We start from the raw sequence: 138,643 nt of genomic DNA, 5'->3' as shown, positions 1-138,643 counted from the left end.
CCATTGACTTTGCTTGTCAGAAGGACACAACAAGTGGACACATGACCCCGGGACACTGCAACTGTCATAAACTTGAGTCAGTTGCCAAGCACCTGAATTTTAATTGTAATTTTAATTGGGGATGCTGCAACGGTCATAAGTGTGAAAAATGGTCATGTCACTTTTTTCAACGCTGTTGTAACTTCGAAACGGCCATTAATCAAGCTGTTGTAAGTTGAGGACTATCTGTATATGCTAGTGATAGTATAGAATCAACAATGATGCGCTTTTCAAATTTCACCTCAGAAACATAGCAAGAGTCATGTAATCTGCAGACTGCAGAGATCATAGATTTGAAGGGTTAAAGCCAACTGCTGGAATCAGGAAATAAATATTATAAATAGGTGAGTCTTCAGTGGACAAGGAAAGGAAAGAAGCAAAGAATTTACAATGTCACAGCACACAAAGGTTTGAATGACTACTTGTAACGAACAGTGAGAATAACCGTGGGGGACAGGAGAAAGAATCACAGCCTAGAGCCAATGGTTAGACAAAAGACGTCTCAACCTACTGAAGGAATGGAGGTGCGGGAAGCATCTTAGAAGCGACCCTTCCTAGTTTTCTGGAGAGAAAAAGTAAAGGATGGGAGGAGAAATGCTTTCAGGCTTGCAAGAGTCTTTTATTGTACCCTTACAATAAAAGTAATGCTAATATTCATAGGCAAAGGTTCTCCTCGCAAATACGTGCTAGTCGTTCCCGACTCTAGGGGGCGGTGCTTATCTCCGTTTCAAAGCCGAAGAGCCAGCGCTGTCTGAAGACGTCTCCGTGGTCATGTGGCCGGCATGACTCAGTGCCAAAGGCGCACAGAACACCGTTATCTTCCCACCAAAGGTGGTCCCTATTTTTCTACTTGCATTTTTGAACGTGCTTTCAAACTGCTAGGTTGGCAGAAGCTGGGACAAGTAATGGGAGGTCACCCCGTTACACGGCACTAGGCGTTCGAACCGCTGAACTGCTGACCTTTCGATTGACAAGCTCAGCTTCTTACCCACTGAGCCACCGTGCCCCTATAATATTCATAAATAATAAATAAATAAAAGTAATGCTGGTATTCACTGTTTTCATTTCTTACCTAGACTGCCTCAAAGGGCTGACACTACTGTTGTGAAAATACTCCCTTAAAAACAAAAACATGACACTAAAAAACCTAGACAATATTTGATTTTAAGGCTACGCCTGCTGGACAGGGGACATGAGGATACAAAGGAAGGACATGTTCTCCTTTTGCTGGAGATCTGGTAACCCTACCCTCACATGGCCATCAAGGGTGGGTTCTACTTACCTATACTACCGGTTCACAATGGGGCCGTGCGCGCTTCTGCACATGTGCAGAAGCTTCTGTGCATGATGTCCGGGTCAGTGGGTGGAGCCTCCCACCAGTTTTATTACTGGTTCTTACAAACCGGTCCGAATTGGAGCAACCCACCATTGATGGTCACCCAGATTGGTGTCTTTGGGCATTTATTCTGGGGTGTACTCCTTTTTTTATTCCAAAAGGTTGTGTTTTTTTTCTCTCAATCTCTTTGGGATTTTTTTTCTCATGAGATACAACATCAAAAGGAAAAAAAAGCCTTTAATAAAGAGGAAGAAAGACAAGAAGCAAGGAATCTGGCTGATATCACTGCAACGCACTCCTAGTGACAAAGGAAACAAATACCTGTCTGTGGGGAAGGGAATTATGTACCTAAATCAATAACCTTTTTGTTATGTCAGCTGCTCACAGTGCTGCTGAAACCCAATGCCTCTCAGGTGCACTGGGTGCAACTTTCCTCATTCCCAATCAGGTAGGAAGAGAGGGTGATGAAGTTATGTTCCTCATACCAGGTACGTGCATGTACCATCAATCAGATTTGATTGGTAATCAGATGGACAGATTTTAGTAAGGCTTTTAGAAGTGGCTTTCCTTTGCCTGCTTCCTAGGGAAGTGTGTGGGTGAGAGGGGGGAGGGGGAGAGAGAGAAAAAGAGAGAATAGAGGGGGAAGAGAGAAGAGGAGAGGAGAAGGAGAGAAGGGAGGGTGTGAGAGGGAGAGAGAGAGATTAATTGGCCCAAAATCACCCAACTGGCTTTGTGCCTTAAAGTAAGACTAGAACTCACAATTTCTCAATCTCTGGCTCAACATCTTTAACCGCTACACCAAACTGGCACACACCATGCCTCAAGGGTCAAAATAGCTCTCCTCCTGATTTTTAATTTATCAACATTCCGCTCATAAAAGAGGGATTAGCCAGTCTATGTCTTGAGTTCAAGTGAAAGGGGGGAATACTGCAAAAATGAAGGAGGTTTCAAAGGAAGCCCTACTCCTGTGATGGCGAACCTACGGCACGCGGGCCAGAGGTGGCATGCAGAGCCCTCTCTGTGGGCACGCACATCGTTGCCAGCTCCTCTTCTGGTTTTCGGCGTGTACATGCGCATTGGTCAGCTGGTCTTCGGGTTTGGTACTCGGTGCCGAAGATGTTTGCCATCCCTGCCCTACTCTACTGATAGCAAACCTTTGGGGCTCATCGTGTCAAATATTTGGAAAATAGCTAAATTGATTCTGCCTCTCTCTCTCACATACACACACACGCTCACACAAAAACAAAAGAGAAACAATGTTTTACATATACATACATATACATAAAGGGCCGTTTACTACAGGTTCAAGTCCCACCAGGCCCAAGGTTGACTCAGCCTTCCATCCTTTATAAGGTAGGTAAAATGAGGACCCAGATTGTTGGGGGCAATAAGTTGACTTTGTAAATATACAAATAGAATGAGACTATTGCCTTACACACTGTAAGCCGCCCTGAGTTTTCGGAGAAGGGCGGGATATAAATGTAAATTTAAAAAAAAAATTCATTTTTTTTTTTTTTTAAAATACAATCTATTCATGTATATTATCTAGTACAGGGATGACAAACCTTTTTGCCTTTGCGTGCCAAAAGCGGGGGGAGCACGGGAGGGTTGCGCGCATGTGTGTCCACACCCATAATTCCATGCGCCCTGCCACCCGCACATACGCGTGTGATCCCCCCCCACACTTCCTGCTTTTGGCATGCAATGGCACGGTGGGCCTGTTAGGCCCATTTTTCGTCCTCCCCAGGCTCCAGAGGCTTTCTTGGAGCCTGGGGAAGGCAAAAACGACCTCCTCCTCCCCCCCCGCCCCCCCCCCGGAGGTGGAAGCAGCCTGTTTCCCAACTTCCAGTGGACCTGAGAGGCCCGAAAATCAGCTGGCTAGTGCGCACATGCGCGCCGGAGCTGAACTAGGGCAACATTCACGTGCCCACCAATATGGCTCCTCATGCCACCTGTGGCACATGTGCCATAGGTTCACCATCATGGATCTAGTATATAATCTAGTACAGGGGTCTCCAAACTTGGCAACTTTAAACCTGGAGGACTTCAACTCCCAGAATTCCCCAGCCAGCAAAGCTTTGCTGGCTGGGGAATTCTTGGAGTTGAAGACCACCAGGCTTAAAGTTGCCAAGATTGGAGACTCCTGATCTAGTACATTATGATAGCAGTGTTCCAATATCTCAGGGGTTGCCACAAAGAAGAGAGAATCAAACTATTCTCCAAAGCACCTGAGGGTAGAACAAGAAGCAATGGGTGGAAACTAATCAAGGAGAGAAGCAACCTAGAACTAAGGAGAAATTTCCTGACAGTTAGAACAATTAATCAGTGGAACAACTTGCCTGCAGAAGTTGTAAATGCTCCAACACTGGAAATTTTAAAGAAAATGTTGGATAGCCATTTGTCTGAAATGGTGGTAGGGTTTCCTGCCTGGGCAGGGGGTTGGACTAGAAGACCTCCAAGGTCCCTTCCAACTCTGATATTATTATTATTATTATCTAGTACATAAAAAAATGTCCAAACAAAATCGCAAAAATGAAATACAAGTAAAACAAACTCCTTTTCAGAGGTTCTGCAGGCCTCCTGAGATCACAATCCTCTCACACAACTTCAGGAAGGTGCATCTCTGAAAATTGTGGGAGAGTAGGGTGTACTCTTGAGAAGAATTTTTGCCAGGAGTTGGCGTATCACCCAAAACGGTGTGTGTCATTGGTTTGCCATCTCTGCCCTACACTTTACATTGTGGGTTTGGATGGACTCTCTAGCCATAATTCATGGATAAAGCAACTGTCCCACATGAACTGGATCTGATATTCTAATCTCACATTTGCCAGTTAAAAGCAACAAGAGTTTGGAATTGGAGGACCTTCCTTTCATCACTGTTTTCTTCCCATCACAGTAAGGCCATGAGTGGGTTAAAAATGAAATGAGAGAACCAAATATTGCATATTGCACTCTGTGGTTTCCATTTCTCCCGAAGCAGTATTTTAGAAAAGTGACTCTGTTGGGAAAAAATTAAGGCAAGAATTCACAGTGTGGCTATTACAAGCTTTCATGTTTATGTGGACAAAGAAATATGGCGTAGAAAAATTAGAATCCTTTTGCCGGAAAGACCATTTAGCTGAATATTCTTTACTCCATGCACCAGAAATAAACAAGAAGGAAAGAGAAAGGGAGGAGCTTATTATTGAGATCATATGCTAATTACTGAAGCTTTCCTTATTTGCCCAAAGAATTAAACAATCCATTAGATAAAGCACTGATTATTCTTAGCATAAGGACTTCCCAAATTATACTCTCTAAAGGGCTTATCATGGGAAGCCATCGCCTGTATCTATTCTTAGAAAACTGCTTTTTCAGTACAGGATTAGAAAGCAATCCTATGTAATTAAGCACTTAGCTTGGGGTAAGCAAATTGTCTTCCTTCGTTGCTTGTATAGCTCTCCCAACCAGAAAGGTGCACTTAAGATCGCTCTCATCAGCTCGGTTATTTGTCAGTGCTGAAAAACAGGAATACAGCAGGGTTGTTAGCCTCACTTTCTCCAATTAAATGTTAAACACACACTTACAAGGATTCCTAAGAATCTGACCGGTGTGGATTTTCTATTGTACATGTAATCCTCGACTTACAACAACCATTTATTTAGTGACTGAAGTTACAGCAACAAGGGAAAAAGTGAGTCACAGCCAGTTTTCACGCTTACAACTTATTACAACATCTCCATGCTCACTTGATCAAAATTCAGGCACTTGACAACGGGCATGTATCAGTAGTGGGTTTCAAATCCCGTCGCTACCGTTTCGGTCATGGGTGGGTGTGCACAGATGGGCGTGCAAAGCTTCTGCACATGTGCAGAGACATCCGGGTGGGTGGGCGGAGCCTCCTCCCACCGCTGCTACCGGTTCGCCTGATCCGGGCCAACCGGTAGCAACCCACCACTGGCATGTATTTACAACAGCTGCGGTATTCCACTTCCAGTATTGTGTGATCACCATTTGTGACCTTCCTAGCCGGCTTCCAACGATGCAAAGTCAATGGGGGAAGACGGATTCACCTAATGACCTCATAATTCACTTAACAACAGAAGTGAGTTGCTTAGCATCCAGAGCAAAAGGGCTGTAATATCAGGCATGATTTCCTTAATGACTGCCTTGCTTGGCAATGGAAATTCTAGTCCCAAAAGTGGTCAAAAGTCAAGGGCAATCTGCAGTTCCAAACTTCTTCTGAAAACAGGGCAGGAAACATTGAATGATGAAGCCAAGAAGACTGCTCTAAATGACTTGGAAATCAAATCTATTCAGTCCTGCAAATATTTTTTGAAATCTTTCCTAGAAGCAATTGGCACACTGAAATCTTATTACAGGTCAGTCTACTTATTCTGACTTTTCACTGTTATGATGGTGACGAAAAAGTAACTTTTCAAGTCTGTAAAGCAAGTGAAAGGTGAAATAAGATCATAAGCACAATTGTGGTTTCACTGAGTGACCACTTGGCTAAATGACTTAAGTTGCCAGTTCTAGTTGTGGTTGCTAAATGAGAACTATCCATAATCAATTTGGGATCCCCCACCCACCCACCGCCTTGAGCTTTGCCAGTAAAGTCATTCACACAGTTTGTCATTTTTCTAGGAAGTTTCATATATTGGCTCTGACACATTGGGCCCTTGGACAGGCTGCTGTCTTGGCAAAGGATTCACATCCTGCAGAAGAATCTAAATTCATTAGATTGAAAACAGATCTCCTGACTTCAGAGTTAAATAATGTGATTGTTAGGATCCACCAACATGGGAACAAAAGGGGCATGTTTTGAATTCTTCAGAATTTTTCATTAGGCAAGATAAGACCAACCCCAGGGAATATGGAAAAAGCTATAATTTAAAAATTAGATCGGCTGTACAGATAGAAGAGAATATTTGTAGCCCAGGACTGAACTGTGGGTTTTTTTGGTGCTCTCTGAGTTTGGTGGTTTTCTTGCAGACATTTCATTGCCAAACTAGGTAATATCATCAGCATCCTTCTAGCACTGATTATGTTACCTAGTTAGGTAATGAAACATCTACAAGGAAAGAGAGCACCAAGGACCTTATAGGCCAGATGTTTTAACCGTGACATGGCCTGCAGTTCCAAAATTGTTTCTGTAGAGCAGAGGTGAGGGACCATAGCCCAGGGGTGAAATGGAAAATTTGTTACTATCGGTTCTGTGGGCGTGGCTTGGTGTGTGTGTATGGGTAATGTAACTGGGGGGGGGCTTGGCCAACTTTTTTTTTTTTTTTACTTTTAAAAGCATTTTTTCTACAACCTCTTCAGTCGAAGAGGTTGTAGAAAAACTGCTTTTAAAAGGCTCCTCTGGCGATCCCAGCTGAGCCGTGTAATCATCAGAGGCTTTTTTTTTTACTTTTAAAAGCCTTTTTTCAGCTGAAGGAAAAAAAACCCTCTGATGATCATGCAGCTCAGCTGGGCATGAGGGTGGGGCAGGGATTTGTGCCACCGGTTCTCCGAACCACTTGCCGCCATCACTACCGGATCAGGCGATCCGGTCCAAACCGGGAGCATTTCACCCCTGCTATAGCCCCTTTATGACTTGTGGATTTCAACCCCCAGAATTCAGGGTGTTGAAGTCCACAAGTCATAAAAGGGCCATAGTTCCATCCCCCTATTATAGAAGGAAGATGGAATGACCTTTATGAAGAGGAAGATGAGCTGCTACCAAACCATAAGTCACAGAAAACAAGCCATTTCTAGTTCACATCAGGATGAAGTGACAGGAGAAGCACATTTTGTTGCTACAATTGCTGCAAAATGGCACTGATTTCAATCTGGTGTACCTTGTAGGGCTAACACCTGCATGATGGAAAATATAGACTGAATATGTTGTTGTCATTGTTGTTTTTATTTAATTACCTGGGGCCTCCCATCCAACTAATAACTAGGGGTTATTCAAGCAGACCTATCTGTTCCAAATGTCAAAACTTCAAATGATAATTAATGACCAATCAAACCTCTCCACCAATCAGAAGAGGCCAATTCTTACCCAAATGAGCAGCTCTTTCCTCTAATTAGCCCTTACTGTTAAGTATGACCTCTATCATAGCCTATAGTATATTGATTGGAGGGCTGAATACAAGCAATGATTGCCTCATATTTTTATAGTCTTAAGTATCTTTAATAAAATATACTGATTGGTTTTTAATTATAGCCTCCACAACAACCACAATACATTCAGTCCAGAATTTCCCTCACGGAAATTAAGACTTAATAGATGTTTCCTTGTGATTAGCTGTTGCAAAAATAGTGACACTGTGCATATTTTATTTCCAAAGACATCTTGTCTTTCTGAGGAACCTTTTTTGAGGCAGCCATTGGAAAATTAGAGTCATAAGAGATGTTCAAAACTCAGGGGGTTGGACTAGAAGACCTCCAAGGTCCCTTCCAACTCTGTTATTCTGTTTTCTGTTCCCTCTCTCTCTCTCTCCCTCTCTCCCCCCACCATCCCATACCTTTGGTTTAAGGCAGTGGTGGGATTCAGCCAGTTCGCACTACTTCGGGAGAACCGGTTGTTAACTTTCTGAGCAGTTTGGTGAACTGGTTGTTGGAAGAAATCACTAGGGCAGAGAACCGGTTGTTAAATTATTTGAATCCTACCACTGGTTTAAGGTGAATTCTTAACACAAATACTAGGTATAAAAATTAATCATAATGTACCATATGCAACTCTACTTGCTCCTGAAACTAATAAAGAATAGTAATCAAAGGAACAACCAGTGCTGTCAGTATTAGACAAAATTTAACTTAAAAGTGGAAAGAAAAGCTACTTTTTCAGGATTATAGAACCAAGAGCAGCTGTTCTTAGGTTGCTGGTTCAATTGTGGTTAATCACGTTTTGCTTCTTGGAATCCAAATGTGTCTGTGAAAAAGCAGGGAGGAACGATAGAATCACGAAAACAGAGCAACGCAAGCTGTATGCATGAAGTCATTGTTTGTGGCAAGGAGTGCCCTCACAACTTTTACGATTTACTGACCAAAGAGGAGTTATAAACAAGGAAGCAGAATTTCCACTTGAGCTGGGCATGGAGGTATGACATTTGGTGAAGCTGGATATTAAAATCTCTGTAAATAAAAAATAGCATTTAAAAAATTGCATGGATCAAGGTCCAGTTCTCTATTTTTTAGCCTAGAAATTTCACTGGTTTTGCTTTAAGGAAGTAAATAAGGTTTCAGGGAATAGAGAGCCGAGAACATGCAATGAAGGACTGCCTGCAGCTAATTTCAGCCTTAGCCAGGCAACAGGAAGCCCTTTCCAGGTTAAATAGCATGTGTATATGCAACTTATTCACCAGAATAATAGCATTCTGCTACTTAAAGGACATGGTAAACATTCCCTGAATCTCTTTGCACATTTCACCAGTTTTGGCCAATATAGCCTAACTGGAGCAAAGGGAAATTAGAAAGTGATTTGTTCCCTTCCTCAAAGTCCTCTATAGCTTTTGATGAGCTAACCAGGTTTTTTTCTTGATAAAAAAGAAATTATGGATGCTTTTAATCAGTGGGTCATAGGATTTTTTTATTTATTTTATTTTATTTATCAAACTTATATACCGCACCATCTCCCGTAGGACTCAGGGCGGTTCACAGGCATATTAAAACAATATAAAACAATTCTAATAAATAAACATTTAAAACCCAGATTAAAACTAAATATTATCAAAGCCTGATCACTAAAACAGTAAGAACCAATAAAACCCCCATTAAAATTTGGTTAAAACATTGTTCTTAGGCTAGTCCCGCACGCTGAAATAATAGAGTCTTCAGTTCACGTCTGAAGGTCCGGAGGTCAGGGAGTTGTCGTAATCATGGAGGAAGCTCATTCCACAGGGCTGGTGCCGCCACAGAGAAGGCCCTCCCCCTGGGGGTCGCCAACCTACATTGTTTGGTCGACGGCACCCTGAGGAGGGCCACACTGTGGGAGCGCACCGGTCGTTGGGAGGCAATCGGTGGCAGAAGGCGGTCTCGAAGGTATCCCGGTCCTAAGCCATGGAGCGCTTTAAAGATGGTAACCAAAACCTTGAATTGCACCTGGAAGACTACCGGTAGCCAGTGCAGGCCGCGCAGGATAGGTGTTATATGGGAGCAACGCGGTGCTCCCTCTATCACCCGCGCGGCCGCATTCTGGACTAACTGAAGCCTCCGGGTGCTCTTCAAGGGGAGCCCCATGTAGAGAGCATTGCAATAGTCCAGGCAGGAAGTGACGAGGGCGTGAGTGACCGTGCGTAAGGCGTCCCGGTCAAGGAAGGGGCGCAACTGGCGAATCAGGTGGACCTGATAAAAAGCTCCCCTGGCGATGGCTGTCATAACCTCACCCAGTGGCTTCATATAGATGTTGAACAGGAGAGGCAAGAGGACAGACCCCTGAGGCACCCCACAAGTGAGGCGCCTTGGGGTCGACCTCTGCCCCCCTGCCAACACCGTCTGCGAACGGTCAGAGAGATAGGAGGAGAACCACCGATACACGGTGCCTCCCACTCCCAATCCCCCCAACCGTCGCAGCAGGATACCATGGTCGATGGTATCAAAAGCCGCCGAGAGATCTAATAGAACCAGGACAGAGGAACAACCCCTTTCCCGGGCTCTCCAGAGGTCATCCACCAACGCGACCAAAGCCGTCTCGGTGCTGTAACCGGGTCTGAAGCCGGACTGGAACTGGTCCAGATAGACAATTTCCTCCAGGTGTTGAGGAAGCTGATTTGCCACCACACTCTCAACAACCTTCGCTAAAAAGCGAAGGTTGGAGACTGGACGATAGTTCGCTAAAACAGCCGGGTCCAGGGAGGGCTTCTTGAGGAGGGGCCTCACCACCGCCTCTTTCAAAGCAGCGGGGAAGACACCCTCCAACAAAGAAACGTTGCTAACTTCCTGGAGCCAGCCTCGTGTAACCTCCCGGGTGGCCAGCACCATCCAGGAGGGACACGGGTCCAATAAACATGTGGTGGAGTTCAACCTGCCCAACAACCTGTCCATGTCCTCAGGAGTCACAGGATCGAACTCAGCCCAGATAACATTCTCAAGACCTGTCCCCGTCATCCCACCTGAATCTATCCAATCAGTGTCCAAGCCGTCCCGAATCTGAGTGATTTTATCCGACAGATATTGAACAAAATCCTCAGCGCGACCCTGTAAGGGGTCCTCCCAAGCCCCCTGTGTGAGCAGGGAGCAGGTCACCCTAAACAGGGTGGGTGGGCGATTATCTGCCGATGCGATGAGTGCGGAGAAATAGTTATGTTTCGCCACCCTGATCGCCACTAGATAGGTCTGAATATATGACCTTGCTAGTGTTCGGTCAGGTTCGGAGCGGCTGGACCTCCAGTCGCTCTCTAGGCTTCTTTTCCGGCGCTTCATCTCTCTCAGCTCCTTCCCCCCCCCCATTTAGAAAGGTATAGTCCCATGATGGCGAACCAATGGCACGCGTGCCACAGGTGGCACATGTAGCCATATCAGTGGGCACACGAGCTCAGTCCCACCGGAAGTTGGCAAATGGACTGTTCTGGGCCTCCGGAGGGCCTCTGTGGGGGGAGGCCATTTTCGCCCTTCCCAGACTCCTAGAGAGGCTCTGGAGGCCGGGGATAGCAAAAAATGGGCCTTCTGGTCCCATCAGAAGTTGGCAAACGGGCTGTTTCTGGCCTCCGGGGGGTGGGGAAGGCCATTTTTGCCCTCCCCAGACTTGTAGAAAGACTCTGAAGCCAGGTGAGAGAGAAAAACGGGCCTATTGTGTGCCAGGAGGGGGGAAAGTGAGGGGCGCACATGGGGCGCACATAGAATTATGGGTGTGGGCACGTGCACATGACCCACCCACCCCTCCTGGCACACAATGGCAAAAGGGTTAGCCATCACTGGTATAGTCAATGATATAGTATGAAGATGCCACTCCACCCATCCCTAGGAGCTCATTCAAGATTCATATATTATTATTATTATTATTGTTTGCATTTATATCCCGCCCTTCTCCGAAGACTCAGGGCGGCTTACATTGTGTTAAGCAATAGTCTTCATCCATTTGTATATTATATACAAAGTCAACTTATTGCCCCCAGCAATCTGGGTCCTCATTTTACCTACCTTATAAAGGATGGAAGGCTGAGTCAACCTTGGGCCTGGTGGGACTTGAACCTGCAGTAATTGCAAGCAGCTGCTGTTAATAACAGACTGTCTTAGCGGTCTGAGCCACTCAAGGACCCTTTTATAGATCTTGCAAAACTTCAGCAAATCAGATTTCTGATTCTGAAAGGGAAAGCATCTCATTCATCCTCTACTTGGTGCCAGAATCTGCTATGAAACTATCCCCAGTTGATATCCATGGGAGATTCTCAATCATCTAAGTCATGGTTGTCCCAAAGATGCTTTTCAAAAGGCAACTGGACTTTCTTGGGTTTTTTTCCTTGAAAACATTTCTCTTCTCATGCAAGACGCTTCTCGGGAAAACTATCAAGAAAGTCCAGTTGCCTTTTGAAAAGGACTTTTGGGATCCCCAGTTGATGGTCATTCAGTACCTGTCGGATAACCTCCAGTGGGGGAAATCCCCACGTTGTTATATGACAGCTTGTACGTTCAAGAAGTTCTTCCTAATATCCTCCTTATAATTTGGATCTTGCCCCAGAGAGCAATAGAGAATAAGGCCCATTTTCCTCCTTGGGGACAGTTCTTCAAACCACCATTTTTGTTTCCCCTGTTTGAACACCTGTTTGAATTCTTGCAGATTACTGTTTTAAAATAATTGTTAAACCACTATCAAATAACTTCTTATTTTCACACGCTAAATAAGCTCAGATCCTTTCGGTATTCTTCATAGGATTTGTTTTCTGGTAGCTCTCCTCTGACCTGGCTCCATACAGATAGTCCTCAACTTACAACAATAGGGACCAGGATTTCCACTGAGAAGCAAGGTAGTTATTAAGTGAGTCATGCTTCGTTTTATGACCTTTTTGCCATGGCTGCTAAGTGAATCACTGCAATTATTAAATGAATCACAGAATTAGAGAATCATAGAGTTGGATGCATTGGCTCAGGGGCTAGGACGTTGAGCTTGTCGATTGAAAGGTCGGCAGCTCAGCGTTTAAATCCCTAGTGCTGTCGTGTAACAGGGTGAGCTTCCGTTACTTGTCCCAGCTTCTGCCAACCTAGCGGTTCGAAAGCACATAAAAAAAATGCAAGTAGAAAAAATAGGGACCACCTTTGGTGGGAAGGTGACAGCGTTCCATGCACTTTTGGTGTTGAGTCATGCCAGCCACATGACCACGGAGATGTCTTTGGACAGTGCTGGCTCTTTGGCTTTGAAACGAAGATGAGCACCGCCCCCTAGAGTCGGGAACGACTAGCACGTATGTGCGAGGGGAACCTTTACTCTTTTTTTAAGAGTTGGATGGGACTGCAGGTCACATGGTTGTCAACCTTTCGCCGCGAGCTTAAAACTTACCTATTTATTTGCGCTGGCCTGGGTTAGTTTTTTAAATTTATGGGTTTTTAAATGGGTTTTAGTTTTAAATTTTAATTATGGCCAATTTTAATAAGTTTTTTAAGTGTATTTTAAATTGTATTTATATATTGTCTATTTTACTTGGCTGTGAACCGCCCTGAGTCCTTCGGGAGAAGGGCGGTATACAAATTTAATAAATAAAATAATAAATAAATAAACATATCCAGCTTCCCCCATTAACTTTTTTTTGTTGGAAGTAGGCTGGGAAGTCTACGGCAGTCACATGACCCCAGCACACTGCAACCTTCATACATGTATGCCAATTGCCAGGCACCTGAGTTTTGATCACACGACAATGGAGATGCTTCAACAGTCGTAAGTGCAAGGACCGATCATAAGTCACTTTTTCAGTGCCATTGTAACTTCACATGGTTTTTAAATGAATTCTTCTGCCTCCATAAACTGCTTAGAACTCTGGGAATGGAAATGTGGCCTAACCTCAGAATGCAATGATGCAATGTTATAGTTCCTACAGTGGTGAAATCTGAACCAGTTTACTACCGGTTCACTGGCTGTGCGTGCGCACTGCGCACACGCATGCACAATGCGCACCACGCACCAAATGCAAGGTGTGTGCACACATGCAATGCACACCAAAAGGAGGCATGGGGTAAGTAGAACAGGGATGTGTGTGATATCGGCCAAATAGGTTGTATTTGTAAAAAAAATGCTTTTAAAAGTAAAAAAAGGCTCTGACAATCACGCGGCTCAGCTGTGATCGTCAGAGCCCCTTTTTTTACCTTTTAAAAGCATTTTTTAAAAGAAGCGGCAAGCGGAGAAGCAGGCGACCGGGCGATGGGTGGGCATGGCGGGGGGAGGGGAGGGATTTTTGCTGCCGGTTCTCTGAACCACCTGCTGCCATTGCTACCGGATCAGCTGATCCGGTCTGAACTGGGAGCATTTCACCCCTGATTCCTACCAAGATGAAAGTATCCAGAGTAGCAAGTGAAACTGTATATGGAAAGAAAAGGGGGAAAAAATAGAGATATTATGAACAGTGGAAGAAACAGATTTACAGGCTACAAGAAAGCATGAAAAAAATAGGCGTGGAGCAGGGGTGTCAAACTTGATTTCTTTGAAGGCTGCATGAAGATTGTGTTTGATCTCAGGGGACCAGGGTTGGCGTGGCCAGCTCAACGTCACTCGTGTCGGGGGCGCCTGTGGTGGCCCAAGTGATCTGCCAGCAAAAACAGCCTTCCGAGCTCCATTTTTGGCTGCGATGGCCTCCTGCAACCCTCTATCAGCGAAAACGGAGCTCAGGAAGCCTTGGTTTGCTGGCAGAGGCACCATGGGCCGGGCCTTTGCTATTTCCAGGACAGCCCTACGGATCAGATCTAAGCACCTCACTGGCCTGATCCAGGCCCTGGGCCTTGAGTTTGACACCCCTGGTGTAGACTGTCTATTATTTTCCACTTTCAACAGGGAGAATAGGAAAGGCAACATTAGAAATCTAGCTAGGGAATGATGAGCAAAGTCACAAAAATACCTTAGCTTCCCAGGTTTCTTCTCCTCTTTTCCCAATATTATATCCTTGTCCCTAGCTTTGTAATTAACTCCACATTCTCCTTCTTCCTTGTAGCTAGCTTATTCACTATCTTTTCTCCTACCACTGTTTAGCATTTATAATAGCACGTTTCCCTCTGTCTCCATGCTAACATTCTCGTGAACAGTTGCCACAAAACTCCTGTTTGAAAGGCCAAAACTCTGCCCGACTTCCACGTGTGTGTGTGTGTGATGCCACAAGGTGGGTCCTAAAGGGGTGGATATGTCAGTGTGATGCTACTTTTGTCATTTCCATCCTTGATCCATCCCTCTCCTCCCAGACATAGCCGTGCAGGCTATGATTTGATTTTAGCCATAGTACCGAGACGTTTTGCCATTTTTCTACATTTTTCTGCGATATTTTTCTACTTCTAAGTCTAGTTTACAGCTTAGGATCTCCTGTTGGTCTCCCGTCCATTTCCTAATGAGGCCTGAGTGTGCTTAGTTTGCCTCTGAGCCCAGACAAGGCCAGTAGCTGGGTAAATATTATGACTCTCATCCCACAAGTAGATAAGGGATTACCCATATAATAGACTATAAAGTATCAACTATTGCAGTTGTATGTTTTCCATTTAGGTAGCAGGCAGGAACGCTCCTGTGGCAAGGAAAATAAATCCAGAGAGCCAAAGATTGTGCCACGCCTATCACATACTTCTTATTCTCCCCAATCCAAACATAATAATGGCCAGAGTTCTGTGGTGAGGCCCTTGGTAATCTCCTTTTAAATGCAGCCTGAGTTGTGGCTTTTCTAACGACGGAAATGCTGCTCTCCTGTTTCACAGCCGTGGAATGCCATCCCCGCTTGGTTCCCACCCACCACCCATCCAATACCCACCCACCCACTGGCCCAGCCTCATTTGCTAGGCAGGTCAGCGTCATCGCCCCGAGCTATTTTTGGTCCCCACGTGCGGTCAAATAATGGGTCAAATAATAGGCGTTCCTCAGCATGCTCGCTCGGGCATCAGATCCCTGTGCTTGGAGAGAAAGCCGCTCCAAAGGGATCAGCCCAGAATTTTATGCACTGACTCAAGCTGGGAATTGAAGAGGAAGTGGGGCTCAGAGGCCCGCCTTGCCCCGAGGCCTCCAGGATGCCAAAAAGCGTCTTTCATTATAAGAAAAACACAGACTGTCACTGCAGCTTGGAAACAACAATAGGGATGCGCCTGGGTTGCAAAAGAAGAGTCAGATCCTTTCTGACCCAGCCTCTGGGGTGGCTCACGTGAGAGTTTCCCCAAAGTAGTTTTGGAAAGACCGTGGGTGGCATTTTTCTCCTCGTTCTCATGCGTGATCTCTCATCTATCCACCTACCTACCTACCTACCTTACATTTCGACTGGAGTAACTCTAGCCACCTTGCACGCACACACACAAGAGACAAATAAAAACATACAGATAGAGCAAGAAAATAAAAATTCACAGGGCACATTTCCACAGAGGTAACAATAAAGGGTCCCCTTGCACATACGTGCTAGTCGTTCCCGATTCTAGGGGGCGGTACTCATCTCCGTTTCAAAGCTGAGGAGCCAGCGCTGTCCGAAGACATCTCCGTGGTCATGTGGCCGGCATGACTAAACACCAAAGGTGCACCAAACATTGTTACCTTCCCACAAAGATGGTCCCTATTTTTCTACTTGCATTTTTTACATGCTTTCGAACTGCTAGGTTGGCAGAAGCTAGGACAAGTAATGGGAGCTCACCCTGTTAAGCGGCACTAGGGATTCGAACCTAGAAGGGACAAGCCAAATGTAGTTATGGCTGGTAGGCCAAGGTATGCTGACAGGAAATGTGGTTGAAACAAAGTCAAGATGGTGGACACAACAGTGTGATATCATAAAGCTTATAAATAATGTCTATAACAACAGACAGAACCTTGATCATATATACAAGCAGATAACCCCGTAACAGGGAGAAGATTGCCACTCCTAATCCAGGAGTTTCATGGTTTACAACACTGTTTCACAATCTTAGAAACTTTAAAATCTGTGGACTTCAATTCCCTGAATTGCCCAGCTAGTTTGCCCCCCCCCAATTCCTCAGCCAGTTCAATTCCCAGAATTCCTCAGTCAACCACTGTGCATTTCCCCCCTCAAAATTATGGGAATTTCGCGAGCCAGGTGTAATACGGATGGATAGAGATGATCTCTTTTCACACAGTGGTTTGAGGCTGCTATAAAGACAAGGGTTTGGAGACAGACATGCCCCAGGCCAAGATGGCAGCCATGGTCATCCTGATCACACATGTAGAAAGGGAGGGGCTTTGCCAGATCAGGTAAACCAGACAAGGAAATCAATTCCACCTGAGCTCCTTTTATTGCGATTGGTTGTAACTGAATCTTACTAGTCTAATTGTCCTCCTCTTCCTCATTAGGGAGGTGTCTGCCTGAGCCCCTTCCAAATGCTCTCATTGTTCTGGCTTAAAAGTGTTTCAACCTCTTTTACCTATGTAATAGTTCTTGAATATTTTCCCCAAGGTCATCTTCCTGACTCTCTACATGCTTTAACCACATGGCACATCCATGGGGCACATCAAATCATCTTGACTTTCTGGATCCTCGGCTTGAAAGGAAGCAGTAGACAAGAACTTAGATTCCTGGTTGCTGCCACAAATATAGCCAAGTCCTTCTCTTATCAGCCCTATAAGGTAAACCAGACTAAAAAAAACCATAACTGTGATGGCGAACCTATAGCCATATCAGTGGGCAGGTGAGCTCAGCTCTGGCATGCAGGCGTGCGTGCGCTGGCCAGCTAATTTTCGGGCCTTCTGGGCCCACTAGAAGTAGGGAAACGGACTGTTTCCTCCCTCCCTCGGGCCTCGGAGATAGTGGGGAAGGCCCATTTTTTGCTGTCCCCAGCCTCCAGAGCCTTTCTAGGAGTCTAGGGTGGGCGAAAATGGCCTTCTCCACCCCTTGGAGGCCCTCCAGAGGGCCAGGAATGGCCCATTTGCCAACTTCCAGTCGCATAGGATTTTGGGTGTGGGCATGTGTGCACACGACACCCCCCCCGATCCCCCCTCCTGGCACGCAATGGCAAAAAGGTTAGCCATCACTTCCCTATAAGATAGACAGGACTAAGGAACCAATATGATATAGGTCAGGACAGGTGGCTTTTTTTTTTATTGGAGCAGCATTGAATCTTGAAACTCTGAATGTGCTTGGTGAACTGGGGAAGGGGGGAGTATTTGAGATGTTTTCTTAAGTTATTTTTCAGCCAAGGTCAAGCTCCACTTATCTATTGCCTTGGCAGTGGCTCTTCCTCCTGTCTTCAAGGCCATTCCCTCTGTCATCTACAGGTAGCTCTCGACTTACAATCATTTGTTTGATGACGAATAGAAGTTATGATGATGCTGACTGTCCTCAAAGTTACGACCGTTGCACGACCCCTGCGGTCTCATCATCACAATTTGGGCATTTGACAAATGGCTTGCATTTACAACATCGCAGTGTCTTATGGTCACGTGATCGCGATTTGCATCTTTCCCAGCAAGCTTCCAACAAGCAAAGTCAATGGGAGAAGCCAAATTTACATAAATTCATTAATGGTAATTCATTAATCGACCATGATAAAAATGTTCATAAAATCAGGTACAGTCACATGATGTCTTGCTGAATGACTATTCTTAATGTCCAGCCCCAAATGATGTCAGGATCAAGGACCAAGAACGACACGTAGAGTTACTTCTGATTAGTTGCTTTATTATTGTTCGCCTACAAATAGAATTTGCTAGAATAAAACTATCTGCATAACTAAAGATATGCTCTGTGAATTGCTAGGGAGGGAACATCTTTGCCCTCTTCCTGCCTACCAGACACTCTAAGCTTTGCTGCTCTGGAGAAGCAGACAATCCCTCCTGGGACTCCAGGCCACATTTCAGCACAAATGTGTTTGTAAGTCAAGGACTACCTGTATAGGTTTTGCTCATAATCTAGTAAGACCTGCTAAATTGAACTGGTTTCATTCTGTGCAATAATCTTTACACAATAACAGGGTGGTTACATTCACACAACATGCCAGGTTGAACTAGGGTTAGTGTTGTACAAACCCAAACAAGCAGGTTTATTCAGCCAGACCTAAATGAACCAGGAATAACATAACAAATTCCCAAGACTAAATGCAATTTATTTTTACTTCAATTCCAATCATTTCTCTCCCTCCTTTGCATGACTGCTTTACCTTACAAAGACTTCTGCAGAATCAGAGTATGTCAGTTTTGCCTCAGATCTGGCATGGACTTAGCAAAGTTTATCACTGACACTGGAATGTTTATGACAAGGTGGTAGGACTGGAAAAGCTACGTTTCTGGAACGTGGTTACATAATCGTAACACACTGTGAAGCCCAAATCTTGCCTCTCCCATCAGAGCTTGTGATTTCTAATCTGGGGCTGTGGACACGCTGATTATGTAACAGGGCTGATGCTTTGAGAACATTACATCTGAATTGAAGGGGAGCAATTAGCATGTTAATTTATAAAGCTCGTTCCTTGAAGAACTCTCCCAGGTTTGTTGAAGCATATTAGAAAATCGGTTGAGGCTCAGACAAAAACTATGCGCGAAATGAATCAGCCAATGCAGGATGATTGTCTGTCTGTCTGGTGAACTAACCCAGGATTGAAGCTTGGCTCTGGCTTCCGATGGCTCTGTGACCAGGCAGCAGATAATCCAAAAATGGATTATTCCTGCTGTAAATTGCTGTGTATTCAGATTCACCGACAAATATATGTCCGATGAACTTTTTTCTAACTAGTAGCTTCCAATTGCATCATAGTTAAAGGGCAAAGAAGCCACAATTTTCCCTGTTGAAGGTTGCATTCCCTTGGGAATTATTTGAAAACACCCAGGCAGGGAGAGGAGGGCCTCAAGCATAGAATTAGCCTCGAACCCTTGTGCAGCCTCAAGACAGCCAGAACTGAGCCTTATCTATCTGTTCCCAGGCTGCGGCTGACAGTCTGGGGAGATTCCTGTATAATAGGCAGAACACAATAAAGCTGTTAGCTTGAACTATGCATGTGTGGACTAGAAGACCTCCAAGATCCCTTCTAGCCCTATGATTCTATATTCCCCTTCCAATTACTCTACCAGATGATAATGTCAGGCAAGGGGAGATATCCAAATCATCATGACACAAATCACACCACGTCTATATAAGAGCAGCCCCATCCTGATGCTTTCCAGTTATTCTGAATTTGAATTGCTATAAGCCTCTTGCTAGCATGGTCAACAACATCTGAAAGGCAGCAGGTTGGGAAAAACTATGTTAGACATTACATGAAAATGAAACAGATTTCGGGAGCCCTTTTACTCTTTGTCGCATAAATTCTGTTTAAGCAGGATTTCTAGACTTGCTCATTGTTTTCAAGACCATGAAATAGATCTACATAGCTGATTTTCCTCATTCTAAAGGGTCCACAGATTCCGTCCGTCCGTCCGTCCGTCTGTCTTTCTGTCTACCTACCTACTTATCTATCTATCTATCTATCATCTATCTTTCTTCATGTCTTTCTTTCTTTCTTTCTTTCTTTCTTTCTTTCTTTCTTTCTTTCTTTCTTTCTTTCTTTCTTTCTTTCTCTACCATCATTTATCAATTTTTCACATTTCTGAATCACTCATCTCCCCCCAAAAGGGACCATATTCCAACAGGTCTGGATATTTTTCCACATCTTTGACTTTAGCTCGGAAGTTTGTTTACCAAGAACCAAATATGTCTCTTGCCATTTGGACAACAGTCTACGGTAATTTCAAGTATTCCCCCCCACCTCCAACATATTCTTGGAAAATTCTGTAAGATGGGAATGGCAGGTGGATCAGAAGGCCCAGCAAACTGGAAGTGGGAGGGAATAGATTACTTTTAAGAGCTGGAATAGCAGGAGCAAGAAGCAATCGGCACACAAAATGTGTGTACAAAAGCATTCCTGGACACAACTGCCACATGCTACTCAAGCATGAGCTATAAGTCCAAGAAGGCACTCAGATCTGGTACCAACTCTGATGGGCTAAGTGTAACCTCATTTAAAATTAACACGAAAATACTAGATATGAATGGCCCTAAAACCCAGAGTCACTCAATCTTGACAAGGTTGAGTCTACGTTGCTTCCTTCTTATCCAGCCTCTGGCATGGGTAAAGAACTTCAACAGCATCCCTTGGACAGCCTGGGCAGATATCTACAATTACATGTCATCAGCACACTAATGAAACATTACCCTGTGCCAACAGTTAATTTCATGAATAATCTAGGATGCCTGAAGACTGACTATTTGTCATCGTTCTTCCATGTTCTGCCAAAATTCTTCGATTCTGCTCAGCTGCTTACATCAGGTGATGAAAAACATGTGACTTCTCTCATTCTCATCCTTTTGCTCACAAGCAATTTTTTTTAAGAGCTGGGATAATCAGGGGCAAAGAACTGGTTTGATCTAAAAAGGATGAGCACTCCTAAATTTCTAGCGGGAGTCTTGCAGCACAGAGCAAAGGCCCTCATCCATTCCTGTAGGGCAGAGGTACAAAGCACAACAGGAAGGAAAATACATGCCCTCCACCTGCAAACTGCATTCCTTCCATCTTCTGGCAGCGACAATGTTCCATGTACAAAAATTTATTACAGCCACCAACCTCCAATCATACACAAATCTTGTCTGTGCAAGCAGGACCAAGGGGCGTTGTACTACAGTACTGTCAGTTTTGATTTAAATTCTTAGAACTTAGACTAACTTTATTGTCACTTTAAATCAGTGGTGAAATCCAATTTTTTTTACTATCGGTTCGGTGGGCGTGGCTTGGTGGGCGTGGTGTGGCTTGGTGGGCGTGGCTTGGTGGGCATGGCAGGGGAAGGATACTGCAAAATCCCCATTCCCACCCCACTCCTGGGGGAAGGATATTGCAAAATCTCCATTCCCACCCCACTCTGGGGCCTCTGTGGCTCAGGCTGCTAAGACAGTCTGTTATTAACACAGCTGCTTGCAATTACTGCAGGTTCTAGTCCCACCAGGCCCAAGGTTGACTCAGCCTTCCATCCTTTATAAGGTAGGTAAAATGAGGACCCAGCTTGTTGGGGGCAATAAGTTGACTTTGTATATAAATATACAAATAGGATGAAGACTATTGCTAACATAGTGTAAGCCGCCCTGAGTCTTCGGAGAAGGGCGGGATATAAATGCAAATTAAAAAAAAAACTCGGGGGCCAGCCAGAAGTGGTATTTGCTGGTTCTTCGAACTACTCAAAATTTCCGCTACCGGTTCCCCAGAACCTGTCAGAAACTGCTGGATTTCATCCCTGCTTTAAATGTACACTAATCAGCATACATGAAAATGAAATTTTGTTGCATACAGCTCTCAAAGGGTCTCCACCTCCAATATATATATTTATTTATTTATTTAATCACATTTGTATACCGCCCTATCTCCCGAGGGACTCAGGGCGGCTTACAGCCTAATAAAAAGATACATATGAATACAAAATAAAATACCAATTTAAAAAACTTATTAAATAAGGCCGAATATTAAAAATTGCAATAAAAATAATAAAACCCTATTAAAACCAAATTAAAATTTAAAATTCTAGTCCAGTCCTGCGCAAATAAATAGATGTGTCTTAAGCTCGCGGCGAAAGGTTCGAAGGTCGGAAAGTTGACGAAGACCTGGGGGAAGTTCGTTCCAGAGGGTGGGAGCCCCCACAGAAAAGGCTCTCCCTCTGGGTGTCGCCAGTCGGCACTGCCTGGCTGACGCCACCCTAAGGAGTCCCTCCCTGTGAGAGCGCATGGATCGGTGGGAGGCAATCGGTGGCAGCAGACGGTCCCGTAGAAAGCCCGGGCCTATGCCATATACACTACATAAATGTAACAAAATAAATAAATACAAAAATATGCATATTAATATCCTTCTGCAGTGGATATTTGTATTGCAGTACTGCATGCTTGCCTGGCAAGCAGCATTATTGGTTCTCACCTATAAAATATATATTCCTCAACATACAACCACAACTAGGACCAGAATTACCATTGCTAAGCAAGCTGGTTGTTAAATGAATTGTGTTCAATTTTTAAGCGAATCACTGCAGTTAAGTGAATTATGCAGTCATTGAGCGAATTCAGCTTCCCCCATTGACCTTACTTGGGAAGGTCACAAGTGACAATTAGATGACCCTGGGATGCTACGACCTTTATAAATACATGCTGGTTTCCAAGTACTCAAGGTTTTGGTGTTTTTTTTTAAATTTAAAAAGTTTTTTATTAAATATACAGTTAAAAACATTGGACATAGTGTGACTTTTCTGGTTCAAACATTTCCATCCAGTTTTACCTCACAACAAATACAATTCATATTCGATATATAAATGTGTACAGTCTATCAAAATTCAGACACATAAATCTCTTCGTCTGTGAAAATTACTTTCAATACCAGTACAATTCCTGCCTACCACACAATAGTAACATAATAATTTTCCATCTCTCAACTTATCAATATTTCTTTATCCCGACATTCCTCCTCCTCTCCGCTCCAAGTGCTCAAGTTTTGATCAAGTGACCATGGGGGTACTGCACAGGGGTGGGTTCTACTTACCTTTACTACCGGTTCGCATCGTGCCCGCATCATACCCAAAACTTTAACCTTAGATTGTCTACTGCTGACCTCACCACATTCCTAAGAGGTCTGTAAGGGGCGTGCATAAGCGCACCAGCCTGGCTACCCGTCCCTGTCCTAATGTCCCCGTTTATTTATATCCATTTCATGTATTTACAATCATGTTTATACTTATATTTGCTTGATAAATAAACAAACAAATAAATAAATAATAAATACAGATCTCTGCCCGGTTTGTGGTGGGACAGAAGGCAGGATAAGTTCATGAGGTGGTTGGAGGCTCAAGCCCATGAACAAAAGGGAGAAGATTGGACAAGAGAGAAGTTGGGGAGTCTTCCTCTATGGCCTGGAGTTTTAGTCAGTCAACAAGCTGACACATTGGGAGGAAACATTTTCAGAGCAATTACTTAAGATCCCAGAGGGAAAGAATAGTTGGGATAGTTATTATTAATAGCTCTGCTGTAAAAGAACTGAAACACCTGAATAAATAAAGTTCCAAGGTCTGAGGGATTAACTTTATATTTTAAGCTCATGAGCTCCCTTGGAGTAAAAAACATGAGGTAAGATGCTCCTACGTTAAACCACCCCAACCTGAGGCCATCTAGACATGCTGGGACTTCAGTTCCTGGAATTCTTAGCCATGAAATCATTTGCCTTAGAAACTTAGAAACACATTCTTACTTTATTTAATGGCCAAGGAAGGTCAGGTTATTCCTCTTTCTACTGTCCTTCTGTTGACAACCCAAGTAGATGTAGAGGCAGGTTGGCCATGAGCCAGAGAAGACCTGGTGCATTCTGTTCTGCCAGTCATGTATTGTACTGATGCAAGTTATCTTCTCTCCAAATCGATGGCTCAAGCCAAAATATGCATAAACCATCGTAATGTAAATGGTTTGGATTTTCTTCAGACCAGCCAGTTATGGTTTACAATTTAGTTGTATGTAAGAAAGGTCTATGGTTCCCCAGGCTACAGAACGGATTTTAACTTCTGCAAGATTCAACTCATCAAAGGGGAAAAAAGATTAACCATCCCACCCCCCTCTCTCCTCCTTCCCCATACCAAAATACGGCTTACTAGATTGCAAAGTGTGCCAATAATCATGTTTATTCTTTCCACATTTAATTTGATGGTTTGGTTCCACATTCTATGGCCCACCCAGGTTTGTAATTGGTTTATGATAATCCTGCCCTGCAGTGGAAAAAAAACAATTAAGTAAAAGTCATTTGAGCTTCAGGCATGTGTTGATTGAAAGCAGTTCTGCAAAGACAAGGGAACAGAATCCAAACCAAGTGGTTTCCTTCCATTACACCTGGGCCTCCACCAGAGCCAGCACACCCTGGAGCAGGAAGAGCCCATATCCTGTTATTTTGATCCACCCAGCCTCTAATTTGCCCATTTATGCTGTAAAAAGGAGTACGCAGTTGGCATTTCCTGCCACAATCAGAGAGGCTTTTCTACCCTGTACAAATGAGAAATGGGAAGACCAGCATGCCTGCCCCCATTTATGCAAGAGTGAGTTGGGAAGAGGGAATGATAAGTTTTCCAAAGTCCCCTGAAGTCCTGTTGCATTGTGGGAAATGAAAATGACGGCATCCAAGGCTAACCCTTAGCAAAAAAAAAAATACTCAGCCAGGAAGGAATGGAAATATTACTCTCAAAACTAAAGGAGTTTGGGGCATTTGGCAAATCTAGACCGCATACTTAAAAACAGAGACATCACCCTGCGAACAAAAGTGCGTAGAGTCCAGGCTATGGTTTTCCCAGTTGCAATGTATGGTTGTGAAGGTTGGACCATAAGAAAGGCTCAGCACCAAAGAATTGAGGCCTTTGAACTCTGGTGCTGGGTAAAACTCCTGAGAGTCCCTTGGACTGCAAGGCGATCAAACCTGTCAGTCCTAGAGGAGATCAACCCTGACTCTTCTTTAGAAGGCCAGATACTGAAGATGAAACTCAAATACTTTGGCCACCTAATGAGAAGGAAGAACTCACTGGAGAAGAGCCTAATGCTGGGAAAGATTGAGGGCAAAAGAAGAATGGGACGACAGAGAATGAGGTGGCTGGAAGCAGTAGGTGTGAACTTAAATGGACTGCAGGGGATGGTAGAAGACAGGAAGGCCTGGAGGAACATTGTCCATGGGGTTGTGATGGGTCGGACACAATTTTGCAACCAACAACAACAACAAATGTTGTACCACAATAATTATGTTAGGACATGGAATAAAATCAAGGAGGATATGTTAACATGGGAGAAATTACAATTACCATTGTTGGAGATAATTTCTGTGATAAAAATGAATGTTTTGCAAAAATTTATGTTTTTGTTTCAAGCACTAGCTACTTTGACAATTGATGTCCCATTTGAACAGTGGCAGAAGGATGTATCTAAGTTTGTATGGAAATGTAAGAAAGAAAGAAAGAAAATTAAATTTAAAATACTTCACAAGGTAAAGGAACAAGGATTGGGACTGCCTGTTTTGAAATTGTACTTTGCAGCTACTGCTTGGTCTGGATGAAAGAAAAGGTTCTACTGAGAAATAAAAGAATCTTAGAATAAGAAAGGCACCATCTAATAGTCAGATAGCATAGTCTTTTATGGTTTAATAAAGTTAAGGTTAATGTACATTGTAAGAACCATTATATTAGAAGTGCCATGTTGAGAATATGGAACAGATATAAACACAGACTATGCCCAAAAATACCTTTATGAGTCTCAGCGCAAGAAGCATTTTATAGGAAGGAAACAGTAGATAAAGAAAATGATCAATTTATCAAGAGTTGTTAGAATAGGAACATGAAGAATAAAAAATGAAATTGAGAGCAACTGACTGCAGAGGGATTTGGTTTGCAATGGTTTTGTATGCACAGTTAAGAGAAAGATTTACGGTAGATGCTAGGATTCTGGAATTGAGCGGCAGAAAACTAAATCTGAAGCTGAACCAGGGGTGAAATCCAGCAGATTCTAACAGGTTCTGGAGAACCGGTAGCAGAAATTTTGAGTAGTTCGGAGAACCGGCAAATACCACTCTGGCTGGCCCAAAAGTGGGGTGGGAATGGAGATTTTGCAATATCCTTCCCCCAGGAGTGGGGTGGGAATGGGGATTTTGCAGTACCCTTCCCCTGCCACGCCCACCAAGCCACACCATGCCCACCAAGCCATGCCCACAGAACCGGTATTAAAAAAAAAATTGGATTTCACCGCTGAGCTGAACTATGTACAAACAATGAAAAATGTAATTGCTATAAACTTTTATTGAAATTTGAAAGGGGAGAAGAACAAGGGAAAGAGTATACAGTATATAAAACTGGCTAAGAACCTGTTTTATAAGAATATACTGCTGGAACAGAAGGAAAATATGAGGTTAAAAAGACTGAAATGTACACTATGTTATAGATGGCAGATCTGACGGTACCATTGGTATCTGATGGTACCATTGGTATATAACGCCAGAAAAACACCAGACCGAGATTCGATTGGCCTTATGCCTGATCCAAAAGAGCTTTTCTTCCTCCTTACCTCTTCCCCACCCCCTTTTCAAAGAATCATAAAAGTTGAAAGCCCCGTCAACTCTACCCCCTGCTTTCTAAAAACATCAAAACTAAACCTTCCAGCCTCTATTTGCCTACTTATGCTGCCCATCTCACAATTCAAGGTGATTCTTCCCATCTGCCTCTTTGGATAGAACTTTGCTTCCAGTCCTCTGGTCATCCATCTTTGTCCATCTTTGGCTCCATTCCAGCTTGTCCTTAAACAGGTCAAGCCTGAAGGCTGCGTTGTGGTTAATTTTACATTTGGATTGCTTTGTTGTTGTTGTTGTTGCTTGTTGTGTTATGTGTTATGTTTTTGGCTAATGAATGGTTCAGTGTTTTATGCGAAATCAGAAAATAAATTAGTTCCTTTAAACACACACACACACACACATATAGTATAAGCAGCATTAAAATGTAGCACCCAGAACTGTGTAGGAAATTAGCACCCACCCCTCTCCTAGGAAAATGAAATATTCTAGGAAATATTAAAAAGGCAGAATATTATATTTTCCCTAAAGGAGAAGCATATTTCTAAAGACAAACTCAGAGCCTCAGCTCCCTGCCCCCCACCCAACAGAGAGGTTGGTGCCAACTTATCTACAAGACAAAGGCTGGGCCAGCTTATCTACAACACAAAAGACATGGCCTTCAGGACATGATAGGATTAGCCCTCACTCAAGATCCAAACTAGGACAAAGCTATTAAGCCATAATAGGAATTGCCCAAAGCCCCTTCATTACATCATCACCCAGCAAGATTCAACCAGGCCTGGGAGTCTGACAACTAATCAGAGTACATTTCTTACACAGGAACAGGAAGCTCCAAGTCGGGGCCCAAGGGTGGGTATAAATCTCTCTCCCTGTCTCATCCATGTGCTCTTTTTTGCCCAGGACCTCAAACTATGTGGTCCTGACTCCTGCCCACCGTTAAACCATCTCTCCAAGCAGTCTCCATGTTTCCAGCGTCTTTCTTCCCACTTGGAACCGAACCCAGATGGACATTTCTTCCAACAGCTGGATGCAGTATTCAAAGTGGGGTTTGACTATGACTTCCTGTGATTTGGAAAATCCTCTTCTTACTGCTGCAACCTAAAATTGAACCTGCCACATCACAGCTCTAATTCCTAGCTGCTCTATAATTTATTCTTATAATAAATTATAGAGCACGGTTAGGATCATGATTAAAGTTCAGTAATTAGAACACAAAACACCGGAGTTCCCAAATGAACCACCCAGAGGAAGTGCAAAGTCTTCACAGCTTCCTGAAAGGCCAGTAAGGTTGAGGTGTCCATATCTCTGGGGAGAGGATTTTTTAATAGGGTAGATGTTATGGACAGAGAAGATGTGTTTCAAGTATGCACAGGAAGAGCCATGATTATACTTTCATGTTGTCCTTTCTACAAACAATAAACCTATTTAGGGCTCAGAGAAACCCTGGAATGTAAATGGGAATTCAGATTCAGCCTCATTCATTTATTTATTTTTATTTATTTATTTATTTTGTCACAACAGTATATATAAGCATAAGCATGAAAGTAACTATATAATACATAAGCATATATATATAAGCATAAGTATGTAATAACTATATTGATTGGATATAATGAAAGAAAACAATAGGACAGGAACGGTAGGCACATTTGTGCTCTTATGCACGCCCCTTACAGACCTCTTAGGAATGGGGTGAGGTCAATAGTAGACAGTTTTTGGTTAAAGCTTTTGGGATTATGAGCCTCTGTGGCTCAGACTGCTAAGACAGTCTGTTATTAACACAGCTGCTTGCAATTACTGCAGGTTCTAGTCCCACCAGGCCCAAGGTTGACTCAGCCTTCTATCCTTTATAAGGTAGGTAAAATGAGGACCCAGATTGTTGGGGGCAATAAGTTGACTTTGTATATAAATATACAAATAGGATGAAGACTATTGCTAACATAGTGTAAGCCGCCCTGAGTCTTCAGAGAAGGGCGGGATATAAATGCAAATAAAAAAAAAAAGAGAGACTACAGAGTCAGGTAGTGTGTTCCAAGCATTAACAACTCTGTTACAGAAGTCATATTTTCTGCAATCAAGATTGAAGCGGTTAACATTAAGTTTAAATCTATTGTTTGCTATTGTATTGTTGTGATTGAAGCTGAAGTAGTCTTTAACAGGAAAATACAGAAAAAGATTATTTTCCTGTGGACTATTACCGAGCTAGACATTTGCGACTTAGTTTCTCTAAGATGCAAAAGAGAGCCACAAAAAGTGATGAGGTCCTGTCGGAAGTTAGCATCCACCCCTCTCCTAGGAAAATGAGATATTTTAGGAAATATTAAAAGGGCAGAATATTTCCCCTAAAAGGGAGGCAGAAACTCAGTCCCCCCACCACTTTGTCAATGGGCCATTAAGGCCTAGGCCAGTCTATTCTACATAACGAAGATCTACCTCCTTCAAGAAGAGCCATTGTAGGAGCTGTCCAAAGCTCTTTCATTACATCATCACCCAGCAAGATTCAACCAAGCTTGGGACCCAAAAGACAACCTACAAAATTACCCCTCCATGGCCTCATGGGAGTCTGACAACCAATCAGAACACAAGCTCAAACTGAAAGCCCAACAGAGGGCATAAAACCCAGGCACTCTTAGCATCTCTGCTCTTTTTTCGCCCAAGATGTCCAAGGCATGTGATCCTGTTCATCAATAAACCTTCTTTCCAAGCAACTTCCATGAATCCAGTGTCTTTTTCCCCACTTGGAACTGAACCCAGAAGGATATTTCTTCCAACAGTCCCAAAGGTGCCGTTCTTTTTAAGGTAACTGGACTTTTTTGGGTTTTTTTCCTTGGAAAAATTTTGCTTCTCACCCAAGAAATTTCTTCAGTTCTCAGATGTTGTTGTTGCTTGTTGTGTTATGAAAACCCTCTTTTGAGCTAATGAATGGTCCCGTGTTTTATGTGAACCAGAAAATAAATCAGTTCCTTAAACAAACTGAACTGAAGAAGCATAACAACAACAACAACAACAGAGTTGGAAGGGACCTTGGAGGTCTTCTAGTCCAACCCCCTGCCCAGGCAGGAAAACCCTACACCATCTCAGACAGATGGTTATCCAACATTTTCTTAAAAATTTCCAGTGTTGGAGCATTCACAACTTCTGCAGGCAAGTTGTTCCACTTATTGATTGTTCTAACTGTCAGGAAATTTCTCCTTAGTTCTAAGTTGCTTCTCTCCTTGATTAGTTTGCTTCTTGTTTTTGCTTCTTGTTCTGCCCTCAGGTGCTTTGGAGAATAGTTTGACTCTCTCTTCTTCGTTTGACTCCCTCTTCTTTGTGGCAACCCCCGAGATATTGGAACACTGCTATCATGTCTCCCCTAATCCTTCTTTTCATTAAACTAGACATACCCAGTTCCTGCAACTGTTCTTCATATGTTTTAATCTCCAGTCCCCTAATCATTTTTGTTGCTCTTCTCTGCACTCTTTCTAGAGTCTCAACATCTTTTTTTATTTATCAACAGCTTATTTGATGAGAAGCTAAACGTTTGCAAGGAAAAAAACCCAAGAAAGTACAAAGTTGCCTTTTGAAAAGCATATTTGGCACAATCATGATCTGGATGATTGAGAATCTCCATAGATTAAAAAAAACCAAAACAAAAACAAAACAATGATGAGGAGTTTAGAACTTACATTTTATGAATAGCGGATTAACAGAACTAGGGATTAGCCGTAAGAAAAGAAGGCTCAGTAGAGACACAATAGCAGTCTTCCAATAAAGAGCTGTCTTAAGGAAGAGGGTGTGGATTTGTTCTCCGTAGTACCCCAAGGCTAGAGCAAGAACCAGCAGGTGGAAGTTTTCCAGGAAGAGATCCAAACTAGAACTTGGAAGGAATTATCTGGTTGTGAGAGCCCTTAAGCAGCAGAATGGACTGCCCTCTAGAGTTGTGGGTGCTTCATTGCTGCAGATTTTCAAACAAAAGTTTGAAAAGTGCTTGGTCTGAGGGTGTTTGTTTGTTTATTTATTTATTTTAATTTTATTTATTTCGTCAAGCATGTATTTTATGACAGGTACAAGTGTAAACCTAATTACAAACACATGTAAAGGGTATGAATAAAAGAAAACATTAGGACAGGGACGGTAGGCACGCTGGTGCACTTATGCACGCCCCTTAATGTTTTTTAAAAAAATTTCATTTTGTCACAACAGTATACACAAACATCGACATTAAAAAAAAACACATCATAAAAGAAAAAAATATATATATAAGTAAAAGTATGCAACAGCTATGTTAATTTGATATAATGAAGGGAACCATAGGACAGGAACGGTAGGCACTTTTGTGCTCTTATGCACGCCCCTTATAGTCCTTTTAGGAATGGGGTGAGGTCAATAGTAGACAGATTTTGGGATTATGAGTAGAGACTATGGAGTCAGGTAATGAGTTCCAAGCGTTAACAACTCTGTTTCAGAAGTCATATTTTCTGCAATCAAGTTTGAAGCGGTTGACATTAAGTTTGAATCTATTGTTTGCTCTTGTATTATTGCGATTGAAGCTGAAATAGTCTTTTACAGGAAGGATATTGCAATAGATGATTTTGTGTTCTTAAACACGGGTCATGTCGAAGTCGGCGGAGTTCTAAGTTTTCTAATCCCAGGATTTCAAGCCTGGTGGTATAAGGTATTTGGTTGTTTTCGGAGGAGTGAAGAGCTCTTCTAGTAAAATATTTCTGGACGCGTTCGATTGTATTAATGTCAGAGATGTGGTATGGGTTCCAGATGGATGAGCTGTATTCAAGAATAGGTCTGGCAAATGTTTTGTATGCTCTAGTTAGTAGTGTAGAGTTTTTGGAAAAGAAGCTGCGTAAAATTAGGTTTACAACTCTTAGAGCCTTTTAGAGCAAAAAGCTATGTAGTTGCAGTGGGCTTTGGCATTTAGGTCATTTGAAATGAAAACTCCAAGATCTTTGACAGGGTGGGTGTCGTCAGTAAGGTAATCACCATCAAGTTTGTACTTGTTGTTAGGGTTCTTTTTTCCAATATGTAAGACTGAGCATTAGCTGGTTCAGATTTGGAGTTGCCAAGTTTTAGACCAATCGGAAACAATGTCAAGGTAGGAATAAAAGACCTCCAAGGTAGCTTCCAACTTTATGATTCTTAGTCTTGGTGTTTGTCTCTTATTACTTCACAGGAAGCAATAGTCAAACCCCACTTTTCTAATCTGTTAGGATGATTTCAAGGGTTGCTCTTGCCTTCTAAAGCAGGGCTGTCAAACTCCCGGGCCGGATGTGTCACGCGCTGGACACGCCCATGCCCGTTTTAGTGAAGTCCTGATACATCACATGACGCTGTTGTGACGATGTGAGTTTGACACCCCTGTCCTAAAGTATTAAATATCTCACTTGGTTTTGCATCCTTGATAATAGAATAGAATAGAATTCTTTATTGGCCAAGTGTGATTGGACACACAAGGAGTTTGTTTTCAGTGCATATGGTCTCAGTGTACATAAAAAATACATTCATCAAGAATCATAAGATACAACATTTAGTGATAGTCATAGGATACTAAATGAGCAATCAAATCCTACTAGGGAACTAAATAAAACAACATAAATCGCTCTTCATCTGAGTGGGTAGTAAATATGAACAAAGATATATTTTCTTTTATGTATACTGAGAGCATATGCACCAAGACAAATTCCTTGTGTGTCCAATCACACTTGGCCAATAAAAAATTCTATTCTATTCTATTCTATTCTATTCTATTCTATTCTATTCTATTCTATTCTATTCTATTCTATTCTATTACGTGGTGGGATATTGGCTATGGCACCGTATTGACTCATCTCACTGATTAGGAATAGCCAATCAGCATTCTTATATGTGTAAGCCAACTAGTCCTTACCTAACCCACAACCAATGATTTAGCGACTGTTCGAAGTTACAATGGCACAGGAAAAAAAGGGGATTGTGCGACCAGCCTTCACTCATACGAGTGTCACAGCATCCCCGCAGTCAGGTGATCAAAAGACAGGCACTTGGCAACTGAAATGTATTTATAACAGTTGACATGTCCTGGTGTCACATGATCGTCATTCGTGACCTACCAAGCTAGCTTCTGAGAAGTCAAAGTCAATGGGGGAAGCAGGTTTTGCTTTGCAGCTGCATGATTCAGCTAGCAGGTCTCCAGGGCAGATCAGTGGTGGGACTCAAGTTTTTTTACTACCAGTTCTGTGGCCGTGGCTTGGTGGGTGTGGCTTGGTGGGCATGGCGTGGGCATGGGCGTGGTAGGGGAAGGTTACTGTAAAATCTCCATTTCCTCCCTATCAGCTGGGACTTGGGAGGCAGAGAATAAATGTGGGTGGGGCCAGTCAGAGATGGTATTTACCAGTTCGCCAAACTACTCAAAATTTCCGCTACCGGTTCTCCAGAACTGGTCAGAACTTGCTGAATACCACTTCTGGGGCAGATAGTATGATTGATACAAGCCAAGAAATGAATGGTAACTGTGGGAAGCCTTTTAGACAATCTTTCCCATTCATGCAATTGCCAACTTGAGTTACACATGACTTCTTATGGCTTGAGGGAAGGCCAGCCTTCTTGATCTGATTTCCATATTATAGTCTTAGTTCACCCAAGAGTTGGGTGAGTTCTTCAAGCAGATTATGTTATTTAAAACATGTGCCCAGTAGAATACAAATAATAGCATTATTAAGGTTTCGTATATGGCTTGGAGCTCCTTCTCAGCTGGTGCCATGAAGTTACAGAATTGTTACAAAAATAGACCAATAGAGGTTGTCCTTGACTTACAACCATTCACTTAGCGATCATTCAAAGTTACACCGGCACTGAAAAGTGACTTATGACCAGTTTTCACTCTTATGACCATTGCAGCATCCCCGTGGTCATCTGATCAAAATTCGGACGCTTGGTAACTGACATTGTTTAGGACGGTTGAAGTGTCCTAGAGTCATTCGACTGATCACCTTTTATGACTTTCTGACAAGTAGAGTCAATGGGGAACCCATTCACTTAACAACTTGTTTGCGGTGATTCGCTTAACAACGGTGGCAAGAAAGGTCGTAAAATGGGGCAAAATTCACTTAACAACTCTCTTGCTTAGCAACAGAAGTTCTGGACTCAACTGCGGTCATTAAGTCGAGGATTACTTGTACCCTCAAGGCTCTGCGCATGCGTGGGGAATGGAGGCTCGCGGCTGAGTCGGGAGACAGCAAGGGACATTTTACCTGAGAATGGAGGCTTCCTGAGACTCGCCGAGCCGCCTATACCCCCTGACCCGTTGGATTGTCACCCCAGCAGCCGTAGGAGGGGTTTCTGGACCCTCTCGGGTTAGCGGCTGCTGAGAACGGGCAGGGGGGGGGCGCTGGGGCGGGCGGGCCTTCCGTTTGGCGCGCGGCCTGCTGCGAACGGCCTCGTGCAGGCGGTCTGTGGTCGGACGGCTGTTTTTCGGCCTGTTTTTCGGCCCGGGAAAACAGCGGCCCGTGAAAATAGCGGGCGGCTGTCTTCCGGCCTGTGGCCTGCTGGCGACCTGCTGCTTCCTGATTCGGACGTCTTGGACATACTGGCGTCCTTGGCACCGGACGGTTCCATCTTCCCAGCAGCCCGGGAGCATGTTTGGGCTGCTGAGGTTTGTGTCCGCGGAGGTGGTGGACACGAAGACCGGGCCTGTTGGGAGTCTGCAGATGGTGGCGGCCATGGCGCGGGCGGTTGAGGCGGCGGGTGGAAGGACACGGCCCCGCCCGCGTTGTCTATCGGCGCCTGGTCTGCTGAGTTTACATCTCGCCCACCCTCATCGCCGGTGTCGGAAGTTTGGGCGAGACGCGGCATGGACATAAGGCCGCGGGGGGGGGTGAGCTTTGAGAACGGCGCCCCTCTCGATCCCATATACTATGCTCCTTGCTGGGTCATTGTTGCTTCGACGGGTTTTGAACTCCCCCCGCCTTGTCTGAAGAGGTGGGGGAGGGGATTCCACCCGGTTTTGTAAGAGCTGTCGGGGGTTTCCCTTTCCGGGAATTGACAGTGCCAGCGATGGTTGGGGACGATGGCGCCTCTCACCTTCTTGCCATATGGGTGTTGGCCTATTTTTGACTTTGACTTTCCATCGGACAAAGGGGCCTCCCATTGGTTGGACCAGCTATTCTTGCCTTGTCCATTCTGAGGAAATGACTTTCTCTCGCTGTCTCTACTTTTCAACATGCGATACTCCGCACATGAACTCCTCTGCCTGCGAGGTGCCCCCGCCTCGCAGGAATGGCCCTCTGCACTACCAAGGGCCGGCCTCAATGACGGGTTTTGGGACCCACAGAGGTGGCATGCGTCGAGGAAGAGCCTTTGGGGATTTTTAAATAGGGAATTTTTAAAGGGGGGGAGGGCAAGGGCGGGTGATGGGGGAAACCCGTCGGGGAGGGTATGTCCAGTCCTAGCGCGCGCTCACGACATTATTTTAGCTGGTCCGAAGACAGGAGGGGAGGGGTTTGAACAGAGCAGAGAATATCATTCCATCTGTACGGTAAGTGGGAGGGGCAGATATGGCGGAGGCAGGGGGCCGTATCGTTCTTTGGGAGCACGTGGTCGATGTTTAAAGGCGATCACGTGCTCCGGCCCCCCAGTCCCTACTCGTTCCCCGGATGGTCAAGATCCTCAGAGCTCGGGCCTACGGCTGATGCTCTGCAATGCCCGTCCGTGGTTAATAAGGCTCCCCTGATTTGCGATCTGATTCAGGGGGAGTCCGCGGACCTTATGGGCATTACAGAGACCTGGTTGGGCACAGAAGGGGGTGTACCCCTGGTAGAACTGTGCCCGCCGGGTTTCTGTGCATTCCATCAGCCGAGGCCCAGGGTAGGGGTGGCGGGGTGGCGGTTGTGATTAGAGAGTCTGGAGCCAAGGGTCCACTGTTCCTCAGATAGCTGGCTGTGAATCCCTCCTTGTGAAGTGGGGCCATCGTAATCAGATGGGGTTGTTGATCACGTACCTGGCTCCTTGCTGCGTGACTACAGCCCTACCTGAGCTACTGGAGGTGCTTGCTGGCGTGGCGGTTGAGATCCCCAGACTTTTGGTCTTGGGAGATTTCAACTTGCCATCGGCCGGCTTGTCATCAACAGTGGTTCAGGAGTTCCAGGCCTCCATGACGGCCTTGGACCTGATTCAAGTAACTGATGGCCCTACACACATCGGGGGAGGCACGCTAGACTTGATTTTTATCTCTGGTCAGTGGGTTAATGATCTGGAATTAGGAGATATAGTGAAAGAACCATTGTCATGGTCGGATCATTTTCTCCTTCGCCTAGACTTTCGAACCGCTGCTCACCACCGCAGGGAGACGGAGCCGATGCGTTGGTTCCGTCCCAGGCGCCTGATGGACCCGGAGAGGTTTCTGGCGGGGCTGGGGCCGTTTCCTGAGGATCTTACCCACGCACGACTGAAGAACTAGTTGCGGCTTGGGATCGGGCGCGGCTGGGGCTTTGGACCGTGTCGTGCCTTTGCGGCCTCTGACCCGGCGCAGATCTCAATTGGCTCCCTGGTTCTCCGGGAGCTGAGAGAGATGAAGCGCGGAGAAGGCGCCTAGAGAGTGTTTGGAGGTCCAGCAGGTCCGAGGCTGATCGGACACTAGTGAGGTCCTTTACCAGGACTTACCTAGTGGCAATGAGGGAGGAAACGCTCCTACGTTTCCACCCTCATTGCGTCGGCAGATAACCGCCCGGCCGCCCTGTTTCGGGTGACCCGTTCCTCCTTCAACAAGAGGCGGGATGACCCCTGCAGGGTCGAGCCGAGGAGTTTAACGGTTATCTATACGATAAAATCGTTCAACCGTGATGGTTTGGACCATGATTGCGATGATTCAGCTGAGGTGACAGAGACTCGTCTTGTTGAGGTTATTTGGGATGAGTTTGATTCTGTGGCTCCGAGGGCGTGGACAGGTTGCTGGGGAGGTTGCATGCGACCACGTGTTTACTGGACCCGTGTCCTTCCTGGTTAGTACTGGCTGCTCAGGAAGTGACACGAGGCTGGTTCAGGGATTATAAATGCTTCTTTAGCTGAAGGGTTTTCCCGCCGCCTTGAAGGAGGCGGTGGTGAGACCTCTCCTGAAGAAGCCTTCCCTGGACCCAGCTATTTTGGGAAATTATCGTCCAGTCTCCAACCTTCGCTTTTTAGCGAAGGTTGTAGAAAAATGGTTGCATGGCAGCTTCCCGGCACCTGGAGGAAGCTGTCTATCTAGACCCGTTCCAGTCCGGCTTCCGGCCCGGTTATAGCACGGAGGCGGCTTTGGTCGCGTTGGTGGATGACCTCTGGAGGGCCAGGGACAGGGCTGTTCCTCTGCCTTGGTCCTATTAGATCTTTCAGCGGCTTTTGATACCATCGACCATGGTATCCTGCTGCGCCGGTTGGAGGGATTGGGAGTGGGAGGCACCGTTTATCGGTGGTTCTCCTCCTATCTCTGACCGGTCGCAGTCGGTGTTGACAGGGGGCAGAGGTCGTCCTCGAGGGGCCTCACTTGTGGGGTACCCCAGGGTCGATTCTCTCGCCTACCCTGTTCAACATCTACATGAAGCCGCTGGGTGAGGTCATCAGTGGGTTCGGGTGAGTTATCATCTGTACGCTGATGACACTCAGCTGTACTTTTCCACCCGGACCACCCCAACGAAGCGGTCAAGTGCTGTCCCGGTGCCTGGAAGCCGTACGGGTCTGGATGGGGAGAAACAGACTCAAGCTCAATCCCTCCAAGACGGAGTGGCTGTGGATTCCGGCACCCCGGTACAGTCAGCTGCATCCGCAGCTGACTGTTGGGGGCGGGGTAGTGGCCCCAAAGGAGGGGGGTCGCAACTTGGGCGGCCTCCTGGGTGGGCGGCTGTCCTTTGAGGAACATCTGGCAGCCGTCACCAGGAGGGCTTTTTACCAAGTTCGCTTGGTTCGCCAGTTGCGTCCCTTCCTTGACCGGGATGCCTTATGCACGGTCACTCACGCTCTGGTTACGTCTCGGCTGGATTATTGCAATGCTCTCTACATGGGGCTGCCCTTGAGGTGCACCCGGAGGCTGCAGTTAGTCCAGAATGCAGCTGCGCGAGTGGTAATGGGAGCCGCTCGAGGCTCCCACGTAACACCTCTGCTCCGTAGTTTGCACTGGCTTCCTGTGGTCTTTCGGGATCCTGGTTACCACCTTTAAAGCGCTCCATGGCTTAGGACCCGGGTACTTACGAGACCGCCTGCTGTTACCGTATGCCTCCCATCGACCAGACGCTCACAGAGAGGGCCTTCTCAGGGTGCCGTCCGCCAAACAATGTCGGCTGGCGGCTCCCAGGGGTAGGGCCTTCTCTGTGGGAGCACCGACGCTCTGGAACGAACTCCCCCCTGGCTTACGTCAAGTTCCTGATCTTCGGACCTTCCGTCGTGAGCTAAAAACATACTTATTTATTCAAGCAGGACTGGCATAAATAGTGATTTTAAATTGGGGTTTTAGAGATTTTAAACATTTGTAAATTTTTTAAATTTTTAAATTATCGGCCATTTATTAATAGTTTCTTTTAATTTCTTTTAATTGTATATACTCTGTATTTTATTTCGGCTGTACACCGCCCTGAGTCCTTCGGGAGAAGGGCGGTATAAAAATCTAATAAAACTAAAAGTAAACTAAACTAAACTAAAACTAAACCCATTTTTTTCCTACATTTTATAAGCCGGCTTTCCCTAACCTGGCACGCTTGTTGGACCTCACAGCTCATGCTTCTTAGTCATTCCTTGGCCTTGGGCAGAGAATTCTGATCATCGGATTAGGAAAGACTAACACAGACTGCTAACTAAAGATCCTTGCTTAATGAGCACTGATAAAAGTCAGATGATGTACCTAAAATTAGGAATGCAGATCACAAGAAGAGTCAGGCCAGCCATAACCAATTTTGTGGTTTGGAATGGACCCAATCATAGGATAAGGTATATTTATTTAGTAAGTAAAGCTGCCCAACTTTATAGCATACAGTAAAACTCCTGAGTAAAAAATACAAGTAAAAAAAAAACCCCATTGCTTTTTGAATAATCAAAGATACTTTTACGATTGCCATGTCTGGTACCTGCAGTTATAAATATTGGCAAATTTCCCAACAAAATCGTGTTTCAGAAATTCATCCTTCTGTAGACAAGAAAAAGGAAGGATCAGCAGGTGAAGGCAAATCTTCCAGGTGAAAGCAGGTTCCAATTTATTCCTGTGGCACCAATCTACCGTATTTTTCAGAGTATAAGATGCACTGTTTTCCCCCAAAAAAGAGGGTGAAAATCTGGGTGCATCTTATGTTGCCCCGCCCAGCTTCTCAAACTGAGGTTTCAGAGGCTGAAAAAAACATCAGAAATGAAGCTTCAGAAAAGAAGCCCCCAAACAGAGCTTCAGAGGCTTTTTTTCTGAAGCTGTTTTGCAGGCGTTCAGAGGCAGGAAAAAAAGTTTTTTCTGAAACAGAGTTTCAGAAGTTTCAGACACAGAAAAAAAAGCAAAAAAAAAAAAATCAAGGCAAAGAGCTCACAATCAAGGAACCTGTTGCTAAAATTCACCTCTGAAACAGCTGATTGGGGGTATTCCGGGAGGCTGATCCGCCTGCCAATCAGCTTTTTTCTTATTTATTTATTTATTTATTTATTTATTTATTAATCAAATTTCTAGACCGCCCTTCTCCCGAAGGACTCAGGGCGGTGTACAGCCATATTAAAATACATAGATAGACAATGAATTTAAAATAAATTTTAAAATGAAATATTTAGCCGGCCAATTGAACTAAAAATAATAAAACCAATTAAAATCAGTATAAAATTTAAAATTTAAAATTTAAAAGCTAAAAAATCTAATCCAGTCCTGCACCTGAATAAGTGTGTTTTAAGTTCACGGAAGGTTCTAAGGTCCGAGTTGGCGAAGTCCTGGGGAGCTCGTTCCAGAGGCGGGAGCCCCGCAGAGAAGGCCCTTCCTGGGTGTCGCCAGGCGACACTGCCTAGCTGACGGCACCCTGAGAGTCCCTCTCTGTGAGGCGCACGGTCGGTGAGAGGTATTCGGTAGCAGAAGGCGGTCCCGTAAATAGCCCGGCCCTATGCCATGGGCGCTTTAAAGGTGATCACCAACACCTTGAAGCGCACCCGAAGGCCACAGGTAGCCAGTGCAGTCTGCGCAGGATAGGTGTCACCGGGAGCCACGAGGGCTCCTTCTATCACCCGCAGCCGCATTCTGGACTAACTGCAGTCTCGGATGCCCTTCAAGGGAGCCCCATGTAGAGAGCATTGCAGTAATCTAGGCGAGATGTCACGGGCGTGGTGACCGTGCATAGGGCATCCCGGTCTAGAAAGGCGCAACTGGCGCACCAGGCGAACCTGGTAAAAGCTCTCCTGGAGACGGCCGCCAAATGATCTTCAAAGGACAGCCGTTCATCCAGGAGGACGCCAAGTTGCGCACCCTCTCCATTGGGGCCAATGACTCGCCCCAACAGTCAGCCGGCTGCAGCTGACTGTACCGGGATGCCGGCATCCACAGCCACTCTGTCTTGGAGGATTGAGCCTGAGCCTGTTTCTCCCCATCCAGACCCGTCGGCTTCCAGTGTTATTTAAAACATGTGCCCAGTAGAATACAAATAATAGCATTATTAAGGTTTCGTATATGGCTTGGAGCTCCTTCTCAGCTGGTGCCATGAAGTTACAGAATTGTTACAAAAATAGACCAATAGAGGTTGTCCTTGACTTACAACCATTCACTTAGTGATCATTCAAAGTTACACCGGCACTGAAAAGTGACTTATGACCAGTTTTCACTCTTATGACCATTGCAGCATCCCCGTGGTCATCTGATCAAAATTCGGACGCTTGGTAACTGACATGTGTTTAGGACGTTGAAGTGTCCTAGAGTCATTCGACTGATCACCTTTTATGACTTTCTGACAAGTAGAGTCAATGGGGAACCCATTCACTTAACAACTTGTTTGCGGTGATTCGCTTAACAACGGTGGCAAGAAAGATCGTAAAATGGGGCAAAATTCACTTAACAACTCTCTTGCTTAGCAACAGAAATTCTGGACTCAACTGCGGTCGTTAAGTCGAGGATTACTTGTACCCATTTTTTCCCTACATTTTATAAGCCGGCTTTCCCTAACCTGGCACTCTTGTTGGACCTCACAGCTCATGCTTCTTAGTCATTCCTTGGCCTTGGGCAGAGAATTCTGATCATCGGATTAGGAAAAACTAGCACAGACTGCTAACTAAAGATCCTTGCTTAATGAGCACTGATAAAAGTCAGATGATGTACCTAAAATTAGGAATGCAGATCACAAGAAGAGTCAGACCAGCCATAACCAATTTTGTGGTTTGGAATGGACCCAATCATAGGATAAGGTATATTTATTTAGTAAGTAAAGCTGCCCAACTCTATAGCATACAGTAAAACTCCTGAGTAAAAAATACAAGTAAAAAAAAATCCCATTGCTTTTTGAATAATCAAAGATACTTTTACGATTGCCATGTCTGGTACCTGCAGTTACAAATATTGGCAAATTTCCCAACAAAATCGTGTTTCAGAAATTCATCCTTCTGTAGACAAGAAAAAGGAAGGATCAGCAGGTGAAGGCAAATCTTCCAGGTGAAAGCAGGTTCCAATTTATTCCTGTGGCACCAATCTACCGCATTTTTCGGAGTATAAGATGCACTGTTTTCCCCCCAAAAAGAGGGTGAAAATCTGGGTGCTCTTATGTTGCCCCGCCCAGCTTCTCAAACTGAGGTTTCAGAGGCTGAAAAAAGCATCAGAAATGAAGCTTCAGAAAAGAAGCCCCCAAACAGAGCTTCAGAAAAAAAGCCTCCAAACAGAGCTTCAGAGGCTTTTTTTCTGAAGCTGTTTTGCAGGCGTTCAGAGGCAGGAAAAAAAGTTTTTTCTGAAACAGAGTTTCAGAAATTTCAGACACGGAAAAAAAAAAAATCAAGGCAAAGAGCTCACAATCAAGGAACCTGTTGCTAAAATTCACCTCGAAACAGCTGATTGGGGGTATTCCGGGAGGCTGATCCGCCTGCCAATCAGCTTTTTTCTTATTTTCCTCCCCAAAAACTAAGGTGCGTCTTATATTCTGAAAAATACGGTAAGTGCTGCAATCCTCAAGCAAGGAAAAAAAAAGTTCCATAATGCACATCCTCACATGTATGGGTTCAAAGAAAAAAAAAACATTTTCCTCCTCAAAATATTGCAGAAAAACCTTTCAATTTTATCTGGAGGTTTAGAAACAGCGCAGGATTTCACTAAGCCATTTTTAGAAGCTTGCAAGTAAAACCACTTGGTCCCTCAAGCTGGAATTGAACCCGTGACTTAATGATAACTTAAAACATTCTCTGTTCTGCCAGCTGAGCTATCCAAGGAACGTGCCAGTGTTTGCTTTGTTCTTTTTAATCTTTGATGTGGTTCCTTTTAAAACTAGATAACTATGAGCCTATAGGGCACTGAATTGAAATTTCATTTTAAACTATTCTGTCTTCTTGCAGAATTCTTGCCACGTGGATGCCTGCCTTGCATGATAGGATTTGGGTGGCATCAAAATCAAAATGTTAACCGGACAAGCAGCTATAAAACACCCATATATCATAAACTCTTCATACAATGTCATCTTTATCATGCCAATCTGCCTACCGCATTGAACTTACATCACTTGTTGGGAAGGAAAATTAAGTATCCATAACAGATCTGGCCTTTTTATGGCTCCTCGGCCATATGGCTGTCCCTTTGGCTGTCCCTGTCTGGCCCACATAAGTTCAATCAGAAATTAAATGTAAATAAATGTACAGGTAGCACTCGACTTATAACCACAACTGAGCCCAAAATTTCTGTTGTTAAATAAATTGTGCCCAGTTTTACGTCACAGTTGTTAAGTGAATTCTTGCAGCTGATAAGTTAATAACTGGGTTGTTAAGTGAATCTGGCTTCCCCATTGACTTTGCTTGTCGGAAGGTCGCAAATGGTGATCACATGACCTTGGGACACAGCATTGGTCATAAACATGAACCAGCTGCCAAGCATCTGAATTTTGATCACATGATCATGGGGATGCTGCAAAGGCTAAAAAACGGCCACAAGTCACATTTTTAGTGCCATTGAAACTTTGAATGGCCACTAAATGAACTGTTATAAGTTGAGGACTACCTGTACCCCATGTAATGCAACTGCATTGTTTTTATTTTGATGTCAACTGCTATTTTGTTTTTCAATTTACGTATGTGCATGCATGCATACCTAATGTCAACTGTCCAACTAATGAACCCAAAACAAGGAAACACTCTTGGGAGATTTGAATTCCTAAAGTAAAATTTTATTGGATACAACATATTGGTACTGAAGAAACAAAACCAGCTCTGGCTTTCCCATGCAAATGCTTGTCATGTTAAATCATAACTTCCTCTTCTCCCCACCCCTGGGTGATCCCACTGTCCAATTATGTGACGTCCTTTTGTTACGGGAACAGTCCATCTTCTTCTCAAGCACCTGCAGTGGTGACCTTGATGCAGGGGTGAAACGCTCCCGGTTCGGACTGGATCGCATGATCCGGTAGTGATGGGGGCGGATAGTTCAGAGAACCTGTAGCAAAAATCCCTGCCACCCCCCCACCGCCCATGCCTTGCTATTCCTCTTCTCTGTCCCTGAAGCTCTCGGTGTTGATATAGCTGCAAACGGCTTTAAATGACTGCCGTGGCGCTTCAAAGGGCCGCACTACAGCTGATCAGCACTGTAGGCGGCTAGTAGACCAGTGCCTCTATTTTTAATAAGTTAGACCGGTTCCTCCCAAAAAAAGGCAATTGGTAGACCGGTGCCTCTATTTTTAAAGAAGGTAGACCAGTGTGCTCCCAAGTTTTGTATACTTTGTTTATTATTTTTATTATTTATTATTATTGACCATGCCCATTCAGTCACCTGACCACTAAGCCACACCCACCAATTAAGCCACGCCCACAGAACTGGTAGGGAAATTTTTTAGATTTCACCCCTGCCTTGATGGTTTCTATGTTCTCACAATCTCTGCATACATTTTTAGCATTCCATTTCCCCCACCCTTCCCCCCAGTTCATTGGCAAGTTGAAAGCATTAGGGTTTGAAAGAAGCAAAGTTGATTCAATCTTGACCCCTATGCACCTACGTCACAGCTTTATTGGTTCAGCCCCCTATAACAGTCTCAGTTTTTCATGTGGCCCCTTGGGAAAATTAATTGCCCACCCTGAACCATACTATAAAAGCAGTCGTCTTCTTCTCCAAAAGGGAACAGATTGAAACACAACTCTGATTCTAAACCTGACCTGGATATTGAAATTTTACAAGTGTCCAGGTAACAATTTCACACTAAAAAGCTTGGAGAGAGGCGATGAACATCTGCAAGTACACATCTACATCTGGAACAATAAATCACCAATTAGAAATCCAGAACTTCAGCAACTGACACATTTCTGTGTTACTACAGTAATTAGAATGCAGAGCTAAGATGCAACCGCACTTGGTTTTGTGTACAGTACCTGAGTGATTGTGTTTTGATGTAATCTGCCTTACTGGGCTGTTGTATGAATTAAAAAAGTGAATTGGTGGGGGAGAGAGAGAAAACCAGGCACGCTGCCTTGAACATAATGCAGGGTATTAATTAAAAATTAATAATATTAAATAATTAAAACACACACACACAAACATGCAGCCAAATGTTACTGTGAGAACAAACAGGGTTGATATGCTAAGCAGATTTTTTTTACAAAACAATGATGCTGAGTTTTGTCTAGGACAGTGGTGGCAAACATTTTCTGGACTGAGTGCCCAAAGTGCACATGTGTGTGCAAATGTGAGTGCACGTGCCCGAACCCCCAAAATGCAATGTGCATGCGACAGGGGTGAAATGCTCCCGGTTCAGACCAGATCGGCTGATTCGGTAGCAATGGCGGCGAGTGGTTCGGAGAACCGGTAGCAAAAAATCCCTCCCCCCCCGCCCATGCCCAACTGAGCCACACGATCATCAGAGAGTTGTTTTTTTGTTTTTTTTAAGCATTTTTTCTTCAGCCGAAAAAATGCTTCTAAAAAAAAGCCTCTGATGATTGTGTGGCTCAGCTGGGATCGTCAGAACCTTTTAAAAGCATTTTTTCTACAACCTCTTCAGCCAAAGAAGTTATTAAAAAAATGCTTTTAAAAAGTTCTGGCGATCAAGCAACTCAGCTGGGATCATCAGAACCCTTTAAAAGCATTTTTTCTACAATCTCTTCGGCCGAGGAGGTTGTAGAAAAAATGCTTTTAAAAGGCTCCTCTGGCAATCCCAGCTGAGTTGCCTGATCATCAGAGGCTTTTAAAAGCATTTTTTAACAACCTCTTCGGCCGAAGAGGTTGTATAAAAATGCTTTTAAAAATTAAAAAAAAAAGTTGGCCACGCCCACCCAGTCACATTACACCCCCCCTCACCAAGCCACGGCCACAGAACTGGTAGTAACAAATTTTACATTTCATCCCTGGCATGCGGGCCCCGCACATGCGCTTTGCCCCCCCACACATGCATGCACGCCCCCCCATGTGCCCACCCCCACACCTGCGCATGCGCCTCACATGCATGTGTGTCCCCGCGCATGCGCCTTGCCCCGCATGCGCAGCAGAGATCCGATAGCTAGCGGGAGGCGTACATGCATGCGCGGCAGAGTCGAGCTGGGGGTGATGGCTCACGTGCCCACAGAGAGGGCACTGTGTGCCACCTCTGGCACGCATGCCATAGGTTTGCCATCACGGTTCTAGGATAAAACCATAGCTGTGCTACAGCTAACTACTGATATATTAAGGGCTTACCCTTCCATCTTGTGGCTGCCGAGACTTCTTAGGCACTCTGATTACGGAAAAAAGAAGCCAATGCATATAATCCTTACCAAATTACTCTTATCTTTTAAGGAGGTTGTCCTTTATATATGCTAGCCAAGGGATTGGAAAGGCAGGGAAATTTTCAAATGAAAATCCAGCTCGGTAGGTACCACACCCAAAGTGAAAAGCAGCAATAGAGCACCACAGGCTCATCCCTTCGATAGCTCAGCTGGTAGAGCGGAGGACTGTAGAGAGCTACCAAAGTCATCCTTAGGTCGCTGGTTCGATTCCGGCTCGAAGGACAAAGTTTTTTTTGTTTTTCCCCCCCCTTGCATAATACAAAATTAAACAAGAAAAGGATTGTTCGCATCTGATACTGATGCCCACATTAACAGCATTCAAGATTAAAAAGAAATTTTACTAGTCTATTTCACCTTCTGGCACTCAGTATTGAGACACAAGCTCTCTCTAAGATCAGGTCGTTGAAAATTGTAAGGGGCCACAGGAGCAACACAAGGACTTTATAAGAAAGGAAGGTGCAGAATTTTCATTTTTTTGGGGGGGGGATGAGGAATTGTAGTTCACAGGCCTTCTTTAAATAAAACTAGTGTGTTCAACTCCTATCAAGATAAAAAAAACCTCCTATCCTGTTTAAAAAAATGTTGCCAAAAATTGACTGGCGCTGCTAATAATCATTCATGGCCTAGTTACCGGGTGAAATTAGTGCAATATGCTCTACATGGGGCTGCCCTTGAAGAGTATCTGGAAGCTTTCAAAATGCGGCTGGGAAAGTAGTTTTGTGTGCTTTTAAAGTGGGCACGCTCTATAAACAGGGGTGTCAAACTCAAGGCCTGGGGGCCAGATGCGGTCCGTGGGGTGCTTAGATCTGCCTGTGGGGCTGCCCTGAAAACTGCAAAGGACCGGCCCACGGTGCCTCTGCCAACGAAAACGGAGGTCAGGAGGGTCACAGGTAGCCCTCCTGAGCTCTGTTTTTGCTGGCAGAGGATTGCAGGAGGCCATCACAGCTGCAAACGGAGCCTGGAACACCATTTTCGCTGGCTGAGCGCTCGAGCCACCACAGGTGCCCCCAACACGAGTGATGGCCACGCCCATCCTGGCCATGCCCACCCCGGGCCCCCAAGGTCAAACACAACCCTGATGCACCCCTCAATGAAATCGAGTTTGACACCTCTGCTCTAGAACCACACATAACTATTTGCCCAGCCCAATCTCACAACAGTGACAGCTTTTTGTTCGGACTTTTTTGTGAACTAAATTGAAAAATATGGGGAAATCCCATTGATAATAAAATGAAACTAGGGTAAGGGTTAAGGATAGGGTTAGGCTTACATATGTATGGAGTCAGGGCTGAAAACTGATGTCAGGTGTAGATTCTTAAGAGATTCTCTTAAAAAAGCAATGATAACACCTTTTAGTTTGGACTTCTTTGGGGACCACAGTAAAAACCTTGGGAAAATCCCATTGCCAATGAAATTGAAACTACTTGTTAGATCCAATGATGGAAGAGACAGACACAGCTCTTTCAGTAGCAACAACTCTTTATTAGTAGACCAGTACAACCCAACAACCTGCTTGTCTGGCAGTGTCCTCTTTTATAGAGGGCTGTCAGATGGTTTAACCAATGAGCTTTAAGTATTTTCCCGCCATTTTGGAGGACCTGAGTGAAGCCTATAGCTCACTCCTTATATGGTACATAACGCTACTGTTATGGTTAGGGTTAGAGTTAGAGTTAGGTCTCCTTGCAGTCTGGGCCAAAAATTCTACTAATAAAGAGCTGCTGTTACTGAAAGATCTGTGTTGTATAGTTATTTCATGCTTATGCTTATGCTTATATATAATGTTGTGACAAATAAAATAATAATAATGTTATCAAGAAAACTACATCCAAGTAGCCATTAAAAGGCAAGTTTGATGAGGGAATTCACATTTTCTGGATATAATTGCATGGTATTGTAGGAATTTAGCACCCACCCCCCTCCTAGAAGAATGAAATATTTTAGAAAATATTTAAAAGGCAGAATATATTTCCCTGGATGAGAAATGGAGAAACATGTTTTAAAGACAAAGCAGCTTCCTGACTCCCCCCCACCTTTGTTAATGGGCCATTAAAGCCTCAGCTAAGCTCACTCATTTCCTCCCACCTTTGTCAACCATCATCTGCATCATAATAGAACCCATCTAGCAACTGAAACTCACCACATGGCACCTGGGAAGATTACATCAGCCAGCAAGGCTAGCTAAGACCCCCACCCCCTGGGAATCTGACAGCCAATCAGGGTACTCTTCCTGTGCCCCAGAAAGTTCAAAGCTCAGAAAAAGCATAAAACCAGGGAGCACACAGGATCTCAGCCCTTTTCTGTTCAGGATCTCAAGCCATGTGATCCTGGCCACCATTAAACCATCTTTCCAAGCAGCCTCCATGTTTCCAGTGTCTTTGTCCCCACTTGGAACTGAACCCAGATGGATATTTCTTCCAACAATATCCTTGTATGTTTTTATGGTACCTTACCTCAGTGATGGGATTCAAGTAATTTAACAACCGGTTCTCTGCCCTAATAATTTCTTCCAACAATCAGTTTGCCAAACTGCTCAGAAAGTTAACAACCGGTTCTCCCGAACTGGTGCGAACTGGCTGAATCCCACCACTGCCTTACCTTAAGAAATCGTACTTTATAGCAGCTAAGACATTTTAGAAAGAATAAGCATTCAAATGTGTCTATGCATATCAAATGACCCTCAAAAGACTTTCAAATCTGCATGTTAAAAGTAAGCAAGTACTTGCAGTACTCTGTAATACTTTAAAAAATGCTGTTGGAAATTCCATGTCTTGAATTCTGCAAAGCTATTTATTTCTGTTTAAATTAAAGATGCATTTGCTTAATATAATTGTGACTCATAATCAATAAGTAGCAGCTGTGCTTTGGCTAAACTATAAACCAAATTGCTGGACAGGTTCCCAGAATTCCTCATGGTATACCAAGGACTAGATCCTTCATCAGCATCCCAATTATTTTCACTACATCCAGGGAAACTGTGAAACAAAAATGCCATCTCATGGTAGAAGTGCGTGTCTGCAAACACATTCTTCCAAGCTTGACAATTTCATTTGATGGGAGAGGGGATCCCCAGGTGGGTCTAGAAAAACTCACCATGGCCAACACTCTGCAGGACAATTTGCTGTGGGATAAGAATTACACTAATATTGAAGAAATGGGGGAATAGAATCATTAAAGAAAGGGTGTTAAATGTAAATGACAAAAATGAAAATATTTTTTTAATAATTTTAAATTGATTCTGTAGAGATTCTCAGTCATCCAAGTATTATATTCCTTATTGCCAGCTGTCTGCAAGGAATATAAATCCTTCCATTCCCCACTATCCTGTCAAAGCTGAAGAAGCTTCTTGGACGAGAAGCGAAATGTCTTCAAAAGAAAAAACAAGAAAGTCCAGTTACCTCCTGAAAAAGCACCTTTGGGACATTTAAATTGAATTGTTGAATTGTCCAGTGGCGAGTTGGCCATGGTGAATTATCCCAGAGCGAGCTGGCCATAGCGACTTGGTCACAGCAAGTTGCCCACACCGAGTTGTCCCCTTCTGTCCTCAAGCAACATGGAAATTAGAATAGAATAGAATTTTTTATTGGCCAAGTGTGATTGGACACACAAGGAATTTGTCTTGGTGCATATGCTCTCAATGTACATAAAAGAAAAGATACCTTCTTCAAGGTACAACATTTACAACACAAATGATGGTCAATATATCAATATAAATCATAAGGATTGCCAGCAACAAAGTTACAGTCATACAGTCATAAGTGGAAAGAGATTGGTGATGGGAACGATGAGAAGATTAATAGTAGTGCAGATTTACACTACTTTTTGACAGATTTTGACAGTGTTGAGGGAATTAATTGTTTAGCAGAGTGATGGCCTTTGGGAAAAAACTGTTCTTGTGTCTAGTTGTTCTGATGTGCAGTGCTCTATAGCGTCGTTTTGAGGGTAGGAGTTGAAACAGTTTATGTCCAGGATGTGAGGGATCTGTAAATATTTTCACGGCCCTCTTCTTGACTCCTGCAGTATACAGGTCCTCAATGGAAGGCAGGTTGGTAGCAATTATTTTTTCTGCAGTTCTAATTATCCTCTGAAGTCTGTGTCTTAAAATCCCAGATTTTTAAAATCCAAGTATATCTTGGGAAACGAATAAAACAAGATAAAGTAGGGATCTTCCCTTCTCTGCTTATCATTCAATTCACCAACAGTTTTTCTGGAGAAAATTAAAGGGGAGTGAGCTTTCTTCTTTCTTACTTGTGAACATGGGGGTGGGGGAGGGGTTGTTTCCACTATGGCTGGAAAGCATCAAAAGCTTCAGCCTTGTGTCTTAGAATCCTAGGAATTGCATCCCTGCTTATCTGAACAGCATCAGGCTGGAAAAAGTAACTGTAGTACAGAGTTGTAAATAGTCCTTGACTTAACAACCATTTGTTTACCAACTGTTTGAACTTACAGAGGCACTGAAAAAAGCTCGTGACTGGTCGACACACTCATGACAATCACAGTATCTCCATGGTTATTTTATCAAAATTTGGGCACTTGGTAAAAGGCATGTATTTACAATGATAGCAGTGTCCTGATCACCATTTGCAATCTTCCCAGCCAGCTTCTAACAGGCAAAGTCAAGTGGGGGGGGGGGAAGCTGGATTCACTTAATGACCGTGGGATTCACTTAATTGCAGCAATTTCCTTAATAACTGGCAAAAAAGGTCATAAAATTAGGCATGACTCACTAAATCATCTTGTTTAGCAACAGAACAACAACAACAACAACAACAACAAGTTGGAAGGGACCTTGGAGGTCTTCTAGTCCAACCCCCTGCCGTGGCAGGAAACCCTACGCCACTTAGACAAATGGTTATCCAGCATTTTCTTAAAAATTTCCAGTGTTGGTGCATTCACAACTTCTGCAGGCAAGTTGTTCCACTTATTGATTGTTCTAACTGTCAGGAAATTTCTCCTTAGTTCTAAGTTGCTTCTCTCCTTGATTAGTTTCCACCCATTGCTTCTTGTTCTACCCTCAGGTGCTTTGGAGAATAGTTTGACTCCCTCTTCTGGGAGTAATTCTGGGAGCAACTGTGGCTGTAAATTGAGGACGATCTGTGGTGTTATCTGCTGTAGCAAATAGGAAAGTGTATTTACACTGGTTCAGTTGCTGAACCTCATTAATAGGAAACCAGAGACACTCAGGGTCGTGCTGAGGAATTTGGAAGGTATCTGCACGATAAAATCGTTCAGATCCGGGACGGGCTGGATGCTGATTGGATTGATTCAGACAGGACGACGGAGGCAGGTCTTGAGAATATTGTCTGGGCGGAGTTCGACTCTGTGACTCCCGAAGACATGGACAGGATACTGGGAAGGCTGAACGCTACCACATGTTTACTGGACCCGTGTCCTTCCTGGCTGGTGCTGGCCACTCAGGAGGTTACACGAGGCTGGCTCCAGGGAATTATTAGTGCTTCTTTGATGGAGGGAGTCTTCCCAGCTGCCTTGAAAGAGGCGGTGGTGAGGCCCCTCCTTAAGAAGCCTTCCCTGGACCCGGCTATTTTGGCTAACTACCGTCCTGTCTCCAACCTTCGCTTTGTGGCGAAGGTTGTTGAGAGTGTGGTGGCATGGCAGCTTCCCCAGTACCTGGAGGAAACCGTCTATCTAGACCTGTGCCAGTCCGGCTTCAGGTCTGGATATAGCACGGAGACGGCTTTGCTCGCATTGGTTGATGATCTCTGGAGGGCACGGGACAGGGGTTGTTCCTCTGTCCTTGTCCTGTTGGATCTGTCAGCGGCTTTTGATACCATCGACCATGGTATCTTGCTGCGACGGTTGGAGGGTTTGGGAGTGGGGGGCACCATTTTTCGGTGGTTCTCCTCCTACCTCTCCGACCGTTCGCAGACGGTATTGACAGGGGGGCAGAGGTCGACTGCTAGGCAACTCCCTTGTTGGGTTCCGCAGGGGTCAATCCTCTCGCCTCTCCTGTTCAACATCTACATGAAGCCGCTGGGAGAGATCATCCGTGGTTTCGGGGTGAGTTGCCAACTGTACGCTGACGACACTCAGCTGTACATCTCCACCCCGAACCACCCCAACGAAGCCATTGATGTGATGACCCGGTGCCTTGAGGCCGTTCGGGTCTGGATGGGGACGAACAGACTCTGACTCAACCCATCCAAGACGGAGTGGCTGTGGATACTGGCGTCCCAACACAGTCACTTAACTCCATCTCTGACTGTGGGGGGCGAATCATTGGCCCCCAGGAAATCGGTGCGCAATTTAGGCGTTCTCCTGGATGCATGGCTGTCTCTAGAAAACCATCTGACGGCCGTCGCCAGGGGAGCTTTTTATCAGGTTTGCCTGATTCGCCAATTGCGCCCTTTCTTGGATCGGGACTCGTTACTCACAGTCACTCATGCCCTCGTTACTTCCCGTCTGGATTACTGCAATGCTCTCTACATGGGGCTCCCCTTGAAGAGCACCAGGAGGCTCCAACTGGTACAGAATGCGGCCACGCGGGGGATTGAGGGAGCTTCTCCTGCGCAGGCTGCATTGGTTGCCGGTGGTCTTCCGGGTGCGATTCAAGGTCCTGGTTATCACCTTTATAGCGCTCCATGGCATGGGACCGGGATATTTACGGGACCGCCTTCTGCCACCAGAAACCTCCCATCGACCTGTGCGCTCCCACAGAGAGGGCCTCCTCAGGGTGCCATCGGCCAGACAATGTCAGCTGGCGACCCCCAGGGGGAGAGCGTTCTCTGTGGGAGCTCCGGCCCTATGGAATGAACTACCTGTGGGGCTACGCCTTCTCCCTGATCTTCGGACCTTTAAGCGCGAGCTCAAAACCTTCTTTTTTCACCAAGCAGGGCTGGCCTAACGATACAGTCTTTAATTGAGTGTTTTAATGGGGTTTTAAGGGAATTAATTCTATTTTATTAATTTTTACCTAGAAATTTTTAATCCTTCAGCTTATTGAATCAGATTCTTAATTGTTTATTGTATTTTAAATTTTTCGATATTTATGTTTTATTTTTGCTGTACACCGCCCTGAGTCTTTGGAGAAGGGCGGTATAAAAATACAAAAAATAAAAAATAAAAAAATAAAACTGTGGAATGAAGTCAATTTTATTTATTTCCTATATATATAGTGCATCTTAATTGTATATAACTGAAAGCTGTGTACTCTAGCCTTTCTTCCCCATAACGTTGTTGGGTAGGTTGGCCTAAGAGACTGGTCCAAAGTGTCCCAGGCAGCTATTAATCCCCAATTGAGCAATTTCATGGTTTCCCAGTTTCTAAGTCAAAATTACGAAGGACAAAGACAATCAAAGGGAACATTAGGACAGGAACAGTAGGCACGCTGGTGTTCTTATGCACGCCCCTTACAGACCTCTTTTTTTTTTTGTTTTTTGCATTTATATCCCGCCCTTCTCCGAAGACTCAGGGCGGCTTACACTATGTCAAGCAATAGTCTTCATCCGTTTGTATATTATATACAAAGTCAACTTATTGCCCCCAACAATCTGGGTCCTCATTTTACCTAACTTATAAAGGATGGAAGGCTGAGTCAACCTTGGGCCTGGTGGGACTTGAACCTGCAGTAATTGCAAGCAGCTGCTGTTAATAACAGACTGCATTAGTCTGTTGAGCCACCAGCAATTCTGTTACTGAAGTCATATTTTCTACAATCAAGATTGGAGCGGTTCACTTTAAGTTTAAATCTATTGTGTGCTCGTGTATTGTTGCAATTGAAGCTGAAGTAGTCTTCAACTGGAAGGACATTGTAGCAGATGATTTTATGAGTTATACTCAGGTCATGCCGAAGGTGGAAGAGTTCTAAATTTTCTAAACCCAGGATTTCAAGTCTGGTGGCATAAGGTATTTTGTTGTGATCAGAGGAGTGGAGAACTCTTCTTGTAAAATATTTCTGGACATGCTCAATTGTATTAATGTCCGAAATGAGGTGTGGGTTCCAGACAGGCAAGCTGTATTTGAGAATTGGTCTAGCAAATGTTTTGTATGCTCTGCTTAGTAGTGTAATCTTTTTAGAGAAAAAGCTACGCAAAATTAAGTTTACAACCCTTAAAGCCTTTTTGGCAATGTAGTTGCAGTGGGCTTGGGCACTTAGATCGTTTGATATGAAAACTCCAAGGTCTTTGACAGGCTGAGGATCATCTACAAGGTAATGTCCATCAAGCTTGTATTTAGTGTTCTGATTCTTTTTTCCAAAGACCACAGAGTTTCAGAGAGCTGTTAGCAGATATAAGCAGTATGACAACAATATCTGTAAAGACACTGAAGAAACAGACATGGAAAACCAAGGAAAGTTATCCAAACATTCTCTGAACTCCGGGGGTGAGCCACAAATTGGAGTGCTAAAAGATGTTAATGGACAGAGTAACCAATTCAATAGAATAGAATAGAATAGAATAGAATAGAATAGAATAGAATAGAATAGAATAGAATAGAATAGAATAGAATAGAATTTTATTGGCCAAGTATAATTGGACACACAAGGAATTTGTCTTGGTGCATATGCTCTCAGTGTACATAAAAGATACGTTCATCAAGATACAACATTTACAACACAATTGATGGTCAGTATATCAATATAAATCATAAGGATTGCCAGCAACAAGTTACAGTCATACAGTCATAAGTGGAAAGAGATTGGTGAGAAAGGAGATCACACAAAGACGGGAAGGGTACACGACAATACTGTACAGTACAAATGTCACCATCCTTAGAAGGTATTCCTTATATACCCCTCTCTACGATTAATAAAAAATTATGAACTTGAATCCTGCCCAGCTCTCACCATGCATCTTGCAATCTAGCCCTGTGTAAACTGGAGATGCTGAAGATGTGGAAAAATGTGGTTAAAGACTTTACAACTTGGTGTAATTTTACGATGCACACCTAAACCATCAGGATGGTTAATTAATAGGTTAACTTATGCTGCGCTTCAGCTAACCACGATTAAGCTTGACAGCCACAGAGGTTTGCCTTTGCCGTTCAAAACCTGGCCGCCTTTTTGCTGGCAATCTTGGCATAACGAGGGGCCGCACGTACGTCTTTTGCCTTCCTCGCTCCCCCACCTCTGCCCCCGAGAGAACCCCCTTCGCCCGGCCGCGGAAGAGGAGGCTTCGTCTCCGGCAGCCGCCAGAGGGCTCTGGGTGGCGCCGGGGAAAAAGCCTGGCTTTTCGTCTCTCTCGTTCCGCGGCTCGGGGCGTCAACGCGTTGAGCTTCCTGGGTGACTCGGTGGCAGCAGCGGACCGGGCCGGGAGAACCGCCCCGCCGCGGGTTCATCCCGCCAGCCGCCGGGAGACCCTCCTCGCATATCCGGCTTGAGTGACCCGACCCAGGTGGGGACTTGTCGCGGCTCGGTGCAGGCAGCGCCTTCCAGGATGGGAAGGGTTGAATTCCCGCCTGCAGCGCTGCGCTGATCCCCTGTGCCTGGCTTGGAAGGACAGGGACGAAGGGGGGCCGCGCCCGCTATTTAACATCTAAACAGCCCCCTTCCCTCCGCAGCCTCGATCATCCGATCCTTTTTGGAAGCGCACGGGGATCAAAGCTACCCTCCGTTAGCACAAATTAGAGCAGTAGCTTTGTCAGGCTGACAGGAGAGGAGGAGTGCCCTGATGATGTTACCTAGTTTGGTAATGAAATGTCTGCAAGAAAAAACGCCAAACTCGGAGGAGTAAGAGTGTGGAAGCTTTGGAGTCCTTCAGAGCCCTTTAGCTCCCTAGAGCCACTTATTCAGCCCGATGAAGCCTGCAAATTGCTCCTGGTTGTTGAGTTGATCAGTAAGGATACTGTCCATTCATAAGTGTGGATGGATGGATAGATAGATAGATAGATAGATAGATAGATAGATAGATAGATAGATAGATAGATAGATAGATAGATAGATAGATAGATAGATAGATAGATAGATAGATAGATAGATAGATAGATAGATAGATCTACCTACCTACCTACCTACCTACCTATCTCTATATCTCTATATATATATGGCATCAGATATATAGATATAGAGATAGGTAGGTAGGTAGATCTATAATATCTATATAGCTATATCTACATCTCTCTCTCTCTCTCTCTCTCAATCTATATGTATATATGTATATGTATATATATATAGCTATAGCATCAGTTTAAAGGTTTGACCTTTAGCCTTCTTTCTGTTCAGTATTAGTTGAGTAACAGAATTGACTTTCTCTGAGTTTTATTGTGTCTTGGTAAGTGAAAACAGGCTTTAAAATGGTGATTAGGACGCCACAGCAATAAGCTGAATTTAATGCTGTTTAATTAAGAACCAAGTACATTACTATATAGTGAGTACCGTTTCAATAATAGTATACATTTTATTTTGATTTAGATTTAAGGTAGCTAACAAAATAATACTTAGAGATACAATGTATGGAAGGGGGGAGATTTGATGACTACAATTGATTCTAAGCTGAAGCTGAGTCAGTGTTGTGCAGCTTCAAAAAAGGCACATGTAGTTTTAAAGTTCATATGTTTAGATGTCAAATCAAGCCATGGGTTCTTCATCTGACTCTTGTTTTGTTGAACTTCCTGGATTTTGTTTGGTCGGCTACTGCCTGCACTTAAAATGGATATTAAAAAGATTGGAATGGGGTCAGAGGTAGCAGTGACGCTGGGCAGAGACACAGAAAACAAGCCCTACTTTATTATTTATTAACCAATTTATATAAACTGCCCATCAAACAAATTCTGGATGGCGTAGACAGAACTAAAAACATTGGAATGTTGACAGCCTGGAGCAGAAACAGATTAGAGGTCACACGTAATGTTTACTCAGCACATTGAACCAAAAACTATACAACCACGTTTTAAAACTTTGCATGTGCTCTACATTTGGCCCAGTGGATAGTTTAAGAGTTGAGGACAAAAAAAAAGTCTATAAAAATCTAAGATGCCAGAACTGCCATCCTTTGCCTTTTGGGTCTGCGGTGGGATGGTATTGCGCTTATACTTGAAGGTTTGACCTTTTCCTTAAAAACTGGAAAATTCAGATTGTTTTAATTCTGACTTTCAAAAGGGACCTGTGTCTTTTGCAACCTGCAATCTTATCTGGTTGCCGAGCGTTTGATAACCTCACATAGTTGACAAAAGTAGACTTTTCTGCTTTGTTTATTTTCCTGAGGCTCCTCAATTTGCCCACTTTCTGTGTGGTATTAAATTTCAGGTTTTGGAAATACAGGTAGTCCTTGACTTACAACTATTCGTTTAGCGACCATTTGAAATTACAGCAGCATTGAAAAAGTGACTTGCAACCAGTCCTCGTACTTGCGACTATTCCCACAACCGCTTGATCAAAAGTCGGGCACTTGGCAGCTAGCATGCATTTATGACTGTTGCACTGTCTTGTGTGTGTGTGAGAGAGAGAGGTGATCACCACTGCTGGCTTCTGACAATTTAAGTCAGTGGGGGAAGATGAATAACTGCATGATTCACTTAACAACTCAAGTGATTCGCTTAACAACTGTGGCAAAAAAGGTTGCAAGATTGGGCGTGACTCACTTAACAATGGAAGTTTTTTAACTTAGCATTTTGCAATTGTGGTCCCCATTGTGGTCATAAGTCAAGGACTACCTGCAGCCTAAAAAGCTGAATTCTAGAGCGCATTTGATGCATGGAGGGCTGTTGTTCCAGATGCCTGTGGCCTCCAAGGTGGAACGGCCGCCTCATATTGGAGACTTCTTGACCAGAGGGACATGCAAGAGAACTACGAGACTCTGATCTCTCTGGGTAAGGATCAATTTTTCTGGTCAATTTGATTTGTGAAACTAAGGAAGCACTTCTACTGGATCAAACTCAAAATCCAGAGAGCCTGACCTGCTGTCCTCAATGTGGTGGACACAATTGCTTCTGGAACACTCACAAGCAAGAAGTGATGATATTGTTATTTTCCATAGAACAGAACAGAACAGAATAGAATAGAATTTTTTATTGGCCAAGTGTGATGGGACACACAAGGAATTTGTCTTGGTGCATATGCTCTCAGTGTACATAAAAGAAAAGATACCTTTGTCAAGGTACAACACTTACAACACTTAATGATAGTCATAGGGTACAAATTTAACACTTAATAATACAACACTTAATGATAGTCATAGGGTACAAATAAGCAATCGGGAAACAATTATTATCAATATAAATCTTAAGGATACAAGCAACAAAGCTACAGTCATACAGTCATAAGTGGGAAGAGATGGGTGATGGGAACGATGAGAAGATTAATAGTAGTGCAGATTTCGTGAATAGTTTGACAATGTTGAGGGAATTATTTGTTTAGCAGAGTGATGGCATTCGGGAAAAAACTGTTCTTGTGTCTAGTTGTTCTGGTGTGCAGTGCTCTATAGCGTCGTTTTGAGGGTAGGAGTTGAAACAGTTTATGTCCAGGATGTGAGGGGTCTGTAAATATTTTCACGGCCCTCTTCTTGACTCGTGCAGTATACAGGCCCTCAGTGAAAGGCAGTTTGGTAGCCATTATTTTTTCTGCAGTTCTAATTATCCTCTGAAGTCTGTGTCTGTCTTGATGGGTAGCAAAACCGAACCAGACAGTTATAGAGGTGCATATTCTCCATTATTTGAGATTAGTAAGGTGAGTACTTGAATGTGAAGGTTTGATTTAGGTGTCATGGTTTATAAACCTCTCTTCCATGTACTTGTCTCATCTCCACAGAACATTTTGTTCTCTGCATTTGGAGCAAGGCAGACCACCACTGAATCCCAATTATAACGTTACTTAGCCTACACTAATTGAGGTTCTCCCCAGTATGCTGAACACCAACTGGTTCTTATCCAGAGTGGTCACAGCATAACACTGCATCCAGTTTTGGTCACCATACTATAAAAAAGATGTTGAGATTCTAGAAAGAGTGCAGAGAAGAGCAACAAAGATGATTAGGAGACTGGAGGCTAAAACATATGAAGAAAAGTTGCAAGAGCTGGGCATGGCTAGTCTAGTGAAGGACCAGAGGTGACATGATAGCAGTGTTCCAATATTTGAGGGGCTGCCACAGAGAGGAGGGGGGTCAAACTATTTTCCCAAACACCTGAAGGCCAGACAAGGAACAAAGGATGGAAACTGATCAAGAAGAGATTCGACTTAGAAATAAGGAGAAATTTTCTGACCATGAAAACAATCAACTAATGGAAACAATCAACCAGCTTGCCTTCAGAAGTTGTGGGTGCTTCATCACTGGAGGCTTTCAGGAACAGACTGGGCAGCTACTTGTCAGAAATGGTATAGGTGTCAAACTCAAGGCTGGATCTGGCCCACAGGGTGATTAAATATGGCTCACAGGGTCGGCCTGGAAATAGCAAAGTACCGGCCCACGGTGCCTCTGGCAGCCAAAATGGGACACGGCAGGGGCACATGCAGTCCCCACGGGGCCCATTTTCAGTATGGATGGCTTCTTCCATCACTTTGCCTGCTGAAACTGGGCGTGGGGTGTGTGCGCGCACCCCCCCCCCATTCCTCATTTTCTACCAGCAAAGTGTTGCAGGAGGGTGTCCAGGCCAAAAACAGGGCGTGGGGGGGTCTCGCCATAGAGGTTGTAGAAAAAATGCTTTTAAAGGGTTCTGACAATCCCAGCTGAACCGCGTGATCATCAGAGGCTTTTTTTTTTACTTTTAAAAGCATTTTTTTGGCCGAAGAAAAAATACTTTTAAAAGTAAAAAAAACAAAAAAACCCTCTGATGATCGCGTGGCTCAGCTGGAGCGGGGGGTGGGCAGGGATTTTTGTTACCAGTTCTCCGAACCACCCGCCACCATCACTACCGGATCGGGTGATCCCGTCCAAACCAGGAGCATTTCACCCCTGCAACTGTATCAGTGGCCCATTGCATCAACATGGTGCCAACCAATCTTCCCAATATCCTAATGGAGTTTTTCGCACTTTTTCTTGTTAGCAGAAGAGATGGCGATCACCCTGCCCCGAATCACTGCACTAGCTGAGCCCCACCAGAGAGGTTTGGCATCAGGTAAGACATCAGGTTTGCATCAGGATTTTATTCATTCATTCATTCATTTATTAGATTTTTATACCGCCCTTCTCCCGAAGGACTCAGGGCGGTGTACAGGCAAATAAAAACAGACTAGACAATAACCTATAAAATGCAGAATTAAAAAACTTATTATACTTGCCTAAAATTTTAAAATATATAAAAATTAAAACCCCGTTTAAAATTAATAATAAAACTATACAATCCGTAAAATTTAAGCCAGCCTGCACAATAAAAAGATGCGTCTTCAGTTCGCGAAAGGTCCAAGGTCAGGTATTGGGCGAAACCCGGGGGGAAGTTCGTTCCAGAGTGTGGGAGCCCCCACAGAGAAGGACCTTCCCCTGGGGGCCGCCAGCCGACATTGCTTGGCGGACGGCACCCTGAGAAGTCCCTCTCTGTGAGAGCGTACGGGTCGGTGGGAGGCATATGGTAACAGTAGGCGGTCCCGTAAGTACCCAGGCCCTAAGCCATGGAGCGCTTTAAAGGTCATAACCAAAACCTTAAAGTGCACCCGAAAAGCGACAGGTAGCCAGTGCAGTCTGCGCAGGAGGGGTGTTACATGGGAGGTACGAGACCCTCCCTCTATCACCCGCGCAGCTGCATTCTGGACTAGCTGAAGCCTTCGGGCGCACCTTAAGGGGAGCCCCATGTAGAGAGCATTACAATAATCCAAGCGAGAGGTAACGAGTGCATGAGTGACTGTGCACAAGGCATCCCGATCAAGGAAGGGGCGCAACTGCCGAACCAGGCGAACCTGGTGGAAGGCCCCCCTGGAGACGGTCGTCAAATGATCTTCAAACGACAGCCGCTCATCCAGGAGGACACCTAAGTTGCGCACCCTATCCTTTGGGGCCAATAACTCGCCTCCAACAGTCAGCTGCAGCTGCAGCTGACTGAATCGAGATGCCGGCATCCACAGCCACTCCGTCTTGGAGGGATTGAGCTTGAGCCTGTTTCTCCCCATCCAGACCCGTACGGCTTCCAAGCACCGGGACAGCACTTCGACAACTTCATTGGGGTGACCTGGGGTGGAGAAGTACAACTGAGTGTCATCAGCGTACTGATGGTACTTCACCCCAAAGCCACTGATGATCTCACCCAACGGCTTCATGTAGATGTTGAACAGAAGGCGAGAGAATCGACACCTGCGGCACCCCACAAGTGAGGGCCCACGCGGACGACCTCTGCCCCCCTGTCAACACCGTCTGCGACTGGTCGGAGAGATAGGAGGAGAACCACCGATAAACGGTGCCTCCCACTCCCAATCCCCCCAGCCGGCGCAGCAAGATACCATGGTCGATGGTATCAAAAGCCGCTGAGAGATCTAATAGGACCAGGGCAGAGGAATAACCCCTGTCCCTGGCCCTCCAGAGATCATCCACCAATGCGACCAAAGCTGTCTCCGTGCTGTAACCGGGTCGGAAGCCGGACTGGAACGGGTCTAGATAGACGGATTCTTCCAGGTATTGGGGTAGCTGACGCGCCACAGCATTCTCTACAACCTTCGCAACAAAGCGAAGGTTGGAGACTGGCCGATAGTTTCCCAAAATAGCCGGGTCCAAAGAGGGCTTCTTAAGGAGGGTCTCACCACCGCCTCTTTCAAGGCGGCAGGAAAACCCTTCCAACAAAGAAGCATTTATAATCCTCTGAGCCAGCCTCGTGTCACCTCCTGAGTAGCCAGCACCAGCCAGGAAGGACACGGATCCAATAAACATGTAGTGGCGCGGAGCCTCCCAACAACCTGTCCACGCCTCGGAGCCACAGGGTCAAACCCATCCCAAACAGGCTCAACAAGGCGTGCCTCCTCTCCCTCGCTTGATCATCCCAATTTCGGTCCAGACCATCCCGGAGCTGAGCGATTTTGTCGATAGATAACCACTAAACTCCTCGGCACGTCCCTGTAACGGGTCATCCCGCACCTCCTGATGAAGGAGGGAGCGGGTCACCCGAAACAGGGCGGCCGGGCGGTTATCTGCCGACGCAATGAGGGTGGAGGCGTAGGAACGCCGCCTCCCTCATTGCCACTAGGTAGGTCCTGGAATAGGACCTAACTAGTGTCCGGTCAGCTTCGGAACGACTGGACCTCCAAGTGCTCTCTAGGCGTCTTCTCCGGCGTGTCTTCTCTCTCTGCCCCTCGGGGAACCAAGGGGGCGGTCGAGATCTGCGCCGGGTCAGAGGGCGCAAAGGCACGACACGGTCCAAGGCCCCAGCCGCGCCTGTTCCCAGGCCGCAACTAGTTCCTCAGTCGTGCCGTGGGCCAGATCCTCAGGAATGGCCCAAGCTCCGTCAGGAACCTCTCAGGGTCCATCAGGCGCCTGGGACGGAACCAACGAGAGGCCCGCTCCCCGCGATGGTGGGCGGCGGTTCGGAAGTCTAGGCGAAGGAGAAAATGATCAGACCATGACATTGGTTCTGTTACTAAATCGCCTAATATCAGATCATTTAACCACTGACCAGAGATATAAATCAGATCCAGCGTGCCTCCCCATGTGCGTGGGGCCATCATTTACTCGTATCAGGTCCAAGGCCGTCATGGAAGTTTGAACTCCCGAGCTGCAGTCGATGATAAGCCAACTGATGGCAGTTGAAATCCCCATAACTATAAGTTTGGGGTCTCAACTGCCACAGTGGCCAATAACTCCAGCAGCTCGGGCAGGGCTGTGGTCACGCAGCAAGGAGCCAGGTACGCGATCAACAAGCCCAACTGATTCCTATGGCCCCACCTCACATAAAGGGATTCACAGCCGGCAATCTGAGGAACAGTGGCCTCCCTCGGCTCTAGATCTTCCTTAATGACAACCGCCACCCTCCACCCTCCCTGGGCCCTCGGCTGATGGAATGCTCGGAAACCTGGGGGGCATAGTTCAACGAGGGGGACCCCCCCCTCTGGCCCCAACCAGGTCTCCGTAATGCCCATAAGGTCCGCGGCCTCCCCCTGAATAAGATCACAGATCAAGGGGGCTTTATTTACCACGGACCGGGCATTACATAACATCAGCCGAAGATCCAGGCTCTGAGGATCACGGCCGCCCGAGGAACGGGTAGGGACTAAGGGGCCGGAGCACGTGATCGCTTAGACATCGCACACGTGCTCCCCAAACTCGACACGGCCCTCCGCCATATCTGCCTCCCACTTACCGTACAGATTGAACCACCCTCTAATCCTGGAACAAACCCCTCCCCTGCCTTCAGACCAGATGTAGTAATGCCGCGAACTGGCACGGGACTGGATCTCCCGACGGGTTCTCCCCCACCCGCCTTATCCCTCCCCTTTAAAAACCCTTGTTTAAAAATCTATTTAAAAACCCCATACATTCTTCTTAGCAGCATGCCACCTCTCTGGGTCCCAAAACCTTCGTTGAGGTAGGCCTCGATAACTTGGAGGGCTATTCTCATGAGGGGAACCCCGCAGTTGTAATAGGTCGGTGGACTAATATCTCATGAAAATGTCAAGTTCAAGGCAGCAGAAAGTGTACATCCCAAGCCGGCATAGATGTTAAGCAAGTTCTAGGCCCGCAGACTTAGCCACTTCATCCCTATCCTCATCACAGACGGAGAGAGGAGGCTGAAATGCCAAACCCACAATCCGTTGAAACTGGGAACATAACCGCCCAAGTCCAGATGATCCAGGAAACAGCCAAGGGACCAGAGGTCCGCCAAATCCAATGGCCTCCCTCCTAATAGTTGGTACAGTAATATCCTCCTTGGTTGCCGACCGCTAAGATGACATAATGTCCCTCGGAGACCCGGCTCACTCCGTCCTGAGGAAGGGGCTTCTACAGTCCAGTGGTCAAATGGAAACCCCCACGTAATACCTTTCCCGCAAATGTTTTCACTGCCGCCGCCGTTCCTGTGGCCGCCATTATTCACGCTGGATCTATGTTAAGTTCATGATCCAGCCTGCCGCAGATGGAAATCCTGAGCATGCCGCCAGTGATGAAAAGAACCTAGGCCATTAATAGATGTTACGGCTAGGCCTAGCCAGGAGTCAGCTGGGGCGATCTTGAGCCCTCAAGAGCCCAAGCCCGCACGGCCCACCACACTGCCACCGCATTATGCGCGGCCAGGATCAAACCAGGGCCTGTCCGGGCGGCTACCCCACCCGAGATGGCCGCCATCTGCTGACTCACCGGTCGGTGGAAATGCGGCTCAAGGTCTTGCCGCTGCTCGAAACTGCGGCAGGGGCTAAGCATGCCCGAAAGTCAGCTGGGGGGGGGGGAGAAACGGCCGATCTTCGGGCCCTCCAGAGCTCCGGCCCGGACGGCCCACCACACTGCCGCCAGCATTCTGCTCGCGGCCGGGAATCTCCAAGCCAGTCCGGGACGGCCGCCCCACCCCCAAAATGGCCGCCGCCATTATCCGCTGCTTGCCCAAGGACTCCGACCCCGCTCTCGGCAGCCGAGAGACCACCGAGGTCCAAAGACCTCGCTCTCGACTGCCGGTGTGTTGCCCGACCTGGGGCCGAAGTCCATGCAGCCCGGCAAGCGGCACAGCGGCATCACGGCCGGGAGCACCGGCCGCTGCCCTCACGAGCCTCAGAACGCCGCCGCCGCCATTACACGCATGCGCAGAAGATTTTATGCTCCTGTACCCTAAACAAAAAATGATTTTCTGTGCCTCAGATGCAGTTAAGAACAGCTGCTCTGTTCTCCACGTCTGCATTAAGCTTATGTGAATAGACTTTTTTAAAAAAATGTCTCTATATGTGTGAAAGTATGATTAATAACAAGAAACAAGGAAGAAAAATACTGGCCTGCTATTTTTGGTCCAAGATAATCAATGTCTCCAGTCATGCATTCTTTGCTAAGTCCTGGAGGGAGTTCTGGAACGAACTCCCTCCAGGACTTCGTCAACTTCCGGACCTCCGAACCTTTCGTCGCGAGCTTAAAACACACTTATTTATCTGCGCGGGACTGGATTAGATTTTAAAGTTATGGGTTTTAAGGGGTTTTTATTATTTATACTATTTTAAATTTGGGCAATAGAATAAGTTTTTTAATTGTTGTTTTTTAATCTGTATTTATATGTATTTTAACTGCCTGTGAACCGCCCTGAGTCCTTAGGGAGATAGGGCGGTATATAAATTTGAAAAATAAATAAATAAATAAATCTTCAGTCCTATATAAAAATAAATGTATAAAAAATGTACTCGATTAGGCCAAAACGCTCTCTTGCACACTTCCTGTTTCCCAGGATGGCCAAGAAGATAACATTAAGACATGTGATTCTCAAGAATGGACGTTCAGGAATAGAGCACTTCTTCTACTAGCGGTAGCTTTCTAAATTTCCACCTCCGAGTCCTGTTTTCCAGCAACTGCTTTTTAGACGCATCCTACCTTTTTGAATATTTGAGATAATTAATGGCAATGTGGACTTGTAGCCTTGGGCTGAATTAGGCCCCAGAAATCCTCCACTCCCCATTTAGAATATTTTAAGCTGGTTACCATCACTATGGCAGTGGGTGTTGTGGTTTGCCAGCAGCCTGCGGCGCTGGCAAAGGACTCGGACAGCAATGAGGCTGAGGAAGAACATAGGCCGGTCCTGGAGGCTGGGGAAGGCCCAGATGAGGGCTCTGCGTCAAAGGCTGAGGTGGGGCAAGGGCCATCGGGGAGTGAGGTGCGGACTCCAGAGCCTCCAGAGACTGACAGTAGTGAACAGGAGGAACCTGTTCCTAATCCACGCATGAGAAGAGCTGCAAGAAGGCAAGAGCACCTCAAGCAAAGAGGACGACTCGAGAGTAGGGCCAAGAGATGATTGGCCCCTCCCATAAGGCTTAAAAGACCAGCAATGCCATTTGGGCTCTTTGCCGGAAAACAACGTTGATAGCTTTGTCTTCTTGCATTTATTTTATATCGGTGTCTTCTGAACTTGTGCCAAGAAAGGCCTTTGACACTTTGCCTAATTGGACCAAGGTTGGTAATAGGACTGAGAAATTTGTGTTGGGAGGAATTTGCTTTAATTTAATTGAACTATGCTGAGAATGAAGTAATTCTCAGCTGTTCAAATAAAATTTGTTTGTTTTTACACTGACTGAGTTTCCTACTACCTACTGGGGCCTGGGTCATAACAGTAGGTATCATAGTTCAACCATGTCCTTCTCTGAGTCAACAAAGCCAATTTCTGTACATGTGTAGAATGCACACGACTCCAGAATGTATTCTGGAGTCCCAGGAGGGAGGGGCTGCTTTCCAGAGGGCAAAAAGATTTTGGAATGTCTGGTTGGCAAAAAGAGGATGAAGGCAGACCCTCTCTATCAGTTCACCGAATATACCTTTAGTTACGCAGGTAGTTGTTTTCGTCTGACAAGATTCTGCCTGTAGGCGAACAAAAACTGATCAAAGAAAGAAGCAACTTAGAACTAAGGAGAAATTTCCTGACAGTTAGAACAATTAATAAGTGGAACGACTTGCCTGCAGAAGCTGTGAATGCTCCAACACTGGAAATTTTTAAGAAAATGTTGGATAACCATCTGACTGAGATGGTGTAGGGTTTCCTGCCTGGGCAGGGGGTTGGACTAGAAGGCCTCCAAGGTCCCTTCCAACTCTGATGTTATGTTATGTTAAAATCAAGAAACTACTCAGAAGTAACTTCACGTGACACTCTCGGTTTATGGAGCCTGACAATATATTCATATAGCAGTCTTCCCAAACGAGGGAATCTCCATTGGGAATTTATCTCCCTGAATTTCCAGATAGTTCAACTATATTTGCAGGGAGCCCAGCTGAAGAAGTTAGTCAAAGAGTTCTCTAAGGCAGGGGTCTCAAACCCCCAGGCCATGGCCCACTACCAGGTCATGGTCCATTGGGAACCAGGCTGTCCAAGCAGTAGATGCTCATGCGTGGAACTCCATTTGTGCGAGTGGGGAATGGACCACTCCCTCCCTCCCCCCGCCCCGCCAAGCTGGAAAGGTTGGGGACTCCTGCTTTAAGTAAGCCCAGACAGGCTGTCCTTGACTTACAACAGTTTATTTAATGACCATTCGAAGTTAGGGAAAAAAGTGACTTATGACCATTTTTTCAAACTTACAACAGTTGCAGCATCCCCATGGTCACTGTTCAAAATCTGGACGCTTGACAATTGGCGCATATTTATGATGGTTGCTTTGTCCCGGGGATCATGTGATCCCCTTTTGTGACCTTCTGACAAACAAAGTTAATGGGGAAGCCAGATTCAGTTAACAACCATGGCATTAACTCAGAGGTGTCAAACTCAAGGCCTGGGGGCCAGATGTGGCCCGTGGTGTGCTTAGATCTGGCCAAAGGGGCCATCCTGGAAAAAGCAAAGGACTGGCCCCTGATGCAGTGGTGGGTTTCAATTTTTTTTACTACCGGTTCTGTGGGTGTGGCTTGGTGGGCGTGGCGTGGCTTGGTGGGCGTGGCTTGGTGGGCGTGGCAGGGGAAGGGCACTGTTTATTTATTTATTTATTTATTGTTTATATTTATATACCGCCCTATCTCCCAAAGGACTCAGGGCGGTTTACAGGCATTTAAAAGCAAATAAATACAATCTAAAAACAATTAAAAAACTTATTCAAAAGCCTAATAATTAAAAATATAAAAAATAAAACCCAAGTTAAAACTCATACATTAAAATCTAGCTCAGTCCTGCGCAATTAAATAAGTATGTTTTAAGCTCGCGGCGGAAGGTCCGAAGGTCCGGAAGCTGACGAAGTCCTGGGGGCAGTTCATTCCAGAGGGTGGGGGCCCCCACAGAGAACCCTTCCTGGGCGCCGCCAGACGACATTGCCTCGCTGACGGCACCCTGAGGAGTCCCTCTCTATGAGAGCGCACGGGTCGGTGAGAGGTATTCGGTAGCAGTAGGCGGTCCCGTAGATAACCCGGCCCTATGCCATGGAGCGCTTTAAAGGTGGTCACCAAAACCTTGAAGCGCACCCGGAAGGCCACAGGTAGCCAGTGCAGTCTGCGCAGGATGGGTGTTATGCGGGAGCCACGAGAAATCTCCATTCCTTCCACACTCCAGGGGAAGGTTACTGCAAAATCCCCATTTCCTCCTGATCAGCTGGGACTTGGGAGGCAGAGAATAGATGGGGGCGGGGCCAGTCAGAATTTTTACTGCCAGTTCTCCGAACTACTCAAAATTTCCGCTATTGGTTCTCCAGAACTGGTCAGAACCTCCTGAAACCCATCTCTGCCACGGTGCCTCTGTCAGCGAAAACGGAGCTTGGGAGGGGGGTAGTGTGCGGCCCTCCCAAGCTCTGTCTTCGCTGGCAGAGAGTTGCAGGAAGCCGTCACAGCTGAAAAGGAAGCTCGGAAGCCTGTTTTCGCTGGCAGATCACTCAAGCCACCACAGGCACCCCTGACACAAGTGACATTGAGCTGGCCATACACACACACACTGTTGTGTCTTGCCCGCCCTCAGAGCAGCCGGGGCCTTCTTACCTGCTCCCGAACACTGAGGAATGTATGCCTCCCGGCCCAAGTCCTGGCTCCATGCCCACACAAACTGCAGAAGAAGGAGCATCTCCCGGCCCCAGCCCTGACTCCATGCCCAGACAAACGGAGCAGCTAGACCCCTCCCCCTCCTCCACAGCATGTGAGCCTGAGGAGGGTTTATTCCCAACAGCTGATTGGAGTGACCCTCGCATCAGAAGATTGGAGAGGCGGAGGCAACAGAGGAAGGAGGGCAGGCCTTAATGAGTGCTGAGTCATGGAGCCACACCCCATGGCCTATATAAAGGAGCTACTTTCTGGCAGTCTCTGAGTCAGGCAAAAGTCAAACTTATCTTGCTGAAGTCACTTACTGGTCTCCTGCCTGCTCTGAGGACTTTGCTAGGACTTTGGGCAGAGCTGCAGAGGCAAGCCTGATTCGGATTTCCCTGACCCAGCTGTCAGCGGAGGAGTGGGACACGACACACACACACACATACACACACACACTCTGAAGACAAACACAACCCTGATGCGGCCCTCAATGAAATTGACTCTGACACCCCTGCATGACTAACTTAACAACTGCAGTGATTCATTTAACAACTGTAGCAAGAAAGGTCTTAAAGTGGGGCAAAACTCACCATACAAATGTTTCGCTTAGCACCAGAAATGTTGAGCTCAGTTGTGGTCGAGGACTACCTGTACTGAAGTTTTTCCTTGCCAACAGGATTTCCGCTTTCTAAATCTGATCTGCTCTCCTGGATGGATCGAGAAGATTCATGGATTCCAGAACTTCAGGGATGTGAAGAAAGGACAATGCCACCTCAGATAAATCCAGGTGAGGGTTGTGGTTTGCTTATTTTTAAATATACAGGTAAGTCCACAACTTAACGACTGGTTGCTTAGCAACTGTTCAAAGTTATGAACTACCTGAACCAGGAGCCCTTGTGACCTGGATCTTGAGTTCCAATCAATGGTCAGGCCCCTTCTTCTGGTCACATAACTCTACTCTGGCCATTCAATAACATGGCTGCCTTTACGGCTGTTTGGAGTCACATGACCACATTTTACAACCGTTTTGTTGAAAACCAGCACTTACTTCCAGTTTTCAGCAAAACCATAGCAAACAATGGATTCACATTTATAACCACCATGTTCGTTTAATGACCACTGCAAAAAAGTTGCAAAATCATTTATGACTATCATGACACATAACTATAATGGGCAGGCTCCACTACGGTCATATGTTGAGGACTACCTGTATGGGATGGAATTTCACTGTGTAAGAGGAAACTTTTGCTCCTCACCATCCATGATAGATTCTGGCACAGAAGCCCTGAACAGTATGATAGAACAGCTATACATAATTTACATTTATCTTCATGTCCTCTCAGCAGCATTTTAGGAAAAAAACAGCAACCAGAATAAACTATATAAATTGAATGACCTCAACAAGAGAACAAGATTTCATCTACCGCAAGAGTGTCAAACTCGATTTCATTGAGGGACACATCAGGGTTGTGTTTGACCTCGGGGAGGCTGGGGTGAGCGTGGCCAGGGTGGGCTCAACGACACTTCTGTTGGGGTGCCTGTGGTGGCCTGAGTGCTCTGCTTGGGAAAACAGGCTCCCGAGCTCTGTTTTCGGCTGTGACAGCCTCCTGCAACCCTCTGCCAGCAAAAACGGAGCTCAGTAGCCCTCCCGAGTTCCATTTTGGCTCGCAGAAGCACACGAGCCAGTCCTTCGCTATTTCCAGGGCAACCCCGTGGGCCAGATCTAAGCACCCCGTGGGCCGAATCCGGCCCCCCGGGCCTTGAATTTGACACCCCTGATCTACCGCGTTCATTTTCATCGGCTCTTAAAATATCAAAGCTATCCAATTAAACGGTGCATTCCAAAAGAACAATTGAAGGAACAGAATTCATCAAGTTTAATAAAAATGCTTTCAAAGTTATGAGCAAGCTTGTTTTTCAGAGCTTGTTTTTGGATAAGTGAAAGAAGTGCCATAGAAAAATACCAAATTTTCAGTCTCCAAATCTATAACGTGACTCTGTACTGGTCAATTTTAGCAGATTTTGCCAGTATGTCAGAAAGGCAACAACAGGGTGGTTTTATCTCAGGCTTGCTCAGATATAGCAATAGTGATAGCACTTAGACTTATATACCGCTTCACAGTGCTTTTTATATCCCCCTCTAAGCGGTTTACAGAATCAGCCTATTGCCCCAACCATCTGGGTCCTTATTTTACCCACTTCGGCGTGGAAGGCTCAGTGTTCTGTTTCCCTCCCCCCAATACTCCCAGCAAAGAGTCAGTCAGAGGCCTCCTTTTCTAATTTATTTACATAGATAAATGTCCTGGCCACATCTACCCACGGACCTGCCAAGTTTCTGGAGATAACGAGGAAATTATAGATAAGGCCAGAATTACTCACGAATATATTCTTCCCTCCACTGATACAGTTTGCCCGCGCAAATTCATTGCTTTGTCCAAGACAAAAAACCAGGAAGTCCCGCCTCCTATTTATAGTCTCTGCAGATGTCCATCATTCCTTGGCCTTATCCCAATGCTGTTTCTGTTGCGCACACTGGTCACGTCTGCGCAGTCTTGCATCATTCCAAAACTGTTCTTGGGGCGTTGCCAAATCAGAAGAAGGCTCCAGAGAATCAGGCCTTGCCGGCCCCTCCTCCTCCCTTTGAGAGGGTGCCAGGGAGGGAGAGGGCCCAAGAGAAGAAGGGCTTGCCAGGTCTTCTCCCTCACTTTCTGAATCATCCAAGTCCAGGAGTCCAGGTCCAGGAACCTGGGTCACAACACTCAGTATATATACTACCGGAGTTAAAATCTCTAATCAAAGGTGTGTCTTGCAAACCGATATATTACCAGCTCACCATAGGCCAGGTGCTGACACACATAGAATGTAAATATTTAATACAAATACATGTTGAAATAATGTTATAGCAACCTTCCATTTAATGGAATGGATGGTTTAAGTCACATTTGCAATATTTATCTCCTCAGGTGAAGAATTGAGAGGAAGGCATGAACCTGCTCCTCCGGAAATAATTCCTAGCGAAACAAATCTGCAAAAGAGGAATGTCCTAGAGAGGAATCCAGTGGAGGCTGAGAAACAACCATCAGGGACTGGGCCGAGGGGCGCTCTAACCGAAGGAAAGGAGCAGCAAGACAAACCCCTCCCACAGACCATGGTTGCTTCCAATCCCCAAATGTCCCTTAGAAAACCACCAGCGCATAGCAAGAACCACCAATGTGCGGAGTGTGGCAAAAGCTTCAGCCAGAAGTCCAACCTTCTCCGGCACCAAAGGCTGCACCTAGACAAAAGATCCCACAAGTGTGACCAGTGTGATAAAAGCTTCTCTGAGGCCGAGGCCCTGGCCACGCACCAGAAAGGCCACACAAGCGACAAACCGTACAAGTGTGAGGAATGCGGGAAAAGCTTCAGCTGGACCTCGCACTTGGAACGGCACCAGCGGATCCACACCGGAGAGAAACCGTTCCAATGCAAGGAGTGCGGGAAGGCCTTCAGTGTTGGATCACACCTGGAGAGGCATCGGCGTATCCACACCGGGGAGAAGCCTTATCAATGCAAAGAGTGTGGGAAGAGCTTCAGTGTTAGCTCCACCCTGGTCCAGCACCAGAGGACTCATGCCAACAACAAGCCCTACCAGTGTGAGGACTGTGGGAAGGGCTTCACGCTTGGGGCCAACTTGGTGGCTCACCAAAGGAAACATCTGGGCCAGAAGCCCTATGAGTGCCCCGATTGTGGGAAAAGTTTCAGCTTCACCTCTCACCTAGAGAGACACCAGCGGATTCACACGGGGGAGAGGCCCTACCAGTGTCCCGACTGTGGGAAGCGTTTCAGCCGCAGCTCCCACCTTTACAGGCACCAAAGAATCCACACAGGGGAGAAGCCACATCAGTGTACAAATTGTGGCAAAAGCTACTACCTCAGTGCGGCCACCCTCCATCACCTTCAGACATCTCCAACCCAGAGCAGGGACCCCACCAAGTGCACTGAATGTAACCGCAAGCGGGTGGCCCCTCAGCCTCCCCCACCTCCTCCCTCTCCGCCAATGTCTATTGGGAAACCCTTTAAATGCTCCAACTGTGGGAAAGAGTTTGGCCAGAGTTCATCCCTGGTGAAACACCAGCGGATCCACACAGGAGAGAGGCCCTATCAGTGTCCCGAGTGTGGGAAGAACTTCAGCTGGTGCTCGGCCCTGATCAAACACAAGCGGACCCACACAGGGGAGAAACCCTTTCAGTGTGGGGACTGTGGGAAAGCGTTCAGTGTCAGTTCCCATTTGGAAAGGCACCAGCGCGTGCATGCTCCTGACCGGCCCCACAAGTGTGCCGAGTGTGGGAAAACCTACGGGGAACTGGCCTCGCTAGTCAAGCACCAGCAATCCCACGTGCCTGGGAACAAGCGTTATCGGTGCGCTGACTGCGGGAAAAGTTTCAGCTGGAGCTCCCACCTGGAAAGGCACCAGCGGATCCACACGGGGGAGAAACCCTACCAGTGCGGTGACTGTGGGAAGTGCTTCAGTGTCAGTTCCCACCTGGACCGCCACCGGAGAATCCACACGGGAGAGAAACCCTACCACTGCGGTGAATGTGGGAAGAGCTTCAGCGTCAGCTCCACGCTCTTGCAGCACCAACGGACACACTCGAGCGGAAAGCCTCACAAGTGCAAGGAGTGTGGGAAGCGATTCGTGGCCGGGGCACAGCTGCTCACGCACCAGCGGGCCCACCGCGGCGAGAAACCCTATGACTGCACTGTCTGCGGGAAGAGCTTTGGCTTCGTCTCCCACCTGGAGCGGCACCTGAGGGTGCACACAGGTGAGAAGCCCTACCCGTGCGCAGAGTGTGGGAAGTGTTTCAGCCGCAGCTCGCACCGCAACCGCCATCAGCACACTCATGTGGCAGAGGGGCTCCCCAAAGAACAACCTGAAGGCCAGAAGGGCAGCTCTGTTTTGACCGAGACTAAGCTCTCCAAAGAACTGCTTCCTGTTGTTCCTGACCCTCCTCTTTCTCTCATGCCCGCCTGGTGGAGCGAGGGGGAGAGGAACAGCATCCCCCCAGCTGCTTCCACCTGGCCTGAGGCCCCACTGCCTTTCCAGGGCTTCATCCCCAATGCTGTCTCAGCTGGAGGGCTGCGGAGCTGGGGTGGGAAGGGATTCTTACCTTCAGATCCATGGAGGATAGGGGAAAACAGCTGTAGATGGGCATCCCCCTACCTTCAAGAGGGATGGCCACTCCCTCCCCCAACATCCTAGCTGCTCAAAGCAATTTTGTGGGGTGGATGTGTTAAGACGAAACAATGATCTTCTCTCCTGACTCAAGAAATGCGGCAGAGTGCTAATTTTGTCCAACTGGAGCCAAGAAGAGCTGGCTTGCAATGGGGTGGAATGGAATATAGTTGCTGTCCTAAAAGAGAAGGAAGCTACATTTGTGCTTCTGAGGGAGGTTTACACAGGCCTGGAGCTTTTGATATGAGGCATACTCAGGGTTGCAATAATGCCTGCATCTTATGCATTCTGAAGTGGTAGAATACTGTTGTTAAGAGTCCTTGGCAGGGGTAGGTTCTACTTATCTTTACTACCGGTTTGCAGTGGGATCATGCTTGTGCGCGCTTGCTTGTGCACATGCACAGAAACTTCCTGATGACGTTGGGGTCGGTGGGCAGTCTCCCCCCAGTTTTACTACCGGTTCACAAGAACCGGTCCAAACCGGGGGCAACCCACCATTGGTCCTTGGTGATCTCTGAGCTTAGTTCTTGCTTATGGATCTTTCATAACCCAACCAGGTAACATCATCAGTGATAGCTGGATAATGAAAGGTGTTACATATGGATGTATGGAGCACCTATTTGCATTTCCGCTGCTGATTGGCTAATCTAGTGGCGGGGAAAATAAACGGTTGCCAGTGGCTGGCAAGACTCCCAGAGCTCTTTAAAAAGAGAGATCCAGCAGCCTGCTGGCCTCTTGCTCCTGATCACGGATGGAAATAAAGTGCTGAACGGATTACTGCATCCCACCTCTTCTGTTTGCGCCCCCTATCTAACAAAAGGTCTACAAACATCACCTGTGATGTTACCTACTTTTTTTTTTTAACCTAGTTGGGTAATGAAAGATCTATAAGCAAACATCCAAGCTCAGAGAACACGAAGAACTCCTCAGTTCAACCCAGAGCTACAGATATTCTCTTCTTTTTAGAGACTAATACTGGTTTTATTGATGATTTGAACTGGCTTATTACGATAAATTGCAGGGGGTGGAGTTTAAAGTAGCAGCCAGCTGAGCCAAAGCTATACGCTCCTTCTTTACCTAATGATTATGATTTAAGTGGAGGCATAGGATGCTGGTGTATATGAGGATCCATTTATTTATGCGTAGGATGTCCCAGCTACCTTCTTAAGGCATCCCAAATTTACCTGGTGTCGCAATCTGGAGAAGCTGCAGAAAACACACTTGAAGCATTTAGCCTGCCTAAAGTTGGAGAGCCTTGAGAGTCAGTATCCTCTTTCTGGTAGCATTTTACTGCAAGGCAAGGAAGGAAATCTGAAGCCGGATTCCTCTTCTTCATGGCATCATTTGTGCTGCATGTAGATTGTCCCAAAGTTGATCTCTAGGTGGGAAGACACTTCTGCTTCAGATCCCAATGAACCGCTGAGAATCGTCTCAAGCCAGCTATACTGACAAGTCCCTGTCAATCCTGGCTGATGACTAAGCTGGCTGAGACTCATGGAGGTTTGGTGCCAAGCTTGGACAAGATAATTTACTGTAGATTAATAATGGAAGCCCGTAATCCCATAAACTATTGCTATCATCAAGAATGACGGAAAATGGTGCCGTCAGCCTTGCAAAGTAATCCAAGCGGGAAGCATGCCTGAATGAACACCTCCTATTCTATTGTAGAGTTACATTAACGGAATCATACAAGTCTGAAAATATATTTCTCCCCCTCATTTACCTGTCAAGGAATTAGGAAGAGTTCCTTCAGAGATATTTGCCATGCCCACGTTCCTTCTGTAGGCTAAATTATCTGGGGTTGTACTACTCCAGGCAGACCCGGTCTGTAATTTGGAGGTCCTTATGGACTCGAGGCACCTGCTCAAAAAATAAGTCATGGCTAAGAGGGTCATTTCACACTTTCAGATGGTGCACCATTGTGCCCATACCTAGATCAAGAGGCCCTGCTCACAGTAACTCAAATCCTTGTAATTTCTCATTTAGAAATTACTAAACACACTCCACATGGGGCCGCCCCTGAAGATCACTCAAAAACTTCAACTGGGGCAGAATGTGGCTGCATGGCTAGTAAATGGTGCCAGATACATGGCACGCATAATGCCATTTTTGCGTGAGCTGCATTGATTGCCAGTGTTTCTGGGTTCAAGGTGCTAGCAATCAGCTTTAAAGGCCTACATTGCTTGGTACTGCGGGTACCTGAGGTATCACCTTTTTCCAAGAGTCTCTACCCGTTTAGCAGAATGGGCATGCTGCAGATCCTGTCAGCCAAAGAGTTTTGGCTGATGGAGACTAGAAGATGGGCTTTTTCTACGGTGGCCCCTGTCCTATGGAACATCTTCCCTTCAGAGATTAAAATGGCCCCAACCCTGTCAGCCTTTCGTAAGTCCTAAAATCCTGGCAGTGTTCCTGAGCCTGGGGTGCCAAATGTGTTAAGGGCCCCACCTCTTGACTATATTGCTAACTGGCCAAGTATTTCGGCTGCTATATATATTTATGTTGGATGTTTCTCTTCTTTTCTTTTCTTTTGTTTTAAAATGTTTTTAGTATTTTGATTGTAATTTATTTTTTGGATTGTAAACCACCCAGAATCATTGACTGAGATGGGTGGCTATAGAAATGGAATGGATGGATGAATTTTATTGAGAGGAGAGCAGCGGAATAAAACAAAAACTGTTGCTACAAATATCAGTTTATAAATGTTCCTAATTTCCAACACAATAATATTTTAGGGAACTAATAAGTCAATTTAAAAGTAATGAATTTTGCATGGGATTGTAAAGAAATTTCAGCTACAGTCCTATTGATGCTTGTTTGACATTAAAGTCTATGGAGCTCACTTGCATTTATTTCAGAGTAAATATGCTTTGTTTTAAACATAAAGCGCTCATTTGGAGAAAACTGGTAGTACCAGATAAAGTAGAAAGTTGGAATTTATTTTTGCACCCAAGTGATTTAAATTCAAATCCCACTTCAGCAGCAGAATCACTAGATGATTGGTGTTTAGCTGTCTTTTAGCTTTGGTTCCCCATCTGTAAAATGGAAATTAGAGCTTCTTATCCTGAAGACTTAGCATTTTAAAAATATTTTTAAAATTTTTTTTTGCCTAGTTCAAAGTCTGACATTATATTCCCACAATCCTCTTAATCTTTTATTTGAATTAAAACAAAATACAATTGTATTCAAATTAAGGTGGCCTGAAAAACCCTGTCCAGAACAAAAGTACACATAACAGGCCTCAGGCCTCAAGCCTGGGAAAATCTCTGGTCAAACGAACTCCCCCTGCATAAGGAAATGCCTTGTCAGCTATATTAAGGAAACCGCTTTCTCAGCTTGATGTATGACCATAGGAAGGCCAAGCTGCACCCATAAATATGCTGAGCTTAGAGAACCATATCCTTTTGTCAAGCAATAACTGCATCCTGATATCGTTATGAACATGTTGTGTTCCACTGGACAGCAATCCACCATCCCGTTCACCCCTGGACCAGGTCCCACATACCTCCGTACTCACTCTCTCCCCAATGCCAACAGACTCTAGGTCCCCTAGGCCGACAGGGTAAATAACAGGGATTCCCCAACAAATCATATTATAATGGCCTGATATATATCATGCTAAGGCAGGGAGTGGCAACCTCCTGCAACATCTTGCATTATCTATCTAATTCCATTTTAGTCTGGTGTGTTGTGTGAACCCTGCCAATCAATACTTAGTTGGAATATTCTTTGGTTTATCCATCAGTTCCTAATGGTCATCTTATTCCCCACCTTTTAACATAATGCTGAAACAATAATGACAAACATCTGTGAACTGCAGAATTCACTGCAAGAGAATTATTTGACAAATCTGGAACTTCAAAATTCACATCAGATAAAATAGATATACCTATATGCATGCCTGCAGCACAAAAACATCACAAATTTCACCATCTGGCATTCAATTAAAAGACTTGTGTAAAAACAACTTAATTATACTCTAATATTAACTGTTGTTGAAGTCTGAGGACCACAATAAAGAATGAAACCACAATTGGAATTAAAGATATCAGTGGTTTAATTTAGTTGCTTTGGCTTGACTCAGTATTTTTACCTCATGCCTTCCAGAGGCGTTGGATCTCTAATCCCAAAACTGTGAACTTGACTTTGGAATTATGAACATTGACCGACCTCCTTGAGAGTTCCAGGTTGAGAAAAGCTGATGTATCCAAATTTGGCGCTTTTCTATTAATTGTTTTTATCTCCAGAATCGATGAAAGGTTTCACCTGCTGAAAAAGTTAATGGTCAAGGCATCCTTGAACTATTCCTTCACAAAGGGTTTTCAAACTATTGTTGTTGGTGGGGGACTTTTCCTGCCTGAATATACTATAGCCTAAGTATGGAAAGATGGTGGAATGAGAAGATATTGAAATGAAAATAATCGTGCCTACCTTTCCTTCTTCATTTTAAACATGATAGAACAGCCGCGTTAGTACTATAATGAAAAAAAAAGCAAGTTTATGCCTTTTAGTAAAAAGTTGTTAGTCGGAAAGGCAAGTATTCCCGAGGTTTTCCTTCCCCCTCCCAATTCTAGGAAAGCCTAGGCCATAATAAATGCTTTACTTTTTAAAATGCCCCGACATTGTTTCTCTTCCCGACCCTGAGTAAGTCAGTGTATTATTTCCTAACGCTTCACGTTTGTATATATAATCAACTAATAAACGAACAAAGAAAGACAGGGTACTCAGCCTTCAATTGAAACCGAATTTCTCACAAAAGTTGGGTAGGGAAAGGTTGCTGGAAACTGATTGGTTGCAAGTCAATCGGACCTGAGTGAAATCCATAAGTAGCGGTAATAGAATGAATCCATCTGAGTGGTATATAAATGTTCGGGCCGTTAGCGACGCTGATTGCCGGTCGGATCTCTGTTAGCAAGATGGAAGGCCAGCGGGTGGCGTTGCAGCAGCAGGAGGTGGCGCCGAGGCCGGTGGAAAGTGCAATGACTCCGAAAGAAGATTTGCGAGTAGTATTGGGTGAGGGAGATTTCTAAGAGCTGTGGGGTTTTTTTTTAATAGATAAAAGGGAGATCATTATTTGCAGCGAGGAGAATGAAACTATGACACTTAAAGCTTTAACTTCTAGAAAATAGATTTAAAATAGGAGCAGGCGGGGAAGTGTGTTGAGAACTGGGTGTGGTTTATCCGTAGATAGGTAAGGACAATTTGGTGTGGCTTTGTCGTGAGAGAGAGGAACTCTGCACATGAGCAAATGCTCTGAGGGGCAGTTTTATAATTTGGGGGGCAAGAGAGAGAGTAGGGTGTGAAGAGAAATTATTTTGTAAAGGCTGATCCTCAATTTGCCTGTTGAGGTCCTCCTCAACTGGATGCCCTTCTGATTTGTGTTTCTATTCAGTATATTTAGCTTTTAACCCCTGAAATTTTTGCTCGGTATTTTAATTTTATACCTCCAAAAGATAGGATGGGAAAAGAAACACTGGTAGCAAAGTGATTGGGACTGTGTTCACACAACACTTTAAAGCAGAAATTAGCCAATTTCATTTTTGTGTCATGCAAACTCAAGCTGTATGATTAATAACTTCCACTGGTTTCATGAGCCTGGAAAGTTGGGCTAACTGAGTAAACCAGGGTTAAGCATCTCCTGATATTTCCCAGGTGTATACAGTAAAGCTGAATACATTCAGCCTGAGCTTATCCAATACAAAGGTGTATTCCAAGCCCATGGTAAGCTCAGAAACAGTTGCCCTCCGCTGTGATTCAGAAAGGCCACGAATCAAATTGTCCATTACGAAAATCCGCAGTTGAATTTTCAGGTGTCAACTGTGTGCGTGTGGGGGGGTTCATGAAAAAAAGTAATTTGTAATATTATACTAAAACTTGGTAAAGGGAAACTGGTTCCAGTAAAATGAGGACGAATGTCTTGTTAAACTGTGCTTGCTAAAGGCAGTGACAATCAAGAAGCACTGAATGAGATAGCCGAACAAAGCCAACTACACCTGCTGCCTTCCCTCAACTCGAAGGGATCACCAATGAAAGCTACCCCTGATATGCAGCCAAGCAGTTGCCAGTGGTACCCAGAAGCCATACATGGTAAGTGACAAGATTCCACTGAAGAATTAGCTCTTAGTTTGTTGTGTGCCTCTTGACTCTTTCTCAGTCTGTTGTTATCTAGCTTGATATCCTAAACTCACCTGGGATAATGGTAGTCCAATGCATTGGAAGGAAGCATTGGATTAGAGAAGTATGCTTTTCCTAGAAAATAAATCTGTGTAGATTGATTGTACACTCTACACCAGGGGTGTCAAACTGGCGGCCCACAGGCTGAATGTGTCACACGTAGGCCACGCCCACCCCAGCTCTGAATGGGGGAAACATCACATGATAGCAATGTGATGTGACGCGTTTGATACCTCTGCACTATCACTCTACCCAAAGATTGCATCAGCATTTAATCTACACAATATATATAATCAATATATTAATAATTTTAATATGTAATAAGTATACAATTGCAATGGACTCGGTGGCTCAGGGGCTAGGACGTTGAGCTTGTCGATCGAAAGTTCGGCAGCTCGGCGGTTCGAATCCCTATTGCTGCCGTGTAACGGGGTGAGCTCCCGTTACTTGTCCCAGCTTCTGCCAACCTAACAGTTTCGAAAGCACGTAAAAATGCAAGTAGAAAAAATAGGGACCACCTTTGGTGGGAAGGTAACAGCGTTCCGTGTGCCTTTGGCGTTGAGTCATGCCGGCCACATGACCACGGAGACGTCTTCGGACAGCGCTGGCTCTTCGGCTTTGAAACGGAGATGAGCACCGCCCCCTAGAGTCAGCAACGACTAGCACGTATGTGCGAGGGGAACCTCTACCTATAGTGGTGGGTTCTAACCGGTATTACCACCAGTTCGCTTCGTACATGCGCTTTGTGCAAGCACATTGGCTGAACAGCTGAGGCATTGCAATCTGCTCTGCCACATCTTTCAGCTGGGCTAAAAACAGGAATAAAGGTAGGTATAGTGCAGGGGCATGCAGGAGGGCCCAGATGACGGGTCGGAGTGAACCAGTTCGCTGTCACTTCAACATCTCTGCTACCGGCTCACCCAAACCGGGGAGAACCGGTAGCAACCCACCACTGATACCACTTCATAGTGCTTTACAGCCCTCTCTAAGTGGTTTACAACCATGGCAAAAAACAGGTTGTAAAATTGGGTGCAGCACATTTAACAGCTGCCTTGCTTAACAGAAATTCTGGTTCTATTGTGCTTACCTATATTATAATGTTTCATTTGTGCTGTTCTAATATATAATAGATTTGTGTTTTAGGAAAGTTTTTTTATTCATAATGATCTAAGGAAAAATGCTATGCCTCTAAAACTCCAAAAGATAAGTCTAAATGTTTTAATAGCATTATTCATGATTTTTAAATGGGTCCACATTTGCCTTTACTAAAACCAGGGATACACTAGAGGGTTTTTGAAAACCACAGCATCATGGAATTGTATTGCAGGTTTCATTGTGGGTTTTTTGCCTCAAATTCATATTTTTTGTCAGAATAAATTTTTTATCACTTTTCTTGGATTTTTGCCCAATCGTAGACTGGTTTATATATCCTGGCTGAGATGTGGTTTGTGAATCCAGCAATAGTTATGAATTTGGTAAACTATGGCTCACTAGCCAGGATTTATACAGTTGTGTGAACTTGCTAAAAATTCCCCTCAACTGACATGAAATCTACCTTTCCCAAACTGGTACTGTCCATATATGCTGGGGCTACAGCTCCCAAAATTCCATGTCAGATTGCTTTAAAATCTTTGTATAGTATTGGATTAAATTATTTGAGGGTAAAATGGAGCATAGGGAAATAGGAAAAAACTAGGTACAAGTCACTTCTTGGAAGAAGAATGGTCATACTTATGTGTCTCTTGCCTTATGTAGATGCTATTCTGAAGAATCAAGAAGCTCTGCGTATGGTGTTGACCAACCAGGATACGTTAAAGAATCTTGTGGATCAGCTCCAGAACACCATGTTTTCTATTCAGGATCGAGTCCAAGCTATTGAACAAGAAATGGGCGTCTTTGCTCAGTTCAACAAAGAAATTGATCAACTTGGAGATGAAACTGACTTCAATGAGATTGCTTTTTAGCCATAGAGTCCAATTACCATTTCATCACCCTTTCACTGATCTGACTTTTAGCACTTGTGCACTGTGCAGTAGAAACAAATGTGATATTTAGCCTGTTTAGATATAATTGCTGTTGTTCCTAGAACCTGTTTAACAACTGTTTTAGATTGGCTTACAGAGAATTCTTCTCTCCTGAATCAAAATGTGATTTCTCCTAAGATACAATTAGCCTTGGTCTAACCCACTGTTTCAGAATCTCAGCAACTAAGATATGTAGATTTCTACTAGAATTCTCCCAGTGTAAGAGTTGAAATCCATGCATCCTAATGTTTCTGAGGTAAGAAACATTAAGAAGTTACCAGTAAGTAAGAAGAAGCCTCTTGCTGTCAGGACATCTCACCTACATTATATGTAGTTCATAATCCTCAGATTTCTGAATGCTTGTTCTGAGGGAGGCCTAAACTGTTTCCTCTTCTGAGAAATAGCTTTAAAAACGCTACACAAGAGTATTTTCTTTTCCTCTCTTAAGTAGCACATAAACGTTTTAACGATCTGGAAAATTGGTCAGATATGAACCAAATAAGAAATTCAGAACTGCCTTTCATTCTGTCCCCATTTCTGCCTTGCTAGCTCACATACAAGGCACCACTCGTTAATTCTAGTGTTAATTAGGGAGAAAATGCTTCCTTGATCAGATTTCAACTGTGAAACAATATTGATGTTGAATTCTGGTGGTGGGTTTCATGTAATCCTATCCAGAATGGTTATCTAACACAGTCTGTGGTAGTTCTAAAACTCTTTTGCCACACCAGATCCTCAAATTGCTTTACCTGGGATACAGTCTTGTGAAGGGCAGTCTGCTGTAGAAAAATAGGCTCTAAATGAACACTGAATTAAATATATGCTGCCGGAGGTTATGGTTCAAACTTATGGGTAGTTCTGTGAATGTACTTTGATATTAAACGCAATGGAATGACATGGTGTCATATTGTTGCAGTTTTGGAAGTTTTCTTTCAGAGGCATTGATCCAAACTCTTTTAAAAGGCCCCCTTTTCCCAATCTAGATAGGAAAGAAAAAACAACACAACCACATCTATTTCTGTCTATGTTCTATAGGAAGAGTGAGAGCAAACAATATTTCCAAAGATTTAATTCCAAAAGAACTGGCCTAAAAACCATTGTCCATATCCAGTCCCTGTTGATTTAATAAAGCTGCCAGTTCTGGGTTTGAATACTTTGAATATCTGAATATTTTTCCCATGTCAGTCTGGATAATTGGAAAAATCTGCCTAGGTTGGAAATGGGATATTGACAAAAGTTGATGGACTAATGGACATATGGGCTCTCTCAGCTATCCAGGTTTTAGCTCGCAGGGATTATTGTATTTCTCATGATGTCCACCTCCTCCAAACTCAAACTGAACACAGAAAACTGCCTTTCCAGGAGTTACAAAAATTTTCTTCAGAGGTTACACAAAATAGTTGCTTGCTGGAATGACAGCTGTGTTCCCATTGTGGGTTGCAGGAGGATTCTCCATTCTCACCTGCTTCTGCTTGTCCATTCTCTAACATTTAGGGAGCATTCTTAGTTACTGAATGTGCTCAGGTTTTCAGCCACGCTAGCTCACATACATAGCACCGTTTTAATTCTAGTGCTAATTTGGGGGAAATGCTTCCTTGATCAGATTTCAACTCTGAACAATATTAATGTTGAATTCTGGTAAGTGGGCTTGATGTAATCCTAAAGAAGAAGAAGAAAAGCAGACATTGGATATTTGAATGTTGTATGTGGCTTGGAGTACTAGTTGGGAGGCTAATATTGTTTAATATTTCATTTTGATGGATTTTATAACTATTGTAGCATACTGCCACTGAGATTCGCTTGAGGCGGCTTATACATTTAACCAGTGGTGGGATTCAGCCAGTTCGCACCACTTCAGGAGAACCGGTTGTTAACTTTCTGAGCAGTTTGGTGAACTGGTTGTTGGAAGAAATCATTAGGGCAGAGAACCGGTTGTTAAATTATTTTAATCCCACCACTGCGTTTAACCAGTGGTGAAATCCATTTTTTTTTACTATCAGTTCTGTGGGCATGGCTTGGTGGATATAGCAGGGGAAGGATACTGCAAAATCCCCCACTCCTGGGGGAAGGATTGCAAAACCTCCATTCCCACCCCACCCTGGGGCCCGCCAGACATGGTATTTGCCAATTCTCCGAACTACTCAAAATTTCCACTACCCAGAATTTCCACTTTTTTCCACTTCTCCAGAACCCGTCAGAACCTGCTGGATTTCACCCCTGCGTTTAACCAAAGAAAGTTACTGATGATGTTACCTAATTTGGGCAATAAAACATCTGCAAGGAAACAACCAAGCTCGGAGAGCACCAAGTACCTCTCATTTCAACTCTAAGCTACAACTTATTCTCCTTTATTGAAAGAAGCAAGCCCGGGTTTGTTTTTTGGTAAAAGCGGGGAGGGGCGTCACTATAACCCCTTCAGCCTGCGAAGCCGTCTCGCCCTTGCGCAAAGCCGGCCGGGGGGGGGGCGAGGGGGGAAGCTAGGCACCGGACCTGGAAGACGCCTCCGGTCTAATCCGGCTCGTAGCTATTGGCCGCCAGGAGTTCCACGCCCGAAACGTTCTGCTTCGAGTCGGCGTACGTACACTTTCGGAAAGTTCTGTCGAAGAAAGAAGCCGAGATGGGCTCCCCTACTGCGCTTGGGGCGCAGTCTGGTAACTCCTGCTTCGATGGGATGATCAGACTCAAATCTGCTTCTCTTTCTTTCCTTCGCTCCCCCCCCCCGCCCCCCACGCATCTTTCCTCCCTAGCCTGCGCCTTTTGTTAACTTTGGATATGAGCGGTTCTATCAGCCAGAGAAGGGGGAAATCGGCTCTCTTGTCGAAGAAGAGTCGAATAAAGGGGCTGAGCTGAGGGTCATCGTTTCCCTTCCAAAGTTCTTGGAAGCGGCAGAGTTTATACCTCCACCCACCCACCCCATACCCTCATTTGGCTAGAGAGAGGCGTCTTCCTTTCTCCTGGCGAAATCGGTGTTTTAGGATTTGGTTTAGTCGCGCTCCTAATAGGCGTATCGGTTCCTAGTAAAATGGCCCCCATTTTACTAGGAACCGCCCTTGAGCCCCCCCCCAAGCACCCATAGTAATGCACGACCTTTAGAAGACGTTCCCAAATTTCTGAATTTATTAACACGGGATGCGTTTCCTTACGCATTTATTTATTTATTTATTTATTTTGTCATAATATATGTAGGCATCATACAAAAAGATTATATAATATATAAACATATATGAGTAAATATAAGGAGGTATAAGCATATATGTATATAGGAAGAAGAAAAGAAAAAAAAAGAAAATAGGACAGGAACGGTAGGCAGGTTTGTGCACTTATGCACGCCCCTTATGGTCCTCTTAGGAATGGGGTGAGGTCAATAGTAGAGAGTTTTTGGTTAAAGCTTTTAGGATTATGGGAAGAGACCACAGAGTCAGGTAAAGTATTCCAAGCACTGATGATTCTGTTACAGAAGTTATATTTTCTGCAATCTAGATTAAAGCGGTTGACATTAAGTTTAAATCTATTGGTTGCCCTTGTATTATTGCAATTCAAGCTGAAGTAGACTTTAACAGGAAGGACACTACAATAGATGATTCTGTGAATTAAATTTAGGTCTTGTCGAAGACGACAGAGTTTCCAAGTTTTCTAAGCCTAGGATTTCAAGTCTGGTGGGATAAGGTATTTTGTTGTTTTCAGAGGAATGGAGAACTCTTCTTGTAAAATATTTCTGGACACGTTCAATTGTATTGATGTCAGAGATGTGGTGAGGGTTCCAAACAGGCGAGCTGTATTCTAGAATTGGTCTAGCAAATGTTTTATATGCTCTGGTTAGTAGTGTGGTGTTTTGGAAAGAAGCTACATAAATTAGGTTTACAACTCTTAGAGCTTTTTTTGCTATGTAGTTGCAGTGGGCTTTGGCACTTAGATCATTTGACATGAAAACTCCAAGGTCTTTAACGGGATGGGGGTCATCTGTAAGGTAATGTCCATCTAGTATGTACTTAGTGTTTGGGTTCTTTTTTCCTATATGTAAGACTGAGCATTTGCTGGTTGAGATTTGGAGTTGCCAAGTTTTAGACCAAGCGGTTAGATGATCAAGGTCTTTTTGAATGATAGATGTATTGTCTGTGGTGTTAAATAGTTTGACATCGTCAGCAAAGAGAACACAATTACTTGCGATATGGTCACAAAGATCATTAATGTATAGTATGAAGAGTATTGGTCCAAGGACGCTGCCTTGAGGAACGTCACTCTTGACAGGAACAGGATTTGATAGAGCATTGCCAATTTTGACCACTTGTTGTCTGTTAGACAGAAAAGCAGATATCCATTTGTGAAGGGGTCCTGAGATGCCATAGGATGTTAGTTTTAGGAGAAGTTTATCGTGTACTACTGAGTCAAAAGCTTTGCAGAAGTCTATGTAGATTGCATCTATTGTTTTGCCTTGATCAAGATTTGTAGTCCATATGTTTTTACAGTGGAGAAGTTGTAAGTTACATGATAATTTTTTCCTGAAACCAAATTGTTTATTGGAGAGTAGGTTGTTAGTTTCTAAGTGTGAGGTAATGGATTGGTTGATGATTGATTCCATGACTTTGCAGGAGACGCAGCACAAAGAGATCGGGGACCCTCATTGCAGGTTACGGTTGCCAAAGAAACGCAAATAATTTACCGGCTTCCCAAACAACTCGCATTACAGTTCTTTGTAAGAGATTTCGCAAGCAGATTTTCAGCCAATAGGAGGATCTCTCCCCCCCCCCCTTTGCTTAAATCCTTTTAGCTGATAACAAGGGGTGGGGGGGTGTTTGGGAGAGTGGACAAAGTTTCGTTTTCCTTTTCCATTTCCATTTCCATTTCATCATTTCTGGTGAGGTTTGGGAAACGGGCCTGCCTATCAGCTGCCTGAAGAGCTCTCAAAAGGAGGAGAATTATCCTCCTCGATTACGTATCTCTGTGGACCTGTAGTAGTGCATTGTGCAGAGAGCAGAAACCTGAGCGGTTTGCAATTCTGGGGCCTTTTTGCCCTTATCTTGGCCAAGTCATTCAAAGCAGCCAGGGTTGGCCAGGTTAGGGAAGGCTGTTCTGCAACATGGAGGCCAAAGGTGAGTCTTGAGTTTTTATTGGTTCCTTCCCTTTGCTCATCAGAATTGAGAACTACCCTGGTGATTTGCAGATTAATTTACTATTGACAGTCTTGACTCATCATGTATCATGAAGTTATCTGCTCCTAGCAGATGTTTCTCCATGATGATCTGCCCCGCGCTTGTTCTCCCAACTGTACACTCATTGCCACTGTTTTGAGTGTATAGGCCTTGCTGCTAGTCTTCCTCTTGGCTTTCCTTCCACTTTCCCAGCATTAGAAGCTTTTCCGGAGGGTTGAGTCTTCACATCCTGTGTCTGAAAGAGGATAATTTGAGCCTGGTCATTTGTGTCTCAAATGAGAGAACTCTGAGCTGATTTGTTGGTTGATCCATTAGCTGGTTTTCATGGCTATCTAGGGTACTCTCAGGAGTCTTCTCCAACATAAAGTTCAAAGGCATCAATATTCTTCCTATCCTGCTTCTTAGAAGTCCAACTTTTGCTTCTATAGAGTGTCACAGGGAATACCATGGCTTGAACAATTCTGATTAACAGAATTGTTAATTGTTGGAAGGGACCTCTAGCCCAGCCTCTTGCTTAAGCAGGAGATCTAATACCATTTTAGATAAGTTGTTGTCCAATCTCTTAAACACTCCAGTGTTGGAGCATTCACAACTTTTGGAGGCAAGTCGTTCCACTAATTAATTCTTCTAACTGTCATGAAATTTCTTAGTTCTAGGTTGGTTCTTTCCTTGATTAGTTTCCATCCCTTGCTTCTTGTCCTGCCTTCAGGTGCTTTGGGGAATAGGTTGACTCCCTCTTCTTTGTGGGAGATATTGTGGGAGGTATCCTCTGAGATATTGGAACACTGCTATCATGTCTCCCCTAGTCCTTCTTTTCATTAAACTAGACATACCCAATCCCTACAACTGTTCTTCATATGTTTTAGTCTCCAGTCCTCTAATCATCTTTGTAGTTCTTCTCGGCACTCTTTCTAGAATATCAACAGCTTTTTTATATTGTGGCAACAAAGGAAAATCTTAGAAATCTTCTTTAATGGCATTTTACTGGGTTATAAGTGATTCCTAGTAGCATTAGAGCAGTGCCTTCCTCTCCCCACCCCAGGCAGGGCCTACATCTTTCATATTTGGGAAAGAAGTGGGAGAAATTGTTTCATATCCTTGGAAAAAATGCTGTGCCAACTCTCCATTGTCCTCTTTCTTTTCAGCTGATACTGCCTCTCTTTTAACAGCAGTGGCTGCAGATGATGAGCTCTTGTTATGAATGGTAGTTCTGCTCCTGTTGCTGGCATTGTTGTAACGACCTATGACATTTCACAATGATAATTTTTTCACATATAAGGTGGTCCTCACATTTGAACTTGTAACAGCACTGAACAAATGGGACTTATGATGGTCCTCGAACTTGTGACCATTATAGTGTCCCCTGCAGTCATGTGATTGTGCTTTGGGTGTTTGGCAGCAGGCACACAATTACAGCAGCCACAATGATCCATGATCATGTGATTGCCAATTTGCAACTTTTATTTTGGCTACCAACAAGCAGTGTCAATGGGGAAGCCTGCATAATGGCACAAGTCACAGTCCTATGGCTTCCCGTTTAACAACCATGTGTGATTTGTTTAATGACCACAACGGGAACTGATGCTATAAATCGCAGTCACATAATTTTTCGATTTGCAACCAAGTCATTTAGAGATGGAGTTGCTGATCTCAGCTGTGGTCAGTAAATGAGAACTACCCTGCAATAACTTGCATGAGGAGTATATATTGCTGGGACAATGCAAGTATAATAGTACTAAAGGGAATCATTAATTAAATGCTTAATCAGTGCAGGTGAACATGGGAGAATAGCAATAGCACTTAGACATACAGCTTTACAGTGCTTTTAAGCAGTTTACAGAGTCGGCATATTGCCCCCAACAATTTGTGGGGCAAATGGGGGCTGCAGAGGTGGTGATAGGCAGCAGCGCCGATGGGCGGCAGCAATCCCCGCAGCCTGGAACAGCTGATAGGCGGTATACCGGGAGGCAGAACCAACCACCAATCAGCTGCTCGTGCTAAATCAGGCTGTGCTGAAGCTGATTAGGCTGTTTGCTGCAAAGAGGCAAATTGCTGGGAGGCAGAGGCAGATTTTTTTTTCTTGTTTTCCTCCCCATAAGCTAGGTATACTTCGGAGCATCCTAAAGTCTGAAAAATACGGTATATTCTTCTATTTAATTTCCTAGTATGATTTATGTTGATTGCTTATTTTGGAAGCCAAAATAATTAAAAATGTAAATATAAGTTTCTGGGAAATGTATATTACCGTATTTTTCAGGGTATATGACTATATGACACACCTAGATTTTAGAGGAGGAAAACGAGGAAAAAAAATATTCTGAACCAAATGGTGTAGTAATATATTTAATAATATATAGCAGAATGATTTTTACAACTGTGTAAAGTCAACAGCGATATTAAAAACCATCATCACTGCCATTAACAAATGAAAAGAGACTTTAAGGTTCAAACACTCCTCTAATTATCTGGAAACCCCCAAGAACTCATCCTCATTGCTGGTGTCAGAATTTAGAAAGCTCAGTTGCTCACAATCACTGATACCATTTTCTTCACTACCTTCATAAAGAATATCATCTAAGGCATTGCTAATGCCACATTTTTTGAATGACCGTGTAACAATTTTGTCCTTCACTGAGTGCCATGATGTTTTCACCCATTCCCAAACTTGAGTGATAGTGGGCCTCCTCATTCATCCAGTAGGTGTCAGATTTTGATTACCAGCAGCCATCCATTTGTTCCACTCTTCTCGCATGTAGACTTTGAATGGTTTGTTGATGAAAACGTCAAGAGGTTGCAACCAGCTAGTAAAACCCCCAGGAATTACAGCTAGATGAGTCTTCACTTCTTCGAATCTCTTTGTAGTTTCATTAATATGTGCTCTAAATTGGTCGAGCACTAATAAAGCAGGTTTTTTCAGAAGCCCTCCAGGATGTTTGGACCACACTTTTTCAACCCATACTCTCATTCCATTTTTGTCCATCCATCCTTTCTCATGGACATTAACAACAACACCTCTTGGAATCACTTTCTTTTGGGAAGGATTTCCTTTTGAAAATTAACATCGGTGGGCAATTTGGTGCCCTCTGCACAGCAGGACAACACAACCGTGTAATGTGTTTTCTTATGTCCTGAGGCTTTCACGGTTATGCTTGAAGGGAACTTTTCATGCTTTTGGCACCTTTCACATTAACAGTCTTATTAGATGGCACATCAAAGGTTAGTAGGACTTCATCCATATTCCCAATCTGGCCAATTTCAAAATTATTTTTCTTCCTGGAGTCTTATCACAAATGTATGAAAAGACAGAATCTTAGATTCATATTTGACATTTTTTGCGCAATTCTAGTTTTGGTGCACATAGCAAGGCTATATTATAGCCTCATAAATCTGAAGCACCACGATAGTGATCCAATAAAATCCCAAATACCTTTCTGTACAGCAGTGCATTTTGCTTCATATATTACTATTTTTGTGGAAACTGTGAAGCCACTGTTCCTGTGACGTGTGATCCAGTCTTTCATGTCGTCCTCTAACTGTGGCCACTTTGCAGGAAGCCCACAAAAGTTGTGCTTGCTTTTATCCTTTACTGTATCCTCCACTCTCTCATCATTTTTTCAGTTGGAGGTGGTCTAAATTGTTTCTCCACTGTTCTGTTTCCATGTTCCTCAGCATATTTCACAACCTCCAGCTTAAAAGAGATTTTATATGCTTGTCTTTTTTTGCTTTGACATCCTTGTACCGGTATGTAGCATCAGGAGGTACTATTTATTTATTTATTTATTTATTATTTAAATTTGTATACCGCCCTTCTCCCGAAGGACTCAGGGCGGTTCACAGCCAGGTAAAAATACAATACAATAAATACAAATTAAAACACAATTAAAAAACTTATTAAAATTGGCCAGGATTAAAATTTAGAGCTAAAAACCCATTAAAACCCATTAAAACACTAACCCAGTCCAGCGCAGATGAATAAGTAGGTTTTAAGCTCGCGGCGAAAGGTTCGGAGGTCCGGAAGTTGACGAAGTCCTGGGGGGAGTTCGTTCCAGAGGGCGGGAGCCCCCACAGAGAAGGCCCTTCCCCTGGGCGTCGCCAGACGACACTGTCGCGCCGATGGCACCCTGAGGAGCCCCTCTCTGTGAGAGCGCACGGGTCGGTGAGAGGTATTCGGTAGCAGCAGGCGGTCCCGTAAGTATCCCGGCCCTATGCCATGGAGCGCTTTAAAGACATTCACCAACACCTTGAAGCGCACCCGGAAGGCCACAGGTAGCCAGTGCAGCCGGCGCAGGATAGGTGTCACTCGGGAGCCACGAGGGGCTCCCTCAATCACCCGCGCAGCTGCATTCTGGACTAACTGTAGCCTCCGGATGCCCCTCAAGGGGAGCCCCATGTAGAGAGCATTGCAGTAGTCCAGGCGAGACGTCACAAGGGCGTGAGTGACTGTGCACAAGGCATCCCGGTCTAGAAAGGGGCGCAATTGGCGCACCAGGCGGACCTGGTGGAAAGCTCTCCTGGAGATGGCCGTCAAATGGTCTTCAAAAGACAGCCGTTCATCCAGGAGAACGCCCAAATTGCGCACCCTCTCCATCGGGGCCAATGACTCGCTCCCGACAGTCAGCCGCGGACTCAGCTGACTGTACCGGGATGCCGGCATCCACAGCCACTCCGTCTTGGAGGGATTGAGCTTGAGCCTGTTCCTCCCCATCCAGACCCGTACGGCTTCCAGACACCGGGACAGCACTTCGATGGCTTCATTGGGGTGGCCCGGTGTGGAAAAGTACAGCTGGGTGTCATCAGCGTACAGCTGGTACCTCACACCGAAGCCACTGATGATCTCACCCAGCGGCTTCATATAGATGTTGAACAAAAGGGGCGAGAGAATCGACCCCTGCGGCACCCCACAAGTGAGGCGCCGCGGGTGACCTCTGCCCGTCAACACCGTCTGCGACCGGTCGGAGAGATAGGAGGAGAACCACCGATAAGCGGTGCCTCCACTCCCAATCCCCCAACCGGCGCAGCAGGATACCATGGTCGATGGTATCGAAAGCCGCTGAGAGGTCTAATAGGACCAGGGCAGAGGAATAACCCCTATCCTGGCCCTCCAGAGATCATCCACCAACGCGACCAAAGCCGTCTCAGTGCTGTAACCGGGCGGAAGCGGACTGGAGCAGGTCCAGATAGACAGTTTCCTCCAGGTGAAGGGGAAACTGATATGCCACCATACTCTCTACAACCTTCGCGAGCGGGTTGGAGACTGGGCGATAATTACCTAAAACAGCGGGTCAGGAAGGCTTCTTGAGGAGGGCCTCACCACCGCCTCTTTCAAGGCGGCGGAAGACTCCCTCCAACAAAGAAGCACTCGTAATCCCTGGAGCCAGCCTCGTGTCACCTCCTGAGTGGCCAGCACCAGCCAGGAGGGCACGGGTCCAGTAAACATGTGGTGGCATTCAATCTACCCAGCAACCTGTCCATGTCCTCGGAGTCACAGGGTCAAACTCATCCCACACAACATCACCAAGACCGCCCTCAGACGTCCCGTCCGAATCGCTGCAATCTTGGTCCAGACCGTCCTTCAACTGAACGATTTTATCGTATAGATAACCGTTAAACTCCTCAGCACGTCCCTGCAACGGGTCATCCCGCTCCCCCTGGGGGAGGGGGGGGGGGGGCACCCGAAACAGGGCAGCTGGGCGGGTATCTGCCGCCGCAATGAGGAGGCGTAGCAACGCCTCGCTTCCCCCAGTGCCACTAGGTAGGTCCTAGTATAGGATCTAACTAGTGTCCGATCAGCCTCTGAACGGCTGGACCTCCAGGAACTCTCTAGGCGTCTTCTCCGGCGTTTCATCCCCCTCAGCTCCTCGGAGAACCAAGGGCGGTTGGGATCTCGCCGGGTCAGAGGCCGCAAAGGCCTGACACGGTCTAAAGCCCGGCCGCAGCCCGTTCCCAGGCTGCAGCCAGTTCCTCTGCCGTGCCGTGAGCCAGACCCTCAGGAAATGGCCCAAGCTCCGTCCGGAACCTCTCTGGGTCCATCAGGCGCCTGGGGCGGTACCAGCGTAATGGTTCCGTCTCCCTGCGGTGTTGGGTAGCGGTCAGAAAGTCCAGGCGAAGGAGAGTGATCTGACCATGACAAAGGTTCAATGACTATTTCCTTTAAGTACAGATCTCTCAACCACTGACCAGAGACAAAAATCAGGTCCAGTGTGCCACCCCCGATGTGAGTGGGGCCATCCACTACTTGAGTCAGGTCCAAGGCCGTCATGGAAGCCAAGAACTCCCGAGCTACCGTCGATGGCGAGCCGGCAGATGGCCGGTTAAAGTCCCCCATGACTAAAAGTCTGGGGGTCTCCACCGCCACCCCGGCAAGCACCTCTAGCAGCTCGGGCAGGGCAGCTGGCACCCAGCAAGGCGCCAGGTACGCCACCAGCAAGCCCATCTGACATCTATGACCCCACCTCACAAAGAGGGATTCACACCCGGCTATCTGAGGTACAGTGGTCTCCCTCGGCTCTAGACTCTCTTTAATCACAACCGCCACCCCTCCACCCCTACCCTGGGCCCTCGGCTGATGGAATGCACGGAAACCCGGTGGGCACATCTCAACCAGGGGCACACCCCCTTCATTGCCCAACCAGGTCTCCGTAACGCCTATAATATCCGCGGCACCCCCCTGAATTAGATCATGTATTAAGGGGGCCTTGGCCACGGACCGTGCGTTGCATAACATCAGGCGAAGGCCCAGGCTCTGAGTCCTGACCATCCGGGAACGGGTAAAGTTAGGGGATCGGGGCGCGATCGCCTGCATACATCGACGCGTGACCCCTATGTCGATACAATCCCCCTTCCGCCATATCTGCCTCCCACTCCCAATCCCCCAACCGGCGCAGCAGGATACCATGGTCGATGGTATCGAAAGCCGCTGAGAGGTCTAATAGGACCAGGGCAGAGGAATAACCCCTATCCTGGCCCTCCAGAGATCATCCACCAACGCGACCAAAGCCGTCTCAGTGCTGTAACCGGGCGGAAGCCGGACTGGAGCAGGTCCAGATAGACAGTTTCCTCCAGGTGAAGGGGAAACTGATATGCCACCATACTCTCTACAACCTTCGCGCGAGCGGGTTGGAGACTGGGCGATAATTACCTAAAACAGCGGGTCCAGGAAGGCTTCTTGAGGAGGGCCTCACCACCGCCTCTTTCAAGGCGGCCGGAAAGACTCCCTCCAACAAGAAGCACTCGTAATCCCTGGAGCCAGCCTCGTGTCACTTCCTGAGTGGCCAGCACCAGCCAGGAGGGGCACGGGTCCAGTAAACATGTGGTGGCATTCAATCTACCCAGCAACCTGTCCATGTCCTCGGGAGTCACAGGGTCAAACTCATCCCACATAACATCACCAAGACCGCCCTCAGACGTCCCGTCCGAATCGCTGCAATCTTGGTCCAGACCGTCCTTCAGCTGAACGATTTTATCGTATAGATAACCGTTAAACTCCTCAGCACGTCCCTGCAACGGGTCATCCCGCTCCCCTGGTGAAGGAGGAGGCGGGTCACCAAACAGGGCAGCTGGGCGGTTATCTGCCGGCGCAATGAGGGAGGCGTAGCAACGCCTCGCTTCCTCAGTGCCACTAGGTAGGTCCTAGTATAGGATCTAACTAGTGTCCGATCAACCTCTGAGCGGCTGGACCTCCAGGAACTCTCTAGGCGTCTTCTCCGGCGTTTCATCCCCTCAGCTCCTCGGAGAACCAAGGGCGGTTGGGATCTCGCGGGTCAGAGGCCGCAAAGGCCTGACACGGTCTAAAGCCCGGCCGCAGCCCGTTCCCAGGCTGCAGCCAGTTCCTCTGCCGTGCCGTGAGCCAGACCCTCAGGAAATGGCCCAAGCTCCGTCCGGAACCTCTCTGGGTCCATCAGGCGCCTGGGGCGGTACCAACGTAATGGTTCCGTCTCCCTGCGGTGTTGGGTAGCGGTCAGAAAGTCCAGGCGAAGGAGAGAGTGATCTGACCATGACAAAGGTTCAATGACTATTTCCTTTAAGTCCAGATCTCTCAACCACTGACCAGAGACAAAAATCAGGTCCAGTGTGCCACCCCCGATGTGAGTGGGGCCATCCACTACTTGAGTCAGGTCCAAGGCCGTCATGGAAGCCAAGAACTCCCGAGCTACCGTCGATGACGAGCCGGCAGATGGCAGGTTAAAGTCCCCCATGACTAAAAGTCTGGGGGTCTCCACCGCCACCCCGGCAAGCACCTCTAGGAGCTCGGGCAGGGCAGCTGTCACGCAGCAAGGAGCCAGGTACGCGACCAGCAAGCCCATCTGACATCTATGACCCCACCTCACAAAGAGGGATTCACACCCGGCTATCTGAGGTACAGTGGTCTCCCTCGGCTCTAGACTCTCTTTAATCACAACCGCCACCCCTCCACCCCTACCCTGGGCCCTCGGCTGATGGAATGCACGGAAACCCGGTGGGCACATCTCAACCAGGGGCACACCCCCTTCATTGCCCAACCAGGTCTCCGTAACGCCTATAATATCCGCGGCACCCCCCTGAATTAGATCATGTATTAGGGGGGCCTTGGCCACGGACCGTGCGTTGCATAACATCAGGCGAAGGCCCAGGCTGGGGGGGCCGGGACAACCGGGGGAAGGGGTAAAGTTAGGGGGACCGGGGCACGCGATCGCCTGCATACATCGAACGCGTGACCCCCTATGTCGATACGATCCCCCCCTTCCGCCATATCTGCCCCTCCCACTTACCGTGCCAATAGACTCACCCTCACACAAAGGAACACCCTCCCCCCCCATAACCTCCGAACCCATTTGATAATCGCCACGAGCATGCGCTGGAACTGGTTTCCCTCCCGACGGGCTACCCCCATCACCCGCCCTACCCCTCCCACCCCTTAAAAATGCCCTGTCTAAAAACCCCCAAAGGCTCTTTCTTCTCGCATGCCACCTCTGTGGGTCCCAAGACCCGTCATTGAGGCCGGCCCTTGGTAGCGATATGGGCCATTCCTGCGAGGCGGGGGCACCTCGCAGGCGCAAGAGTTCACGTGCAGTGTAGCGCATAGGAAAGTGCGAATCGGCGAGGGATGCTAAGGTGGTAAAATCCCAAAGTAATAGAAATGGTGAGTCTTCCAGCGGGAGTCCAGTTGGTCAAAGGACAAATGGAGCAGGAACCGGATAGCGATGACAAAACAGGAACAGACAGGCCGACAGTCTCCATAGCGTGCCTATGGAAAGCAGTTCTACAATAGATCTTAATCAGGTAGACATGGCTAGCGGTCTGCCCAAGTCCCTAGACCAGTCCAAGCTAGTCCAATCCAGTCCAATCCACTCCATCCGCAGATGGACATGCATGACCGCCCAGTTTAGATGACCCATGGTCCGGGATAGGGGCGGAAATAAAATGGAGCAAGCCAGGCCATAAGGCCACAAAGGAAAATACGATGGAGCAAGCCAGGCCACCAGGGGCCATTCGATGACAAAACAGGCCACAAGAGGACAAACCTCAGCCACGGTTCCGGCCTCCTCTCCCACCGGGGCGTTACCACACCCATCCTCGGTGGGGCTGCCAAATACAGGGCGCCGTTGGACAGGCACCTCGCGGTCCACATAGCCTCGCCGGGCGCAACCAGCGCCGATGGAACTGGCGCCGATGGAACTGGCGCCGAAGGCGCCGGCAAGCCCACCGACAGGCAAAAACGGGCCGGGATTCGCGCCAGCTGAAACCAGGCCGAATCCACACCCCGAAGCCGTCGGAGCCAGGCCGGGATCACCGACGATCTCACGCCGCTGGAATTTGGCCAAGATCGCCGGGGTCGCCGCTGGAAAGGGCTCCGCTAGGCAGGGCTCGCCGCTGGGCCGCTGGGCAGGGCTCCGCTGGGCAGGACTCGCCACTGGGCCGCTGGGCAGGGCTCCGCTGGGCAGGGCTCGCCGCTGGGCCGCTGGGCAGGGCTCCGCTGGGCAGGGCTCGCCGCTGGGCCACTGGGCAGAGCTCCGCTGGGCAGGGCTCGCTGGGCGCTGGGCAGGCTCCGCTGGGCCGCTGGGCAGGCTCCGCTGGGCAGGGCTCGCTGGGCAGGCTCCGCTGGGCTGGGCAGGGCTCCGCTCGGCTGGGCAGGGCTCCGCAAAACGAGGCAGGGCCGCTCCACTCCCCTCCGCTGGGCAAGGCAGGGCCAGAGCCGAGGCCGAAGCCCGCAACGAACAGCAGGCCTCCCTCGCCTCCATCGCGTCTTCGCTTCGCTTCCTCCAAGATGGCCGCCCCCTTCCGGACCGCCACTCCGTCCCTCGGCCCGTTCTCGGCTGTCGCCTAACCGAGAGGCCACAAACCTCTCCAGCGGCAGCCAGACAGATCGAACCACACGCCGAGGGACCGGAGAAGCCTGGTGAGTCAGCCCGAAGCCTCCATTTCAGGGAAAGCCGCCACCGCCGATTCGGGCTCCTCTAAGCCGCTACCATTCTCGCGCATGCGCAGAGCCTTTTAGAAACATTATACTGCAAGAAAAATAATGTGTCCTTTATAACAATACAGAGCACTGTAGCTGAAACCATGTTCATACATTCAGACACAAGATACCGGTATACCATATACCCATGATGGCGAACCTATGGCAGAGCCCTTTCTGTAGGCATGCCAGCCATTGCCCCAGCCCAGCTCCACTGTGCATGCGCACATGCCTCCCACTGGCCAGCTTGTCTTTGGGTCTCTGCCACACATGCACGGTGGGCAAGACGCATGTGCCAGGGACGTTTGCATTGCATTTGGGGAGTTTGCGTGTTCTCTGCATCCCGTTTTGAGCCTGAAAGACCTCCTGCACCAACCTGGAAGCCAAAACAGGGCACGGAGGGATGCGTATGCATCTGCGGGGCATATGTGTGTGGGGGCGCGCACATTTCATTTTGGGGGTTCGGCCACGTGCGAGTTTGGGCACTCGGCACCAAAAAGGTTAACCATCACTGCCATATACAGTACATGCCACACTTGCTCATTACGCCTCCACCCTAAACTAAGAATAGCAAGCTGAGAATTTTAGGACATTGGTGATTCTTTTCCTCCCTAATCCTAACCCTAACCCCTTACAAAGACAAACAGGCACTTAGCCTAAGCCTAACCCTTAACCCTAACCCTTGCCCACCCTCTCCAGAGCTGGAAGCCAAGCCATACCTCTCTGTGTGTCTCTGGCCTCACAGTCCATGCAGTCCAGGAGGTGTGGCAGGCCCAGCGATGCAATGGGGCGGCAGGTCCAGTGGCGAGCAAAGCGGCAGGTGCGGCAGCCTGGCGGTGAGGCGGCAGGTCTGGAGGCGGGGCAGCAGGTCTGGCAGTGAGGCGATGGAATGGCAGTGATGTGATGGGACGGCAGGTCTGGAGGTCCAGCGGCGAGGCGGCAGGTCTAGTGGTGATGCGATGGGGCGGCAGTGATGCAATGGGGTGGTGGCAATGCAATGGGGCGGCAGGTTCAGCGGCAAGTGGGTGGCAGGTCCGGCAGCGAGGCGGCAAGTCTGGCTTCAGGGCAGCAGGTCCAGCGGCGATGAAATGGGGTGGCAGTGATGCGATGGGACGGCAGGTCTGGCAGCGAGTGGGATGGCAGGTCCAGAGGTCCAGCAGTGGCACGTCCAGTGGTGATGCAATGGGGTGGTGGCGATGCGATGGGGCAGCAGGTCCAGCAGCAAGGCAGCAGGTCCAGTGGTGATGCGATGGAGTGGCACGTCCGGTGGCGAGCGGGGCAGCAGGTCCGGAGGTTCGGTGGCGGGGTGGCAGGCCCAGCAGCGGGGCAGCAGGGCATGCTCGGCTAACTTCTCGACTGGTGGAATCAGCCGATTCTCCGCAATTTAACAAATGGTTTTGCCAAACTGTTTGAATCCCACCTCTCCGATTGGGGATTGGAGAATACCGCCAATCAGCTGCCTGCTGCCATTGCCGCCACCGCCCTAACTCCCCCCTCCCCTCAGGTATGCCTGATGTAACATTTGGTGTAGAAGACGCACCCAGATTTTCACCCTCTTTTAAGGGGAGGGGGTGCGTCTTATACTCCAAAAAATACAGTATATATGCAGGTAGTCCTTGACAAGTGACCACTCATTTAACAATCAGTAACTTACGATGTTAACGTGACAACAGGTCCTCACACTTTTGACTTTCACAGTGTCCCCATGGTCAAAATTTCGGGCACTTGGCAACCAGCAAGTATTTATGTCGGTTGTAATGTCTTTAAGTCATATTATTGCCATTTGTGACCTTCTCAGGTGGCAAGCAAACTCAATGGGGAAAGCTGGGTTCACTTAATGACAATGGGGATTTATTTAATGACTGGTGATTCACTTAGTGACCAAAGTGGATCATAGCATTTTTTTTTATTTGCATTTATATTCCGCCCTTCTCCGAAGACTCAGGGCGGCTTACACTATGTTAGCAATAGTCTTCATTCTATTTGTATATTTATATACAAAGTCAACTTATTGCCCCCAACAATTTGGGTCCTCATTTTACTTACCTTATAAAGGATGGAAGGCTGAGTCAACCTTGGGCCTGGTGGGACTTGAACCTGCAGTAATTGCAAGCAGCTGTGTTAATAACAGACTGTCTTAACAGTCTGAGCCACAAGAGGCCCTTGTGGCTCAGCATTGAGCCCACCTTATTTAATGACTGCATTCAGTAGCCATGAAAGTTCTAGTTCCCTTTGTGGTCATAATCAAGGACTACCTATAAAGCATCTGACCAAGCTGTTTTTTTGTTTGTGTTTGGTAATGGGATAAACTAAAGAAGCAGGAGTTAGCTACCTTCTCAGATAAGGGGCAGCTTGACCTTGTGAGGCTGGGCAATCTTAATAAAATCTTCCCCCCTTTAAAAGTTCAAAGAAAACCATTTTAGAGCAGTGGTGAAATATAAAATGTGTTACTACCGGTTCTGTGGGCATGGCTTGGTGAGGGGGGTAATGTGGCTGGATGGGCATGGCCAACTTTTTTTTTTTTTACTTTTAAAAGCATTTTTTCGGTCGAAGAAAAAATACTTTTAAAAGTTAAAAAAAAAACACCTCTGATGATCGTGTGGCTCAGCTGGGCATGGGGAGGGCAGGGATTTTTGCTACCGGGTCTCCGAACCACCCGCCGCCATCACTACGAGATCGGGCGATCCAGTCCAAACCGGGAGCATTTCACCCCTGCATTGAGCGGTTTGCCAGTACTGTGGCAGTTACGGCAATAAGTTGTGTTCCCGTTTTGTGGCTTAGGAGTCCCTAATTCCAAACTCTTTTTTTTTCCTTGACAGCTTTTGCCACTATGAAAGAGGAGAATAATCTCCCTAAACCTTTTCTGATTGATGAAGAAGCTGACGCGTTCAAACTGGTTTGTAGATCTTCCTACCCGAAGAAAATCTGGGGACTCTTCTTACAACAATCCACAATGTTGTGGCACAACATAAGGAGCGGCATCAAAAATACTGTGTCCTGCGTCTTCCACAAGTACCCACTGACCCTGCCTTCCATCAAAGGTCTCACCTTGGTTTTCATCCTGGTTTTTTTGTTTTTATTATTGAAGGTAAATTTTACAAGGCATCCATTTGGGTACAACATAACCCCCATTGTCCCTTTTAAAGAAGCGGCCCCTAAAAATCTCACTGTGACATCCCTGCTAGAAGCCCAGAAATCCGAACCATTTTGTGAGGCCATGAAAAACTGCTTCGACACAGCGATCAAGGAATTCACCTCAGAGCCACAGATAGTAAAGGAGAATGCCAAGATGATCCTTGAGTGTAACGGAACGAGGAAGGAATTTGTGTCAGGGAAAGGAGAAAACTATATCGAGGTGTTTTGGGTGGATCGCCAAACACACTACACGGTCAAAGAAGCCAATTCACAAGTCTATGTAGCAAGGCTGAGGCGCCAACCTTTACCGCTCAACCTTGGCAGCCTCCTGAATGTCTACCAACAGCTGGCCTCCCTTGAAGGATCGGAGGAGCTGCGGCAGTGCCTAAATAAGGCGATAGAGGAATTTCCCAAGGAACCACAAGTTGTACAGGACAATGCTGTGTTGCAGGTCTCGTGCGGAGGGAGTAATGTGACCTTCCGCTCAGAAGCTGGGAAGAATGAAATCAATGTATACAAAGATACGCAGGGGAAGATTGCATTTCGTGTAAAAGGTAGAGAATGGGCTTGGTGGGCCCGATTATTTGTAAGGCACTAAGTTAAGGAATGATATCAAAGAAGACAGTGTGGTGGGAAGCTCCATCAATGCTGTCTTTTCCATATTGTATTCTTCTCTCTTTTTAATGATTGCTTTAAATAAAGTTTTAAATTGTTACTGGGTATCCTGTTCCTTCTATAATATCCTTGGCCTCTAAACACCTTCTTTCTAATTCAACTGTTAGGCTATGTTTTGGATACAGATCCCACAATATTTGTATTGCAAGGAAGATAAAAAGGAGATGATGTTTTTTCCCTGTCTCAGCACTTGCTTTCTCACAGCAAAGGGTTTGGCAGTGATATTTGGTGGTCCAAGGTGTCAGATGGGGGAGCAAAGTCTTATCCAAAGAGTTGTCAGGGTTCCAAGGAACACCCCCAACGAAATAAAACTCTGAGGCTTGAGGTTCCTCAAAGTTCCAATTTATTAGAGATGTCATGTTGGCACAGCTGGGAAAATCCGAAACTGAAAGCTTCCAGGTTTTCTACACCCAGCTGACAGTTCACAGCCCAGTCCCACACCCACAAGTTCATCCCATTGTCCAACTCTTCACACTCAATTGGATACAATCTTCAGCAGTCTCCATCAGACGCAGGATGTCCTTGAATACGGAATGTTTTGTGACTAACTTTCTACTGCTCCAACAACCACCCCCAACTTCAACAGCTAAAATATGGCAGTTAAGAAGCAAAAAAGAAAATTGCCTTCCAAAACTGACAAGAGTTGCTTTGTCTTAGCCAGGAAGTTGTTAATGATGTGAGCCTATGAAGACTTCAAAGAGTATTTTAAACAAAAATCTGATAGAAACAGGTCCAGAGGATTATTAATAGAAAGGTTAAGTGGGAACACTCTATAGGTAACCCTCAAATTACAAACACAATTGAGCCCAAAATTTCTGTTGCTAAGTGAGGCAGTTGTTAAGTGAGTTTTATCCCATTTTATCTGTTTTGCCACCGTTGTTAAGCGAATCACTGCAGTTGTTAAGTTAGTAACACGGTTGTTAAATAAATCTGGCTTCCCCACTGACTTTGTTTGTCAGAAGGTCACGAAAGGGGATCACGTGACCTCCAGATGCTGCATCCGTCATAAATATGAGTCCATTGCCGAGCATATGAAGTTTGATCACATGACCATGGGGATGCTGCAACGGTCATGTGAAAAAGTCTCATGTCTCAAGTCATATGTCTCTTTTCTCAGGGCCATTTGTAACTTTGAACAGTCACTAAATGAACTGTTGTAAGTCAAGGACTACCTGTACTGTAGATAAAAACGGGAGAAGAGGCACTGGGTAGAAATTGGAGCAAGCAAAAAGAAAACTTTCTCAACAGCATCTACCACTTCTACTAAAGCGGGAGAAAATTTATGTTTTTGTACGCTGTAGTTTGATTCAGAAACACCAGAAAGCTAACACTAGAATTGGAGCTTGAATCGACTAAATACTCTACAAAATAATTACCTGAATCATTAGAAGAGTGTAAAAAAGGACACTCCTGAGCTATTGTCTGCAAAAGTGGATCTAAAATGATTGTAAAATAGCAAACAGTTCACGGGATCGTCTGCTGAACAGATTTTCCTGTCAGCTTTGGAAGCCATATTAGGTCCGAAGCTTCCGTGCTGCCACTTTCTCATGTGTGGGAAAGTAGGAGGGGAGATTTGGTAGAAGGGGCCATTAGATATAATAACATTCTTCCTGCTGGTTAAGGTCAGGCCGAGCCTACATCTGGAGAAGGAGTGGCCGGAGTGATGTCTTGAGATGGGATGGTTGGCAGTTGGAGCAAGTGATCGGCAGAGGGGTCAAGGGGGTGGTGGTTTTGGAGTTTGTCTTACTGAGGGAAAACCCGGATCCCCAGATTTGGAGTTTATCCAGTTGTGCCAGTTTACCTATGCTAGTAAAAGAACTTTGAAAGATGTTTGCTTCGGAGTCTTTTCTGCAGGAGGGGGTTTTCTGGAACGCTGACATTTACATTTTGAATGTAGCATTCTTTGAACCTTGGTAACATTCCCACTTAATATTTGAAGACTGTTTCCTATAATTTTTCTTCAGTTTCCAAACTTGAATATAACTGCAACTCCAGATTTAACCAGTGAGAGAAATTTCTACTCGAGATATTTTTTTCCTCTGTTGGAATAAGCAGAACTAATGCTGTTTGAATACCCAAATTATAAATAATGCTTCTGGTCGGTTTGATACAGCTAAATTTCAACTATAGTGCCATAAATATTACTATAAATAATGTCATAGCCTGTTTGAAAAAAGGCCTGGTTTAACGTTTTGAAAAATCGCAGGAGTTACATTAATGGATAAAAGTAATAATATAGCAGTCTGATTGCTTGTAAAATTATTAAAGACCATAGATGCATCTGAACCCAGATCACATCCAAGGTGTTTAGCTTAACAATAAGCTGGAGTCTCTTATCATGAAAAGAGAACAGAGCTTTTTAGCATAACATGATTATTTAACGGGGATATTAAAATCACCCAGCTGAAAATCTGGGTTATTTCAGGTTGATAACCAAGAGATAAATTCTTCAACAAAGTGGTTGATAACCATGATTAAACAACTAATTGGAAATGTCAATTTTGCAAACCAGGAACTCAAATGAATCTAGGATCATTGTTAAAGGAGAGACATTTGCAGATGTTAATTTATAATCAAAATCAAATGTCCACCTTGATATTTTGGTCCAGGACTTGTAACTCCCATTAGCAAAGAATTGCTATGCTTAAACTACCATGCAGACTCAGCCACAAATAAAACAGATTGTTCAGAACTTGGATTGAAACTGCACTGAGAAAAGCCAGCAGTGTGCAGCAGCTGCCAAAAAAGTCAACACAGTTCTGGGCTGCATAAACAAGAGGGATAGAATCAAGATCACGTGAAGAGTTAATACCAGTTTATAATGCTTTGGTAAGGCCACACTTGGAATATTGCATTCAGTTTTGGTCACCACGATGTAAAAAAGATGTTGACACTCTAGAAAGAGTGCAGAGAAGAGTAACAAAGATGATTAGGGGACTGGAGGCTAAAACATATGAAGAATGGTTACAGGAACTGGGTATGTCTAGTTTTATAAAAAGGACTAGGGGTGACATGATAGCAGTGTTCCAATATCTCAGAGGCTGCCACAAAGAAGAGGGAGTCAAGCTATTCTCCAAAGCACCTGAGGGCAGGACAAGAAGCAATGGGTGGAAACTAATCAAGGAGAGAAGCAACTTAGAACTAAGGAGAAATTTCCTGACAGTTAGAACAATTAATAAGTGGAACAACTTGCCTCCAGAAGTTGTGAATGCTCCAACATCGGAAATTTTTAAGAAAATGTTGGATAACTATTTGTCTGAAGTGGTGTAGGGTTTCCTGCCTGGGCAGGGGGTTGGACTAGACGACCTCCAAGGTCCATTCCAACTCTGTTATTAAGTGACCTAGGCCTGGTCCTTGCATGTACGACTGTCACAGCATTCACATGGTCACATGGTCAAAGTTTAGGCACTTGGCAACCAGCAAGTATTTACAGTGGTTGCAGGATCCGAGTCCTGTAAAATTCCCATATGTGGTCTTCCAAGATGGTGTCTGACAAGGCAAGTCAATGGGAAAAGCCAGATTTGCTTTAGAACCAGTGTGCTTCATTTAAACAGCTGCAGTGTTTTCCTTGACAATTGTGGCAAAAAGGTCATAAAATGAGGGGTGATTCACTTAACAACCCCATTGCTTAGCAATGGGCCCAACTGTGGTTATAAGTCGAGGACTACCTGCAGTCTGTGCTTGTCTAATTCTAGAATTTCCAAATGTTGCTTTCCCCATAAGAAAAGCTTGCTTTCTCCCTATCCTAATGGCTTAAGCTTATCTCTGTGGCTGAGCTTAATGTTTGTCCGTGCATTCCTTTCTTATCGGTTACATTGACCCCTTTGCTTCTCTGTAATAATAAAACTCTTTGTCTTTCCTTCTAAAATGGCATTGAGGTTTTTTCCCCCTAAAAGGAGTATTTCACACTAATAGACAAAACATCCCAAGCTTTGTGAAAGTAGCCAATATTTTTTAAACACTATTAAAATTTATACTGCCTTGACACAGGGATGAGGAACAAGAATCTGGTTTCTGATAAGTGAAAGGACAGGGCTGTTCAGCAAGGTAAGATTTCCTGAAAATGAGGATTTCTTTTTTGAATTATGTATCAAATGATCAGAAGAAGAAACAGGGTAGTATTGCTGCAGAATTGGAGAGGGGTAAATACAGATAATCCCCCACTTAAGACCACAATTGAGTCGCAAATTTCCATTGCTAAGCGAGACAGCTGTTCAATGAGTCCCCCCGCCCATTTTATGACCTTTTTTTGCGCAGATGCTAAGTGAATTAACCACAGTTGTTAGTAATGCGGTTGTTAAGTGAATCTGGCTTTCCCCTATTGACTTCGCTTATCAGATGGTCGCAAAAGGTAATCACAGGACCGCAGAACACATCATAAATACATGGCAGTTGCCAAAGCATCTGAATTTTGATCACGTGACCACGAGGATGCGGCAACTGTCGTGTGAAAAACGGTCATCGCTATTTTTTTTTCAGTGCCATTTTAACTTTGAACAGTCACTAAACGAATGGTTATAAGTTGAGGACTTCCTGTGAGAAGGTGTAAACATCATTTACTACTGAAAAAAACTTGGATGTCTCTGAATTTTAGCGTGAAAATTCTTGGAAAGTGCTGCTTGCCTAGTGAATGTTAATTCTTTTTTAACGCATTTAAATATGCTTTTCTTTCCTTGGGAATTTATTCCCTCTTCAACTTCATTGAATGTTGTTCTTCCCATTGCTTTCCTTCCCTTCATTTCCCAGCTAACCCTTCCTTTCATCTCATTCTGGATCAGAGCATGTGTGTATTCTTGTGTCTCTGTGCTTAATAGTTGTTTGTGAGAAAGAACAATAGACGATGTAAGTGAATTGGATCGATTTCTGATGATGATCTTTTGCATTTGTCAATTTTATGGACCAAATCACTCCACCATATCTTCTGATCCTTTACTTCCTTCTTTTGAGTTGTTTTATGCTCTGGCTGGTGCCAGCTTTGATGTTGTCCAGCCATCGTGTGTTCTTTGGCGGCCTGGTTTCCTTTTACGGCTAACTCTTCCTAACACAATTGTTTTCTCCAGTGAATTCCTACGCATGACATGGCCAAAGAGACAACAGTTTTGTGATTTTGCCTTCTAGTGTCATGTCTGGTCTTATGGGCTGCAGTACTTGCTTCTTAGTCACCTTTACTATCCAAGAAAATTAATTTTCTAAAAGGAATGTTACACAAGGGATTTTTATTTAATTATTAATTTAATTAGTATTTATATTTTTATTCCGGTACCGAGATTTTTTTAAAGGAATACAATTATTAGAAAAAATCCTAACATGGCATATCTCAGATCACAGTCAGAATATTTTCAGATGACTTTTCCATATCGTTTCTATAGCAATCCCTTTGGGTTTTTTTTTGTTTGTTTCAAGCTTTAAGTCTGAAATGGTCTGTGTTGAACTTTGTTGATACTTTTGGCTTGTCTCAAATCTTAGTTTTTCCCCCGAAGGCCATCACTCTGCTAAACAAATAATTCCCTCAACACTGTCAAACTATTCACTAAATCTGCACTACTATTAATCGTCTCATCATTCCCATCACCCATTTCCTTCCACTTATGACTGTAACTTTGTTGCTTGTATCCTTACGATTTATACTAATGATTGTTTCTTGATTGCTTATTTGTAGCCTATGACTATCATTAAGTGTTGTAAGTGTTGTACCTTGATGAAGGTATCTTTTCTTTTATGTACACTGAGAGCATGTGCACCAAAGACAAATTCCTTGTGTGTCCAATCATACTTGGCCAATAAAAATTCTATTCTATTCTATTCTATTCTATTCTATTCTATTCTATTCTATTCTATTCTATTCTATTCTAGTTACCCTGATACATTCCTATAATGAGAAATCATGGATAACCCACTGTCAATTAAAACAATTATTTTTTATTAATAATGTTAAAACCACAATTTGATATCTTGCATTAAGCTGTGGGTTGCTGGAGAACTGTCAGTACAGCCATATTCAAAGCTCCACCTTTTAAAAGACTGCTGCATTCATGCACTTGCATACATACATACATACGATACCTTTAGAAGGCAAAGCAAATTAAATTCAACAGGTCTGTCTAATTCTCAATTCCCAGATGGCCAACGACATTTATATGGGAGCCGTCAAAACATCACTTTGATCATTTTGAGTCCGATTGGCCAAGTACTAATTTGAGACTGGACGAACTGAAAGGTTCCGGTAGCGATATTTTCTGACATTCAAGAATTTTCACATTCAGTACACCACTTGATGATATTACCTAATTGGACAATGAGACATCTGCAAACAGCCAACCAAGCTCAGAAAACAGCAAGGTCTCCACATTCAAAATATGGCCGTCGTTTCTGAACTGCTAACTCCTTCAGCTATTCAGGAAAGCTTCATTTAGGGGCGCTCTTATTTCACTCAATCTGTTTTGGCTCAGGGGTTAAAGACACTGAGCTTATCAGCTGGAAAGCTCACAACCCGAGTTCGAGACCCGACCACCACAAGGAGTGAGCTCCCATTCCTTGCCCCAGTTCCTGCCCACCTAGCAGTTCAAAAGCATGTAAAAGCAAGTAGATAAATAGGTACCACTTCAGGGGGAAGGTAACAGGGTTCCGTGCGCCTTTGGTGTATAGCCATGCTGGCTACATGACCACAGAAAATGTCTTCGGACAATGCTGGCTTCTTTGGCCAAGAAACGGAGATAAGCACCATGCCCTAGGGAAGGACATGACTGAAAGGAGAAACCTTTACCTTTTCACCCAATCCTTGACTACCACGCAAAATTTTCTTTTCATGTAACAATTGCTTGGAAAAGGCAGGTTTTTTTTTTAATGTTCAGACCAGTGGTGAAATGTAAAATTTGTTACTACCGGTTCTGTGGGCGTGGCTTGGTGGGGGGGGGGAGTGTGATAATGTGAAAACATTTTTTTTTAAAGATTCTTTTCTACCTCTTCGGCCGAAGAGGTTGTAGAAAAAAATGCTTTTAAAAGGCTCTGGTGATCCCAGCTGAGCCGAGGCTTTTTTTAAAAAAACTTTTAAAAGCATTTTTTCGGCCGAAGAAAAAATGCTTTTAAAAGTAAAAAAAAAAAAGCCTCTGATGATCGCGTGGCTCAGCTGGGTATGGGGGGGGGGCAGGGATTTTTGCTACTGGTTCTCCGAACCACCCGCCACCATCACTACTGGATCAGGGGATCCGGTCCGAACGGGAGCATTTCACCCCTGGTTCAGACTTAACTCACATATGCCGCAAAAGCTCAGAAAGGCCAATACCAACTCTCCCAGAAGCAAGAAGGGTGGACCTGGTCTTGCTCAACTCAGCACCTTCTATCCCAGGGCTCTCCAACCTTGGCAACTTTAAGACTTGTGGACGTCAACTCGCAGAGTTCCTCAGCCGGCTTTGCTTTGCTGGCTGAGAAACTCTGTGAGTTGAAGTCCACAAGTCTTAAAGTTGCCAAGGTTGAAGACCCCTGTTTATTTATTTTTATTTATTTTATTTTATTAAATGTTTATACCGCCCTTCTCCCGAAGGACTCAGGGCGGTGTACAGCCGGAATAAAATACAAAATATATACAATTAAAAGAAATTAAAATAAACTATTACTAAACGGCCGGTAATTTAAAAGATTTAAAAATTTAAAATATTACTAAAACCCCAATTTAAAATCAACTATTTATGCCAGTCCTGCTTGAATGAATAAGTATGTTTTTAGCTCACGACGAAAGGTCCGAAGATCAGGCACTTGACGTAAGCCAGGGGGGAGTTCGTTCCAGAGCGTCGGTGCTCCCACAGAGAAGGCCCTACTCCTGGGGGCCGCCAGCCGACATTGTTTGGCGGACGGCACCCTGAGAAAGCCCTCTCTGTGGGAGCGTACGGGTCGATGGGAGGCATAAGGTAACAGCAGGCGGTCTCGTAAGTACCCGGGTCCTAAGCCATGGAGTGCTTTAAAGATGGTATCTATCCTACAGATGTCTTTTTTTTTTTTAAACATACAAAGTACTCAGAATTTCATGCAGAACTTTAAAGAGAAATATAATTGTAAAGATTGAGATCTGTGCTTTTTCCCCTTCAGTTTTTTCATTTGGATATATTTCCAGAACAAAACCTTGGAGGCTAAAATGAAGGCAGCTGAGGTTCCTTTATCAAGAGGCTGCATTATTTTTGTTAGGGTGCTTTTTGTTTTTTTGGTCAAAGGAGCAAGGAAGAGAATTACGTACACAAAGGCACATAATATCTTCCACTTTATTATTCTGCATGCCGGTTTAACCACATATTTGCTGTTATCTTTTCCCTTCTGTATTTTTTGTCCAAACACTAATACAAAGCAAGACAGGCTTTTCTTTCAAAAGTAGATAGCCTTTCCACTGCTGCTGCTGGGTATATTGGGATTAAAGTTTCCATGATGTACAAGCATTGGTCATGATATATGGGAATCATATAAGCTGTCCCCTAGCAAACATAAGAGGGCAATAAATTAGCAAAGACTATTTGGAGAGTGATCAGCACGGATCCTGTAGCTAACATGGTGATGGCACATCACTGCACAGTCAGCCCAATTTACCTGGACTCTGAATGTGCAAATAGTTTTTGGCTTTTGTCCAATGTCCATCTGAAGAGAGATGTGTTTGATTAGTGGGGGAGGAGAAGGTCGGTGGGAAGTTTTACATTGAAAATGTCCTCCTGTGTCTATTTTGGCTGAGCGATACCTGTCAATGGGTGCTAGGGATTATACTGAAGAAAGCACAGGACAGGAGATTATATTTGTGGCAAAGTATTGGAAGACATTCAAATGCCATTGAAAGTGACTGTATTTGATTTCTGATCCCTGTTTTTCTTTTTGAATTTGGAGTTTCCCTGACTAGGCAAATGCTGTAAACTATTTGTCTCACCATCCAGGTGAGACGCCCAACACTCAACTTAGCTCTGAGGGAGTCTACTTGCAACTGAGGTTACGTAGCTGAAATATTGCAGGCCAAAACTATGAGCTGGGAGAGGTTGTGCACTAGCCCTTCTGATGCAATCGCAATGCATTCGACTCGTAAGACACACCGTCAAACGATACCACCAGAAAGCAAGTCCTTCGGTAGCTAAATCAATATCATGATTGATTCAATACTTTTTCTGTCCGAGGTGGCTTCTGCCACTTGATTGCAGCCACAAGTGAACAACGAAGCTTCGGCAATTCATTGGTGGCTTTGAAGAATCAGCTTGGGGAAGAATGATTTTCTTAAGTTTCCTTGGTTTATAGCATTCTCACGATGCACTATAGCTTCCTCCTATCCTGCATCCACTCGACCTGCCAGTAAAAACAGGCTGTCGAGAGATAATTTCCACCATTTATACAAGCAAACGTTAAGCATGTTTATAACCCCTTCAAGGGGAGATCCCCTCCCTCTACAGTGCACAGAACGGCTACCTTTGCCCACTGCCTATGCAATCCTATATGGCTCTTTGCCAAACGCTAGACTAAGCTTAACGGGTTTTCTTCCCCCAGATTTAACTGCAATCCAAAATTTCAGAAACTGAAGTTGTAGATTACAGAAAGGGACAAGGCCTTGGTTGGCCCCTTAACAAAGGTTTGCCTTCTCCAAACCTTTCCTAGTGTTAATAGCCTTAAAAGCCTGACATTAAACACTAGGTGTGAAAACCCTTCTCTCCTGTGATGCTTTGCTTCTTCTGGGCGTTGCTTAGTAGGCAGGCCACTGATGCCCGCTTTCTTTCCCACAGAGAAGCCGAGTTGGAAAAACTCTCTCTACGTAATTCAAGGGCTAAAGCATAGCAAAGGAAGATGGGGGGTGGGGGGTTTGGTCATTTCCTTATTCCCAGTCCGTGGGCGGACGGAGGATTAAGGGGGCTGCGTTCTTGCGCCCAGCCCGGATTCCTGGGTAGAAGAAAGGCCAAAGTTTCTCGGTGAAAATGTCGGTGAAAGTATACATATGGGAACGGTCCGTCACATTGTAGAAGGAGAGCTTGCCTGCCTCGTAGTCCAGGAAGATGCCTACTCGCTTAGGCTTGACAGTGATGTGCAGCGGAGTGAACGGGTTTGTGGTAGCTGCATATTTGTCTCCATTGAGTAGCCGTACCCGCCAATAGCCAGTCTCCGGGAGAGAGGTGGTCTCCCCCTTACGGCTTACTGAGTTCTTACAAACCCCCAGGGCCCAATGAGTCTTTTCCCCCACCTCTACCTCCCAGTAGTGACGGCCTGAAGTAAAACCTACTGTGGCTAGCACACAAGGATAGATTGTAAAACGTTTTGGGTTATCGGGCAGATCTCGCAGGCGCTGGTCCACGAACTTGACGCTCTTGCGGTCCTCAGAGAGCACTAAGTTGGGGTGAGCTGTTTCCGGGTCAAGGGTCAAATCTCCTGCAAGGGGGAAAAAAAACAGGACATATATTCATTCGTCTCTGTCATTTCTCTCGTGATTAGACTATTTACAGTATGTCCTCTCTTCATTTGGCTCGTTTTGTTCCCCCAGCTGATTTGGATTATAGCCATTTACGATCTTTTACGATCTGGTTTTTGCTATCAGTGCCCCAGCCTTCCTCAATAGCAACATTCAGCAGCATTCATTTGCAACCTCATTTCATTTACACAATGAAATGAGGTTGCAAATATTTTTTTTAAAAAAACAGCAGCATTCACAACCAACATATATGCACCTCAATCTCTAAGTAGGCTTGGACTTCCACGGAGTCGTCTTACTTCTCCATAGTCCAGGGATCTCCAACCTTGGCAACTTTACGACTTGTGGACTTCAACTCCCAAAATTCCCCAGCTAGCATGGCTGGCTGATGAATTCTGGGAGTTGAAGTCCACAAGTCATAAAGCTGCCAAGGTTGGAGACCCCTGCATACAGTCCTCACCCAGAAGTCACCTGGAAGCCACTTATTTCGCTTTATAGAACAACAACTCTATGAAATGGAGAGCTGTTACCTTGCAATTGCCATGCTGCCTTCAACCCTTGGAAGCAGGAAAAATACCTTGCAACCTTCAGAAGCATAAAAGACTCAGAAAATATATTTAAAACGTTTGCCTGGTGCAACAGGCACATCAGAGTGAGGACATAGGGGGTCTTCCTTTGGCAAGGCATGCCCCAGACAAAAAAAACCCCTTTCAACTATGTGTTGTCAACTCCTGAAGCTTTCCTGACCTGCTCCCGAGTTGCCATAGCAGGGGGATGGGAAATTGCGCCTCGTAGCTGCACCGAGGAATTCACATCTCAGTCAAAACAAAAGACATCCTAGCTGGCTGAAGTCAAGGCCATCTCCACGGAGACCCGCAATGGCCAGAGGGAGTGACTTCTACAACCTGTTGGGGAATGTGACTACTGTGGGGGGAGGGGGCAACAGGGTCAGAGGCAAGGCGTGAACTGGGTGAAGTCAGAGCTTGCTTCACTTAGGTCAGGTTGACATGGCACTCCTAATAAACAACTGGAATTTTTTTTTGCAAAATGGCTTGAGGCTCCTGATTTTATTAGGGCATTGGTCAGAACACTGACATGTGTCTTACTTTAGGAAACTCGGAAGACAACTGCAACATAAAGACAGGGGTGGGGGTACAAGCAAGCAGACATCTTTGTATACTCAGGTCCCAACCCCAAAAGATTCCTCACTTTTTGTTTTTATTAAAGATGCACTAGAAGGCAGTGCATCTTCTAAAGTACCAATAAAATATATTCTGCCAAGCAAATCCCAGTTACCAAGCTAGCAGATATTTTGTTCACTGCGTAGCAGATACTTTCTTTTCTACCTGCTGTTTCCAAGTAGAATACATGAGCCCAAGGAAGGGCAATATGTGACTTGTTCTATTTGTGAGATTACAAAAATAAAATGCCCAACTATTAACAGAAACCAAACAATGGTGTTAACTTAAGTATCAACGGACACCAGTCAACTCTGAATTCTGCCAATTGTTTTTAAAATCAAGCATTACTTTTTTTAGACCTTTTCATTCAAAAAGTAAACGGTAACAACCTAGGATGGTTCTATATTTTCAAATAAATTGCTTGAAAATGTTTTTCTTAAATTATACTCCCCCCACCTCCCGAGACCCTGCCGCTAGTCTTCCTTCCCATGGGTGCCACATTACCTAGGAGAAAATGAACTGTGATCTGATCCAGCAAGGTAAAACCTGGTTATTTACCTGTACCTTCTCTACGTGGCCCTGTGAATTCAGAAATATAATTATAGCAGCCATGCAGGCATTATGTTTGGACTATTGCATACCTAGGATTTTAGGTAAAAACGTATCCTTATACCAATAGACATCTTAAGATACAAATGTCACCTGCCTCATTCATTTCAACATTATGTAATGATACTAATATGATTGGCACCAGAACAGAATGCACTGTAGCACTAGCAGATAAAACCACTCCAATAATGAACCAGCTCTTCATCTGTGATTCACAAACATAGTGAGTGCTCAGAAAAGTTGAGGAGAGGAAAAGTCTCTTTTCTGGAGCTAATAGAGACTCCATAGTATAAACATTGGGAACTGAGATGAAAGCTACTTGGCATTAAGGCTAGAAGTGGCATATTTGAGAAAAACAGCAGAATGTAGGGGTGTCAAACTCAAGGCCTGGGGAGGGCAGATCTGGCCCACAGGGTACTTAGATCTGGCCCACAGAGCCACCTTGGAAACAGCAAAGGACCGGCCGACGGTGCTTCTGCCAGCAAAAACAGGCTGGTTTTCCTCCCGAGTTCCGTTTTCTCTGGCAGAGGGTTGCAGGAGGCCGTGGCAGCCAAAAACTGAGCTCAGGGCACGTAGCACCATATGTGGTGGACATGCAAAAAAGCAAAAGAATTTTGGCGATGGATTCAGATGTGGTTAGAAGAAATGGTGGACAAAGATTGGAATTTAAACCAGAATTATTTTTATTAGGAATCATAACAGAGGAACATAGTAAAGGGTCAACATATTTAATATTACACAGCGAGAATGGTATACGCCCAACAATGGAAAAATGAAAGTATACCTTTAGAAAGAGAGATAATATTGGTTTGCGCAGAAATGGATAAATTGACATTAGAATTAAAAAATAAAGGAGACACAAAATATCATGAATAGATTTTACCAATGCATGGAACTAAGAGGTGTGAGTTGGAACAGGAAATAACCAAGATTTGTAAACCCGAAATGTGATGTAATATATCTATAATAATATAGCTTGGATGGAGCTTGGATGGAGGAATAATTCTGAGAGGAGGCATCTCCCTCATTGTACAAATTAAAGCAATTGCCATGAAGAAGGCAATTCACCCCAAGGAATGATAAGAACCAAGTGTTCCGTTCAAAAGGGTTAAATGTAAATATTGAAACGCCAGGCTAAAAGCAAAAAGAAAAAAAGAAAAAAAAAAGAGCGAGACAGACTAAACAATCGCTTCACGAACAGTATTATCTGAGAAAATGGAAGCCCTGTCTAATAAACATGGATGTTAAGGTCACATCAAGTTTTAATGAGGAAAAAGAGAGACAATGCTGGAGGATAACAAAAACGATTTAGATAACAAAAACAATTTAAGTATACTATGGTAACAAATGCTGCAAATTTCATGGATGTCTGCCATCCAAAGTATATCGTTTACAGGCAGTGTGTTGTATAAAAGACCTCCCAACTGAAATCAAGTAGAATTCAGGTCTGAATCTACCATGCCATGAATATAAGTGACAGCAAATCCAAGTATTTCATTCAGTCCTTATAAAGTTCCAACAAGATTTTGGCAGACAGATGTATGCTCTGTTATAGTAAACACAGAACCATGTAAACCAGGACCAGTCAGGCTCTGAGTTGGCAATTAAAATCCAATCAGTTCTGTCTCTATGATTTGAAATATTCTGGTCACAAGGATGAGAAGGATTTTGGAGCCTCCAAACCAGCTGCAGCACTAATGCAGGCACTGAGTTTGGCTACAGTGGCGAATAGAACATCTGCTGGAGGAGCAATGCCAGAGAAGTGTACCTGCATTTTCTTTGTCACTTTCCATCCGTATCTTGTAAGGAAGGAAGGGTTTAGAACAGGGGTCTCCAACCTTGGTCCCTTTAAGACTTGTGGACTTCAAATCCCAGAGTTCCTCAGCCAGCTTTGTCCACAAGTCTTAAAGGGACCAAGGTTGGAGACCCCTGGTTTAGAACACCTGATGGGCATCCAGGAACCTTAATCACTTTTTTCCATGCATCACTTCCAAAGGTGTATAGTGAGAGTTAACAATTAAGAAGAGAACTTGGTTCCTTCCTCCTCATGTACGTTACAGACTGTAACTGCATTGCCCAACATGGAATGTTCAGTAATACTTCCCAAAAACAATTAGGTCTTAAGTAGCACTAGAGGTCTTAATTTGTTGATGTGAAGCATCTTCTCTACTCTTTAACTATGATCCTTTTATTCCTAGGAATAGACAATGTGTCCACCATTTTATGAAGCAGGCATCCAGAATCAGAGCTGGAGAGGTGGGGGTTTGATCAAATTGTGCGTCTCCTACTAAATTGTCGACATTTTCTAGTGAGGCACCTACTCTTCTGGGATGTAAAGTGCCATCTGACAGATATTTAGTATCTCTGCAACCAGGAGGAAGTACCAAGCACCAAGTCACAAAAAGAAACCAAGTCACTCTTGTGATTCGGGAGGTGTAAGGCCACATGGGCAAAATCTGGACTCATGGAACGGATGCACTGGACCAGTGCAGAGATTGTATCCACTTTGTCTGAAGTCAATCTCAACGATCTTAGCTCCAAGGAACCGAGAGAAAGGGAAGTTTGATTTCTTCTGAAGTTAACTTTCAGGCATATGTACTCAAGCAAGATTGAAGCCATATTTATGCCCTATATAATTTATTTTCTGGTGGAACCGATCAACAGCCAGTCTGAGTTATTTAATAACCACCATTTCATGCATGTAGAGATGCCACTATTGCTGTTCTAGATATTGAAAACCACAAGCCATAGTTTAGCTGAAGGAGAGGCATCAGGATTTTTGATGGCTGAAAGGGATATTGATGTGAAAACGTACACCTATCAAGTCAGGTTGATGGATGCAAAGCACCACCCTTCTTGTAATGGTGGAAGGATAAAATATTATCCTGAATGTTGATGAGAGGAAAGAGTTCACATCCCTCACATCCAGGATAGGCCCCAAGTGTCTATCCTCATAGCTGGAACATAGCTGGAATAAAAATGCTGCCAGATGTCATGGAGAAAGTATCTATTATGCCTTTGAATAGTACCATATGTACCTTCCAGAAGAATGACTGACTGACTAGGATGGGAATACAAGCTTCTCTGAACATGATTGTGGTGCCTCAATAACGATAGTATGTTGGAAAAAGAACCGAGAGCCATCATCCTTGATTTTTGATATGCTTCAATTTGGTTGTGTTGTCCCATGCTACTTGGAAATCCAGATCCTGTAGAGACGAATCAGGTTGTTTGCCATTCAGGGCTTAAAAATGTGAGATAAATCTTGAGATTCAATAGAAACTTCAGTTCTCCAAGAGAAGGAAAAAAAGACTTGGGTCTCAAAATTCTGCAGATCAGTTAAGAGGATCTGGAAGCATTTTCCAATCTTCTGACAAATTCTCTAGAAGATGTGCCACTGTACCGGTACATTGTCCTTTAAAGATGGAGACTGTGCTTATTTGGAAAGTCTGGTGGTAGAAGAAGCTTCTACAATACCATGGTACCTTAACCATCCCACTGTTACCATCCTCCAGTTGTTATTTTCCAATAAGTATATTTGATGAATAATTATTTTGTGTGTGTGTATTAAATGTGTGCAGAAAATCCTAAACGACGGAGAGTAAAATGAGATTACATATTCCTGTTCCCAAGAAGTGGCAAATGCTAACAATGTAATAAATGCGAACGTTTGTGATTTTTATAAAACATGTTCGGAAGAGCCACAACTCCTTTTGCGACTGTTCAGTATCTATCAACCTCTTACTCACATTTATGTCTAAAATGGTACATCCTGTACTGGAACACTCCTACAGCCATAAACTCCTATCTCAATGAGAAAACCCACATACCCTCTGGAGCAGGGGTCTCCAACCTTGGTCCCTTTAAGACTTGTGGATTTCAACTCCCAGAGTCCCTCAGCCAGCAAAGCTGGCTGAGGAACTCTGGGAGTTGAAGTCCACAAGTCTTAAAGGGACCAAGGTTGGAGACCCCTGCTCTGAAGAGCTTAGATAATTCAAGAAATAAGTAACATTTATAGGATCACTGTATTCCCAAGAACAGAAGGGACAGTTTTCAAGTCACCCTTTCAAGATATTCTTCTCAGGTCAATTGGTATGAAGAGGTTCTAGTTCTAAGGGCTGTTTATACTCAGCGTCTGATGCATCTCATTGCAGTATTCAACAAGTCAGAAAGCATTGATGGATTCCAGTTGTCCTGATACCATTTTTTTTTTCATTGTGGCAATGTCCTGGTGAAACCTCTCACCATGTTCATCAATGAATGCACCTAGATTTTGGGGAAAGAAGTCCAAGTATGAATGCAGAAAATGAATCTTCAATGATATGTTGCACTTCATGATCTTGTATGCTGTAAGGAGTTTGTCAACCAGCAGAATGAATATAGTTCGTTGCCGTGTCGTTGCCAAGAACATTCTTATCAACATCCTTGAATGCTTTCCAGGTGATTTTCTCTGGCCCCACTAACACACATCTTCAAACAATTTGTTACTGACGACATATCTGATCTGTGGACCAACAAAAATACCTTTCTTAATCTTGACATCAGTTATTGTTGGGAACATCTGTCTCAAAATAAGGAAAACCATCACTTTCCTTGTTCATCATTGTCATAGCATCTTTCATCAGTCTGAGTTTGATGTGGAGTGGAGGCAATAATAACTGCTGGATCAACAAGAGGTTCATCTGCCATGTTTTTCAGTCCTGGAACCAAATTCTTTCAGCGTGGCCATTTCTCTTTAATGTAATGCAGAATCTCTTGCACAGCTGTCCCAATTGCATATGTAAAGTTCATTGTTCAAGGTCCAATTCCAGGCAGCCGAGGCATGCTTTTTAGAATACTACAGATATCCAAGTCGTATTCAACTGTTTCACTCGTATCTGCAGCATGGCGAACAGGTGCTGACGGTTGTACATTGCCTTTGTGTAAAAACAGAAGATTGTCTATAGAACAGTACACGATACATTAAATTACAGGTTATTTTTGCAATTAGCAACCAAAAATCTGTAAGATAACACCCAAAAGTTTTCAGGGAGCAAAATTTGTGTTGTCTAGTGAAATCAACGTTTAAAATTTGGCAGACAAACAAGCAGGTAAAGGTATAAGAAATCTGTTATGAAATAAGCCAAACACAGGATTGTGTTTGATCTTGGGGGGCCTGGGTCAGCTCAACATCACTCGTGTCAGGGCGCCTGTGGTAGACCAAGTGCTCTGCCAGCGAAAACAAGCTCCCAAACTCCATTTTCAGCTGCGACGGTTTTCTGCAACCCTCTGCCAGCGAAAACGGGCTCCCAAGCTCTGCTTTCAGCTGCAACAGCCTCCTGCAACCCTCTGCCAACAAAAATGGAGCTCAGGAAGGTCACGGGCAGCCCTCCCAAGCTTCCTTTTTGTCAGTGTGTGTGAGAGTTCATGACTGGAAGAAACATGGCAACAAGGTCAGCCAATGAAGAGATATGGCAACTGGATCAGCTAATGAGGGCTGTTTGGAAACTGAAACTCTGCTTGTGTTTGCATGTATTTGCTACCATGTTGGAAAACCTACTTTTGGTATTGTATATTTACTTCCTGTGTTCTATTATATATAAAGAGAAGTTATTGAATCCTGCTGAATCAAGTTACTTGTGTGTGCTTTCTGGATGTGACTGCTGCTGCAAACTCAGAGGCACTGCAGGCTGGTCCTTTGCTATTTCCAGGGCAGCCTCGCGGGCCAGATCTAAGCACCCCATGGGCCGGATCCGGCCCCTGGGCCTTGAGTTTGACATCCCTGATATAAGCCAATGTGGCAGCTGGACTCTTGAGTTTTCTGAGGCAATGCTCTTTATTTACAAATAGTTTAAACTGGGACAACATGACTAGTTCAATTTGCCTTCCAAATTTGGTACCTTCCCAAATAGCAAATTCCCGAATTCTCAGGAATACATCTGTAAAATAACACGATTGTGAAAAGACTGATTTATATTAGCTGTTATTTCACAGCATTGTACGGCAGATCACTAGAGGTATTGGAAGATCCAGTTGACAACCTTTCTGATTAAGGATTTTTGCCCCAAAATATAACTCAAGAGATACAGCACTTCTGGACTGCACAACCTTTCTTAGAAAACCTGGAAATGTGCCACATTCTCCAGAAACATAAACATTTGGAGGTGTACCCCCACAGGGGCAGCCGGAGGAAGCAGGCAGCCTCCTAGTAAATGAGCACTGTGTAATGGTTTAAATGCCCATGAGGATTATTTAGTGATTGGGCAAGTACAGATAGTCCTCGCTTAAGAATTCATCTAGTGACTGTTCAAAAAATACAGGCCTCCCGGGGTCTCCCCCATCCCCTGAGGCACTCTGCACTCCACTTAATGCATTCCACTTAACGACCATGCCTGGGAAAGCCAGGATGCAGCCATAAAGTCAGGCCATGTATATAAGTGACCTGCTTAATGGCCTTGACTTGAACCAAAATTCCAGACTCAACCATGGTTGTAAGTTGAGGATTACCTGTAACCATTTTCCAAGGTCTGTCAGATTCCAGATCAAAAGGAGTAGTTCCCACCCCCTTAAAGCTCTTCCCATCCACATGGAGAAAATACTGGAGGCAGCATCATAACTCACCTTTGAGGCTCTTAATAATTTTGCGCAGGACAAAGTATTGTCTTGGGAAATTGTCGAAATTTTTTTCCAGCTCAATGGAGACCTGACTTGACCTGTGGGCTTGCGCCTCTTCACATCTGCATGGAAAAGAACAGAGCAACTGGGTAAAATCCAATCAATCTCAACTCTCAGAATGCACCCCACTTTTTTCTTTTAACACCAGCCTATCTCTGCCTAGACAGCACACTAAAAAGCAGAGACATCACCCTGCCAACAAAAGTGCATAGAGTCAAGGCTATGGTTTTCCCAGTTGCAATGTATGGCTGTGAAGGTTGGACCATAAGAAAGGCTGAGTGCCAAAGAATCAAGGCCTTTGAACTCTGGTGCTGGAGAAGACTCCTGCGAGTCTCTTGGACTGCAAGGCGAACAAACCGGTCAGTCCTAGAGGAGATCAACCCTGACAGCTCTTTAGAAGGCCAGATCCTGAAGATGAAACTGAAATACTTTGGCCACCTAATGAGAAGGAAGGACTCACTGGAGAAGAGCCTAATGCTGGGAAAGATTGAGGGCAAAAGAAGAAAGGGATGACAGAGAACGAGGTGGCTGGATGGAGTCACTGAAGCAGTAGGCCTGAGCTTAAATGACTCCAGAGGATGGTATAGAACAGGAAGGTCTGGAGGAATGTTGTCCATGGGGTTGTGATGGGTCGGACACAACTTCACAACTAACAACAACAATCCCTGCCTAAATAAGGCTCTACCTGCCCTCCTTGTCAAAGCTGATAAACATGCCACATTACTGAAACAACTTTTGCTGCCAGTGCAGGTAATTTTGATTTGTAACAGTTCACTTAGTGACAGTTCAAAGTGACAACAGCACTGAAAAAAAATGATTTATGACTGTTTTTCACACTTACAACCCCTGCACCACCCCCTTGATCAAAATTTGGACGCTTGGCAACTGGCATGTGTTTATGACAGTTGCCGCGTCCTGAGGTCGTGTGATCCCTTTTTCTGACCTCTAGGTTCAAGGGGGAAGCCCGATTCACTTAACAATTGTGTTACTAACGTAACTTAACAATTGTCCCAAGAAGGGTCGTAAAATGGGAGGGGGCAGTTACTTAACACCTGTCCCGCTGAGCAACAGAAACTTTGAGCTCAATTGCAGTCATAAGTCGAGGACTACTTATAATCAAGCTGGATCGAGGAAGATCTGATAAGCTACACCTGGTGAGCAAACCTCTGTTTTACATCTACACCTGTACTGAACTGAATTTCAGAGTAATCCTATTGTGGCCAAAGACACAGAAACATAGAAACCTGATGGCAGAAAAAGACCTGCTAGTCCAGAGGTCTTCAAACTTGGCAGCTTTAAGACTTGTGGATTTCAACTCCCAGAATTCTCCAGCCAGCTATGCTATGCTGGCTGGAGAATTCTGAGAGTTGAAGTCCACAAATCTTAAAGCTGCCAAGTTTGAAGACCTCTGGACTAGTCCATCAAGTCTGCCCTTTGAGGTTTTTTTGTTTGTTTTTACTTTATTTATAATAAGAGCTCAATGTTGTATGCTTACAGATAACATCAAAACAGACGGTACAAACTATTCTTAATAATTTATTGTAAATAACATTCATATTAAGCCAAATGGTATTATTTTTTTAAATGGTCCCAAGATGCAATTCAAAGCCCAAGTAACATAGTAAATGTCACTAAAGACTGAATCCTGGTGTAAAATATCCCACCTTAACGTCATTTAAAAAAATAAATGAATGAATTAAAAACATGGTGTCAATATAGGAAAACATACGCATTTCTCCAGATACTCAACTTCGACCTTCCATTTTTAAGTTAGTTGTGTTGCTTCACTGATGGTAGCAGTAACAATCTTGCCAGCCTCTATAAGAAGCAGCAACTGAACTGTCCAATTCATTGAAAAGGAATTTGTTCCTTACCTCTCAAATGTGCTCCTCACGTCCTGCAAAAAAGACAGGAAATAATATTAAGATTTCATCTGATCTTAGGAGATTCCGCACATTAAATTAAAAAAATCCCATGGGCATAGGAAGTTGTGCACCCAAAGGATTGGCGCGTTGCATAAGGATCCCCATCAACTTATTCTGTCCTCTCACGGCATGTTTGCAGAGTTAGCAACCAACACATTTGAACAGGAAGCTACAAGAACTACACAAATTGGCACTCGCAAAACCACAGAAATGAGCTCTAGCCTTATCAACCATCAAATAAATATCAGCCGAAAGAGGATGTACACAGGAAACAAGACAGGCTTACACAACCTTGACAAGCAACCTAAAGCTGGCATTTGAAAAATCACTTCAAATGAAAGAAAACTGCAATTTTGAAGCTGCTGCAGCAGTAGCAGACACTCAAAACTAATCAAAATTACTCTGTGTGATCATGTAATATTGGTCCTTTTATTTCAATCACTTTTTCTAGCCATACACACTTTTTTAAAGAAGTAAATAACAGCTTGTACTTCTTGAGCCTTCTAAGGGAAGGAATAAACACTTTGGCATAAGGTTAGAATTACAAAGATGGAAGGGTCCAAGATTCCTATTAAATGCTGCCAAGAATGCTGGACTAGGACTAAGGGAGACCTGACTCAACCCCTCCCACCCACCCACATAAAACCTCAATTTATTCTTTACATCGTTCAATTTAATTGTCCATATAAACCCACTGTAAAAATGCAGGTAGACCTCAACTTATAACCAAAATTGGGACTAGAGTTTCTAGTTATGGGGCAAGTTATACATTGTTGCAGTCATAAGTTGAGAAATCCACATGGCCGGATCCAATTTTTTTAACCGTTTTTATGGTGGCTGTTAAGCAAATCACACAGTCGTTAAGTGAATCCATTTTCTCAATTTTTTTTTGTCAAAAATGAGCAAAAGAAAAAAACTTCACAAATCTCAGCCACATGATTGCAGGATACTGCAACTGTTTGTGATAGTCACTTGTCAAGCACCAAAAAATGTGGTAATGTGACTGTAGCCTGGTGCAACATTTTACCACAGCTGGAAAAGCATTAATGGGCTGTAAACCACCCTTTCCAAGGCCACTATAATTTCAAACGGTCATTAAATGTCCAGTCATAACTCGAGACTACCTAGAAGCAGCTAGGCTAGGCAGGCAATTACGGGTGCAGTCTTGAGTTCTTGAAAAGTTGATATATTCTCAGAAAGCATTTTCCTGTGGAAATGTCTTAAAATCGCCCAGATTTTTCCCTCTGATTCTAAACCCACTTTTTGTTATATGCCAAAACAATTTGAATTATACCAGAAATGCCCAGTTTCATCCCAGAATACACTTCGTTCGCTGATTCACAGACAGAAGCACTTAAAATTCCTGAGGGGAGCACTTAAAATACCTGGAGCATGTCCATGCTTGACTGCAAACATTTTTCCTCGATTTCAGTGATAAGGCTGTTGAGGGCAATCCGTTGTTCTGACAGCACCGTCACATTTTCTTTCAACTTCTGTAAGATTTCCTTCTCCTCGTTTTCTAGGCTTTGCATTATTAAGTCCTGCTCGTCGGCTAGAAAGAGGTGTAGCTCCTCAAACTCATGAACAATGACGTGACGACGGTCCTCAACCTTCCGCTGCAGATATGTAAGAAGAAAAGGTTGGATAATATTGGGGGGGGAAAAAAACATTTCTACGCTTTGTTTCTTGAGCTTCTTGGACGGACCAGTTATTTTTAATAAGCTTTAGTACTATTGTTACTTTTCTGGATGTTCTTAATGCCCCTAAATATCTTTGAAGAATTTACATTCGGACTCCTTTCAGAGAAATTTTCTTTACAGGTAGTCCACAACTTACTACCACAAACAACTGGGGACAGAATTTCCATTGTTAAGCAAGGCAGTTGTTAAGCGGGTTGATTTGATGACCTCTCTGCCATGGTTAGGCAAATCACTGCCATGGTTAAGTGAATCACCTGGTTGTTAAAGAGAAACCAACTTCTCTGGGAAGATTGCAAATGGCAATCACGTCACCCCTGGAAATGACAACCATTGTAAATATATGCTGGTTGCCAAGCGCCTGAATTCTCTTCATGTGACTGTGAGGACACTCGGACGGTTGTATTTATGAGGACCGGTTAAAACTCTTCTTTTTTTTTTCAGTGCCATTTTAACTCTGAACGATCACTGAATGAATGGTTTGTAAATCAAGGACTCCTTGTATTGTTACTATTTGGAATATTACTTTTAAAACATTTCTGAAACCGGGAGAGGCCTTTCTTATCTGACCTGGGTATCATTTAAGGATTTGGTTTACCAACTTGCCTTGCGTTGAGGACCTGTATACTGCACGAATCAAGAAGAGGGCCGTGAAAATATTTGCAGATCCCTCGCATCCTGGACATAAACTGTTTCAACTCCTACCCTCAAAACGACGCTATAGAGCACTGCACACCAGAACAACTAGACACAAGAACAGTTTTTTCCCAAAGGCCATCACTCTGCTAAACAAATAATTCCCTCAACACTGTCAGACTATTTACTGAATCTGCACTACTATTAATCGTTTCATAGTTCCCATCACCAATCTCTTTCCACTTATGACTGTATGACTATAACTTGTTGCTGGCAATCCTTATGATTTATATTGATATATTGATCATCAATTGTGTTGTAAATGTTGTACCTTGATGAACGTATCTTTTCTTTTATGTACACTGAGAGCATATGCACCAAGACAAATTCCTTGTGTGTCCAATCACACTTGGCCAATAAAATTCTATTCTATTCTATTCTATTCTATTCTATTCTATTCTAATGTCATAAGCGCTCTCAGCTGTTAAGAAAAATATATAAATTTTAAAGTGGGGACAGAGGTACAAAAGGCTGAAGTTTAACATTACATTTTAAAACTGTTTTTCTTTTGGCTATGGTGAAGAATTAAATTAAGAATAAATACTCTGCCCTTCGACAGTGAACAGAGGACTCAACACTTGCCTTGAGTTCCCCAGCCTTCTTTTCTTCTCGGGATTTGCAGCGGGCGATCTCTTGCAATTTCTTTTCCAATGGCCCCAAACATCTCTGCATCTTTTCCTGAATTAAAGAACAAAAACAAAAACAAAAGTATCGTATCTGAGTCAAGAGTCTGCAAAGGTAGCTAAGAGAATGAATTTCAGAGCCTACAACTGCTCTGGGAAAATGCACATACAAGCACAGCAGCGGATAGGAAGCATCAGAGCATGGAGAAAACTAGCTGTCAAGGTTCCAAGTAATGAACCCAACCAATTCAGCAATTCTGAGACTTTTAGCTTTCTCAAAGAACTGCTTTACTGAGTACATCATTTTGGCACAGTTGAAAAACAAACCAGCTGGGGCTCATCCCCCTCATTTTCAGTATAATTAAAAATTAGACAGCTCCCTCCCTCCTGGTCACATTGTCCGATTATGTGTTCTGGCATCTCTTTGGGTGATCTCTTCCAGTCTCTGGCCGGCACCTGGTAGGATGACCTTGGTTGCTACAAGATAGTAAGTTGTTGATGTCTGGTCTGACATTCCAAAGCTCCCTCCTCCCCACAAAGTGTGTGAAGCTGAGAAATGGAGAAGATTGTTGCGACAGGATCCACTCGCTACAGTAAATCTCAACACTGATTATCAAAGCTCAGGGAAGACATTTCATTAGATAATATGTTAAAAGATGCCAACCGAGGTCTTATGGCAATTCCTGTTGGCTACAAGAGCAGCAGCACACACCCAAAAGAGGACATGGAGCCTAGTGGAAACCTCTCCATACTTAGAGGAGCTTCTGGGTCTTCACATAGGTAGACTCCATGTCCTCTTTTAGGTGTGTGCTTCTGCTCCTGTAGCCAAGCAGTTCTAGGACGACGGCATCTGCGTATGTATCAGTTCATTAACAACAGGAATTGTCATTGGCATCTACTGGCATCTTTTAACGTATTATTTAATGAAACTTCTTCCCTGAGCCTTGATAATCATCGGTGTTGAGAGGTTACTGTAGCTAATGTGAAGCTTCTGGGTCTTGAGTATGGAGAGGTTTCCACCCCAAGTCCAACTACAGAGACTACATTTCCATGAAAAAACGGGCCTGTTTTTGGCCTCCCAAGTCCCCGGGAGCCACTCTGCAGGCCTCCCAAACACTCTGCGCATCCCATTTTTGCACTCCCCAGCCCCCAGGAGCACTTTGCAGGCCTCCCAAACCGTCTACGCCAGAGGTGGGTTTCAGCAGGTTCTGACCAGTTCTGGAGAACCGGTAGCGGAAATTTTGAGTAGTTCGGAGAACCGGTAGTAAAAATTCTGACTGGCCCCGCCCCCATCTATTCTCTGTCTCCTGAGTCCCAGCTGATCAGGAGGAAATGGGGATCTTGCAGTATCCTTCCCCTGGAGTGGGGTAGGAATGGAGATTTTACAGTATTCTTTCCCTGCTACGCCCACAGAACCGGTAGTAAAAAATTTTGAAACCCACCACTGCTCTGCGCATCCCGTTTTTGTGAAAAAACAGAGCCTGCAGAGTGCTCCTGGGGGCTGGGTAGGGCAAAAACCGGACATGCAGAGGCCAAAAACTATTTTATTTCTTGTTTTCCTCTTTGAAAACTTGGTGAGACTTATATTCCGGTGCATCTTATAGTCTGAAAAATACAGTGTATATACCAGCCAGAAAGAGGGTAGGCTGTGACAGTAATATCATGGAAGGAAGAGTGTGAGAATCTGGAGAAGTGCCAGCACCTGGAAGAGGAACTAGAGGGCATGTGGACAGTAAAGGCAAAAATAGCCTCAGTGGTGGTATTTTCATCTAGTACCACTTTTCTCTTACACACTGATGCATTTAATGTAACTGATACTGATACAACCAGCCTCTTCCCACAGAGCTAATAGAAGAGGCCTCTGTGGCTCAGACTGCTAAGACAGTCTGTTATTAACACAGCTGCTTGCAATTACGGCAGGTTCAAGTCCCACCAGGCCCAAGGTTGACTCACCCTTCCATCCTTTATAAGGTAGGTAAAATGAGGACCCAGATTGTTGGGGGCAATAAGTTGACTTTGTATATAAATATACAAATAGGATGAAGACTATTGCTAACATAGTGTAAGCCGCCCTGAGTCTTCGGGGAAGGGCGGGATATAAATGCAAAAAAAAAAAGAGGAGCCCAAATGAGATTGCCAAGCAAAAGTAGGCATTCGGGGGGAATACTGAGATTTGAAGAAATACAAAAATAAATCTCAAAACTTAACAGCTGCTCAAAGGCCACCAGGAGCTACTGAATACTTGAACATCAGGGTGTTTTTTTTTTGGGGGGGGGGGATAAAAAAAACAAAAACAAATGGAGGGCAAGTCTGAAACAAAATGCCCTTAACAGTTTAAAATTGGGGATTTGTTGTTCACAAGCACCCAAAAACTCGGAAGACAAAACCTCTGGTCCCGGCGACTGACCCAGATCGGGTCCTGCAACATTATCCTGGGACACATATATATTTGCATTCATTCGTGAGTTTAATGTCGCCTCTCAGACGAGCACTTTCTAGCTATGTGGGAACCGCAGAGCTGCAAACCAGCCTGAAAAGGCCACCTTCACTGAGGCGCCAATACTCTCTGGAGCAGGGGTCTCCAACCTTGGCAACTTTAAGACTTGTGGACTTCAACTCCCAAAGTTGAAGTCCACAAGTCTTAAAGTTGCCAAGGTTGGAGACCCCTGCTCTGGAGCATCCTGGATTAGAAAAGATTGTTCTAAGATACTTCAAAAGAAGACGTGATCACCAACACTCTTATTACAGAACAGGCTCTGAATATCATTTTTTTAAAACAAAATATTTCAGACTAGAACCAAATCAAAACAAGAAGATATACCAATACTAGGCAAACTCATTTGATACAGAACCCAAGAAAAGAAGAGAGATACAGGTAGTCATCAACTTATGACCATAATGGAGCCTGCCGATTATGGATGTAAGTCGTGATCATCGTAAAGTGGGTTGTCGCATGACTGACAAAATTTTATGGCATTTGGGGGGGGGGGGCGGCAGAGGCTTTTAATCCTATGGCAAACGCTGCAGAAGTTAAGCGAATCCATTGTTCTCTATGGGGCGTTTTTTGCGGTGGCGCAGTGGTTAGAATGCAGTGTTGCAGGCTAACTCTGCCCATTGCCAGGAGTTCGATCTTGACTGGCTCCAGGTTGACTCAGCCTTCCAATCTTCCGAGGTTGGTAAAATGAGGAGCCAGGTTGTTGGGGGGGGGGAGAGGGCGAGGGGGGCAATATGCTGACTCTGTAAATTGCTTAGAGAGGGATGTAAGCACCATGAAGTGGTATATAAGTCTAAGTGCTATTGCTGCATGTCGATTTCTGGCAAAAAAAATTGTAAGTTGTGATCACGTGACCGTGGGATGCTGCTAACCAGTGGTGGGTTTCAAAAAATGTTTACTACTGGTTCTGTGCGTTTGGCTTAGTGGGCATGGCTTGGTGGGCGTGGCAGGGGAAGGATACTGTAAAATCTCCATTCCCTCCTCACTCCCGGGAAAAGTTACTGCAAAATCCCCATTTCCTCCCGATCAGCTGGGACTCGGGAGGCAGAGAATAAATGGGGACGGGGCCAGTCAGAATTTTTACTAACAGTTCGCCAAATTACTCAAAATTTCCACTACCGGTTCTCCAGAACTGGTCAGAACCTGCTGAAACCCACCTCTGCTGCTAACAGCCCAAAATGGGGTCATGTGATCAGAGGAGATGGGCAGCACCCATTACGACACTGAACAGTCGCCAAACAAGCAGTTATAAGTCAAGGACTACCTGTATATCATCCCACTGCTGGTGATCTTTTACTCCTCCCTCTTGGTTGTACGAAAGCTCTGCACCCATGATGTGCCAATGCCATCATCCTACCTTGTATTCCTGTGCGGCATCATCCAAGGACACGACTGTGTGGGAACGGTGTTGGTGGGAGATCTCGCAGGCTAAGCAAACCGCCTCCTGGTCTTCCTTGCAGAAGAGGCGAAGCACTTCGTTATGCTTCTCGCATAAGTTCTCATCCCGTATCTTGCGCTTATTGGTGACCTGGAGTTGCTTGGCAATCTCGACCATGTTGCCAAGTTGCCGGTTGGGCTTCAGAGAGCGGTGGCGGAAAGTCTTACGGCACACAGGGCAAGGGAAGTCTCGGTTCAAATCCTCCCACCAGCGGGTGATGCACACCCGGCAGAAGTTGTGGCCGCAATCGATGATCACAGGGTCTTTCAGGTACTCCAGACAGACAGAACAGCTGGCTTCCACTTGGAGGTTCTCCAGAGGGTTTGTGGTGGCCATGGCTCCTGTAACACAGAAGGGAAGGAACATTTTAGTCAGAATCAACCAAGTTTAATATTTTATTATATAGACCAGGGGTCTCCAACCTTGGCAACTTTAAGCCTGGAGGACTTCAACTCCCAGAATTCCCCAGCCAGCTTTGTTTTGCTTTGATTCAGCTTTGATTCTGGGAGTTGAAGTCCACCAGGCTTAAAGTTGCCAAGGTTGGAGATCCCTGGTATAGATATCCCATCCTTTCTCTAGAAAACTCTGGAAAAGCTTATCTGTGCTCTTCATGTAAGACACTGAAAGATTCTGATGGCAAATGGAAATTGGTCCTTCCCTGAATTTGGGAGATTGGATGGTCCCCAACTTACAACCACAACCGAGCCCAAAACTTCTGTTGCTAAGTGAGCTTTGCCCCACTTTATGATGTTTCTTGCCACACTTGTTAAATGAATCACTGCAATGGTTACGTTAGTAACACGACTGTTAAGTGAATCTGGCTTCCCCACTGACTCTGCTTGTCAGAAGGTTGCCAAAGGGGATCACATGACCCTGGGATGCTTGTTGCCAAGCGGCCAAATTTTGATTGTGTGACTGTGGGGCTCCTGCAATGGCCGTTAAGCCTGAAAAAGCTGCTCTTCTCAGTACAGTTGTAACTTTGAACGGTCACTAAACAAATGGTTGTACCCATGTTTTCCCAAAAATAAGACCCTGTCTTATATTTTTTGAACCCTGAAATAAGTGCTTGGCCTTATTTTCAGGGAGGTCTTATTATTTTGGGGCGCATGAAGCAAGATGGGGCTCTTCTTGCCGTCTTACCTGATTTCCAGCTCTGCGTTTAAATATTTTCGGGGGGGGGGGAGGCTTATTTTAGCACATGCACTCAAAAGCCCTATTGGGCTTATTATCAGGGGATGCCTTATGTCAGTTTTGGAAGACAATTTTCTTTTTTTGCTTCTTAACTGCCACATATTTTAGCTGGGGAAGTTGGGAGGGGGTTGTTGTTGGAGCGATAGAAAATTAGTCATAACAACATTCCCCATTCATCCTGCGTCTGATGGAGACTGCCAGGAGATTGTATCCAATTGAGTGTGAAGAGTTGATTGGACAATGTGATGAACTTGTGGTTGTGGGGCAGGGCTGTGAACTGTCAACTGGGTGTGGAAAACCTGGAAGCTTTCAATTTCGGGTTCTCCCAGCTGTGCCAACATGACATCTCTAATAAATTGGAACTTTGAGGAACCTCAAGCCTCAGAGCTTTATTTTGTTGGGGGTGTTCCTTGGAACCCTGACATCTTATTTTCGGGGGAACAGGGTAAGTCGAGGGCTACCTGTCCCTCCTCTGAAATTCAAAGAGGTTTCACTTCAAAAAAGTCAATACCAACAAAGATGATAGCTGAGGCGGACATCCTACCAACTAGCACAACAGGACTGTGAAGGATTTAGATCAGGGTCCCCAAACTTGGCAGCTCTGTGGACTTCAACTCCCAGAATTCTCCAGCCAGCTAATTCTGGGAGTTGAAATCCACAAGTTTCACAAGCTGCCAAGTCTTCAAGTCTTGAGAAGCCAAGAAACGGATGGCACAACTGCTAATAAACCTTCTAAAGCAAGGGTGTCAAACTCAAGGCTGGATCTGGCCCTTAGGGTGCTTAGATCTGGGCTGCCCTCGAAACAACGATGGACCAGCCTGTGGTGCCTCTTCTAGCAAAAGGAGAGCTCAAGAAGGCTGCGTGCAGCCTGCCCAGACTTTCGGCTGCAACAGCCTTTTACAACCCTCTGCCAGCGAAAACGGAGCTCTGGGAAGGCTGCATGTGGGTCCCCCCAGAGTCGGTTTTCGCTGACAAAGGGCTGCAGGAGGCTGTCACTGCCGAAAACAAAGCCTCAACGAGTGATGTGGAGCTGGCCATGCCCCTGTCCACCAGAGGTCAAACACATCCCTGATGTGACCCTCAATCAAATTGAGTTTGACACCCCTGTTCTAAAGATATCAGAAGCTAGAGAACTGTTAGGGTTCCGACTGACAAACCCAAGCAAGCCAGCAAGTAGAAATGATCAGCTCTCTTTAAGCATAACTTTTTTGAGTGCTTCATTTCCACATGCATGAAGCAAAACCAAAGCTATTTTCCTGCAATTTTCACACAATTAAAGGATACTTCCCTTCCCCACCTCTTTAGCACAGGTCACATGGCCCAAATTAAATGTTCTGGAATCTCCAAGTCTCTGGTCAACACCCGCTGAGATGACCTTGGTTCTCCCTGGACAATCTCTTGTTGATGTCTGGGCTAACATTCCAAACCTCTCCCCTCCCCTTCCCACTCCATACTGTATGCAAGCTGAGAAACGAAAAGATGGCTGGGGCAGCACAGACGTGTTTCAAAATTGATATGGGTATCCAGAATTCTAAATGGGCCAATTCAGGGCACCTCCAAAAATGGGGAAAGTTCAAGGGACCAATATTAATCCACCTTTTTAAATTTTATCTCCTCGGTTATTGGTCAAAGTAGTGTACAATCACATTACTGTAGACCTGCAAGGGATTCAGATCCGGCTGCCAAAAAGATGAAAATAATATCAACCAGGACCACCTTCCCTTGAACAGGATATTATGCAACCTCTACTGCATTTCTAGGAAACACCATTCAAAGAACCAAAAAAAAATAATCCAGAGCATTCTACAGTAAATCTACATAATGAAGCAATTAGCCGACAAAATACACAACCAACTTCTACTCTAGTTTTGCACTGAGCAGTCAAAATTTCCAAACCAGCTATAAAAACGTGACTGAGCCAAAGGAGTTTCTCTAGTACAGGCGTGTCAACCTCGATTTCATTGAGGGCCACATCAGGATTGTGTTTGACCTCGAGGGGCTAGAGTGGGTATGGCGAGTTCGATGTCACTCATGTCAGGGGCACCTGTGGTTGCCTGAGCGCTCTGCCAGCGAAAAATGGCTCCTGAGCTCCATTTTCGGCTGCGACGGCCTCCTGCAACCCTCTGCCAGCGAAAACGGAGCTCGGGAGGACCCATGTGCAGTCCTCCCATTTTCACTGGCAGAGGCACCGCGGGCCAGTTCTAAGCATCCCACCCTTGAGTTTGATAACCCTGCTCTAGAACATCTCTTGATTACCCAATTCCCTCACTATGGAAACTATAAGCTGAGTTGCACTCACATCAAACTCTGTTAATCTGGCCTTAGCAATGAGGAAGGAGGTAGCAGAATGTCTATCATACCCTACAGCAAGACTATTACAAGCTAATATTCCACCCCTACGTGAGATTAGACTATTGGGTAACTGTGATCAATGGCTTTAACAATACCCTACCTGTTTGATTCATCTGGAGCTGATCGATTATCACAGGCATCTTCTTCTTTGGACAGGAGTGTGGATAGTCGAGCTTTATCCACAGGAGATGAGGAATGAAAGCAGCCCAAACATTGAGGACGTTTCCTTTTGTTTCTTCTTTAACACCAATTTATCTTGCAAAATAAGATATTTCTTGTATTATCTGTTTATCTGGTCATGCCAAAAAGAAAACAAAATTAAAATGAATCAATACGGTACTTCATAGTCACCAAACAGCTTCTATAGCTCAAAGCACATTAAATATATTATCTACTAACCTTAAAGAACACCAATACAGATAGTACTCAACTTACAACCGCAAGGGAGCCCAAAATTGTCATTACTAAGTTATGAGCATTTTTAAACTTTTCTGCCACAGTTGTTAAATGAATCACTGCAGTTATTAAGTGAATCTGGCTTCCCGCATTGACTTGGCTTGTCGGCAGCTGGATAGGAAGGTTACAAATGGTGACCACATGAACCTGGGACCGTGCAATTATCATAAATAATTAAGCCGCCTTGAGTCGCCATGTGTGAGTAGATGGCAATATTTTTTTTAAAAAAAATAAATGAATACATGCCAGTTGCCAAGTGCTCAGATTTTGATCATGTGACTCTGGGGATGCTGTAATGGTCATAAATGTGAAAACTGGTCATAAATCACTTTTTTTCAATGTGGCTGTAACTTCGAACCATCACTAAATGAACAGTGGTTAAGTCAAGGATGTGTTAAGTTTACATTATTTCACCCAAATTGCAAATGTCTCCCTGACCTAAAAGTAATTCCTGGTTCAAGAAAAATCTGAATTCACAATAATTTGACTTAAAAAAGGATACATTACAGAGATTTTGTAGAAATCCCTGATCATTATTAGGATTTTCCTAGACAATCAGTGATATTGTCAAAAGTGTAAGGCTGTTCAATAACTGCAAAGGATACCGATGCTACTATTCTAAATGTGTTCTAACAACACGATTCCTTTCCATAGCACAGAAAGTACAATATATTTACTGCAGGAAAAACCGAAGCCAGAGCTATTTGTGTCATGGTCAACAAGTGGCTAATATCCCAAATTGGTTGAAAACAGTGAGCACTTTTTGCTTACCAGAAGAGGGCTTACAACAGGGCAAACTTTGTGTCAGCTTTGGAAGCCATACTAGGCCGGAAGCTTCCGTGCTGCCACTTTCTCATGTGTGGGAAAGTAGGAGGGGAGATTTAGTAGAGGGGCCCATAAGACATATTAACATTCTTCCTGCCAGTCAAGGTCAGGCCATGACTTCATCTGGAGGAGTGGTGGGAGTGATGTCTTGAGATGGTCAGCAGAGGGGTCAGAGGGTGGTTTTGGAGTTTGTTTTACTGAGGGGAAACCCGGATCTCTGAGATTTGGATTTCCCCAGATGTGCTATCTTAGTAAAGAACTTTGCAAGATGCGTGCTTTGGAGTTTTTACTTGGGGAGGGGGTTTTCTGGAACGCTGACATTTTGGTTTAGGCCAGGGGTTGGCAGCCTTAAATACTCAAAGACCCACAAAGGCCCTAACCGGAAGCCCCCCCCCATTCAATTCTGGAGCCAACCTGAAGTCCGGTTTCCCCCACCATAGCCTGTCCTCCTAGCATGCCCTCCTTTTTCCTCTACCGGTCCTAACTGAAAGCCCTATCAATTGTGGAGCTGACTGCTGACAGGGAGCCGCAGCAGAGGGATGAAAGAGCCACATGTGGCTCCAGAGCCGCAGGTTGCTGACCCCTAGTTTAGGCATCTAAACAATTGATGATATGCCAAATATTCCATCCGCTTTCTAAATTTCACTTCCAAAAAAGGCTGCCTTTTTTTAATTTGCCTTTGCTCCCTTTCCTTCAGAATGTTGTACTTGTGTGAAAGCAACAAAGTTTGTCACCTTTGGTCTATTGAGATACAGATTTATTCCAATCCCCTGAAACAGGGGTCTCCAACCTTGGCAACTTTAAGCCTGGTGGACTTCAACTCCCTGAATTCCCCAGCCAGCTTTGCTGGCTGGGGGATTCTGGGAGTTGAAGTCCTCCAGACTTAAAGTTGCTAAGTTTGGAGACCCCTGCTCTGAAGAACACAGAACAACCTGCTTCCTAAAATAGCAGTTTCTCTGCCCAGAGACCCTCTTTACTTGAAGTAGAAGAAATTATCCTCTCCCTCAACAGAGTTACAACGGCACCGAAAATGTGACTTATGACCATTTTACAAACTTACGACTGTTGCAGCATCTCCATGGTCATGTCATCAAAACTCATATGCTTGGCAACTGACTCATGTTTATGACGGTCCCAGGGTTATGAGATTTACCTTTTGCGACCTTCTGACCAGAAAAGTTAATGGAGAAGCCAGATTCACTTCACAACCGTGTTACTTACTTAATAACGGCAATGATTCACTTAACAGCTGTGGCAAGAAATGTTGTAAAATGGGGCAAGATTCGCTTAACAACTGTCTTGCTTTGCAATAGAAATTTTAGGCTCAATTGTGGTCGTAACTCAAGGACTACTTTCGTTTCACCAGTATTCCGATAGCACCACGTGGTCCTCTAGCACCGTCCTCTTAGAAAAGAACCACGGGTGAGTGGGTGCTTATCTGTGGCGAAGGGGCAGGGAAGGAGGCTTGATCCAGCGCATTTAATGCTCTAGCGCAGGGCTCTCCAACCTTGGCAACTTTAAGACTTGTGGACTTCAGCTCCCAGAATTCCCCAGGGAGTTGGCTAGGTGGGAAATTCTGGGAGTTGAAGTCCACAAGTCTTAAAGTTGCCAAGGTTGGAGAGCCCTGCTCTAGCAGGTTTGAGAAAGCGGCTTCGTCCTTTTCAGATCCAGGACAGCCCCGCCAGCAGACGAGAGAGAACCCAACAACCCCAGAAGAAAAAATAGGAGTCATCTACAGGATACAATGTAAGGACTGCAACCATTGCTATGTAGGACAGGAGTATCATTGAGGGCCGCATCAGGGCTGTGTTTGACCTCAAGGGGCCGGGTAGGCATGGCCAGTTTGACGTCACTTGTGTTGGGGGCGCTTGTGATGGCCCGAGCGCTTTGCCAGCGGAGGCGCCATGGGCCAGTCCTTTGCTGTTTCCAGGGCAGCCATGCGGGCCAGATCTAAGCATCCCGTGGGCCAGATCCAGCCTTCAGGCCTTGAGTTTGTCACCCCTGATGTAAAACAAACAGGCAGAAGACTGGCACAAACACCAACCAGGGTCAGAAGACATGATGAAAATTCCTTAATCTCAAAAAACAGAGACAGATTTAACCACAGTTTAAATTGGGAAAATGTGACCATCCTAGACCAAGCCAAGTCCAAAAATGCCAGGGAATTTCTAGAAGCTTGGCACTCTGACAAACCAGCCGTCAATAGACACATAGACATGCAAAAGAGACAATCAACCAGCCAAAAAGGAACAAAAAGACCCAAGCACCTCCCCACCAGCAGTCAGCACCTGGATCAGCACAGATTAGATTAACTCCAAGACCACAGTCAAGTAAACAATACCTCAATCAGGAAACTGCCAAAAGAGCCAACAGCAAACAGCCCAACCAAAGAATCTCTAAAAGACCACCTCCACTAACTCTGACAGGCAAGTCACTAGAATATAAACTGAGAGCAAACCTGACTCTTGACTAGCACGGATGATATTACCTAGTAATGAAAAGTCTATAAGAAAACAATCAAGCTGAAAGAACACCAAGGACTCCTAGAGAATTTATCTTTCTAGAGATTACAGCATGGATCTTTCCAGGAAGAACTCCAGAAACCAACTCCTTCTGGCTTTTACCACTCCCTTCCAGCTTGGATTCTCTCCAGCTTTTCCACACTAGAAAGCCTCTCAGACAGGACCGGAAAATGGCTTCTTAAAATTATGCATTCTCCTATGCTAATCCAGTAGGGATGTGGTAGCTCAGTGGCTAAGATGCTGAGCTTGTCAATCGAAAGGTCAGCAGTTCAAATCCCTAGTGCCCCTTAACGGGGTGAGCTCCCGTTACTTGTCCCAGCTTTTGCCAACCTAGCAGTTCGAAAGCACGTAAAAAATACACGTAGAAAAATAGGGACCATCTTTGGTGGGAAGGAAACAGCGTTCAGTGTGTCTTTGGCCTTTAGTCATGCCGGCCACATGACCACGGAGATGTCTTTGGACATCCCTGGCTCTTCGGCTTTGAAACGGAGATGAGCACCACCTCTTAAAAGTCCGGAACGACTAGCACATATGTACTATCCAGCATTTTCCAATTACTGCACTGAGAATGGTTTGGGAATTAAGTTCCCAGCCTAGCTGGAATGTTTAAAAAGGCTTTGGGTAAGAATGTAACTACCATCTTTTATGTCAAACACACATCTTGTCAGGCAAGCCACCAGAATATAAACTAAGAGCAAACCACAGTCCTTACTAGCACTGATGATGTTACCCAGTTTCGGTAAGGAAAAGTCTATAAGAGAACAATCAAGCTGAGAGAACACCAAGGATTCCTAGATAATTATCTTGTAGAGATTGAAGCACGGATCTTTCCAGGAAGAGCTCAAGACACAGACTCTTTCCAGCTTTTACCAGTCCCTTCCAGCTTGGATTCCCTCCGGCTTTTCCACACTAGAAAGCCTCTCAGACAGGGCTAGGACACTTCTGAACTTATTCTAACCTGAAAATTTCTTTTTAAAATTATACACTCTCGTATGCTGTATACTAAGTCCAACATTCAATCCAATTACTGCTTTGCCAATGGCTTGGGAATTAAGTTCCCAGCCTAGTTGGGAAATTTAAAAAGGCTTTGGGTAAGAACGCAACTATACCATCTTTTATGTCAAAAAAAAAAAAAGACATCTAGGACTCCTAGATAATAATCTTGTAGAGACTGGAGCATGGATCTTTCCAGGAAGAGCTCCAGAAATGGACTCGTTCCAGCTTTTATCAGTCCCAGTTTGGATTCCCTCCAGCTTTTCCACACTAGAAAGCAGACAGGACTTCTGACCTTACCCTAACCTGAAAATTGCTTCTTAAAATTATGCTAGATCAGCATTCTCCAATTACTGCTCAGCAAATGGTTTGGGAACTAAGTTCCCCCCCCCGCCCCGCCCCGCCTTATTTGAGATGTTTAAAAAGGCTTTGGGTAAGAATGCAACTATTATCTTTTATGTCAAAAAAAAAAAAAAAGACATCTTGGGACTCCTAGATAATAATCTTGTAGAGATTATGCAAATTATGCATGGATCTTTCCAGGAAGAGCTCCAGAAATGGACTCTTTCCAGCTTTTATCAGTCCCAGCTTGGATTCTCTCCAGCTTTTCCATATAGAAAGCAGACAGGACAAGGACACTGCTGACCTTATTCAAACCTGAAAATTGCTTCTTAAAATTATGCTAGATCAGCATTCAATCCTCTGCCAATGGTTTGGGAATTAAGTTCCCAGCCTTAGTTGGGATGTTTAAAAAGGCTTTGGGTAAGAACGCAACTACTACCTTTTATGTCAAAAAACAACAACAACCAACACACATCTTGGTCGGGCAAGATTAGAATATAAACCGAGAGCAAACCCCACTCCTTGCCGTACTAGATCGCACTGGTGATGTTAGTTTACGTAAAGAAAAAGTCTCAATAGGAGAACAGCCAAAGCTCAGAGAGCACCAAGGATTTCAATCCTCAGCTCCACAATCCTCTCCTTTTATTAGCAAGTAAAAACTAGTTACTTTTATTAGCAGCAATTTCAAAGGTTTGAAACGGAAATCGACCTACCTTCCCCGTGTGAAAAAATCACGCGCGGCCGAGTCAGAGGAGAAGCGGCCGCGGCCGCTGCGCTGCCCGCGCAGGAAAGACTGGAGCCCTCGGAAGGTCCAACGAGGCGGGGAAAGGCGGGACTGCCATGGGGCTGGACCGGACGCGGCTGGCTAGACAGCTGCCATCAGGCCCCGGCCAGCAGCCCAGGCCTGAGAGTCCTCCTCCGGCTCCTCCGGCTCTTCCCGCTCCCTCATCTGCCGAAGCCTCGGTCCCCGCGGCCGGCAATCGGACTCCCTGCACGGCCTAGCCCGCCCGCAGCCGCCCTCATCTCTCTCTCCCCCGACGCAGAATACTCTCCGCTCTGGCGTCACCGGAAGCGACTCTTCTAGCCCCGCGGAGACCATGGGATCCCCGCGAGGCCGGTTCTGCTCTCCGACTCTATGGTGAGGAGGACTCTTGGGCTTTTTTTTTTAAATCGAGGATCACAGTCGCAAGCCCTTTCCTGGGTGCCTAAGTTCAAGGAGTTCTTCCGGCTGGCCATAGACTCGCACTTATAGACTTATAAAGGAATGTGAACTTCTGGGATCCCTTTGATGGGGGGATCCATCACTCTCTATCCATCACTCTCCATCACTCTACACTCTCCCCCCGCCCCGACATACTCTCTCTCTCTCTCTCGGGGTAGGGTAGGGAGGATTTTTAGAATAGAATAGAATAGAATAGAATAGAATAGAATAGAATAGAATAGAATAGAATTTTTTATTGACCAAGTGTGATTGGACACACAAGGAATTTGTCTTGGTGCATACACTCTCAGTGTACATCAAAGAAAAAATACGTTCACCAAGAATCATAAGGTTCAACA

At 45.1% G+C, this 138,643-nt stretch overlaps 3 protein-coding genes, 1 long non-coding RNA gene and 1 other non-coding gene across 10 annotated transcripts; 3 read left to right on the top strand and 2 right to left on the bottom strand.

The window, feature by feature from the left end:
• Positions 1–22,724: 22,724 nt before the first annotated feature.
• Positions 22,725–30,318, bottom strand: LOC131191223 (uncharacterized). The gene is made up of 3 exons (XR_009153449.1): positions 30,199–30,318; positions 24,087–24,200; positions 22,725–22,982 (listed from the first exon to the last, which is right to left on the bottom strand). It is a non-coding gene; the product is annotated as an uncharacterized LOC131191223 (long non-coding RNA).
• Positions 30,319–45,540: 15,222 nt separating this feature from the next.
• TRNAY-GUA (transfer RNA tyrosine (anticodon GUA)) lies at positions 45,541–45,628 on the top strand. The gene is given in 2 exon segments: positions 45,541–45,577; positions 45,593–45,628. It is a non-coding gene; the product is annotated as a tRNA-Tyr (tRNA).
• An 8,704-nt stretch (positions 45,629–54,332) lies between these two features.
• Positions 54,333–79,009, top strand: LOC131191193 (zinc finger protein 345-like). 4 transcript variants are annotated; one of them, XM_058169069.1, is made up of 5 exons: positions 54,333–54,753; positions 57,071–57,166; positions 59,339–59,407; positions 68,546–68,656; positions 70,833–79,009. In XM_058169069.1, exons 2-5 carry the CDS (start codon positions 57,133–57,135, stop codon positions 73,106–73,108), a joined length of 2,490 nt encoding a protein of 829 aa, XP_058025052.1. In that variant the 5' UTR covers positions 54,333–54,753; positions 57,071–57,132; the 3' UTR covers positions 73,109–79,009. The 4 variants fall into 4 exon arrangements, with proteins under 4 accessions (XP_058025052.1, XP_058025051.1, XP_058025050.1 ...); XM_058169068.1 differs by having other exon boundaries at positions 54,335–54,753; positions 59,336–59,407; XM_058169067.1 differs by lacking the exon at positions 54,333–54,753 and adding an exon at positions 55,509–56,201.
• A 4,760-nt stretch (positions 79,010–83,769) lies between these two features.
• Positions 83,770–100,748, top strand: LOC131191211 (uncharacterized). Of its 3 annotated transcripts, none has more exons than XM_058169111.1 (2): positions 83,770–83,927; positions 99,681–100,745. In XM_058169111.1, the coding sequence occupies exons 1-2, from the start codon at positions 83,894–83,896 to the stop codon at positions 100,592–100,594; spliced, it is 948 nt and encodes a 315-aa protein (XP_058025094.1). In that variant the 5' UTR covers positions 83,770–83,893; the 3' UTR covers positions 100,595–100,745. The 3 variants fall into 3 exon arrangements, with proteins under 3 accessions (XP_058025094.1, XP_058025095.1, XP_058025092.1); XM_058169112.1 differs by lacking the exon at positions 83,770–83,927 and adding an exon at positions 85,201–86,366 and having other exon boundaries at positions 99,681–100,747; XM_058169109.1 differs by lacking the exon at positions 83,770–83,927 and adding an exon at positions 96,896–97,804 and having other exon boundaries at positions 99,681–100,748.
• Positions 100,749–107,804: 7,056 nt separating this feature from the next.
• On the bottom strand, positions 107,805–138,111 carry TRIM39 (tripartite motif containing 39). The gene is made up of 8 exons (XM_058169090.1): positions 137,797–138,111; positions 132,046–132,237; positions 128,322–128,743; positions 124,430–124,525; positions 122,840–123,070; positions 121,404–121,426; positions 119,476–119,591; positions 107,805–111,045 (listed from the first exon to the last, which is right to left on the bottom strand). Exons 2-8 carry the CDS (start codon positions 132,083–132,085, stop codon positions 110,498–110,500), a joined length of 1,476 nt encoding a protein of 491 aa, XP_058025073.1. The 5' UTR covers positions 132,086–132,237; positions 137,797–138,111; the 3' UTR covers positions 107,805–110,497.
• Positions 138,112–138,643: the final 532 nt, after the last annotated feature.

Source organism: Ahaetulla prasina, chromosome 2 (assembly GCF_028640845.1).
Source record: "Ahaetulla prasina isolate Xishuangbanna chromosome 2, ASM2864084v1, whole genome shotgun sequence".
Classification (NCBI taxonomy): Eukaryota; Metazoa; Chordata; class Lepidosauria; order Squamata; family Colubridae; genus Ahaetulla; species Ahaetulla prasina.
This window is presented reverse-complemented; position numbering and strand designations above follow the sequence as displayed.

Bases quoted from the DNA above. Each gene is read 5' to 3' on its own strand.
- LOC131191193 (XM_058169066.1), top strand. From the start codon at position 56,162: ATGTTGACAGCCTGGAGCAGAAACAGATTAGAGGTCACAC. The intron at 59,408-68,545 runs GTAAGACATCAG...CCTTGCCAACAG, and splicing joins CCAGAGAGGTTTGGCATCAG to GATTTCCGCTTTCTAAATCT. The intron at 68,657-70,832 runs GTGAGGGTTGTG...TTATCTCCTCAG, and splicing joins GCCACCTCAGATAAATCCAG to GTGAAGAATTGAGAGGAAGG.
- LOC131191211 (XM_058169109.1), top strand. From the start codon at position 97,765: ATGGGACGGCAGGTCTGGAGGTCCAGCGGCGAGGCGGCAG. The intron at 97,805-99,680 runs GTCTAGTGGTGA...TTTCCTTGACAG, and splicing joins GTCCAGCGGCGAGGCGGCAG to CTTTTGCCACTATGAAAGAG.
- TRIM39 (XM_058169090.1), bottom strand. From the start codon at position 132,085: ATGCCTGTGATAATCGATCAGCTCCAGATGAATCAAACAG. The intron at 121,427-122,839 runs GTATTTTAAGTG...TCTTTTTTGCAG, and splicing joins CAAGCATGGACATGCTCCAG to GACGTGAGGAGCACATTTGA. The intron at 111,046-119,475 runs GTGAGTTATGAT...TCCCCCTTGCAG, and splicing joins AATTATTAAGAGCCTCAAAG to GAGATTTGACCCTTGACCCG.